We start from the raw sequence: 120,853 nt of genomic DNA, 5'->3' as shown, positions 1-120,853 counted from the left end.
CTCCAGTTGTTTATCCCTTTGAGCCGCCGAAACTTTGACATGTTTTGTTGTAGAAAATTGACTTGGCAAGTCCATATCAAACTTTAATTGTATGTATCAAATCAAATAGGGGATCGAATGAGATAAACATGAGCAAAAAGACAAGTGAATGTCATTGCAAATAGTCATTAGACCAAATGGATATTTAGGTTGGATGAAAAGAACTTACATGAAACAGTTGCATATCTGCGTGCTTGACGATAGAGATCAAGAATTTTTGTAGGTGGTGAATGTTTTTTGTTTAATCAACTGTATTTCGAGTTCAGACCGTCTCTCTCTTTTTAGTGTAATTCAGAATAATAAAACTGCTTATAATAAAAAATAAAGTATAGAGATCAAGCACTGATGGGGCTCTCTACCTCTTTTCTCTTTCTGTAGCTTCTTTTTCTTCTTTAATGAGTAAACGAAACCACGATGGCAATCTTATCCCATGTTAACAAATTTTTTTTTTTTTTTTTTTTTTTTTTTGTTGGCCTTTTTCTTTTTGATAATTGGATATTTTGTTATAAACCATTTTAGTTTGCGAGGAGGAAGTTTCGAAATCGGATGAAAAGAGGGTGGGCACAATACTTTACCTCACATTTGCCTCAACTTAACATAGTAAAAAGTTGAGGATAATATCTGCCATAAAGTTGAATTCACAAAAAATACGACAAAACTGAAGGTGGGACGCTCATACTATATGAAATAGATCATGTGACTTTAATTTTCTCTTGCACTATGATGTTTTAAAATCATATCAATTTGTACCTTATACTTGTTTGCCTAATTATTCTTAAATTGATATCATGACAGGAGTGAAACCCATATACAAGTTGATGTGAAAACCACACTTGCAAACATGAACCAAAACGTGTCATCATGGTGCTTCAACTTCTCAATTACTACCACAATTTTGTTGCACCTTGCTGACCAAAAGGTCACAGGTTCGAATCGTGAAAACAATCTCTTTACAAAAACAGCAAAATAAAAGTAAGACTGCGTATGATAGACATCTTCCGTTGACCTCCACAAAGCAGAGAGACTTGTTGGCTTGAGATCGCCCTTAGTATAATTTTGTGTAAAATGGTTGTTTTTTTCCCTTCCATATATCCAATGGTCACAAGGCTTGGCAAAATGGTTGTTTTTGTCGTGTTCGTATTGTTTTCTTGTCGTACTTGTTATCTTAACAAGTTTGTTAACAGGTGACCCATAATGACCTAATCGTTAACGGGTTGTGTGGTTTCACGTCAGGTTAACGGGTTATGCAAAAAATTACCATGCATAATGTCTAGATTTGACAAATACTATTTTATCGTACTCTTAGCAGGTGATCCAATAACGACAATACACTTTAACGTGTTTTTACCGAGTTACTTGATAACAATCAAACTCGTTGACAAGTTGATCTGAAACTTGTGTTTTCGTATAGGGTTAACATGTCGTGTAATAAATTGTTAGAGCATCCCTAGTGAGGGGCTCTATATGGGGTTGGAAAAGTGGTGGATATAGCCAATTTTAGAGCTCCAAGGAATCTTTGGAGTTTTATAAAAGAATCTCTCCCAATGAGGGACTATATCTTTTGGGCTTTATATGGGGCTATATATATTTATTTATATAGTAATTTGATTAAGCGATGATTTTTTTTTTTTTTTTTTTTTTTGTGTTAGCTTTTCTTAAGTTGATTTTTGAACTTGCTATCTTAATTTTTTTTAAAATTTTTTTTATGAATCCTTCAACCTAAAACGTTCAAATTGTGACAAAGTTAGATTTCATCACTTATAAATCGTTCGTTAGATTAGATTCCTTTATCTCAATTTTCATTGAAAGAAACAAACCCCCACTTTGACCTCTGAAATAATTTGATTTTCATGTATAACATAACAATTTACTTAGCACCAATTAGTAAATTAGTATCATACAATTTTGAAAAAAATTATTTGAAAATTTCATCCATCAATGCCCATGATCGTTAAATCAATTTCAAATTTTAATTCTTATGGAATTTAAAACAATCATTAATTAGCCAAATTGCAAGAAAAATAAGTAAGAAAAAAGAATTAAAAAAATAATAAAAAGAGAGTATAAGTGTATTCGTAAGTGGATGGAGAATTATATAATTTTGCTCACATGGGTTACTACTACTTTTTTTATGGACCCACTGTTTTTTAGGGTTAGATGCAGCCCGATTTTATGCTACCCAGAAAAAGAATGGTAGATCTAGCCCAATTTTTTAGCTCATTCGGAATTAAATTTCTCTCTAACGTTGGAAATGTGATAGCCTCGTGGATGATAAAGCTGTCATTGGGATGCTCTTAGGCCTAATGGTCCCACGATGAGTGAGGGCGTTATCTAAAGTGGGCCATGGATCCAGATGGCGGGTACCACACGTGGCAACTCACCCTTAATCTACAGAAGCGCTCTTCGGCGCTCCAACTCGATATATATACGATCTCCTAGACTCCTCCCATTCAGATTTTTAAGTTCTTTTTATATAATTAGGGTTTTCTATTTTCCGCTCTGTCGAATCTTCCAGACCCACCCAAAACCTAATCCTCACCACTCCAGCCGACTCTCCTCCTCAGCTCAGCTCGCACAAAGCTTCACCGCCCAATCGCCGATCAGTTTATCCGACCGCCGCTCCATTTTGTTCATGTAAGTATACGGTCTAGATTAGATTGGTGGTAATTTCTGATTGGATTTTGTGTTTCTGGATGCGATTGCTGTCGTTTCGATTTGATATTAGTCATTTCATGCTGGTTTTGCTGTTGGTTTTGAAATTAGGGCTTTTTGGATTTGGATTGATGTGGGTTGATTCAGTTTTTAGTTTTTATGTTGGTGAATGAGATAATAACCGTTTAGTTTTTTTTTTGTTTTTGTTTTTACGTATGTTTATTAATTTTTTTGTGTTTTTCTTCGCATTCGGGTCGAGTCTAGTTGAATTGTTTTTGCTGGTGTGTTTAAAATTAGGGTTTTTTGGTAGTACTTTTTATGAAGATTGACGACTTTGGAATGTTAAGACACGTTTTTCTTCCATGAAAGAAGACCCCTTTATGTATGTAATATGTTTTCTTGAAGAACAATCTATGCTTCTTGAGTAAGTTTTCGTAGATTTTCCCAGAAGAGTCGATTGTGCATACTCTTGTTCTGTAGAGGGAAAAGAGTTGGTGTATTGTAGATTCTTCTTCCTTTCTCTTTTTAATTTGTTTGTTTTTTTTTTTTGAATATGTGACAAAAGAGATTACCTTAAGCTGGTGGATTTACTGGTTGGGCAGTTTTTGTATGCAATGTTGGGTGCTGCTTTGCCAATATTTGAGAAGCTCTGGGACCTCAATGGTGGACTTGCTTTAGCAAAAATGAAGAATTTCCTTGAGGGTTATTGTACCCTGTCATGAAGAAATCAACACCAGTTCAATGCTCAATCGATGTGGCCCGCAAGGTGTTGATTCACGGGAAACTGGAGTGCTAAAAGACCTGCCTAAACTGGTATAGGGTCGGTCTTGCTGCTTCCAGATTTTTTCTTTCTACTGGCTCGAAATCCTTGTCTTTCTCCAGTGGATTTGTGATTGTTTCGGTTTCACGGGTTGTAAAGGGGCTTCCACCCCCGTTCATTGTTGCCTGTGCTTTGGCCCCCAAGAGAACAGAGAGAGCTTGTGCAATCAGTAATCCCAGCTTAATAAATTGAATGTTTTTGGAATTCGGAATTTTAATGTGAATAAGCATGATTGTCTACTGAGCTGCCCAGATTCTCCAGCCATGTTATTCCGGGTTCAAAGACAAAAGCAACAATTGGGGAATATAAGTAAATAATTAATTTGATATACTTTTAAGTTTGGAGGATATCTAAAACTCAAAGAAAGTTTTTATACAATTTTTTAAGTTAGTTTAAAAGGGGTTTTATCATACACAATCGGTAGCTCAACATGAAGTCTCGTTGAGAGATGAAATTCAGCTTCCATCATCATTTGGTTTAGGGACTGGTTAGGAAAGTGCTAACCAGTTCTAAATGTCTATTTTTCGTATTGAGTTCTGAGTTGCGAATACTGACTACAGAATGGAAGTTTCAAAGTTTTGATACAGAAAGATGTAATTATTTGGGTTAATGTTTTTGCTTAGAAACCTCTGTTTCTGGTCGTGTCCCTGAGAATTCTACTACAGGGCTTGAACTTCAATGAGCCGTGTCTATTTGGTAGACTTGAAACCCATTGAGCCTCTCAATATTGGCACTCCAAGCAGCTTACCTGTTTTGTCTGTGTTATTAACTACCCAATATTAGGAAATTTGTGTTTGAAAAAAGGTCCCCTAGGTACCCTAAATGGTTGTTATATACTGGGTTTGTGTTCTTTTATTTATGGTTTTCGCCCTTCAATTCACGCATATGTACCTACTGATTAGATGCACTAGTTCCCTTTTGATCTTTGCTCTCCCTTCGTGTTCTATATATTTTTGAGGTCTAAATCGCTGTGAATTTAATGAACTGAGTTTTGTTGTATTTTCTTTGTTCGTTTTTCGTTGTTAAAGGAAGAACATGTTCTGATCAGTTCTTTTCTCTTCTATCGCAGTTTATATGTTTCTCTTTGGAGTTGCACCTCTTGAAGACTAGGAGCAAACTGGGAGTGTCAGGAAACTTGATGTTCTGATCTAGCATGTCAAACAATCTTCTGTCACCACGGTTGCCAATATCAAGCATGGAAATGCCTCAGATGGACCCCATTTTGAAAGGTATGGACTCATCAATACCAGAATTTCAAATGGCAGGGATGAGTTCTGTATCTAGTAACCCCGAGTCACAGAACCTTTCAGTAACAAATCAGCAAATGGAACTGATGCTGGATCCTGTGCCTGACAATCCTGGGTCACATGGCTTATCAATGTCATACTTCCAAATGGGACACATTGCTAATGCGAATGGGAATCTTGGTTCACCGAAAATTTCAACACCTAGCAATCAACTGGGAGAGCTTGGATCATTGGCCAACGATTCACATCAGTTGTCAACAATAAAGCGAAAGGCGACATTGGAACCCATGACTAATAATCCAGAGGCACCTCAGTTGTCAATGCCAAACAAGCGTGTGGCATATATGGAACATAGACCATGGCTGCAGCAAGGGCCTGTATCAAACAGAAGAGCTGTAGAAATGGGATCTGTGCACAATGCTCCAGGATCACCTCGTTTGCCAGCTGCAAATAAGAAAATGGTAAAGCTGGAGTCCATGGAGGCTGCGCAAAATGTGCCAGGATCTCCTCATTCGCCAGTGCCGAATAAGAAAATGGTAAAGATGGAATCCTTTTCTGGTAGGTCTGGGTCTCAGCGGTCTTCTAGTCAAAAGAATCAAACACCGCGGATACAACCAACTCGAAAGCTTCAAAATGAATCATTTGAGTCCGTAAGGTCCAAGATGAGGGAATCGTTAGCGGCTGCATTGGAATTGGTTAATCAGCAGCAAGATAAATATGTGGATTCTAGAAAGAAGTCTCAGGGGGAGGCTGGAGCAATTCAGGAGCAAACACAGGAAGCTCCCCAACCTGGCTCTCATCCTTTTAAACCTGAATCTGAAGAGCCTAAGGAGAATTCTCCATCCGCTGAAACTTGTTCTATTATGAAAACTAATGATGAAGGTGCAGGCCAAAGACATTTGGCTGATGCAACTACAAATGTTTCCACATTGACCTCAATATGCGATGGGAATGAATTCCAGTCAAGTAATATTTTTCCTCATGAAAATGTTTCATTTAGTGACAACTTGTTTGTCAAAGATGAACTTTTGCAGGGAAATGGGCTGTCCTGGGTTTTGGATTCTGAAATGGAAATGGAAGGAAGGAAGGAAATTCAACCTGCTGAAGAAGAGATGTTGGATCTTGAGGAAATGGGTGGACCCCCAGAAGAACAAGTAGTTCAGTCTCCAGAAGAGTTAGCCTTTAGAATTGAAGCAGAACTATTCAAACTATTTGGAGGTGTGAATAAGAAGTATAAAGAGAAGGGAAGGTCCCTTTTGTTCAATCTAAAAGATCGTAATAATCCAGAACTAAGGGAGAGAGTTATGTCTGGAGAAATACCTCCAGAACGATTATGTTCAATGACTGCAGAAGAACTTGCTTCAAAGGAGCTTTCTGAATGGCGGATGGCAAAGGCTGAAGAGCTAGCACAAATGGTTGTTTTACCAGATTCGGAAGTTGATATGAGACGTTTAGTGAAAAAAACACATAAGGGTGAAGTTGAAGTTGAACAATATGATAGTGCTTCAGTTGATATCCCACTGGATGCAACATCACATAATCATAGTGAACCAAGAAGCAAGGAGACAGAAGTGTCTACCCCTTCAAAACCCAATAAACCCAAGGACAAAGTGAATGCTGCAGGTGAGAAGAGTAATACTGAAGACAGAAGTGTCTACCCCTTTACCATTCCTTCTACTGAAGCTACTGATTTAATGCAAGGCCTTATGGTGGATGATGGATTGAAGGATCTTCCTCCAATTGTCTCCCTAGATGAGTTCATGGAATCCTTGGACACAGAACCACCATTCGAGATTCTCCCTGAGAAAGTTACACCCACCTCAGACAGGGATGACTCCGAGACAGTCTCTGAATCGAAGTCTTCAGTACCAAGTCCCAAAGATACCGTTAACGCCTCTCCACAGAAGGTTGATGATAGTTGCACAACAGATACAAAGTCAGATGCTGACTTGAAAACTGGTGGCAGTCCTGCTATGATAAAAACCGACAGTCCTACTGTGATCAAAACTGACAGTCCTGCTGTGATCAATACAGACAATCCTGCCGGAAACAAAACTGACAGTCATTCTGTTATGAAAACCAGTGATAGTGCAGATATAAAATCCTGTGATGTGAGTGCCGATGTGAAATCCAGAGACAGTCCTGAAAAATCAGTATCTAGACTAGTTGGCACACCGAAGGGTGAACGTGTTTGGAGTGGTTCCCTGCAACTGAATCTTTCACCCATGGCCTCTGTTATCGGAATCTATAAAAGGTTTGTCTTTTAAACATTCGTATTGTAGTAAATTCTCCTTGTTCTGCATTTCCTGTGTACAGATTTGTTCAAAGAAGACTGTGTGTGTGGATAGTCCACTGCATTGGTGGACTGCTCTTTTAATCAAAGTTTATTGCATGTCTGAGTATTATGTTTCTGTCTTGAACTTCCTCATTCTGAGTCATGAATGGTTATTAGCCATATTTGGAGAGACTCTTTGAAGTTAAATTTACATGTGGACCTTATTAGAACTATGCCAGGGTGCAGTATAGGTGGACTAGTGCCGTGACGGGTTTGTGATAGATGTTCTTTTTTATTCTACTTTAGGTTCTGCTCCCTCTTCTTTTTCATCTGTGTATAGAGGGCCATGCTTGTGTTTTGTTTGATAGTAATATGGCTCAACTGAAGTAACTAATTGAAACTAAAGATGATACTCGAATTGAAATTCGGTAAATTTAGGAGATCGACTTTGATTAATTTATGTTTGATACTTGGACAAAAAGGGTGTTTTGTTTGGTATTGCAAATTGCATGCATACATGCACACATGTATTTGCCAAATGTAAAGCTTTCAAGCATTCTGCAATCCGTATTAAACTCTAATGTCCTTGTTTCTGATTCATGCTAATCCAAATTTCTGTTGCAGCGGTGAAAAAACCACAGCAAAAGAGTGGCCTGATTGTCTTGATATCAAGGGAAGAGTCAGACTCGATGCTTTTGAGAAGTTCCTGCAAGAGCTGCCACAATCCCGAAGTCGTGCAGTCATGGTATCTCCAAGTTTATTTTTATTGTTTACAGATTCTTGTATTATGTTATTCTGTGATAACTCAAAAAAGGAAACATTTAGAAAACTTGGTTTTGGAGATCGCTTAGTTCTATCGTGCAGTGCATTCTCTTTTCTGGGCAGTTTGGTCAATTCATTGAATCCGCGAATACAAAATTAAAGAAAAGGGAAAACGATTTTGAAGTTTCTAACGAATTCGGTCAGCTTCTAAGACGGATTCAAGACACTTGTGTTAAATTGTTTTGTGCTTGAATTACCGTCGGTATTTACAGCCTTTGTTTTGGACGGGCGAATGAAAATTAATCACTTGGGAACGTAATTAACCTTCAAACGAAGATTGTACCAAAATGTCGCATGGATTAGATTTTCTTTTTGTCGTTGGAAATTTAATTTTTGTATGATAGAGCTGCAGCCTACTGATGTTCGTTTTGTGCAGGTCGTGCATTTTGTTCCGGATGAGGGGTCGTCGGAAACGGAATGTGAAAGCATTCGTGAGGTAAACAACATCAAACGCGGATCCAGATCCGTCTGCAAAATCCCATTCACCAACATGCGTCTGTTAATTTGATACTAAAACTTGTGTTCCGCCGTGCAGGTGGCTGAGTCGTACGTAACGGATGAGAGAGTCGGTTTTTCTGAGCCGTGTTCGGGCGTGGAAATTTATTTTTGCCCTCCCCATAATAAAACCGTAGACATGCTCAGCAAGATTATTGACAAGGGGCACGTTGAGGCACTTAACACTATTGATAATGGCCTCCTCGGTGTTATTGTCTGGAGAAAATTAACTTCGCCCAAATCCTCTCACCACAAACACATTTCGAAAAAGCAACAGTTTTCTGCTACTACTACTACTACTACTACATCTTCTAGGAGACAGCAGCACGATACCAACTACACATCTAAGCCGGCTCAGTCCCGGCCCTTACCTCCCACCCACACTACACCTGCACAGGATGACGACGACGACGATGTTCCTCCCGGGTTTGGCCCTGGTGCTTCTCGGGACGAAGATGATCTCCCTGAATTCAATTTCACTGGTGGGTCGAATCAGTTTTCTGCCCAGAGGCCCTCATCTAGGGGGCCTGGAATGGCGGCGCCACCCTTGTACCCCAAGTCCCATACCCCTTCTCGCCCTGTAGATCAAATGAGAGAGCTGATACAAAAATATGGACAAAACAATAGTGTTAGTAGTAGTAGTAATACGTTTCATCAGGCAAGTAGTGTTGCAGTTCATCCGTGGAATGACGATGACGATGACATCCCGGAGTGGCAGCCTAATGTACCTTCCCAACCCCAATCTCAGTACCAGCGTTTGCAACCGCGGCCGCCGCTGAACAGTTACCAGCAACAAATGCCGGCAGCCCATATGAGTTTAGCAAACCAGCCGCAGTCTCTTCAACCGATGGCACCCAACGTACAAAATTCTAATGTTCCTATGCAGCAAGGCTGGTGGGCTCCGCCACCACCGGCGCAGAGAGCTGGTCAGTTTTATGGCGAACCAGATAGAGGAACGGCTGCTCAGCCGGGGATAGCCTGGCGGCAAAATGTTCCTAAAAGTAGAGGGTTTTGATTTTATTTTATTCTTTCCCTTTGTTTTTTTTTTCTGTGTTTTTGTAAATTAAATCGTTTCCTTAGTAGTGTCAGGGATATTTTTCCTTGTGTAAGCGTTTTCCAAACACAAACGTGAGCTTTAAGCTTTGCTAGTGTTGTTAGACAAAGTAACCATAAACCAAAACTAGGCATTTAGCTGCACAACATTTTTTAAACATTCAAGTTATTCTTTCGTTTAAGACTGCTTCTGTAAGAAACACTCATGCTCGAGGAAGCACGTTTGTTATAAAAATCTTGAAATTTGAATTAAAACTTACTTTCTAGAAAAGTACTTAGAAGGGCCTTTTAAAGAAATACATGCTCGCTTTTTCTAAAAGCGTTTGTACGATCTAGGAACATTTTTGATTGTCGGAAATGGTTTAAGACCGCGTTTGATGGATGTAAATCACCCTCACATTTTGTTTTGTATATATTCTAGTTATATTTTCGGGGGAGATGTTATCTGCAAACCGTGCTTCACTCAAAGGGTTAAAATCGTTAAAAGTTTGGATCGGGTCCAAAGCGTCCATTCAAGAAGTGTAAAGGGTTTCAACTTTCAGGGCGGGGCAGAGTGGAACGCCACAGTGATGGTGTATGTATGCTATGAAAGTCCCTTCAGAGTATCGAATTGTGATGTGCACACCTCAACTCATGGAACCATGAGAAGCCAAACATTTTCCGCTATATCGAAGCTTTTAAGGCGCCAAAGAAAATTGCAAATCACTTTCATTTGGAGAAAAAAACCGAGTTGCATGAAAATTGCAGTGTGAGCTTTTTGGCTCATAAAACCTCAAGGTGTCTAAAAACATGAGAGTTAACAACACAAACATCTAACAACTATACAACCATAACCATGTATCGTCAAACTATGTGTGCCTCGGCCTCGGCCTCGGCCTCCCCCACGAGACGATCCTCTATTTGTATACTTCTTGTAACCATAAAACCAAACATGTCAAAAGAGTAAAACAATTGACATTTCTTTGTTACCCACACAATAAAACTGAAGACGAGCTTGGGAGCTACGATTTGGGTGAACCGCTGGCTTCACCTGCTACGTTCTTCGGCTTCCATGCACTATTGCCTGCCAACCCAGATTCAGAAACATCTCCAATGTCCAGAGTGTCTGGAAGACCTTCAGAAGACTCGACTACACAGAACTGTAGTAAGAAACAGAGATTTTTGGGATGAGTGACAAAGTTAAATGAAATGCTGATAAAGGTAAATAATAAAACATGTAAGTCAGGCGCAGAGTTTATTTCTGTGCTGATAATCATAAACATAAAAACCGTATTCCAATATGTTTGATGTTAATGTTAAAGGTAACAAACACCCAGAGATGAATATTCCAGTATGTTCTAACTGTATCAAGTTCAGAATAAAACTTCGCTTGAGTTGCAACCAAACAAAATGTTCGCTGCACTCTATCTGTGTCTTATGCAAACACTGTAGTAAGCAAATAAAAGAATGGGCATTGATTGGCTCGAAACAAGACAATATCAATGAATAACAAGAATCAATAAGCAAATAATACTGTACTAGCCAATCATTACCAGTCCAATATTCCATCATATCAATGAAACAAGACGATTCTTCGCTCAGGAATACAATTTCCACACATATAAGACATATCGCAAAGAACCAAACACTTACAGTAGAAAAGGACTTCTACCATGTCAGAGAAATACAGCAGATATACAAAACACATTACTGTAATTATAAGCCAAATGAATCACACACTATTTGCACTATTCAACCATGCCAAAGCATGCAAAGTACAAAAAACTTGCAAACTTGCAAAAGAGAAATATGTTGAAGGAAAGGAGGATTATTCATTTTCCTTGAAGAAAGGTGACACGAGGTGGGTCATAAACTCACAGCACATGCACAATTGTGCTTCAAATTGGATAGACTTTCGAGTTTTGACCTGTTATAAATGATACAACATCACAACCTGAAGTGCTCTAAATAAACAGGTACCCTAAATATTCAACTGTTATCGAATTGTGAGCAACAGTATTTGAGTATTTACCTAATGCACAACAAACATTAAAGTAGTGGACTGATGGCAGAGGATAATGTATGATATTTTCCAAAAGAAGAATATTTAACAACACCAACATTAAACAAAAAAATGAAAGTCACCTCAAGTTGGTTCAGCATGTCAATGGTGGCATCCAGGTCACCCCTATTCGCCAAATAAACATCACTAAGGGACTGATCAGATATACCAGGAAATGACAGTCCGAGAAATTCCATATCCATATCAAAGTCTTCATTTTCTGACACTTTATTCATATTCTGCGAAAATGAACCATAAGAGTCATGGGCAGGGTAGCTCTTTACAGCATAAGACTTTGGACTCTGGAGTGTTGCAGTCCCTGGGGCATCAGATTGAAGATAAGCTTTGCTATGGTGTTGATTCTGGGTAAAATTTTGAGGGTTCCCAAACCAGACTGACTCATTGCTGTGGCTAGAATCTTTCGTTGTCACAAAAGTTCTATCATCTGTCTCCCTCTTGGAGATTGGAATGTATGCTGCTGCGTAGGGATTCAAAGAAGAAAGTCCTGGCTTCATGGTCTTAAATCATAAAAATCTGCCACTCTAAAAGAACCGGAAAACCCGATATTATCAGACAACATTAAGAATATAATCATTGAAGAAACAAAAATGCTAAGCTTCCATGCCAAAATAAGCCAATATTTAAAAAAAGACGGGGGTTCCACAAGTATCCTGGTTCATTATTGTGAAGTTACTCAAAGCACAAATTAACTGTTGTACCAAGAACTTTCAGTTAGCGGTGAGAGTGTTACTAGCAAAATATGAAACCATATTTAGCATTAGGAGGCTGGGATCGATCCCATATCATATCTTTGATCTTTATTACATGACGAGAGGAATCTCTTGAGGAAAGATATTGCAAAAACAAACACTCTGTGTGTGTTTAATCACAATAATTACCAAATCCATAATCCTTTACAAACAGAGCCAGTCAAAGTTAGTACCTCTACTTATCAAGAACTCAATTCTAAGTACACACGAAGATCGACTTAAGACAATATCAGATCACTATCCAATGCTCAATTCACATCCAACTGTCCAATTTCCTCAAACAAAAAAAAATATACGATTTAAGCAAATAACCTGCAGACAAGATTCACTTTAATCAAAATCCACATCCGATTACTGGTTTTCTCATCAAAATTCAAGCAATTAAGCATAAAATCTCACTTTCCTCAATCACCTAAACCTTCCCTCTTCCCTAGTCCAGCAAGAACACCTCCATGTTCATACACAAAACACACAAACAGATCAACAAAATTGCAAAAACTTCAGACAATCAACTCGACTCATATCAAGAAAAAAGCAATTCCCAAACACGAATCACCGTAACTTTGAAACCGAATAACGACAAAGATCAATAAAAATATCAACAGCATGAATCAATATCAATGGCATAAGCTCACCGAGTGCGAGGCGATCTTCAAATTCCAGAGAAGCAAATGAAACGCCCGGAGTCCCTGAAACCCTAATTTCCGAGATCGCTGTGAGGACGAAATGAGAGAGAGAGAGAGAGAGAGAGAGAGAGAGGAAAAGTGGAACAAATTTTGGGGAATTCTCTTTCTATATTTTGGTGTGTTTTAGAAAGGGAAGCCCAGAATAATATAAAGACTATTCACTTTGTATAACATTGACAATTTGACACGGACGTTTTACTGGATTTACTATAAACTTTTTGGCACCCTGTTTGGAAACACGGATAACTCTTTTCCGTTGGAAAGAAATTTACTGTTACACTTTTTCGTGACGTTGTTGTTACAGATGCATGTTATGTTATTAAAAACGTTTTTAACGAAGTTTGACGGTAAAAGTTTATAGCTTTTTTGGACTTATTTAAAATTTCAACATGCTCCTAGTTAAAACGTCTGCAATAAAAATGATTATGAGTAGAAGTGTTTTTTAAAGAAGTTTTTTTTTCAAATTGTAAGTATGACAACGAAAATTATTGTTTCTGGAATAGTTTTTGTTTCATAGTATTTCGGATTACGAAGTATGAATGTTATAATATATCACACGTGGTCGGTCTAAAAAAACTACATTGCATTTGGTTTCATGGCTAGGCACCACTACGTGGCAGAGTGTGATTGGGCAGTGGGTAATGAGACCAAAATACCCTCTTTATTACAAGGATACAACAGTTAAAATAAACTGGATTTTCAACATTTGTTGGGATTGGGACAATTGAGTGGATGAGGCAACAGAAGGAAGAAGGCAAGAGAGAAAGAAAACTCAAAGCAAGGCAAAAGAAAGAAGAGAGCAACAAATACAATGGTGGTTCTCCTCTCTCCTTCCCTCTCTCTCTTCACATCCAACCATCTTCTTCCTTCCAATCTCCTTCTGAGGTACTTTCTGTAATATCTATGAATTTATTTTTTTATATATTTATGTTCTATGTATTTTTTTATTTAATTATCTTCCTAAATTCTTATTTTTATTGGTACTTTAGAGAGCAAGGTAGAGTTGTGATGCAGCAGAACAAATGGAAATTAAGTTCAAGTGCCAACTCAAAACCCAGTTTGGAAAATGGGGTTGGCAGAAGAGAGTTGCTCATGTTTGGCATTTCTGCTCCTGTTTTACTAGTCTCACCATCTCCAGGTGAACTTTCTCAATTCACACTTTGGTGTTTTGGTCACTTGATTTTACAGTTACTGAAATTGCATGGGTTGGTTTTTTGCTTTGGGAACTGCTTTTGTGGGAAGCACTTGTGCACATAAACCTCTTTTTCTAGAACTAGAAGTGTTTTATTTGTAGGAAGCACTTCTGCTCATAAAATCCGATGTTGCAGGGTCCCTTGCAGAGGCAGACTTGAAAATGGCTCCATTTTTTGATGAAATAAATTCATATTCTTATCTATACCCAATGGAGTTGCCATCCAAGAAGGCCCTTTTCAAGTGGTATGCATTTTTCCCCTTCAATTGAAATGCTGATATTAGTTTCTGGTGTGAATTTTCTTTTTCCTTAGCACAAAAGCAAACTAGTGGAATTCTTCGGAATTGTCGTGGGCATATAATTTGTAGGAACCTGACTCTTTTCATCTGTTTCAAGGGTGGAATCGAGAAAGCCAGAGCGTTATTCATCAGCAGCACCATTATCTCGTAAGTTCAGCTTCATAAGTAGAGTGATGAAGTTTTACATCTTCTTTTATATTTTCTGGGTTACCATATATCTGTACCCGGATTTTGGTAATGGTCATGAACGCCGATCTTGTACATTCTCACTGGACACTGTTTTATGTCTTATGCAGCTGATGCACGCCTGCGCATTGTTTCTGAGCGCGTTGACATTGTTGATAACCTCATCATTTCCATTTCGGTAACTCCTGATAAGATCACTGGTTGTTAAATGCAAAATCCCTTTCGTTACTTTGCGAATGCTTATAATTTAATTTCCTTTGATTCAGATAGGTCCCCCGAATTCAAAGATTATAAAATCACAAGACAAGAGTACATGGACTGCAAAAGACGTTGCTGATTCTGTTTTGGCAGACAAGTCCGCATTGGTAATGTTCCACCCGGATATTTTCTAAAAGCATTTGGTTTTAAGGCTGATTAGTAAACATCTGTTAAACCGATTTGCCTTCAATTTTCTTGAGTGTAGTCTGTAAAAAAGAGTATTGTGGTTGGATGGGATGGAGCACTCAAATGTACCTAATTGACGTTTGAGAGAGTATTGTTCTGCTTTTGAGTATTGTGGTTGGATGGGATGATGTTTATTTGAACTCACATGCTACAGTTTCTGCAGCGTGTCACCTCAACTCAGCGCCAGGCTGAGAGTCAAGTTCTCGATGCACACTGTGGTGAAGTAAGATTGCCGCCCCCTATTTGGTTTTAAGTGGCTGAAGCCATCATTCTAAAATCGACTTGGTAACAATGTAATATGTATATGCATATGAAGCTTGGCTCATTGTTATTTCCACAGATTGATGGTCGGCCATACTGGTACTATGAGTACCTTGTTCGAAAGGCACCCACAAAAACTGTAAGCATTCTTTATAACATCAGTTTTCGGTGAAGAAATATTTGATATACTGTTCTGGTTTCTTCCTGATTCTTACAACAGTTGCAAATCGTGCAGGCTGACGAATCTACCAATTACAGACACTATGTGGCTTCAACAACTGAACGAGATGGTAGGAAACTACTTATGTGTGTTTCGACTAGAAAATGCATTTGCTATGTTCTTATTGGGTTAATATTACACTCTAGAACCTCTTTTTGAATACTGCGAAAACTCAATTGCAGGTTACTTTTACTCTATAAATGCTTCAACCCTCAACAAGCAATGGAACATAGTAAATCTCCTCTCCCTCTCTCTCTCTCTCAGTTGAATTTTGTTGATGCTTCCAGCTTAGTATTTATGTACATTATATGTGATGCAGGTGGGGCCAATCTTGCAAAAAACAGTAGCTTCATTTCACCTTCTCCCTCCCACAGAAAACTATGTTCCTCCATACAAGGATCCATGGAGATTCTGGTGACAAGTTCATTTGATCTTGTCGTCCCACTCGCGCAAAACTCACAAATTTTGAACAAAATTACTCTATTCCCGTCAAAATTTTGGCTTTAAATTCCGTTGTGTTTCTCTTTTGGTAAACGATGGGTAAAGGGTAGATGACAAATTTTGTATGTAACAATTGGTTGCATTTTATTCATAATTTGATTGATTCTGTTGTTTCGGTGTTTCGACAAATCCCACATCGGCTGAGAGCAAAGAGCGGGGGTGAGAAGATTGGGTATAAAAACGGTGGCAGAGGTAGCTGATACATACTTACCTGGACAGGGTCGATGGGGGATCTAGAAGCCCCATGGCCTAGGGTTGGTAACCTCCATTGCACATATAGGAGGGGTGCCACTCTATGGTCTCCCCAAGCGGGAGAACCAATGTCATAATTTGTGACAGCGGGGGCCTGCGTTCGCGCGGCCCCTAACTAAATCTTAGTACAATCTTGTTTCGTAATTGTGCGGCCTCTAACTAAATCTTAGTACAATCATGATTCATAGATTTTTAGGATCCTCACTAAAAAGATGGTTCCAAAAAGGTAATGGTTGGTAATAGGCATTCCAAAAAGGTAATGGTTGGTTGCTGATTTCGGTGAGGCGCGGTGTTGTTTGGGGTGCGACTTTGGCTGGATCGACATGCACGGCTGCGGTTTTGGTGGTTGCTGCGGCGGCTATGGCGGAAAACGCGTCGGCTCCGGTTGTTTCTGTGTTTCTTTGCTTTAGTCTCACCTTTTGGTTGGGCTTCTGTTGTTTGTTTGTGTTTTTTGTTTTTGGACCTCTTGGGCCCTTGTGTTGTAATGTTGGTTGTGAGTAATAATATGGGCAGCCATGCCCGAATTTCTTCAAAAAAAAAAAAAAAGGTAATGGTTGGTAATAGGCACGTGATGGACACGATTCACGGATTAATAGAAGTCACAACATAACATATAGAGCGTTGGAAACTTAGAACTGGTGATTTTCCTTCATTGATAAAATATTGAACTATTTACTTAGTGAGGGCGCACCAACTAACAAAGGAGCGAAGTCACAACATAACATATAGAGTGTTGGAAACTTAGAACTGGTGATTTTCTTTCATTGATAAAATATTGAACTATTTACATAGTGATGGCGCACAACTTACAAAGGAGCTCATTCAATTTTGAGCAAAGAATAATGATACATCAAAAGGAAGAAAAAAGGGTAGCAGACTAATCCTGAGACGTGGCAGAATATTCGAAAAGGAGGCGATTTGACGGAGCAGACTGCAGGAGAACCCGCAGGCGGCTCGTAAGATGGTAGGTCAAGGTCCATTGCGTCGCCATCTCTGAGTCCTTCATTTGCCTAACAATCGAGGCCTGAGGGAAAAAGAAACGAATACTCTTAAATGATCATAAATGTAAGGTGAAGGAAAATGAGATGTTAACAATATCTGTAAAGTTTCTATGTTTTCACATCAATGAAACCCTACGTAAGGTGTTCATCCAATTTGAGAAGTAAAAGAATTAACAGCGGGTTGAAGAGTTTTACCTGAAGACGTTTCCCGAATTGGACTTCAACTTCTGTACAAAATGAAATATTGCTGGCTATGGATTTGAGAGGATCCACCGTAGGATCAACAGAGAGCAAACTAGGGATCTGCGGTGCATACACTAGCGTCCACCTTGCCTGCCCAAACTCTCCTTGCCCTTCTATTCTCGGCATTAGTTTTTCCAGTGTTGTAGTTGCAAGCTTTTGGAATGCGAGCTGCCCATTGTTTTCCAAGATGGACGCCGCCAATTGACTTTCGAAGACTCTAGCAGCCTATGCATATGGAAAAAAATGGATCAGATGAAGGTGCCTGAAAGTCTAGTAACAGAAAATTGACTCCCGCCAACATTTAAAAATAGCACCTCAGTAGGTGAGAGGGCATCCTGTTCCACAGAGCTAGTTGAGGTCACCACCAGTTTGTCCTGCCAGTTGCTGGCTCGACTTTGAATCCTGAATTGCCACTCAGAACCTACCAGAACTAAATCTAGCATAGGATCTAGTCCAATTCCGGGCTCAAATTTCGCAATATTTAGATGCTCTTTTTTGAGCCTCACCTGCAATTTTGGGAAGTTTATGAGACGGAGAAAGAATAAGCTGAAAAACAGAGGAACCATGAGTTATGGATAAGCTTGAACTTCCCACGAGAAGAAATTTACTGTGTACTACAAGAACATAAGAAATAAACTGACTCACCTGAGTTGCCAATAGATTTACATCACCATTCTCAAAAGTTAAGACGCCTCTAGGTTGTATCAATTTGGGATGAGCTGGGCCATTTAAATCAAGCTCTCCACTAACTGCGAAATTGAGAATTGGAGGATAAACTACTCTCAACTCTGGTCCTAGAGCAAGCTTTAAATCAGTAAGCTGAATATCTACGTTCGGTTTAATGTTCACTTGCTCCGTCTCCTTTTCACCTGGTTCAACTGCCAATCCAGAAAATAGAAGGTTAGATCCAGCAGAATTTGAAATTTTCAGACATCAACTTTACCAACTGTACATACATGAAATATTTGGTATGATTTAGAGTATCATGGTCGTAAGGTCACACAATGAATGAAGCTAAAGAGGCAGTGATGTCTTACCTGAGGGTTGAGAGAATTTTGTCCTCAAAGCAGCAGGTTGTGAACTGAAAAACCGTGATACATACCTTGAGGCAACTGCCCGATCAACACCAGTAGCCATAAGCCTAGACTCATTTGATGCCAATCTATTAGAAGCCGCCTCGCTACCCTTATCATGTGGTAGATATGCTTCACCATGGCTCAATTTAATATTTCCAGAGATGTTTGGTTGCAATATAGAACCAGTTATCTGCATCTGAGTGTCAACCTGGGCACTGCAATCTTATTCAATACGTTAGTTTTCTTTGGGAGGCAAATAAAAGGAATATGCAGGCAAGACTACTAAGAAAACATCCCATAGAAGGGAAAGACATCTCTTTCAGAGAAAGGTTATCTCATTTCTTTTTTCTTCAGTTTTTCTTACTTTATTGTTCTACATTTTTTGGATTTGTACCAGAAACAAGAATATGAATCCAAAAGTTAACCTAGTTTCATGATGCCAATGAACTTATACTTTCATTTATTAGAAATTATAATACGTACCTACGAATATACTTTGCCCGTACTTCCAGAACTTCACATTTCAAGTCGATTTTATCTCCAAGGTATGCTTCACTGGTTCTAAGGGGCAGGTTTCCTTTTACAAACAGTTTTCCCCTTCTGCTTACCCTACCCTCCAATGAAGTGATGCATAACCTATTCGATTTCACATGAACTATGCCACTGAAGTTTGACAGTGGTTTCCAGAGAACTGGTGAGGAAATTGATGCCCTGTGGAATGATGCATATCCATCCAGTACTGGTTGTTCAACTGTGCCTCTTACCTATTTATATAAAATCCGCAGATAATTTTAAGCCTTAAACTGAAACATAACAGAGCAATTTTAAGAAAGAAACACAGTTTAACGAATCAAAGACATGCAAAAACTCCATATTCACTTGACCCACCTGAAGCATCACGGCAGCATCACCCTGAAGCCATTTAGCATAAGGAGATAGGGCAGTTAACAGCATCATGCCCCCATCTTCAATATCAACATCTATTCTGACTTCCCCTACATCTAGTAGGTTCCAGTTTAAACCTTTGAGGCCTTCTGCTAATCGAGTATTCCAACCTTCTTCATTTCGCTCTCTTGAAAGTTTCTTTTCACTGACATCATGTACAGATCCCCTACCTCTTTCCTTCACCCGACCTTCCAAACTTGCTCGACCTTTATCTTTTTCTGAATCTTCTTCCTCTGACATGTTATTCTGAACAAAATTAACAGGAACACTTCCTTGAATGTGAACATGCCCAATTCGGATGATTGGTTCAAATTTTGCATTGAACAGAAAACGACTGGTTGAGGTTAGAGAAGCAACAACTTCAGCTCGTTCAAGATCAATGCCCCCAATGGCACCATCCAGGAGCCTTACTTGCACATCGCATTCTGGTTTTGCAAGATTCCCTCTGAGATCACCTTCCATGTGCAATATACCTCTAATTGGTGCTAAAAATTTCCGTAAAGATTGAACCACATCAGTAGCAGAAGATTCAATCACCTGAATCACTGGAGGAACTAGACTAACAGGAAAATTTAGAACAGCAAAGTGAAGATTCGTTTTGGGCCCTAACAAAGTCCCATCTGCATGTATTGTAGCATTATCCTTCTGAATAAACATCTTTTCCAGGCGCAAACCATCATCATTGCTGTATGCACCAACTGCCAGAACTCGCTGAGTTTTGTATGTACCCCACTCCCAATCCTCGCCATGAAAATCAAATTCTGCCTGACAAAACAATACAATGATAAAACCAATTACCAGAGGACAAAGCCTACATGCCAAGAACCAAAGAGTAACCATGGAAGCTTAGTATTTCAAGTTTACTACAATATTTCCTAAGTTGGACTACCACAAATAAGGAAAAAATTATGCTTATTATCTCATGGGAAGGTAGTTTGTTCAACCGTAGATAGATCTAAGATTATCAAGAAGCAAGGTTCAAGTGGTCATCAATTTGTTATGAAAGTGCTCAGGAAGACCTCATTTTATTTACTACTAATTGTGTTCCAACATCCAATTGTCCAAATAGGGTTATACGTCTTTACAATTTGCAAGTTGAGAATTTGAACCCGTGCAGGAAATGAAAACATAATACCATGGTATCCCCATTGCCACCACCACTTGCATCAAGACAGCCATGCCAGCTACCTCTAAGCTCAGTTAAACCTGGAAGATTTAAGTCTTCTACAATAACTTCATTTGATGAAGCATAATGTCCCTGTATAACCTGAAATAATGGATGACCAACAGTCAAAAATACATAATGCCCCTCGCTCATCTCATTATGAAAAACAGAAGAGAAAATCATAACAAGGAATCAAATCCCAAAGTTGTGCACCAGCATCAAGTACTACAGCTTCAAGAAAGAAATGAACATATGGTGTTTCATCCAAAAAGTACCTCCAGTAGCTCTTTAAGACTTTCAGTAAATAATCCCACTGACTGCAAACTCTGAATAAAGAGATCCTGCATGCAAATTTCACACAAACATGTCGAAAATGAGTTTTTCATTAAATTACTTTTCAGTTTATGTTTTTGGCTAGAATGGAAAGACGTTAATTACTCTATGTACTTATTTCCAACTTATTTTAATGGAATACAACCTTTGACCTAGAATGAACAGCAGGATCTGTACTTCGAGAAATGAGTCTCGCTAGGGGAAGCATCTCAGCAACCTCAGCTCTAGGAACTTCCATTCTCATTCTCCACCTCCCCACAGAAGATATGACACTTCCCAGATGCCCAGCCATTGCCCTTTCCAAGAAGCCACCCTTTTCCTTTCCAGCAGGGTTGCAGTCTCGCGAGCCTGGCAACACATATTCACCCTGAAGCTCATAACGGCTATTGCTTTGCTCCAGGACTGTTTTCTCAATAGTGATCTGTATAATTTATTAACAGGTACCAAAGTTAGACATGTCATACAAAAAATTTAGTTGTGAATAAGAAAGTAACATCACATCGAATCTTAAAAATAAGTGAAGAGAAATTATATTGTTTTTTACGGTATTTTACCAATTCACTTCAAAAGACTTTGGAAAAGCTCCATATAGTAGTGCATCTTTCATTATTGTAAATCTAAACTAGATCATTAAAACAAGAAGCTTGAAGCTCCTGGTGTTAGTTGATATGTGGATTATTTCTGGGATATTTACTAAAGCAAAGGCTGGAAGAGAATCAAGAACAGCTCGACTGAGCTAAAGGCAGACACAGATAACCATCAGGCGGAAAAGTATGCATCACGACCGTGGCATGAAAACAGCAACCAGCGTGGCTGGCATAAAACCAGTAAACACGCAGATAACCATCAGGCGGAAAAGTATGCATCAAGACCGTGGCATGAAATAAGCAACCAGTGTGGCTGGCATAAAACCAGTAAACATTGTGACAAAAAGAAGACAAATCATAAGAATAGCAGAAGTCAAGGTTACAACAGAAAACATGTGATTGGAGGGAAGACAATCTTCTCAAAAAAAAAATCTCATAGCAATGAATCCACAATGACAGATGAAAGGTACAAAAGCCTGGAGTACTCACAACATCTCCACTCCATCTAGCAGCGACATCAAGGGCTTCACCTAGCACTCCACTGAATTTCGGCCGAAGTATAGATAGCAGCCCATGACCTCTTCGTTTCTGAAGATTAAGTTGAATTTCTGCCTGAAACCAAATAACCAGCTAAACATTTCAGAATTGAAAAGCAACTGAGTAGAAACAACTTCCACAGAATAATCAATTTATGAAGCTTCAACTAAATTAGGATTTTTCATTAAGAATTGAAAAAAATTATGATTTCATTCAACACCACAACCTAGTTAAAATGAACATGTAGATAGAATGGATTAAAAAGAAAAAGAGAAAATAATTGGCATTATAATGCAGAATACCTAAGGAAAAAAGATTATAGATACGAGAAAAGCTTTGGATTGGTTTAAGTCATTTCAGGGTTTATTTTACCTACTTTTTCTCTTTTACATCTGAGAATTTCCTTGAACCGATGATTAAAGATACTGTGGTAAACTAGATGGTTAAATTGACCTTAAAACGTCCCAAAAATCTTAAAGAAAAAAATTGGCCTTGCAACAAAAGAAATAAGGTCTGTTTTCCTTTTATTTTTTAAGGCTTTGTTAGGATAAACATCCATGTAATAAAACATTTGTGCAGGTCTCTGAACCATTCTTGACAGCCATCTCATAATGATCGAATGTGCACTCATTATGAGTAAGGAGAAGAAATGGGGATTCGAAAACATTTAAATCTAGAATGCTTGCTAGCTTGCCTTCTGTATTGTTCCACGGAGTGATGCCAACTCCAACTCATCCAGTGGTAACTGGCGTATCTATAACAAATGCAAAGACAATAAAAAAGAAGAGTCAGTAGACAATTTGCTGCTAATAAGCTCAACTAAAAAGGACTTGCATAGGAAAAACAAAGAATATTCTGCAGAAATACAGGTACCTCCAAGTTAGCAGAATGAAATGGCTGGAAGCAGATGTTTGCTTTTAGTTGCCCCTTTTGAAGTAAAAAGGATACCAACTTCCCGCTTTGAGAATTATCCTCACTATTAGGCTTCAAGGGCCCAACAAACTCCACTACAAGACTTTCATCTGGCCTACCAGTGGCATCCAACTGCCAGAAAGATCTCATATTTCAGAAGGAATTATAAGAAAGAAAAATAAAATATAATAGGCCATCAATATAGTTGATTAAGTCAAACTCCTCTTTTAGCCATATCTAATGACATAGGTGATAGGCCTCACTAACAACAGCATTAATAAAAAAAATCCCTAGTTGAATCATTTATCAAAATTCCATTCCCCAGAGCATAGGAACACAAAAATATGCAGCAGAAACGTGTCCAAATACTCGACTTAGGCATGGGAATGCCAAATGCAATATAATCAATTTCAAACTTGAGAAATTTGCTCTCTAAATCTTGAGCATGCAATTTAATAATAAAAATACTCGCAGACATGTATTTTTTGCTCAAGTTACCAAGAGCTTCCATGATAAGATGGAATATAATTATAAAGCTTAGTACCAGTTATGCTCTACAATGCAAAATGTCAGGAATCCAAAACCATAAAATATACGAGTCAACATGTTAATTTCAAAGGTTATATTGGCAACATTGACGACAAGACCAGTTTAATATCTTCAGCTCGATTCCAAGATAAACCAAATGTGCAAGGTGTAAAGATTCTTTGCATTACCTTGACATACTCACGTGACAAACTCAATGATCCAGCCAACTGAGGCGCCAACATCAACTGATTCAATCTAAGACCTGAAATCGAAACCTCTCCAACAAGGCTCTCTGTCTTTTCTTTATCTGTCATCTCCACAGGTAAATTATTTCTCTCTAGACCAAAATCTTGTCCATTATTAACACTACAAGGCTTTAACACCTTGCCTTGAAACTTGATCTTGCCTGTTGCTTTCAAATGCATAGGTTTTGGAGAATCGAAAGGATAAGGAGATACCCAGTTAAAAAACTCAAAATTATGCATACGCAAATCCAATTCAATTCCCTCAACAACAAATGGCATTGCATTCTTTGCATAACCATCACTTCTGTGCAAGCATACTTCGTCAGTGTAAGATGTTTGAACTTTCGAAGACAAATCAAAAGCAGCAGATGAAGAATTAACAGTAATGGAATCATGTGAGATTATGATATCTCCTCGAGCATCACTAAAGGACCCTTCAGCTTTTGGAGCTGTCCATTTAATGTCACACCTCCTAGATTAAGAAAACAAAGCAAAAAATTGGAAAAAAATCTTAGTGAACCTGAAGAAATTGACTCTAAATGCAGATTATCATCAACATCATGTATATTCTGATGAGCAACCATAACAAAAGGCAGATGGGGCAAATAAGCAACATCAATAGTTCGTGATCAACAGTTAAGAGGGTAGACACAGAAATCTTACGGTCTCAACAGCGAACCAGAAATTTTTGTCTCTCCATTTAAAGCCCCTAACTTGAGTGGCATTAGTTGAAGGTACCCAGGTATATATCGATGCAGAATTTTATCAAAACACAAACTTCCAGAGAAATTCACATCCATTGATGTATCATCAACCTCACCCTAAGTATAACACCACAGAGTTAATTTTCAAAATAGAAATGTTAGAGTGCCACATTAAAAATAAGAAGTTACAAGATTTAGCTTGATAATAAAGCTGGGAAACACTCGAACTCGAGCGAATTGAACCCAATTTAAACTCGAGCCTGAATAAATCTAAACCCATTGTGAAGGTTAATTAGTTTAGAGGCCGTGTTGACTTTCTAACCTAAGTTGCACCCCTACAAATAGTAAAATATCATGCTGTCCATGGCAAAAATGAAACCCCAAAACTAAAGTACGAAAGTCAAACAAACACCAAAAACTTCTGGGGTCACAAAGATTTATATTCAATATGAAAGCTAAAGCAGCTATAAAGTTGAAGATAGCTTAAAAAATCTCCTAGAAATATAAACTTAATGAGCATGCTGAAGTTACCAAATAATCACCGTGGAGAGAAAGAGGGGGGAACTAGTTTGCTAGTTTAACGACTCAGTAAAATGATTCTACAAAGCTTGGCCACAATTTTAAACAAAAACATAAGTGTATACCTCTGGGCAAATCCAAGCATTCCCTGCCCCTCGAATTTCACCACCATCTACAAGGCTAGCTCTTATTCCATACAAATCAACAACCTATAGAAAATACAGAATAAGCTTACAAGAATATAGATGCAGCGGCATGAGATGAAGAATCATCACACAGTTGGACATACACATTTAGTTGCTCATCAAAAACTCATACACATTTAGTTGCTCATCAAAAACTTACACAGCTCTCAGTGTTATAAGTGAAATTGGCCGATAAGCAGGAAAATGGTACACGATCAATTGCTGCTACTGCACCAGCTTCCTTACTTTCCAAAACTGCTTCACATGCAGAGGACGGAGGAAAATCAGCAACTGGATGAGATATCCTTCTAGAGACCATTCCACTTCCCACAAATATAGGTGCATCCAGTGGACCTTGACAGTTAAACACAGCAGTCACTGAACCAGCCAGCTACATGGGGGGTAAAGTCAAAGAGATACGTAAATATGACGTATATCACCTCATATATTATCACTGCATTCTTTCTTGTGGAAACTAGGCAAGAAACTAATGCACACAACATTATTACGTGATTTTGGGAAAAATAATAGCAGGGGAAAACATGTACAAATGGCTAATAAAAGTATTTGACAGAATTCAGAAGAAAAAAAAAGTAAAATCGAACTTAAAAGTGAAGGGAAAAAAAATATATAAGCATATAAGATTATAAGATGTGGTTAATATGATTTGCATCAAGTTACTAGCCGAAAATCAGCTCTTCAAACGCTTGAGAATGCCATTGTATTGGCCAAAGTATGAGACTCATACCGAGGCTTTTAAGAGAATTCTATTTCATTTAACTATTATCAGCCAGAAGTTCTGTTAAGGCTGTTGTGCTGTTTTCAATAAATGTTTTGCAAGCCATGATTATCACATGCGAGCCGGCACTCTAACATAGATAATGTGTTGATATAGGTTCAAAGGAAAGTGCCAGCTTCATATCCATGTCAGAGTGTAGCACTTCTGTTTATGTTTGGACCTTCCCTTCTAAAGGAGAAATCATAGGTTCTACCATCTACACATGGTGGGACCAGGGAGAAGCTTGCATCTACACTGCAGCTTAGTATTTCCATTTTATAACACAGGAAAGAATAAAAAGACAGATACATGCGAACAGACAATCAGATGCAACATACAGAACACACACATACCGGAAACAAGAGAGGTTTCATTTTGAAAGTTTTCATCAAGGAATTTACTTCCACGCAAGAAACCTGGAGATGAAAGTTCGTATGAAAAGATTACTAACTGGATGTAGTATTGTTAATAAAACAAAAAGGAACTCAATAAGACATTTCGTGTTGCCAGTTCAAGCTCAAATTAATTGCCTGTTATTAAACTTTTCCAGAAGCATCTCCAAGAACATACCTGACACATAAGATGAAACTCTCCTTCCTCAGGATGAATGCCAAAATCTCCAGAAGCTTCCAAGGGAATATCACCAAACCAGCCACTTGCATTGTGTAGGAATATTTGTTGGCCACGGAAACATAAGCTTGCTGAAATATCCTGCATAAAAGAGACGCAGGGCACAGAACAAGAACAACTTTTCAGATTTCAAGGACAACATGACAGACTATAAACATGAGGGATGGTTTCAACCATAAACCTGTTGCATGATCAGAGAACCATAAAGTTATCATGTTTGCATAATGTGCTGTTAGAAACAGTAACATGCAAGACGACAAGTATTATTATAAAAGACCAATGCCCTGGCAGATCGTGCAAAATGCATCATAACACACTCCATTAAGCCGAAAGTATTTGGAGTCTGGACAGATTCAGTTTGTTGTGATATATTGAAACCGGAAGTAATTCCTTTTCCAGGCAACCTACCAAGTCTATTTGAAGGGGGAAGGAACATCCACGCAAACAAGCATACTGTATCCATAAAGGTTTAAAAAATAAAACAAAAACATATAACCGAGACATACAGAAAATGATGATGGCGCATCAATTGTTTGAAAAGCCAACCCTGTCACATCAAGCTGTCCATGAAGATTTGGAAATGTTTCTCCATTTGACATGCACAAGTGAACCTGAAAAAGTGAAAGTACATATATATCTCAAAACAAACAAAATATAATAACAATGAACTTTTTTTTCTCCAACGTAATGTCAAAAGAGAAAATACAGTTGAAATGTGACATCTTGAGATTTCAGATACACACAATTTTATATAACATTAAAAAATAGGAATAATCAACAAGCAGAAATGGCCACAAAGAATGAATTCATGTAATTACTTAAGCAACAGAAACAGTATAACCCATTCAGGGCACAAACTGGAGAAGTGCCACCATAAAATTTTATAATGGAAAAAATATAAAGTATACATTGGAGTTCGAGAAGCACCTCACCAGTGGCTCTTCCTTTGGACCAAATTATTGGAATTTCTAATATCCTTTCAAAAAGCTGCAGAAGAAAAGACAACCAGCACACAAGGCACGTGAACCAACTTTGTAACCTCATATTGGAAACACAAAGGTGTTGACAATCTCAATTAAGTGTCATTTTATTTTGTAGTGTCTCCCTTACCGGAACAAACAAGTTGGCAACTTTTAAGTTGGCATGCCATTTCTGTTCAACAATGTCAACAAAAACATCCGTAGACAACCAGCCACCATCTTCAGATATGTTTTCAGATCTCCACATCTTACAGTTTCCACTAACTTGAACGTGAGCCCGACCATAGAGATTTTGAAACTTCACATGTCCATCGACATTCTCCATCTCTCTATAAACATTGTATACAAAAATCATAAATGCTCAGCTTAATGCAAAATTTATCTTGTCATAAACGTTTTCTTGCATAAGATGATGCATTATCACTATACACAGACTATATATTTTCCACAGGGAAAACATCTTAAAAGATGAGTGATCCTAATTAGTATAGTTAGACCTCTATCCAGTATGTCAAAATTGCAACGACAACAAGTTTTTCTATGTAAAACTGAGCACAACAGTTAAAAGGACAGCCAGCTCCGCCACATAAGTAAATCATTTTTATGACAAGAGCCAAAAAAAGAATTATGTTTTTGCTTATTATAAAGAGTAAAACAAGAAAATATATAACAGAAGTGGCTCTACCGAGGTTCCCTATCGCCATATGCAAGCAGCATCAATGTTCCTCCTTTGAAATGAACAGAATCTAGTGTAACTGGAAGTATCTTCTCAAAGCCTTCAGACTGCACAACACCGACCCCGTCAACAAGTTCTGCAACAATATCTTCAACTCTGGGGCCCATAGACATCAGCTTTTGAATGGGTCCAGAGAGAAAGGCTAATGGCTCTGCTGCATACCTAGACAAGGAGGACAAGCCTAATTTCAGGCTTAGGGGCCAGATAGGAACTTGATCGTATGTAGCAAAATTTGAATTCTGCGACATCTGACCACTTTGCCCCTCCGATATCTCATCACCGGTATGCTTATTTACATCATCAACTCCAAAATCCTCTTTTACGTTACCACTTTTGGTATTAGCTCCTGCAACATTTTCAGTGGATGGGAAAGTTTTACCGGATGTCCCATCTCCAGTAGACCTATCTAAAGTCATAGGAAGTAGATCTTCTATGAAATTAGAACTACTTAAATGACTGTTGACGTTCTCATTTTCTTTAAGAGGATGGTCTGCTGAATCTCCATAATGTTTTCCATTGTGGTTATCGTCACTTACAGTTTTTTCACCAGTACTTGTGATAGAAGCGTCAGCATTAGTATCAGCCACATTGTTCAACAAATAGGTGTCAAAGTTCATCACATCATAACCTCCAGATGACTGTGAAGGCTCAGACTTCTGATGAAATAGATCCTGAAAATATGCAAGTGCCCTTGCTGCACTGTACCCGAGAATTCTTCTTTTGGCAGTAATACCGGAAGTAGAGATATCACTCCCATAACCCTTCCTTTTAAATTTGTGCTTTTTAGGCCCCCTTATCAATCTGGACCAAAATTTAAGCCCTAACCCAGGAATTTTGACACCCAACGATTTCTCCAAATCTGCATGCTTTATTTCATAATCAACACCTGTGTCCATGCAATGATCCCTCCGGTACATCTTTTCATCCATGCACGGAAATGACTCAGAACTTGTTAAATCTACTGAATGGCTATCACCTTCCTTCGAGTCATTTACATTTGCAGGACTAGAACCCTTGTCAGTAACAATGTAACCCATCTCTGCAGCTTTTTTTGCCGCTTCATCTCTTTCTCTTTCCCAGCAAGCAGCTGCTGCTTCTCGAGCAAGCCTTCGGATTTTGGTTCGATGATCAATTCCCTCTTCGTTAGATAAGTGCCTCTGTAGACCACCTTCATTTGAGGGTATCCCTAACCAAGAATAATCCTTCTTCTGTGCAACCAAGACCGTCGGATGCAACAAAACTGCATCAACCACAATCCTTCCCCTCCTCAGACTTGCAAAAGGACGAAGCCGAAGTTTCATAGATGGGACCTCACCACAAGAAAATTCCTCATTATGAGGCCCAATTGAACAAGAGTCCAGTGTGACGCTCAAAGGCGATAACCTCCGAACCTTACCAAAAACAACTTCACGCTGAATATATTCACTGAGTACTGAACAAACAGAAGGCAAAAGCTTGGCTTCAATGAAACCCTTGGCTTTTAATTGCCCATACCATACCAATAAGCATACACCGGATATGGTGGCCAAAAATACAGAGCACCTAATTAAAAGCAACCCCTCTTCCAACAGATGAGACAAAGACCACGTCAGAGCCTTGCTTTGAGAAAAGGGCTCTTTAACACATTGCACCTTCATCCCATTTTTTAGCTCGAAGGTTCTCCTTAATAACTCCACATTTTTTCCCCAAAAATGTGAAACCTTAATCGCTTGAGTAATCCAATAGTTCTGCTTTTCACATACACACCTGCGAGCAGCCCTTTTTCCCGTACGCCCTCTGTCCCAACAAATGAATTTTCCATTGTTTCTACCATTTAAAGAGCTGTGTAGTGAAACCCCAAGAAATGGGCAGTGGAGTTTTCCGCTCATTATCTTCCCTTAAGAAACAGCATCCAATTGCAAGTCATCTGCCAGGGGCCAAGAAGCAGCTCTTAGTCCCCTAACAAATCAGAAAATCACGAAGCGCCAACACATTTTAACCCTATGGAAACAGATGTTGATTTTCAATTAAAAATCCACACCAAACCCAAAACAATCATCAAATCGATAGAGAGTAAATGATATGATAACGGATTTGGAAACACCGAAAGCTAATCGCTACCAATGGACATTTCAGTTACTTGTTAGCAGAGTAATACTAAGACATTTTCCAAGTAAACAATCACAGTGGCCAGTAATTCGAGTAATAAATCATTCATCAATCAAACATACATATCAATTTCCTCCTCCAACACCCGAAAAGCCCGTAAAATTGCGAGTTTTAATTTGATTAATTCACTAATTGATAAAAAATAACAGCCCTAGAACTGGTCGTCACTCTCACTCAGGAGCAGCAGAGAACCAAATGCCTACAGTTAACAGAGCTACTCTAAAGCCAAACGTGTTCTTTCACTGCCGGTTTCGAACCCGAAAAATGCAGAATTTAATATTTTGTATTCAAGTTTTCAGTTTTCGGAAATGAAACGCAATAGTTTGAAGACAATCGAACCTGGAGTGACGAAATGGAACATTTCACAGGTATGGCATTGCTTGCTTCCTTTGGTTTCAGGCTTTCAGTGTTGCTTGAGAGAGAGAGAGAGAGAGAGAGAGGAGAAGGAGAGAGAGAGAGGGAAAAGGTTTGCTTGCTTTTTTTTATGCTTGCTTGAATTGCCGGTTTATTTGTTGTGTCTAGTTTTTCCGCTTCTTCTTCATGGAGAAGACAACTGGGGAGGGAGGGAAGGAATAAGAAACAGTCAGAAATGCCACGGTGGAGCACCTGAAATGTCAGAAATGCCCTTAACCAGCGATGGTGTACCATGTTGAATAAGAAACAGTCCCTCTCAAGTCTCATACATTACCAAATTACCAATCAATATCACTCTTTGAAAATAAATGATGATAATTCCAAGACACTATTGCCATTACTGAAAATTGAAAACGCTTTTGGTGAAAGCATTTTAATACAAGTACAAGAAAGTTCGCTCAACAAATCAATACAAAGCTACTCAAATTACGAAGTTTTATTTGATCTGTAGCACCACATTGACTTACCAAAAAAAAGTGTTCACTGTCACGTGGCATCCTGAATAAAAAATATATTATTGAATTGTGATGTCACGATAACGATGAACTCGTTCTATGTAAGCTTTTTCAACAGTACATTGACAAAACTCCCGTTTTGTCCTTAATGCACTTTTCCCCCTGTTTTTATCCCTTAGTTTTAGACCGAGGCGGGATTATCAAGGTCTTCAATAAGCAACTCACACACCAGAAGAAATGCAATAATTTCTCATGGTGTCCGTCATAGAATATCACACACACAAGAAGTTTGTGACAGCAACAACATGGAGGAACAACTACATTACAGACATCTATCAATTTAAAACCCACTCTCCAAGGAACAAATATCCAATGAGCAAAACTGGCAAATTCCATACGTCCCACCCATGACAACCGAGCAACAAAAAATGATCGGCAACAGCCAAAAACGAAAACTTCCTATAAGTCCACCTCGCAATTAAATTTAAACCCAGAGCCACCACTCTTTATTTCGCATAACTTCCGTCATATGAACAAAGAGAAATTACATGTTCATATGTACCAATGTTGAACAAAATTTGAGCTTTTTACCGGACAGGCTGCTGGTTGTAATGGTTCTTCTCTTTCTTCTTAGCTGCAGCAAGCCGTGCTCTCCTAGCAGCAGCCTCTTGAGCAGCAGCTTTTGCTGCAGCATCCAACTCTTTACTAGATTTCTTCTTCTTCCCAGATACAACCTTCTTTAATCGCTCCTTCACATCAATATTCGATGTATCCTCCTCCGCCTGTTCGGCTCCAGTAACTTCACTCGGACCATTAGTAGCCCCTGAGTTGTTTGGCTGATCCTGCGATTCTTTCACCTCCTTGGAAGCTTTATCTTTCTTTTTCTTCTTCTTGGCGCTCTTGGACTCTGCAGATTGATTTTCCTTCTTTTCTCCATCTCCATTTGGTGCATTATCCTTTTCTAGTGCAACACCTGCAAATGCAACATAATGATGGTTGTTGGCTAGATGATATTGACTATGATATGGCACCAAAGAAACCAAATTCAGATACCTTGCAATAGAGGCTCTCAATAAGTAAATAAATAAAACCAAGACTTCAACTTCTGCAATAATTACAGGTATAAATAAACAAATACAAGGAATTGACTTTCAAACTTAAGTTTGTCATTTGATTCTAAGCTTATTTTGCAATCGATATGAGCGGTGATTGATACATTGAACAAGAATACTCGGTTAAATGGAGTATTATTTGCATATATGAACGCTTAAAGTGTACATGGAAATTTTTAACCATCTCCTTCGCATCTATGTTATGTCCAATCCCAAATTTCAATTCATTATTGACATGATGAAATGAATAAGATTCAGCGTTCATTCTTTCTTTACACAGAATTTCAGATGCAGAAAAGTAAAATAGAGCAAAAGGCACTAAAAGAGAAAAAACTGAAGAGCAGCGATCGCTAATTACTATAACAGAATTTATCTGAAATAATTGTTCACAATTACCTTGTGATTCATCTTGACTATCACTCTCCTTTGGGGCGACTCCAAAATCAGCAAGAAGAGCCTCAAGTTCTGCAAGTTCTTTTTTCTTTCTTTCCTTTTTTGAAAGTTGCTTTTCTGCCTCTTTAGGTGGCGCAGGAACATAAGCAGGCTTCTTCACCACTGGCTCCGGATTTACAGGCACCTCCAGTTCGTGATCATGCTCTTCCTCTGCATCATCATCACCTTCATCAAGAATATCTTCTTCACTCTCACTTTCCTGCAATCACAAATCAACAAGCCGTTATAATAACTCTGTTCTGGTCATTGCCCGCAATGCTCTGACAAATGCATAACCATATAAATTTACATAGTTGCATAAAAGGTCATCAGACAAAGAAAGTTGTACAAATAATCTCTGAACATGCAAAGGGGCGGTCCTGATAGATATTTTATGCAGTATAATTGGCTAAATTTCGGCCTTCCATTCCAACTATTTTTCCCTTTTCCCAACTTTGAATCAACCATAACTACATCGTACAAGTACATATACATGTACAGACCCTCACTTTTTCAAAGACACATTGTATCTCCTATGTTCCAATGACACCTAATGACTTTTCCACATGACACCGAATTGTACCTTCGCTTCTGCATTCGGTGCAGCCAGTACTTTGTTATCCACCGGAAACCAACACTTAGATTGAAATAATAAATCTTTCCAACGCACCTCTACTAACTTCTTCCTTGAACAATCAACAAGCCAAACTAACTCAGATCATTCCCTCAACCAACAAACAATGTTCGCTTTCCCATCACAAACTTAGCGTCTCTGCAGCTCCTAGAGTAAGATCAATACCCAACTAGACTATCTATATTCATCAGTCCAATTCCTTCTATCAAAAAAAAAAAAAAAAATCAAGGAAAAAAATTCAAACAAACAATCGAATAAAAACACAAAATTCAGATAACACACATCGAATCGAAACGAAAAAAAAAATGAATTTCAGTTCTGACCTCTACATTTGGCTTCTCCTTACTCTTTTGCGGCTCCGACGATCCCCAAGCAGCCTGAGGCGGAGCCGTAGTGGCGTAATAATCATCATCATCTTCGTCGTCAACATCGGCCCACGATTTCGTGTTCAAAGGAGCCGGCGCCCAGAACACCTGCGGCTCCGGCGCCTTGGGCTGCGCCGGCTTGGAAGACCCTTTGCTCTTGCGATCCTTATCGGACTTCTTCTTCTTCCTCAGAGTCTCGAGCGCCGCGAACACGTTCGTGTTGTTGATGACGAGCGAGCCCTCGTCTCTCCTGCCTCCACCGCCAACCATTCTCTCGAGAAATCGCGCAGGGAAGGGAAGATTTAGCGGTTTTTCAATCGACGATAAAAAAAATTCACAGACGCTCAGGAAAAATCGAGATCGGAGATTTGGGGGGATTGTGAAAGGGGAATTAGGGTCTGGAGGAGATTGGGAATGGTGGAATTAGGGATTTGGATTATATAGGAGGAGAGGGAGGTATGGAAATTTGGGAAGATGAAGAGGAAGGAGGGAGGTTGGTTACGTTTCCAAAAGTAGGGCTAAATTAAGGTCTGGATAACGTAATGGAGTGCCCAATGAGGAGCTTATATAGCTGGCTTGTGTTTTTTGTTTTTACTGATTGGTCCTCCTACTTCATTGTATTTGTGATTTTAGCAAAGTAAAGTTTTTATTTCGGATTTTTTTGGTATTGCGATGTTTACATAAAATTATAATCGTTAATGAATTTATTTATAGTTGGTTTGTTGTTCGGTTTATTAGTCAGTTTGCTACTTTGTTACGTGTATTTTCAACTTGGTATCAGAACAGGTTTGATGCTTAATATTTTTCTAAGTTATTGTTCCGTATTGAATCTTTATTTTTTCAGTCTGATCTTAGTTATTGTTCGGTGTGGTGGAATCTGTTTGTTTAGCTGTCATTGATTGGAAAAAGTATACATAGTGGTTTTCTTATTTATTATTTGCTAGTAAATCTTTTTCATGTGTATAAAGGATTTGGTAGTTTTTTGTTGTTGGAATATTTAGTAAATTGTTGGGGAAAATAGCAAAAATGTGACATTTACCAACTAACAGGTGCTTTTGTGGTCACGTTTTATGATATTGAGTTGTAATTTTCATACTTCAAGTTTGACACGCATCAATACAAACACTACTTGGAATAAACTTAGAATTGCAAGGTAATTTTTAGTTGTCACAAAGGCAGACAACTATCCATAAAAAATGTGTGTGTGTGTGTAATTCTGTAAAATTAAAAAATCAAAAAAAAAAAGGAAAACTAATGTAAAGGGCTTGAAAACTTTGAGTTTTAATGATAAGGACAAAATAAAGGGTAAAGTGAATAGTACCATATTTGACTTTTTAGTGTAAAAATATGGTTTTTCGTTAAAGTGAACAGTACCGTGAGCTTTTCGTTAAAACTCCCAAAAAAAAATCTGAATTTCATAAAATAAGGGCAGTAAATCGCAAACGTACAAGAGAGACTGAAAACGTCATATTCGGACGACTTGGACTTGTCTTTGTGCACGTCGGTGGTCATACACAATTTTTGGGCCTCTTTCATACGACGAGAGAGATGTGGTAATCAGGCAGCCCTATTAAAGTATATCCCTTATCACTACATTAAGAAAGCACAATACAAAAACAATCAGACTCACAGAGCAGATAAATGAATAGTTTTTTGCCAGTCACAATGTTCTCAACAAATTTTACAGTTACGTGTATCCCAAACACATATACTACAATAGGAAAACCCCGGTACTTATCTTGTTTATGCCCGTGTGAACATTCGAAGAAGCAAAAAGATGACATGAATAGAATACAAAGGGCTCGATCGACAGTAACTTACTAAAAATCATTGTCATCTCTCTCTCTCTCTCTCTCTCTCTGCAAAAGACTATGCCACAAAAAATAGGAAAACCATGAGGAAAAATATTAGTATAAAGAATATCTTGATCATCAGCCACCTGTTAGATGATATGCTATTCAGGTACTTGAGCAATGCCCCTTGTGCGCCCTCTACGTTCGCTAATGTATCTTCCATGTTCTCATCAATTCTGCCAGAAGAAATACCAGCATCAAAATTAAATTTTGAAAATCCAAGACCAAACACCCAACATATGCATAGACACCACATAGTGAAGAGATACAGGATTTGACCCTAGAACCTCAAGATTAACAATTTCCACAAACTTCAAAAACATATGCTGCCTGACAAGAAAACTTTGAACCAAACGAAAACTACAGACAGATGTCGGGATCATACTGAATGCACAGATATTTGGTTGATAAGCTATGCTACCCATCTTATCAGAAAAATATTTGAACCACCATCAGAGACTAACCTTTTTATTGTGCAATGCTTTACCCATGGTCAAGAACAATTTGTTACTCTAGTTTGTTCAATTATATATATAATTATTTCATGGGGTTAAATGGTGCTTAATGTTGGATAATTAGCTTCTTGCCCAGCTTGTGTTTGAACATGGTTTTTAGTTTTGCCCAGCTTGTGCAATGCTTTACCAGTAACAATAAAAACGCTAGTGTGTAAGGAGCTAAAAAATAGTGATCTATCATTTAGCACTGTCAGCTTATCACTACCAACTGAATTCAAAGGAAGATACGGGAATTAGAGTGAAACCTTATGGCAACCTCCCCTTGCTGGGAAACCAAGGTCGCAAGCTGGTTGAAAATATTGCTCAACTCATGAATAGTGGATTCAACATTTTGCAAAGCTTCAGCTCTGCTTTGCATGTAACTGTCTTGCACCGGAACCAGCTCCTGTTGCTGCTGCTGCTGGAGCAATGGCTGACTCTCCCCGTCCATCTGCTTCCTGTAGAATCAGAAACCAATAAATGTTTCACTATGATGCAAGCTCAAATTTTGCCTCCATATTAAGTTAAAAGACCACATGACAGAAACATATCACAATCAAAAGTTTGAAGATTAAAATATTCAGAAGAGCATCTTCAATTCTAGGATTCACTATGAAAGAATACAGAAGTTTAGAAGCCAATACTGTAAACTGACTCAGATGACTGATCCTCCAGATTATTTAACATCATAACGAAGAAAAGGGAGAGAAAAAGGAAAGGGGCCAGTTATTTTCAAGATGTTCAAGAAGAGAAATCATGCAAGCAGCAGCAACACTAATTGCATATTTAAGAGAAAATAAACCAGAATTTTTAGTGCAAAATTCCCAAAATTTTAACTGGATTTATCAAGGGAACTGTTATTAAGCACTCCAGAATGAGATCTTGCACTCCTCCTTCCGTTATTTTTTTCACTAAGGAGGAGTGCAAGATGACTCTCCCAGTATCATAGATACATAGACATCCCCTATGACAATTTATATATGACAAATATAGCTACTCATACACTTAACGGGTTGCAATATAATCATCCCGTACCAGTCATCCATAATTAACAACAAGAACCAAAAAAATACTCTCTTACTTGGGGAACGCCTGTGATGAAGAGGGTGATCCAACCCATGGAGGAGGAGAAGCACTTGAAGAACTAGCAGCTGACCTGGCAGCCAGTGGACGTTGACGAACAAAGGGATTTGCAGCATCCTTAGATGCAGTCGCAGAAAACAATTGTCTTCTATTCTCATGAACCTTCAAATTCTTCATGAAACCAACCAAAAGATTCATTAGTCTTAGAAAATAACTTAAGGAGCAGCAACAGTAGAACGATTTCATACTAAGAGGACCAGCCTAACAAACTTGACAGGAAATAATTATTCAGCCACATTAGGTCTTACCTCAGTTCGCATGGTGAGCACTTCTTTAAACTCTTTTGTGGCACTCATAAGCCGATTTTTCAGGTCATCAACAACTGTGGTTGAATGACTACTCGTGTCACTAGAAATATTCCCACTTTGATTTCTGGAGTTAGATAGATGCTGAAGGTCCACCACTGCAGAGTTAAGGGCAGTAATATCTTGCTTGATAACCGCTGTCAGCTCCTGAATTTCCCTTGTAGGATCGTCAAACACGGAAGTCCTCTTTGCCACTACATGACAAGGCAGATGCATTAGAATAAATAAATGATTGTCTCTGAAACCTGATTATTTATAGCCATAGAAACACAAAAGCCACCAAAATTAAAACAATCCTAAGCCATTCCAAGCATTCACACTTTAAAGAAGAAAGAAATCTGACAATAATTGTTATATCTAATTTAATCATCATCCACAAAGTGCAATGGAGCGAATGAAGCATGGTACATCAGACGATTGAAAATAGTAGCGACACCATGAGGGATAAGAGGTAGGGTTTAGTAACTTTGAGTGTCGATTATCACTATAATATAAGTGCAGAGTTGATATGGGAAAAGCTATTGGTTCTTTACAATTGTTACACAAGATTATCTTATAACGCTTCAATATCTGAAACAACAATATTATCATGACAACCAACGCAAATCTCAAGAGCGACATGCTGCACCAGGACATTAACAAGAATTACACACCACGTATATCAATTAGCATTGTTTTCAATATCAAACTGAAACAAGAAAAGCAATAACATTACAATTATACAACCAATCATCAATAACTCACACTTTGTCAGCTTTCCAAGTTTCTGCGACGTCTGATGTATCCCATACCCGATTTTGGAGGCCCTCTTATTGAACTCCGACTGAATTGCAACCGCGGAACGCTGCTCCTCAGATTTCGATTTCAATCCACTACTCGGCCCATTCTGCCCCGGCCCTGATGAGAACGACTTCTTTAGCCTCTCCGCTACACTCTGAAACTCGTGCGTCCGGTCCCGAAACGACGATTGCGTCGCTTTCGCATGCATTCTTCCAAAACCCTAAAATTCCCAAAATTTGAATTCTAGAATAGCATAACCACCTGAAACCGCAGAAATCCACTCCAATTCTCAAATGCCCACTCCATTAGATAATCCACATCACACAAATTTCGCCATTGCTAATTTGCCTAATTGATGTGAAATTCAATTGAAACCCCACATCAAAACCCCAATTTTCTTTTCCCTTCCCCAGCTTTCCGAGCATCCAAACATTAAAATAGAGAAATTGAAGCACGGAATTGGGAACTTACCTCCACAAGTGTGAGATCTGAAACCCTAGACCTGCGGAATCGAGGTTTTTGTGAGCAGAGTGAGGAATAACTGACTCGGAGTTGAAGGTCGCGGGAATGGTGAAACGCTGCGTCTGGATCGAGATCGCGCGAATGGTTGGACCTAATAAAGAAAATTTTGCTATAGTTCTGACTGTAAGTGAAAAAAAAAAACAGGAGAAAAGAATCTACAGCAGTACCTTCATACGGGGGATTTTTGCACTATGGTCCCTCGTTTTTATGTATTTTACACGTGGCTTCAAGATGTTCTTAATCCTTTCCTTAAATCATTAAACCTATTTCAATCTTTGGAATAAAACTCAATTTTAGATTCTAAACCTATCCCAATTTGCTCCAATACTTGAGGCAAATATAAATTTTAACTCAAAACTCCTTTCTAAGACAAATTTAGGCCAGAATTCCTCCTCGGTTAGTGGGGCTGGGCCACCATATATGTGTATTTTTTTTTAATTTAATATTTATAAATTCATTGATTCAACGGCTAAGATCTAATATGATCAAATCTGACGGTAAAAAAAAGTCTAACAGATCAAATTTAAATCTAACGGCTAAAATAATTAAAAAAAAATCTTTTATGTGTTTCATATTCTTTCATAGTGCTCCACGAGTTTCATGATGTTGGTTTAGTGATTTTTCAATATTTATCGAAATCTAAATATTTTTATATTAAAATGTTCATAAAATTAAATTATGATAGTCTATAATTTATTTATTTTTTAAATTACTTTAAGACAAAAATAATCCTAAATTCATTCTTTAATAATATCGGGCTAAAAATTTAACCTATAATGGTTGGAGAATAAAAACTATTTCTGAATTAAAACCTAAATTTACTGGGTTAAAAATTTTAAACCAAGCCAAGGATTGAAGATGGTTTTAAGATTTTAATTAGCTTAAAAAAATATAAAAAACCGAAAACTTTTTTAGTTTTTAAATAGGATGTAAATTCAAACGGTATGGTTTGACCTTTCCCACTTTAGACGGTCTCGTTTTACCTATTTTGTTTTATAAAATAAACTACTACCTTTTTTTAGGGAATTGTTATTAGCACTTCAAAAATCTCATTTTATACTCTAAACTTTCTATATTAGGAAATAAAAATACACTTGTGAGGAGTGTAAAATGTGATTTTTGAAGTGCCAATAACACTTCCCTTTTTTATAACTATTTTGTTTTTTATACGGTATCGTTTTACTTTTTTCTCTTTCTAATATTCTACAATATTGTTTGATGATCTGAATCGTGCATTTTTTATGTTACTTTTTATAGATCATAATTCATTCGTAAGTGAGAGGTCTTAAGTTCGATTATAGACAAAGACAAATTTAAACCACATTATTATATACCCATTATGAGGCTAAGCTCACCCCCTCTCCTTATTGTAGATAATATCATTTATTAAAAAAACTACATAAAAAAAAGACCATCATTCAAAACATTAGCTAAATCCGAATCATAGATGAGACTTTTAGTTTTATTTTCTTACACAACCATGCAAATGGAGATGACTTTCCATAAGCAATTTTACAAGGCGGAGCCTGAAGTAATTATCAATGACTTGGTGGAAGTCAAACAGTATAAATATAAGTCCACAAAAGACTTCATTATGAGATTCAGGAAGACCAGAATGAAGTGTCAATTTCCTATAAACCATGGGCAGCTCATAGCCACTGTTCAGAAAGTTAATATGGTTTATGGGCAGCTCATAGCCATTGCTCAGAAAGTTAATATGTTCTTGTTTCGTATCAGTTAGTCTATCTTCGTCTCTTCAATCTTATCTCTGTTGTTTGTTTTGTCTAGTGAGGATTTGTCTGTTTAGTTGTCATTTATATTGAAAAAAAAGTTAACACAGTAGTTTTTTTATTTATTATTTGCTAGTAATTTGTTTCATGTGTATTTAAGATTTGGCAAATTGCTTTTTATTGTTGAAATTTTTAGTAAATTGTTGGAGAAGAAAACAAAAATGTACCTGGATTTAACTGAGAATGGGAAGGTAACTTTTAGTTATCACAAAGGCAGAAAACAATCCATAGAAAATGCGTGCATGTATAACAACAACAACAACAAAGCTTTTTCCCACTAAGTGGGTCAGCTATGCGTGCATGTATAATTCTGTAAAATTAAAAAAAAAAATACGGTGAACAATTCAGGCAAATGAAACAAAAACAGTTATATAATGCTGTTTTTTATTGAAAAGTGAAAATATTTAACAATTTTTTTGTTGGAATTTCATAATATAAGTGCAATTAACCGCAACATGCAAGACAGACTGAAAACATCACAGTAGGATGACTTGGATTTGTCTTGGGGCACGTCGGTGGTCAACACAATTTTTAGGCCCCTTTTATGTGACAAGAGAGACGCTTTAATTAGACAGCCTTACTAAAGTTTCTCCAATCACTTGAACACAATCACAGAGCAGACAAATGAATAGTTTTTGCCCACCGTTCTAAACAAATTTTACAGTTACATGTATCCCGAACATATATACCACAATAGGAAAACCCCGATACTTATCTTGTTTATGCTCGCGTGAACTTTCGAAGAAGCAAAAAGATGATATGAATAGAATACAAAGGGCTTTGTCGACAGTAAAATTATTAAAAATCATCGTCATTTTCTTCCTTTTCAACCCTCTCTCTCTCTCTCTCTCTCTCTCTCTCCCTCTCTCTCTGCAAATGACTATGCCACAAAAAATAGGAAAACCATGAGGAAAAATATTAGTATAAAGAATATCTTGATCATCAGCCACCTGTTAGATGATATGCTATTCAGGTACTTGAGCAATGCCCCTTGTGCGCCCTCTACGTTCGCTAATGTGTCTTCCATGTTCTCATCAATTCTGCCACAAGAAATACCATCATCAGATTTAATTTTTGAAAATCCAAGTCGAAACACCCTACAGATGCACAGACACTACATAGCGCACAAATACAGCATTTGACCCTAAAACCCTCAAGATTAACAATTGCCACAAACTTCAAAACACATACTGCCTGACAAGAAAACTTAGAACCAAACGAAAACTACGGCCAGATGTCGGGGTCATACAGAATGCATAGAAATTTGGTTGATAAGCTTAGCTACCCATCTTTTATCAGAAAAATGTTTGAACCACCACGGTCAAAAACAATTTTATACTCAAGTTTGTTCAATTATATATATATACTTATTTCAAGGGGTCAAACGAAGCTTAAATATTAGATAACTAGCTTCTTGCCCAGCTTGTGTTTGAAAATAGCTTTTAGTTTTGCCCAACTTGTGTCTGAACACAGCTTTTTGTTTTGCCCAGCTTGTGCAATGCTTTACCAGTAACAATAAAACCCCAAGCGTGTAAGGTGCTAAAAAAAATAGTGATCTATTATTAGCATTTAGCACGGTGTGCTTAGCACTACCAACTGAATTCAAAGGAAGATACTGGAATTAGAGTAAAACCTGATAGCAACCTCCCCTTGCTGGGAAACCAAGGTCGCAAGCTGGTTGAAAATATTGCTCAACTCATGAATAGTGGACTCAACATTTTGCAAAGCTTCAGCTCTGCTTTGCATGTAACTGTCTTGCACCGGAACCAGCTCCTGTTGCTGCTGTTGTTGTTGCTGCTGGAGCAATGGCTGACTCTCCCCATCCATCTGCTTCCTGTAGAATCAGAAATCAATATATGTTTCACTATGATACAAGCTCAATTTTTATATCCGAACCAACACGTCTCAATTGTTTTGCCTCCATATTAAGTTAACGACCACACGACAGAAACAGATCATAATCAAAAGTTTGAAAATGAAATTATTCAAAAGAGCATCTTCAGTTCTAGGATTCACTATGAAAGAATACAGAAGTTTAGAAGTCAATACTGTAAACTGAGATAACTGATCCTCCAGATTATTTAACGTCATAACAAGGAATGGGGAGAAAGACAAAGGAAGGGGCCAGTTATTTTCAACATGTTCAAGAAGAGAAATTGTGCAAGCAGCAGCAACACTAATTGCAAATTTTAGAGAAATTAAACCAGAATTTTAATAGTGCAAAATTCACAAAATCGAATGACATCTTGCACTCCTCCCTCCATTATTTTTTCCACTAGGGAGGAGTGCAAGATGACTCTCCCAATATAAAAGATACATAGACGTCTCCATGACAATTTATATATGAAAAATATAGCTACTCACTTACGGGTTACAATATAATCATCCAGTACCAGTTATCCATAATTAACAACAAGAACCAAAAAAATACTCTCTTACTTGGGGAACGCCTGTGATGAAGAGGGTGATCCAGCCCATGGAGGAGGAGAAGCACTTGAAGAACTAGCAGCTGACCTGGCAGCCAGTGGACGTTGACGAACAAAGGGATTTGCAGCATCCTTAGATGCAGTCGCCGAAAACAATTGCCTTCTATTCTCATGAACCTTCAAATTCTTCATGAAACCAACCAAAGGATTCATTAGTCTTAGAAAATAACTTAAGGAGCAGCAACAGTAGAACGATTTCATACTAAGAGCACCAGCCTAACAAACTTGACAGGAAATAATTATTCAGCAACATTAGGTCTTACCTCAGTTCGCATGGTGAGCACTTCTTTAAACTCTTTTGTGGCACTCATCAGCCGATTTTTCAGGTCATCAACAACTGTGGTTGAATGACTACTTGTGTCACAAGAAATATTCCCACTTTGATTTCTGGAGTTAGATAGATGCTGAAGGTCCACCACTGCAGAATTAAGGGCAGTAATATCTTGCTTGATAACTGCTGTCAGCTCCTGAATCTCCCTTGTAGGATCATCAAACACGGAAGTCCTCTTTGCCACTACATGACAAGACAGATGCATTAGAAAAAATACATAATTGTCTCTGAAACCTGAATATTTATAGCCATAGAAATACAAAAGCCACCAAAATTAAAACAACCCTACGCCATTCCAGGCATTCACACTTTAAAGAAGAAAGAAACCCGATAATAATAGTTATATCTAATTTAATCATCATCCACAACGTTCAATGGAGCGAATGAAGCATTGTACATGAGACGATTGAAATTAGTAGCGACACCCTGAGGGATAATAGGTAGGGTTTAGCAACTTCAAATGTAGATTTTCACTATAATGTAGGTGCAGAGTTCATATGGGAAAAGCTATGGGTTCTTCCTTATAATTGTAACACAAGATTATCTTATACCGCTTCAATATCTAAAACAACAATATTATCATTACAACCAACACAAATCTCGAGAGCAACATGCTGCACCAGGTCATTAACAAGAATTACACACCACCCATATCAATTAGCATTGTTTTCAATATCAAACTGAAACACGTAAAACAATAACATTACAATTAGACTACCAATCATCAATAACTCACACTTTGTCAGCTTTCCAAGCTTCTGCGACGTCTGATGTATCCCATACCCGATTTTGGAGGCCCTCTTATTGAACTCCGACTGAATCGCAACCGCGGAACGCTGCTCCTCGGATTTCGATTTCAAACCGCTACTCGGCCCATTCTGCCCCGGCCCTGATGAGAGCGACTTCTTTAGCCTCTCCGCTACACTCTGAAACTCGTACGTCCGATCCCGAAACGACGAGTGTGCTGCTTTCGCATGCATTCTTCCAAAACCCTAAAATTCCCAAAATTCGAATTCTATAATAGCATAACCGCCTGAAACCGCAGAAATCACTCCAATTCTCAAATGCCTACTCCATTAGATATTCCACATCAGATAAATTTCACCATTGCCAATTTGCTTAATTGATGCGAAATTCAATTGAAAACCCACATCAAAACCCCAATTTTCTTTTCCCTTCCCCAACTTTCTGAGCATCCAAACATTAAAAAGGTGAAATTAAAGCACGGAATTGGAAAATTACCTCCGCGAGTAAGAGATCTGAAACCCTAGACCTGTGGAATCGAGGTTTTTGTAAGCAGAGTGAGACTAACTGATTCGGAATTGAAGGTCGCGGGAATGGTGAAACGCTGCGTCTAGATCGAGATCGCGCGAATGGCTGAATCTAATTGGAAATTTTGGAAAGTTTTTGTTGTGACGGTGAAGAAAATTTTGTTAAAATATAAAAGCAGAAGAAAATAAAATATTTACTGCAGTATTACAGTGAAAATGAAAGGTATTATATTCGTTAAAAATATATTTGTATCACATTATTTCTACGTGCACCACTCATTTTAATAAATAATATTATTTATTCAAAAATTAAAAACTAAAATCTTTTTTACTCCGTCTTCATTTTTAAATAAGATTAAAATTGAAAATCAAAATCTGAAGCTACAATCATATTTGGTAAATGTTTGTTTTCTATTTTAATTTTTCCCTTTTTATGTTCTCGTTTTTCCTTCTCTTTTTTTAATATTTACAATATTATTTGATGATCTAAATTGTTTAATTTTTTTTGAGTTACTCTTTAATGATACTCGATCAAAACATTAGCTAAATCCACATCATAGATGAAAATTTTATTTTGTATACGTCGATATAATAATAGCTTAACTTGTTCACCAATTAAACAACGAAATTATGACAACTTTAATCGAAATGGTCAAATGATCTCTTATTTCGTTGCTTTTTTTATTTATAGAGATCATGTTTATAGAATGATTAACAAAATAAACAAGTTCGATCATCAAGTAAAGAGAAAAGGTATAAGAGCGTGTCGAATTATTTAGCATCAAATTACAAAAACCAATTTTAAATGCGACATATCTAGCCTAGGCTTAAATAGCCAAAGGCTCTTCAATAGACCTTAGCCATCCCCAAGACTCTTCAAGGGGAGAGATTTTTCAGTGTATTCGGTATACGAGGTGGTACACCACTTGTCATTATACAAATGGTGGGATATGTGTGCTAAAAACTTAATAACATAAAAAATAAAATTTCCCCCACCCTTATTAAAACACGTGATGTACCACTTGTGTTCCCGTCATAACTAAAAATTTCTCCTTCAAGAGACCTTAGCCATCCCCAAGGCATTTCAAATGGCATGTTTAGGTATAAAAATAAAAAATAAAAATAAAACTAAAAACCAACGAAACCTAACACTTTCTAGCCCTTATTCTCTCGCACTATTAGAACAATAAAAAATTTAGAAGCCTAGTTTCCATGAATAATGTTAATTTAGGGGAGCTAGATTTCGTCTTTTCCCACGTCCCTTGCCCCTCCCATTAGACATGGTATAATGGAGAAGATAACTAACATTCCTCTTTTAATTATAAAGCACTCATGTGTTTACTAATTAGGAAGGAATTCAATTTATCATTTTGGAGAGATTCAACTGTAATCAAAATAATTTTGAGAATCTTAAAGAAACACTTCTGATACTGTTCACTTTTAACATCAATGACATTTTTACCTTGAAAAGTTATTACTGGTACCATTCACTTACACCTTTATTTTGTCTTTTTCATTAAAACTAAAGTTTTTGAAGATTTTTCGTTAGTTTTTCTAATAATTTTTAGGATGACGTTATCCAAACATTTCTTTTTACCTTTCACATTCTCAATTTCTAACTGTCAATCGAATGAAATTAAGAAGATCAAATAACATAAATGACAAGAAGTATGTGTAAGGTAAAAAATGAATTAGTAAAAAATTTGTATTAAATTACCTTAATTAAAATAAAATAAAAATTAATAAACAACGTTAACGAGAATCCAAATTACAATTTTCCTCAATCGTCTTCCATCTTTAATTTAATTTCTCTATTCAATTACATTGCGTTTGGATGTGGAAAATTAACAAAAATTAAGCAATTTTAATATAGTGGAAATTGGAATTACGTGATTTTATAAGGGGTGTATTTCAATCGAGATTTGGAAGGATTTTTATGGATTTATAAATATATGAATGTCACATCCTAGTTTCGACTTCGCCATAGCACGATACTGTCCGGTTTGAGGCCCGACCATGTCCTCACGGTTTTGTTTATGAAAACTCAAACGAGAACTTTCTAGTGGGTCACCCATCATAGGAATGCTTTCGCCCGAACTCGCTTAATTTCGGAGTTCCGATGGAACCTGAAGCCAATGAGTTCCCAAAAAGTCTTGTGCTATAGGAGGTGAGCATGTACATATAAGACACATCACCCCCTATCCGTTGGTCGATGTGGGATGCTACAATTAACCCCCTTAGGGGTCCGACGTCCTCATCGGCACACTCACACTAAACGACATAGTGGCTTTGATACCATGTTGTCACATTTCAGTCTCGACTCCGCCATAGCAGGATATTGTCCGCTTTGGGCCATGGCCACGCCATTTCGTCCGAACTCACTTAACTTCAGAATTCTAATGGAACCCGAAACTAGTGAGTTCCCAAAATGCCTCGTACTATATGAGGTGGGCATGTACATATAAGGCACATCACCCACTCTCCGTTGGTCGATGTGAGATGTTACAATGAATCGTGATGAAGTTTAATTGATTTATAGAGATTCCATGCAAAATTTCAATTCCCTTGAAATCTAAAGGCAAGATGTGAGATTTGTGAATGCTTAAAATACATTATGAAATCTATCAAATTCACTCAAATTCCTCAACTTTTGTAAAATTTTATAAAATAAATTCCTAATTAAATACAGTTGAAATGTTATAAATTTCTTTAAAATCCTAATTTTGTTTTCTTTTGAAAAAATGGGACAAACTGGTGGCTTCGCCATACATTCCACCCATCTAGGGGCAAGGAAGACTCACAGAGGTATTTCATCATTCCCTTGACCACCATCGCGCAATTCACCAGCAGCAAAAATCGAACACATGGTGTGTCGTGTGGAATATGAGTATAGAATTTGTCCCAACCACTGGCCCATCCTATGGTGGTTATTTAAAATCCTAATTGAATAAAGTCGAATTTATAAGGATTTTAATAAACTGTTTTAAAATCTTGGTTGAATATGAGAATCACTTAAAATTCTAAGTGAATATAACCGGATTTATAAAGATTTTAATAAACTATTTTAAAATTATGATTGAATACACGTTGAATTTGATAATCACTTAAAATCATAATTGAATACACCTCCTTATTTTTTAGAATTTGTAAATTTTATTGTCTTGATAACATACTATATATATATATATATAGAAAATATTGTTTGTATAGAGTCATTAATATAATGAAGATATAGTAGTTAGGAAATGTGCTGGTAGTGGCGATGGAGACGGCAGTGATGATGGAGGGTGGTGTTGGCGGCAGTGATCATGATCGGTGGTGTCGGATACAGCTGTGGGGGACACAACAATATGTGGTGACGACGACAGTCGTGGTAGTGGCAACTCATAGTTGAGTTTTTGTTTTTTTTTTTGTGTGTTTTTGAACTCTTATTCATGAAAATTTGAAAATGACAAACTATTTCCATGAAATTTAAATTTAGAAATTGGTGGTTCCAAATTCTAAATTTTTCTTTCACTTAAAAATTTTAAATTTCTATATTTATAAATCAAACAATAAAATTGGTGCATATCAAATTTTACGAATCCAAACATAATGTTACGGATTTATAAACGCGTAATTTGATAACGCATTATTTTCTCTTATTTCGTAATTAAGAAACTTTGGGCCGGTTGGTCCCATCCATATTTTTCACGGCCCATTTATTTCTTGCTAATTACGTGGGGTCCGAATGGACAGGTCACCATACCGTTACGGTTATTAACTTCCACTCGTTGGGTGCTACAAATGCCTGCTAGTGCACTGTGATCATGCGCTCCTCATAACCCGCCACGTGTTACATGGACCGGGCGAGTATCAAACACTAGACACTCTAGCGAGTATGCCTAATGTTTCCTTTCTGGCGCCTAAACGCAATTGTATTTGTATGTCCCAGTTTTAAATCCGTAAAACAACACTCTTTCGGTAAAAATAAAGCCCTGAATCTGAACGGTCCATTTCTTTGTTACGAAATCCGACCGTCCACAGGAAGTGAATGCCCACCTCGGACGTGCCAATCGAACATCGCTGATTTCGCCACGTGGCATTATCCAGAGGATTCGATTATTTTCCATTTAGTTATCGATTTTTTGGTTATTTTTCGATCAAAAACCTTACTCTCGCGGTACCTAAGAAACCCTAGCTCTCTGTCCCGTCTCTTACGGTTAAGAAAAAGGGGAAATTTCAACAATTATCGAAAGTTAAATTCGAAAATTGGGGAATTACATTAGGGTTTCAAATCGGGAGGTGCGGATTCGATCCCTAATTAATGATTTGGGCTCGTGATCTTCGCGTTTTGTTCGAGGAACCGATGATTCGTCGTCTGGCGGTTAAGGTACGCGTGCTATTGAGTTGATTAATTTGAAATTGGATGTAATTTTTGTTGTTTTTACTGGAAATGATCTGAATGCGTGGGGGAATAGGGTTGATTGTTTGATTTTGGTTTCTGTTGAGGGATTTTTGTGATTTTTTGCGTTGTTTCTGGTGTAACAGATCTGAAAACATGTATGATGGGATGTGAAAATTGGGGTTCGTCGGTTTGGTCGGTTGGACTGAGGGATTGTTGATGGAAAATAGAGTAGAGAACTCACATGGCACTGAAATTCCTGAAAAATCGAGATCTCTGGATCTTAAAACTTTGTATAAATCAAGAAGTAGGAAAGGTGTCGAAAACAAGAGCTTGAAGAGAAAAGTTAGTGCCAAGGATGGCGATGAGAACGGGGGCAAGACGAAGAAGAGTAAGAAAGAGGCTTCTCTTAGTAGTTTGAAGAATGTTAGTACCAGTAGCAAGAAGAGTTTAGATAAAGTGTATCATAGCGGGTTGAGTTCTGGTTCACATGATCCGGAGGCATTGAAATCTGGGTTGAGCGAGAGATTGGATAGCAGTAGTGGGTTGAATGGTGTTTCGTCGCTTAGTTTGAATAATAAGGTCATTCAAATCCCGAGGCGTAAACGGGGTTTTGTAGGGAGGAAGAAATTTGATGGTGGTCACGCTCACAAGCTGCCAGATGAGTCTGCTGGTAAAGTGGGTGTCGTTGATCAGACAAATCAGACAGCTACGTTAAATGGTGATGATTTAGGTGTTCAAGCAGAGTCCTTGAAGGTTAAACGAAAAAAGGGTCTTCATGATTTTAAAGAAAACATAAATAGTGAGTTGAATTCAGCACCACATGCTAAGAAAGAAGACGTTCCTACAAGTCAGTCGGCTGTAAGCAATGGGGATTCATCTTTGAAGAAGTCTCGGAGGAATCGTAGGAAGAGGAAGGATTTGGCATCTCACAGTAAAAGTTCTGATAAGGAAGCTGAGCCTTTGGTAGATGGTTCTACGGAAAAAGGCCATGATTTACAAGAAGATGATGAGGAGAATCTTGAACAGAATGCAGCAAGGATGCTTTCATCAAGGTTTGATCCTAGCTGCACTGGGTTTTCTTCAAACAACAAGGCTTCTGCAAATGGGTTGTCTTTTTTGTTATCTTCTGAACAGGATTTTGGTAGTCATAGGTCAAAGTCTATTTCTGGGTCAGAATCTAATTCGGTTGATAATTCTGGTAGAGTATTGAGGCCGAGGAAACAGCACAATGAAAAGGGACATTCACGGAAGAGGCGCCATTTCTATGAAGTTTTCTTTGGGAACTTGGATGCTTACTGGGTAGTGAACCAGAGAATCAAAGTCTTCTGGCCTCTAGACCAAAGTTGGTACTATGGTCTTGTGAATGACTATGACAAGGAAAAAAAACTTCATCATGTGAAGTACGATGATCGAGACGAAGAATGGATTGACCTTCAAAATGAGAGGTTCAAGCTCTTGTTACTCCCTAGTGAAGTTCCCGGTAAGACAGAGCAGAAAAAATCAAAGGTGAGGAATAGAAGTCCTGATGAGAGAAAAGGAGACATGAAATGCAGAAAAGAAAAGAAAAAGAGAGACTTGACTTCAGAGGACGGTAGCCGCATAGGCAGCTATATGGACACTGAACCCATTATTTCATGGTTGGCGCGATCTACGGGTCGGGTCAAGTCATCCTCCTGTGCTGTGAAGGAGCAAAAAACATCTGGTCTATCTTTAAAGTCTGTGCCACCATTGTCAGATGAAGATGCCACTTTGCATGAATCTTTGGGTGATGGCTCCTTTAGAAGAGATAAAAATAAAAAAATTTCTCGCCATCCTGGCAGATCATCTGATGATGTGAGGCAAGAAAAGTCTACCTCTCAGGGCAGCACTGGCCTCAAAGATAGCAAAATGCCTATTGTTTACTTTCGAAGGCGGCTTCGGAAGAATGAGTCTGAATTGTCTCATACATCCGAGGATGACCATGCCTCTGTGAGTAAGCTTGGGTCACTTTATGATTTCTTGGGAAGCTTGGATGTCAATGGACCATTGTGGTCTATTGATGATGCAGGACGGCTGAAATTAACTCCTCCACGGATAGAACCAGGAAGAGTTACTTTTGAGTTAGGCCTTCCAGTGCATTCAATCACTAATGATTCTTTTGGAGTAGAGTTTTGGTTGTTTCGTGCTGCAATGCTGTGTAGGTATGGTGCAGTGGTGATTTCATGGCCAAAGGTTTACTTGGAGATGCTTTTTGTTGACAATGTAGTTGGAGTGAGATTTCTGTTGTTTGAAGGTTGCTTGAAGCAGGCTGTGTCCTTTGTTTTTCTTGTCCTGTCATTGTTTCATCAACCCAATGACCAGGGGAAGTCTGTTGATTTCCAGTTACCAGCAACTTCAATCAGGTTCAAATTCTCCTGTGTTCAGCATCTTGGGAAGCAACTTGTGTTTGCATTCTACAACTTTTTGGAAGTAAAAAATTCAAAGTGGAAGTACCTAGACTCTCAACTTATGAGCCATTGTTTACTTACCAAGAAACTGCCCCCGTCTGAATGCACTTATGATAGTATTCAAGCACTTCAAAATGGAAGAAATCAATCACCTTTTATGTCTCTTTGTGCGCATTCCTCCTTTGTCAAGGTATTTGTCTTATGTTCTCCACATTTTCTGAATATAATTTTTGGTTCGAACGGAATTTTTTCGGTCTTGTTGTGTAGATAATTATATTGTTCTTCAATGTATTTGTATTATGAAGGTATTCACTCTGATTTTTTCAACAACCAGGGTACACAGAGGAGGTCCAGGCAGGGTATTAACTTCATGGGTGGTTCCAGGGAATCTACATCTGTAAATATTAGTCATCCTACTTCTCGTAATGATGCGCTATGCCGAAAACTTCCTCCACTTGCCCTCTCTTTTGCTGCTGCTCCTACTTTCTTCATTAGTTTGCATCTTAAACTGCTCATGGAAAATTGTGTTGCTAATATCTGCTTTGGCGACCGTGATTCAGTGGAGCATGTTGAAAACTCCGGCAGTATGTTGGCAGTTGACTGGTCTATTGTCGAGGACTTTATTAGCGAAGGTTCGAAAATTACTCCTCAGAAAAATTTGAAGGCTCCACCAAGTGATGCTACTTCTGATGGGTCCTGTGCCAAACCAGATGCAGAAAATTCTATTTCTGTATGCCATGGAGCTCGGACAAATTCATCTCAGCATTTCCAAAATGGTGGTCTTTATGTTTCTGTATCCTCTGGTGGAACTGGTGTCCTTGAAAAGACTGGAACAGATGAAGTTGTACAGTCGAAGGTGTTGCAAAGCCATCATCCAGAGTCAGATCAATGTTCTTTATCCCCAAGGCCTTTGGTTGGTAGAGACAAGTCCGACACTGATTCCCAATCTTTTCCGAACGGTCTCACTGTTGAAATTCCATCATTTGACCGATTTGAGAAGCCTGTGGATAAGGAGGTGCAAAGTGCTCAACAGCCTACAGACTTTTCTTGGAATATGAATGGTAGCATTATCCCCAGCCCTAACCCCACTGCTCCCAGAAGTACAGGGCACCGAAATAGAAATAATTCATCACTTGGACACCTCTCACATAATTGGTCTGATGGAACTGATCTTTTCCATAATGGTTTTGGCAGTGGACCAAAGAAGCCGCGAACTCAGGTGTCCTACACTTTGCCTTATGGAGGTTTTGATTTTAGTTCGAAGCAAAGAAACCTTCAGAAGGGGCTTCCTCATAAACGAATCAGGAGGGCTAATAATGAGAAGAGGTCATCAGATGCTTCCAGAGGTTCCCAAAGAAACTTGGAGCTCTTATCATGCGAGGCAAATGTGTTAGTCAATGGCAGTGACAGAGGGTGGAGGGAATGTGGGGCCCATGTTGTATTAGAGCTTTTTGATCATAATGAGTGGAAGCTTGCTGTAAAAATTTCAGGGACTACAAAGTACTCATACAAAGCACATCAATTTTTGCAGCCTGGGACAACAAACCGCTATACTCATGCTATGATGTGGAAAGGAGGAAAGGATTGGAATTGGGGTTTAGAGTTTCCAGATAGGAGTCAGTGGGCACTTTTTAGGGAGATGCATGAAGAATGTTACAATCGGAATATCCGCTCTGCTTCAGTAAAAAATATTCCTATTCCTGGTGTCCGCTTAATTGAAGAAAGTGATGATAATTTAACTGAAATATCATTTCTTCGCAGCTCTGCAAAGTATTTCCGGCAAATAGAAACAGATGTTGAAATGGCATTGGACCCATCTCGGGTCTTGTATGATATGGATAGTGATGATGAGCAGTGGATTTTGAAGTTTCAAAATTCTTCAGAAGTTCACAATTGTGGCTCAACAGAGATCGAAGATGAGATGTTTGAGAAAACAATGGACATGTTTGAAAAGGCTGCATTTGATCAACAGTGTGATGAGTTCACATCAGAAGAAATAGAAGAGCTTGTGGATGGTGCTAGAGTTGGGCCCATGGACGTGATCTTATCCATTTATGAGCATTGGCAACAGAAAAGGCTGAGGAAGGGAATGCCTTTAATCCGACATCTTCAGGTACATATTCTTTCTTAACTAAGGTCTTTTTTTTTTTTTACTGTTAATATCGGAAACCACCCCCCAACCCCCCAGCGCTCTTTTCATACCATAACTCTTTTGTAATTTGAAACCCAAATTATGGTTCTTTTTGGGGGTGGGTACTGGAGCTTCTTTCATGTGGTAAATGCACGGGGTTGGATGCTTATGTCTATTACTTCTCGGCCGTGCTTGAATGCTTGTTTCTTTTCCTTGGTGAAGGTCAGCTGTCTTTTCATTCATCTTGATGCATCACATAAAATTCATTTTTTCCTTTGCAGCCACCATCATGGGAAAGGTATCAACAACAAGTGAAAGAGTGGGAGCAAGCTATGATCAAAACCAATACCACGCTCCCCAATGGATGCCATTGGAAACTTGCATCAGTTGAAAAGCCACCAATGTTTGCTTTTTGTCTGAAACCACGGGGACTAGAAGTTCCCAACAAGGGATCTAAACAACGGTCACAGAGGAAATTTTCAGTTTCTGGACATAATGGTGTCATGTTAGGAGATCACGATGGTTTCCATGCTTTTGGTATTTGTTTAGCCTTATTTTGTATGTTTAATTGAAATCTTTACGCTACATGCATTTTTTTTTGTTTGACTAATTTCTTGTGGAAGCATCTTTTCTTAATTGGGTTTTCTTTCTTCTCTCAGGAAGGAGATCAAATGGGTTTGCTTTCGGTGATGAAAGGGTGGTATATCCAGGCCATAACTATGACTCTTTAGAAGACTCCCCCTTGTCTCAGACATCGCCTGGGGTATTTTCACCAAGGGATGCAGCTAACATGTTGATGAGCAATGATGGGTTTGAGAGAAATCATCTCCGCAGAATTCATAGGAGCAAGTCAAAGAAATATGGGAGGATGGTATCTTCTGTTGGCCCCAGTCGTAGAGTCGTAGGAAACAGAAATGAAGTTCATCGATGGAATGCAGGTATCCCTGATTGGTCAAGCCAGCGGTATTATCAACCAGAGGTGTCTCCGAGGCACGGCATGGGACTGCTGGACGATTCTGATCTCGATGAGTTCAGATTGCGTGATGCATCTGGAGCCGCCCAGCATGCACATAAAATGGCAAGGATCAAGAGAGATAAAGCTCAGAGATTGTTTTACAGAGCAGATCTAGCAATCCACAGGGCCGTGGTTTCTCTCATGACCGCGGAAGCGATCAAAACTTCTTCCGAGGACTCCAGTGACGATGAAGAGTAGAACACCACAGTCAAGCCTGAGACGATACAATGGAAATGCCAAATCCTTTTCAGCTTGCCTCTCTGCAGCCCAAAGAGACTCTAGTACATGAGACTCCGACAACGTTTTTGGTGGAATCAGTCTTTGTTCTGGTTCTACTTTGTCAATGGTGGTGGCTATTTTTTGTTTGGTTTTTTTACGCGGATACCATTGAGCATTTCTAACATGAGAGCCATGAACAGTAAGGATGGGGAAGAACTCATTGCTCCGATGCTCTGACGCTTCGACTTCCTCCGATTCTTCTACAGGCGAGATTCTTTTACCGGCTTTCGGTCTGTCTGTCTGCTCACTCCAGCCATTGCGATTGTTGTACCGATCATGATCATCCTGCAAGTTAGGGAAGGAAAGGGGTTCATGAAATTTTGGCTGCCAATCTCATTGTACAGATCCTTTTCTTTTTTTCTGTTTTTTTTCCCCTTAACCTACAGTTTTTAAAGTGTTCGGTATTTAGGGAGCAGTTTGCCCAAATAATACAACCACTGAAAAAAAAAAGAAAAAAAAAAAGGAATATATGACCTTTTGCTGTTAAACAGTGTAGCTTTTACTCGAGATACTAGTGAAAATGCGTGACACCTTGATGCGATTGCGAACCAACAATAATAGAGTTTTCAATATGTCGAGAACACGATCGATTCGGTACGATAAGTGTTTTTATTATGTTGGAAACACAATATGGTACACAAAGTGTAATAATATAACTGGTAGAAAATTTGAAAAAAGTAATTTCAATTAATTGTATGTAAACTTACAGCAACGATACTCGCCTCGTGTGGTGAAAAAACTCTTAAATTTGCCTGTGCGGCAAAAGCTAGAATTTTAACTACACGTGTATCATGGAGTTTTTTCTTCCCCTCACCAGACTCAAATGAAATGGATAATTTGCGTTAGTTGGCCTTGATCTAAACAGTCGTATGTTCGATTGTATGATCAAGCCAAGGAAGTTCTTGAAAGAGTCGCGTCACAACTTAAAACGCTATGCGCTTCGTAAGTGATTAAGAACATTTCTTCTTGCACCAAGCTCTTATGATTTGCCTCGCATAATATCACCTGTATAAATGTTAAAGAGGTCGAAATGGCAATGAAATTGGTGAGTATTTCCAAAGTTTATTCCAATAACACAAAATGACTATGTTATAGAATAATGTGAATCACTTTATATTTATTCAACATTTGTGATGTAAAATACTTAATGGTTCCGATTTTAGTATTATTAAGTTTGCTAGAGTAGTGCGTTCCCTCTATGCATTCAAATTTAAATTTTAGTTTCTGTAATTTAAATGAATTTAGCATATATCCTATTGTTAAGAAAAGGCTTAATGGTTTAGGGCTCGTTTGGATGTGCTTTTAAAATGATTAAAAGCGTTTTTAGATAAAATGTTTTTGGGTTCCAAAAGCATTTTAAGCGCTTTCTGCAAGAAGCACCAGTTATGTGTTTCTTCCAAGAAGCACTTTAAGTGTTTTTTCATGATTTACTTGCATTTTTACTAATGATTAGTTTCAAAAATATTTTCACCAAAAACACTTTCATTTATTTTAAAAGCATATTCAAAACCAGCCTTTAATTTGGGAGACTTTGGAAGTCTTTTTTGGTACTACAAAGAAACTTGAGCATCGTTCAAAAATCAGCAAGGGTTCAACGGCTATAATTGCTAAGCGGTAAAATCGGCAAATTTCACTCTCTCCCTTTGATCTCTCTTCCCTCCGCTGCCTCTCTAACCGACTTCCCACCAAAAATGTCCTACTCTCAGCCTCCTCCGATCGTCTTCCGTAACGCTTATTATCTTCAATTTCTCTCTCGGTTCCCAATTTCTAGGGTTTCTTCTCTGCCCGCTTGTGGATGCAGACATAGATTCGAGCTGCCACACTGGTTATATAATCAGGTTGGTTTTGATTTTCTCCTCTTATTTTCCGTTTAGTTGGTCAGAAAATTTAGGAAAAGAGAGTAAAATTTCTGCAACTTTTCTTCAATTTATCGGATTTTGATAACAATCGGAGTGAAAAACTGCTTTTTCATCTGTTTGGTTGCTGAGAAATGTAGGAGAAGTAGAGGAGGGTAATTGCTGTTCGTGTTATAACATTTGCATTTGTTTTTACACTTCTACTTCATTTTATCAGATTTTGATAATAATTGGAGGCAAAACCTGCTTTTCCATCTGTTTGGTAGCTGAGAAAATGTAGGAGAAGTAAAGGAGGGTAATTGATATTCATGCAATAACATTTGCATCTGTTTAAATTATTTTGCTTCATTTTATCGGATTTTGATTCTGTTTGGTTGCTGAGAAAATGTAGGAGAAGGAGGGAAAATGATGTTGATGTAATATATTGCATTGGTATGTAGGTTGGTTGAAAAAGGATTCCCTTTTCTTTAAGAGAGATAGGATACGGTATTTAAGTGTACTTTTATGGATGATATTTGAATTATTTTTGGAAGATGACACTGTATTTTCTGGATGAAAGGAGGAGGCATATTTTCTTCAAGCAGAAATCGATTTAATCTACACTGGTTATATAATCAGGTTGTTTTTTCTCCTTATGGGTTTCTATCGGTTTGGTATGAAAATTGAGGAAGAGAAAGTTAAGCTCAGTGGCTGTGTTGGTTGTTGCAATAATTATTTCTCCATTCTCTTTTTTCTGTTCAGGTTTCATAATTTTCTGAGAAATGGGAAAAGGGTCGAAGGAAGATGAGAAAATCGAAAGAACAATTCGCAGTCTTTTGAAACTTCCCGAGAATAAAAGATGCATCAACTGCAATAGCTTGGTATGGCGTCTTCTTGTTATATTGTTCCCAAATAAGTGAAAATACAGGCATCGTTAATGGTTCTTCATCTGCAGCATTGTACTAGTGGAAGCAGCAAAACACTGTATTTATTAATATCTGCCAATTAATATTCGAAATCCGTGAATGCATGCTCATGTGCTTAGAAAGATATATGAGAAGATTCTTGCGGAGTGAATATATGAAGTTTTCCTTTAAACATGTATTCTTTGTGCAGGGACCACAATATGTTTGCACGACCTTCATGACATTCGTCTGTACAAATTGTAGTGGAGTACAGTGAGTAGTCATGTCTGGTTTTGATCATAAGTTCTGCGTGGTATCATTTTGATTTTGCATCTTCTCAGTGCTGACCAATTAAGATTTTCAAATTGTCCAGTCGGGAGTTCACTCACCGAGTAAAATCAGTGTCAATGGCCAAATTTAATGCAGAAGAAGTTAGTGCACTTCAAGCAGGGGGAAACGAGGTGAGCACGTACATTCATTTGTCTCACTATCATTCTTTCTCATCCACTAACATTCTTACTAAAACGTTCATTTACAGAGAGTTAGACAAATTTATTTTAAAGATTGGGATCCTCAGTACCATTCTTACCCTGATGCCAGGTGATTAAGCATGTATCTCTTTGTAGTATGGAATACTTCATATCGGATGTTTTCTAATTCACATACTAGTTTGCAGTAATCTTCATGGACTCAGGAGTTTTATCAAGCATGTATACATTGATAGAAAATACACTGGCGAGAGGAGTGTCTACACCGGCGCGAGGAGTATCAACACTAGTGAGAGGAGTGGCAACAAGCTCCCAAGGCTGCAATTGGTGAGCCATTTATTTTAAGATTGCCTATTCAATACATTTCTATTTTGTATGATACTACTTTTGTCTTGTGGAGAACTTGGTCATTCCTGAATTGCATATAATATCAACAGCAGCAAGCACTACAAATATAGACCTCATTTTAATTCTGTAGTGATGCGATTCTTGTTGGTTGCTTCCAGTTAAAGATTCTTATTTATTTAATACAGAGCATTGAGGGGTCTGATGATAATCGGAGGATTGGTGGACATCATACTGGATCTAGGAGCTTCCATGATGATAACAGGTTGGAACGGGGTTATAGTTATAGTCCAAGTGGAAGAAATTTAAGATATTATTATGATGAAAGAAGAAGTCCTCGATATTCTCCAGAAAATTCAAGAAGTGGTGGTTTTAAGAAAGTTCCCCTACGTTTTGAGATAGTTGATAATAGGATTCGGGCAGAAAAACGAGGATCCTCAAGTGGAGAATACAAGGTCCAAAGCAGGACACCAGACAATAAGAAGACCGCAGAAAGCTCCCGTTCTCCCGTTGCGCCCCCTGTTAAAGATAAACTAGGGGAAAATGTGCCTTCTCCGCAGGTTGGTGAAAGGTCCACAGCAAATCAGAACGATACTGATGGTTCTGCTCATAATCAGGTGGGTAGCTACTTACGTTATGATGGTTAGTTATTTGAAGTATAGGTTTTTTTTTTAATGTGGTTGTAATGCACTTCTCCTTCATGAGACCCATTATTTGTTATGCACATTCTTATTTCTGTAGTATTTTTTTAAGCATGTTTTGGTTTCTGTTGGCGTAGAACAATGGGTACTTTTCCCTATTTATACGTCCCTACTTCTCCCTACTCTATATGTACTGCTTTAGCATTCCCTCACATGGACGTAAGTGGTCATGCACGTAGTGGTTCCTCTTTCGGGTGGCTAGGGGAGGGTTCTATGTAAGCTATGTTCCAACAGTATCAAATCAGGAGATCCTGAATCTAAATTTTTACAATGCTGTCTATCAATTTATTTTTGTGAGATCCGTGCACCTGGACACTTAAATGGCGTAGAATGGCCAACCTTACCAAAAAGTTTATCAAGCTTCCTACTACTCTTTTTGTAGACAGTTTTCAAGAAAAATATGCACTTATAGTTTGTGGTTTTCTTTGTAGAAAACCAAATCTACCGGTGGCCATGTTGGGAATGCGGCGGAACAAAAAGTAGTAAGCTTGATTGATTTCAATACTGATTCTGAGCCACCACATGCTGCAGAATCGCAATTGGAAGAAAAACCTCCACCCAATAACGATAACAACTGGGCCTCGTTTGAATCATCTACAACGGAGAAGGCACCTCAGGTTCCAAATGCAGACCCTCTGGAGTCTTTGCTATTTGAATTGTCAAGTCCCTCATCTGTTCCTGTGAGTAATGCATCTGAGACACCACGCAATGATGGTGCTCCCTCAACTGCGGGCATAAACACCATGCCTCCCGGTGGTGCTTCCCCAGCTGCACCTGCAGAGCAGATGCCAACATTACTTAATACAAGTAATGCATCTACATCTACATCGACTAGTACCACTGTAGCGGCACAACCTGCTGATGCAGGTCCTGTGCAAGATCTTGCTATTTTTGGTGGCGACACCACTGTAAAAGCTACTGATGAGAAGCAGTTAGTACTAAGTACACCGCAAGATCAGTCCTCTATATCCTTTGCCGCGGATAGTGGTTCTACTTCACAACATGTCAATTATGGAGTTGGAGCTTCAAACGGTGAGGTAAGATGAGAATCGCTTTCTCCTTAATTAATTACTCTCAAATTCATGAATTCGAATGATAATTTTTAAATTTCTTATCTACTGCACGGCTTTCTTACCTTGTTGCTTAATGTATGCATCTACAGTTAAGGAATTTGTCACTGGAACCAAGCATACAAAGATCTTTCAGTATTCCTGCTGAAAAATCATCTCAACCTATGTTGAATCCAGCTGAACACACCGACAGTGGCAGTGGAGCTAGATCCCAAGTGGAAATGAATTCTAGTATGCGAAAGGAACTCCCAGCGGTATGAAATTATGTTATTTGCTTCATACATATGCATTTTTTTTTCTAGTAAAATGTTTCTTGATTGTCTTCTGTTAAATTCTCTGCAGGACCTTTTTACTGCAAGTTACTCATCAGCCCCAGGACAAGCTTCAGGCTGGCATACTGCTCCAGCTCATGGAATGGGGTACAGCATGCAGTATTACCCTACCGTGATGGTATATAATGCGCAAAAAATTACAAATCTGAGTATGTTGTGTATTAATTTCTGCTTACAATATGGAGGGTATTGACATGTTACTTTCATTTACAGCCAGCTTCAGTATTTCCGGGTCCAGCAAAACCCAAAAACCCTTTTGATCTTGATGAAGAAAAAAGTCTAGTAACTTCCACACATGTATGCACAACATTCAATTGATATCTCGTATATCTTGTTCTCTCTTTTTTTGCAAAGCTTAAAGTTTATGCTCTTAGTTTTCTTATCACGAAATAAAAGTTCAGATCTTTGGCATTCACCTTTTAACCTTCACATATTGTCGTCGTGTAGTTTCCTTCCATGTCTTCATTGCAAGGAGCTCTGCATAACGTGCCAGTACCAGGCTTGATGCATGCTTCGAGCCTTCCTACTATGTCTCAGTTTAAGATACCCCAGTCTCCAACTAATGAATCCATGATGATGCCTTCACACTCGCCTTCCTTCACAAATGCTTTCTCTCCGAGTAAATTCACTTTGTTACCTTATGTTTCATGTCAACTTTCTTTCTTGGCTTCTTGTCTTGTATTATGTCTAATACTATCATCTCAGGGGCATACTTGGGGCATCAATTACCTAATAATGTGCAATTTTTAAGGTAACTTATCGTTCTTAACTATCTCCCTTTGTACCATATTATCTGGAGGCAAGTTTGCTCGACATTGGCAGCCCTTGATAGCTCCGCCATTGTCGTCTTCCCTATATTTTGCAGAGCATATGCTATCAGAACACCATGTCTCGCTTCCTCTTACGTTTTTGTTTTGCATGAATGGACCAACATGCATGATATTCACAAATTTCGTCTGCGATTATGTCTAATTTGTTAACTTTCATCCAATGTCATCGTTGCAGACCGCAAGGAGTTGGCGGCTTTGGCAGGGACGAAGCTGCTTTTGGATCCCTAACCACAACTCAGCAACCGTTTCAGCAACCAAGCGTCAAATACCCAGCACCCAGCAGCAGCTCAGAAACTTTTTCTTCAATGAGAGGTAACCCATTTGGATGATCGAAAATTATTTTGGTCTCAAAAGCATCTTCAGGACTGCATCCTTTCTAGTCGAAGATCAAGTGTAACGAGTAAATACAGATATGTATATGTGTGTGTGTGTGTGTATCTTTGTAAATATCTTGCTAAAAATCAGTTAATATGTTCTCACATGTACTATTTTGTATTGTTAAAGCATCAATATATTGGAAGTAAGAGGGATGCTACTATTGAATTAAGTGACTGATTATTGATGCGTTAAGGCTCTGTATTACTTAACGGTTAAATCAACTGTTAGCCGTCATTCGCACATGCATGGCAACTGACTGCAATCAAATACTTGAAAATAAGAAATCATATCTACTAAGGAGAGCTTCCTTTCCTTACTTTTTCCAATTTCTAAGTTCTCGTATTCTTTCGATTTTCTTTTTTTTGTCCTGTCGTTTTTTCATCTAGTGAAAAGCATTTTTGGTTTTAAGAAACAACTTATTTGGATATGAATGGTTCTGCAACATATGGGTACCAGATGTTGGCCCTGGTCAGGGGGATTGGGCTGGCGTTATTGTGCTCATGTGGGTCTGTACTTTATAAGCTTGCACTTGTAATTTACGCACATTTCCCAATAAGAAGCAAAATAATAATTTTGTACTCTTTGGAATTCATTACTTGTTTCTTGAGACATCGTGAGTTGTCATTATTGCAAGCTGCAAACAGTGATATTGATGGCTTATTCGTGCCGTTAAGTAAACCTGTCTCTGTTAATATTTTCTTAATTAGGTCTCGTGCCTAATTAATTGTTATTTAAGCTTGACCTAGAAACACACATATTCTCGAAGTATTCAACATTACAAACAGTGTTCTAAAAATCAGCCTAGACGTTGGGCCGCCAACCACCGGGATTAACGCAAAATCGGAAGAAAAATCGGGATAAGGATTAGGCAGGTGCCGAGGCGGCCTGAGCGGCCCTTGGACGGCCTAGGCGGGCGACTGGGTGGCCTAGGCGGTCTGGGAATTTCAATTTTTTCTATGTTCGAACTTGAGAAAGGATGAATTCTTCTGGTTTTTCTAGGATTCTGGTGGTCTGTGTTCGCGAAAAAGGAAGAAGATAAGAGAATTAGTTTCTCTCTCTTCTTTCCACACCCACCCATGGGATCTTTTAAACTTTTTTATTTTTATTTTTTTTGTCCATTCAAATGTGGACAACTAGCCTTGGCTTTTCTTAGAGCAGTTCCAGCCTTGTCAATAGGCCGGGGGACAGGGGAGAAGAAAAGGCCTAAGGGCCTGTCAAGTTGCTCCAGCCATGAGGAGCCCGAGCTCGTGGAGAAGGCCCGAGCAGGGGGCCTGTCAATTTGTGACAGCCCCGGAGCCCGAGCTCGAAGCCCATTTTTTATTTTTTTTGTCAGGCGCGTGCACCCAACTCGCGCGTGGGGGCGCGTCGCCCGACAGCTTTTCAGAAAAAACAGACAACTTTTCAGCCTTTCACAGTTACCGTTGGGAAGCCACGTGGCTTCCCACGGTCCGTTCGATCTCAACGGCTCCTTCATTTGGACCGTTGGATCTCAACGATAAAAAAATAAAAAAAATCTGATTTAATATCAACCGTTCGATCTGAGATCAACGGTCGATATTAATATGCTTTATAAATAAAGAAAAAATAGTTTTAAAATTAAGAAAAGTTACCGTTGTGACACGTGGCACAATCTGGAGTGTTGGAATTCAAATTTTTTTAAATCCAACGGCAGAAATTAATTATTGAAAAAAAAATTAAAAAAAATGGAAAAAATCCGAAAAAATTGTAAAAAATCTGAAAAAAAATTTGTAAAAAATTGTTTTTACTTTTCTATAAATACCACTTCTTCTCCATCTACCTTACACCACAATTTCATATTTTCTCAACCACTTTCAATCAAATTCTTATCTTTCTCTCAAAGTTTCAATCCAATTTTTTTTCCACAAAATGACTACTGATGCAGGTACGAATTGGTCGCTTCTTGAAGATGTTGCGTTGTGCACTAGCTGGGTTGAAGTTACTCATAATTCCCTTACGAGTAATGAGATGCAGTTGCGAGAAATGTGGAGTTTAATTCATACCAAATTTCTTGAGCAAATGAGTGGGAAAAGAACCAAAGAATCGATGTCCAGTCGTTGGAAAATACTTTGCCATTCCTTTAGTACGTGGAGAGATGCCTTGACACAAGCTAGTAGTAATGTTCGAAGTGGGGCAAATTATGCGGATGAGGTAAAATTATTTGTTTGTATTATTTATTTGTTACCTAATTTCATTATTATTATTATTTGTGACCTAATTTCATTATTATTATTTGTTTGTATTATTTATTTGTTACCTAATAATTTCATTATTATTATTTATTTGTATTATTTATTTGTGACCTAATTTCATTATTATTATTTGTTTGTATTATTTATTTGTTACCTAATAATTTCATTATTATTATTTATTTATATTATTTATTTGTGACCTAATTTCATTATTATTATTTGTTTGTATTATTTATTTGTTACCTAATAATTTCATTATTATTATTTATTTGTATTATTTATTTGTGACCTAATTTCATTATTATTATTTATTTGTATTATTTATTTGTGACCTAATTTCATTATTATTATTTGTTTGTATTATTTATTTGTTACCTAATAATTTCATTATTATTATTTATTTGTATTATTTATTTGTGACCTAATTTCATTATTATTATTTATTTGTATTATTTATTTGTTACCTAATTTCATTATTATTATTATTTATTTGTTACCTAATAGTCTCAATATTAGTATTTGTAGCAACTTCAAGCACAAGCATGGTATGGTGCCAAAATCAAATCAAGAAACAAATCATTCACCTGGTGGGAATGTTGGAATATTGTTAAAGATTGTCCTAAATTCAAAGTTGTGCATGTTGGTCCAGAAGTATGCATGAACAGCATTTCTCTACACAGCACCCCTCCACACTCTACACCCGATCATGGCTCCCATGTTGATGAAGAAGAAGTGCCTGAAACGCCCATTCCTGAACAAGCGTCGACCCGTTATCCAATTAGGCCTCTAGGTAAGAAGGCTTCAAAGAGGAAAGGGAGTGCTTCCAAGAATGATTATGGAAAGTACATGCAAGAACTTGCTCGTCAAGGTGAATTGACGTTGGCGCGGGAATTGGCGAAATATGAGGCTGACAAGGCTAGAGATGAGGTAAAAGCTGCAGCTATTCAACAAGCATTTCAAGCTGAACAGAGGGAAAGAGATCTACTTAGGCAAGAAAGGGAGTTGCTTAGAGAAGAAAGAATTGCACAACGAGATCGTGACATTATGAACACGCATTTAGAAGGGATGTCTCCAAATTCTAAATATTTTTTGCAGTCGGAGAAAGCGGATGTGGTGCAAAGGAGGCGTGCAAGAGAAGTGAGATCAAGACAAGATGGTCCTAGCACAACAAGACAAGATGATCCTAGCACCACAGATTGGTTAAGTGGTGAGGAATAGGGTACTTTTGTAATCGGAGCCCATAGTTTTCCAATCACTTTGGGTTGTAATTTATTATTTATGTTGTTTCCATGTAATCGGAATAGGGTACTTATGTAATTTATTATTTATGTTGTTTCAATTTTATTGAAGTTAGTACTTTATTAAAAGTGAGAGTACATGTATTTAATTTCATAATATATTTATCCTAATAATAGAATCTTTATTCATCAAATTGTTCACGTATAATGAAATTATAAAACACACCAAATAAAACTAAAAAACTCACCAATTGGAATTACATAAACACACCAAATAAAATTACATAAACATACGAAATAATAAAAAACTCACTACAAAAAACACACCAAATAAAATTACATAAACATACCAAATAATTCACACCAAATAAAATTACATAAACATACGAAATAATAAAAAACTCACTACAAAAAACACACCAAATAAAATTACATAAACACACCAAATACAAACAAACATACTAAATAAACTTAAGTATCTTCAGCTTGTTTCAATGCCCACTGGTGCTCTATCAAGTCAATTTGCCGATCAATGTGCATATATGACCTTTGAAGTGCAGTATATCGTTGAATGACCCTTTCATTGTAACGTCCATCCCTTTCTAATGGGTCGTGTTGCACGGGTTCTTCGGTGACATCATGCGCACAATATATCCGTGTTCTTGAATTGTTCATCGTGTCTGCCTCTGGCTCATATTCATCAACCGCATCATAATCGAACTCATCTTCCACAATCATGTTGTGAAGAATGACACACGTCATCATGATGGATCGAAGTGACTCTACATCGAACATTCTGGCAGCACCCCTGACGATCACCCAACGAGCTTGAAGGATACCAAAACAACGCTCCACATCCTTCCTGCACCCCTCTTGACAGCTTGCAAAGTGTTTTTCCTTTGCACTTCGCGGACGTGGCACTGTTTTGACAAATATTTCACACCATGGGTAAATGCCGTCAGCTAGGTAGTATGCCCCTTCGTACCTACGTCCGTTGATGACGTACGTGACTTTTGGTGCCTTTCCTTGCAGGACGTCGTTGAACACTGGGGATTGGGCAAGGACGTTGAGATCATTTTGAGCCCCCGGAACCCCGAAAAAGGCGTGCCATATCCATGTATCAAAAGATGCCACTGCCTCCAAAATGATAGATTTTGATCCTTTTCTGTCCCCATATGCGCATTGCCATGCACTTGGACAGTTTTTCCACGTCCAGTGCATACAATCGATGCTTCCTATCATCCCAGGAAAACCTCGCATCTCGCCCTTCTTCAGAAGCCTTTGCAAGTCACAGCGAGTAGGTTTTCGGAGGTACTCTGCGGTGTACAAAGATTCGACTGCACCGCAAAACCTCATCAGGGTCTCAAGAATGGTTGATTTCCCCATCCTCGTTATCTCATCCACTTGGTTTGCAGATGCTCCATACGCAAGCATCCGCAACGCAGCAGTGATTTTTTGCTCAGGCAGGAGACCCATAACACCACAAGCATCATGCTTTTGCACAAAGTAAGAATCATGGTTGCCAACATCAGTCATGATTCTGTTGAACAAATGTCGTTCCATTCTAAAACGACGTCTGAAGTACGTATCAGGAAATGCACTGTTATGGACAAAGTAATCGTCCAACAGCTCTTCACCCCGTCGTTGCCTACTTCTATCAAGGTTTCTTGAACGGTTGGGCCTGCATATCTGAGCAACAGTTTGGATGACTCGACGGGAATGTGAGGCTCTGGCCATTCTTGTTTCGTCATCTCTCATTCTACGCTCCTCATCCTCTTCCATCTCATTTTCGGCTATCTGAAGGTTGAACATTCCTTCAGATTGGTTAAACAATTCTTCCTCTTGCTGATCGATTTCCCACATCATCCTTGATGAAGAAGAAGACATTGTAATGATGGATGGTGAAGAAGAAGCAGAAACTATGAATAATGAGATAGAGATGTTGAGAAAATTGGTGTGAGATTTATGAGGATGGATGGTGGATTATATGGACGATTCATAAAGGATTGGATTGTAGATAAGGCCACGTGGCATGCCGTCATTCGTTAAAAATCTGATAGAAATCTATCCTCAAAGATTCTGAAAAGATAATGACACGTGGCACGATCGTATTGGATAAAAATCTTATCGAAATCGATATCCAATAATTATATTTTCGGATAATGACACGTGGCGCAATTTTGAACGAGTTAAAATCTGATCAAAATTTATCGTCAAAGATTCTCAAAAGATAACGACACATGGCACGATGACATTGGATAAAAATCTTATCGAAATCCATCACTAAATAATTGTTTTTTTTATAAAATGACACGTGGCGCAACGAGAACGATTTAAAAAATCTTATCCGAAATTACAAATAATTTTATTTTGTATTATTTAAACAAACAAAAAAAACTAATATTTTATTGCCTATTGCCAGGGGGGAGGGCTCCAAGGGTGGAGATGCAAATGACAATTACTGTTCATTAATGGCAGTTACTATTCATTAAAGGCAGTTACTGTTCAAAATGGTGGATTCAATAGTGGATTGCCAGGGGGAAATGCTCCATGGGTGGAGTTGCTCTTAAAGAAAAAAGGGTGTCAGGCTGTTAATTTTTATGGATCAAGTGGTATGGATTTTTTGTAGATAGCAATGGGGCACTCATCTCTTCTTAGACAAAGGGCATACTAGCTGCCAACTACAAAAAATTAATAGCCTGACAAAAAATTAATTTTTTTCTGATTAAAAAAACATTGATTGTTAGGTTATCAGTTTATAGCATCAAGTGCTATGGATTTTTTGGACTTGTTAGATACACATTTTATTATTCTTTTACTATCTTATTCAGTGATTTCATATAAGTATAATTTTTTGTATGTATCAGTATACATTTATTTACAAAATATATAAGAAATTTACCTAAATTTGCCTAGGCCGCCTAGACTCTGCCTAGGTGCCTAGGCGCCCGTCTAGACTCTGCCTAGGTGCCTAGGCGCTAGGCGCTAGTCCGCCATCCGACTAGTGCCTAGCGTTTTTTAGAACCTTAATTATGAATGAAAAGCACATGCAAAACGAAATTCAAAGTTACAACGAAAATTGAAGACCAAAGGTAAATCGGTAACTTAAAGCAAGTCCACTCCTAAAAATGCTCTGGCACTCAGCCCATTTAATCCACTTAAATAAATAGTGATTAAACCCAATGAACAGTAATTGCTTAAATGCATCTTTACGCCTAAAAATGAGCTAGCACAAAGTCTAGTCAATTCGTATTAAAATATTATTAATTTTTTAATAAAATAATTAAAAAAATAGTTTTAATCTCGAATAGGATTTTTAACCAATCTTGTCACGCCACGTATCATTATCTGAAAGTACTATTTTGTTGATAAATTTCTAAATTTTCAACCAATCCCGACGCGCCACGTGTCACTATCGGTTTACAATAATTTAGTCAATATTTTGATAAGATTTTCAACCAATCACGTATTGCCATGTGACATTATCCGAAAGTATTATTTTGTGGATAGATTTCCGATAAGATTTTCAACCAATCCCGACGCGTCACTTATCACTATCGGTTTACAATAATTTAGTCAATATTTCGATAAGATTTTCAACCAATCACGTAATGCTATATGACATTATTCGAAAGTACTATTTTGTGGATAGATTTCCAATAAGATTTTTAACCAATTTTGACGAACCACGTGTCACTATCTATTTACAATAATTTAACTAAGATTTCGATAAGATTTTCAACCAATCACATAGTATCACGTGACATTGTCCAGAGGCTCATCCTTTCTATAACAACTTGTGCAATCTTTTCCCTGTGCAGTCGTAGTCTGCCATCACTCTTTTTCCTCGTATCTCCTCCCCTTGACTGTGCCATCTCTCTCATTTCCCCCATTTCTCTTCCCCACGACTCTGCCATCTCCCTCTTCCCTGTCATCTCTCTTTCCCTCATTTATCTTTCCCTGCCATCTCTCTCTTTTCCCTCATCTCTCACACTCAATCTCTATAAGAATCCTCAAACACTCCACCTCTTTCAAAGCGTCCGTGACTCTGCCATCTCTCACTTTCCCTGCCATCTCTCTCTTTTCCCTCATATCTCACACTTAATCTCTATAAGAATCCTCAAAACACTCCACCTATTTCAAAGCATCCATTCCCCCCTCTCTCTCCCTCATAGTTTAAACCTTATTTCCAACTCAGCTCAAGAACTTCATCACAGCTCAAGAACGTCGTCGGGAGGAACAACGCCCCAATAAACCCACCGGTAACTTTCTGTTGCTGTTTCTTTCTCCGCAACTTTCTATTGCTGTTTCTGTTGCGTTTGACACTCAACCAGTTCAAAAAATTCTCAACTTTCAGGGCCCTCAAACTACATCCTACGGATAAAAACACATGCATGTGTTAGATCTTGTTTCCTTTCACCCAAATCCATCAAGCTGACACAGAAGTCACACAAATTTCTTGATAGGATTTTTAACGTCTATGCAAATAGGGTCAAAATCACATGAAATACTTGCAAGAATACAAGGATATTGTAGTATAGATGCTCATGCAAGGTCGTTTTCCTCAAGGACTATTTGGATAATTTATGTAGAAACAATTCCTAATCAAAATACTTAGAATTAAAACTTGAGAAAATAGAGTTTGAGATTGGGTAAATTAAAAACGAATTTTAATTAAAAACTAATATAATCGAAGAAAAGATTTTTAAATACCAATTTATAAAGGCACTAGGGTTCCACCATCACCTAGCAATCCTATGAATTTCTACCAATTACTTACGATTTACACATGCTACTTCGAAGGTTAGGTTTTCCTAATATATATTCTCCTCGTGATATTCAAGCAAGAACATATATCTAACATGCAATCCGTCTGTGATATTCAGATCAAATATGAACATGCAAGACTCATGAAGTTTTATGAAAACCTTTTTAAGAACCATGCAACCCCTAAGAACGTGATATTCGCCTTAGATGGAATTACAATTATTAATCACAAGAAGCAATACTCAATCCTCCGGTGGTATTCCGACCGAATTGCATCCAATTACTTGTCTAAACATCCTAATGGTGGCCAATCATCAAGATAATTAGATAGTTTAAAACAGTGATCAATAATTCAAAGTGTGCATGCAATCAATCATAAGCAATTAAATAAAAATTACATATTCATGCTAAGGCTCAAGGTTTCGCCCTAGCAAAAGGAATAAGTTATGCATATTCATAATTGAAATCATAGAAAATATTATTACAAAGAAAAGGGATGAAAACACCTTAAAGTATAAAATCTCCAAGAACCCTAGCCAAGTTCTTTGTCTCTGACGTTGAATAATAATAAGCGTAGTCTAAAATTGTAGACGGCCAAAGCAATCTATTTTCTCCCCCCTCACAAACCCTAAGACATAGGTTTTTTTATTCCAACTAGGAAACTAAGAAAAATAATAAAATATCTTAAAAAATAAAACCCTAATTAAACTAGGAGAATCTGCCAAATACTTGTCCAGCCACGTTTTAGCCTCAGATCTCCTCCAAATCCGGTCCAAGACAGCTTGTTTTAAAGATAAGGACCTTCCGAACACATCTCCAGAAGGCCACGAAACCATCCGAGGTCATCTTGGACTCCAAAAACGCACTTTAAGCCCAGAAACGTCATTTTCCAGCACCGCACATCGCTCTTTTATTTTATCGCCAGAAAATAACCACTTGATGGAAAAATCCTAAATTTTGATACGACCAAGCTAAGTAACTCACGAACGTCCTCCAACTGGAATTACTCCAAAATTCGTCCATTTGTCCATGTTTTGCTCCAGAGGAAGTCGAAAGTCCTATATTGAAAATACAATTCAAAGTATCAAAATTCTTCCAAAATATTAACCAAAATATACCAAGAATAAGGTTAAATATATAATATAAAATTCACTTATCAAAATACCTCCAAACTTAGCTTTTTGCTTGTCATCAAGCAAAATAAAACTAGAAAATAAAAATAAAAACTAACAAACTAGACACTTAACTAAAACTCAGCTAAAACAAAATTCTCACTTTCAAGTTGCATTCCATAGAAAATGTTAAAAATCAAAACATATTTTCAAAAGTTCCAACCAATCCCACCACAGAGTCTAAGCCATATAGAATCAATTAGAAAAGAATTCACAAACTTCCTTTGGTGTAAAGTGAACCAACATAGTTAAAGAGACTCGACCAAAACTCTTACCTCTCATCCCTTTATTCATACTTCACACACTAACTTCGCATAGATAATTTTTTTTATTTTTTATTTTATTTTTTTATAATGAAGTAACAGTAGTGGTCGTGCAATGTCGATTTACTTAAGCTTTCGATCCAACCCATGTAGCGAGCTTTAGGTCAATGACGCCCAAACCACTAGGGCTTTAGGGCACTAGGTGTGGAACACCCCTAAGGACTTATTAACCCGAGCTGAAAAGGCTACGAAACCAACTAACCATCCTGCCTCATGCCAAAATTCTACCGTTTGACGCGAGAATTACTGCTGATTAGGCAGGACTGGCCCGATTACTAGGCAGAACCTCGGGTGAGACAATTATTACTTTATAACACATACTAACTTTACTTTATTTAGAACAAAAATAAAAATACACTTGGACAAAAAACAAGTGTTTCAATCTCACTCCCCACAAACCATGTTGGTGTGAATGTGCAAATTTTTCAAAGTATAACTCGTGAATTAGTGTCTAAGTAACGATAAATAGAAAAGACTCTACTATGTGATTAATTTTTACCATGTCCATTTGTTTTAACGTTTAAAATAATCTATGAATATTAACTTAAAAACGAAAAAATTTAATTGACACAAAAATAAAAAAAAACCAAATTTTTCTCACCCCCAAACTTATTTCACACTTTGTCCTCAAGGTGTGGAAAATAAATATAAACTACACTGAAACATCCAAAGAGAAATCAACAACAATCCTAAGCGACTGGAATGAGGGAGAAAACGAAATGAAAAATAGAAAAGGAAAAAAAAAAAAACAAAAAACAAAGCAGACAAACAATGAAAGGATACACAAAGACAAATAAAAGAATGAGAAATGGAGGAAGACACACCTGGATGGGGTCGAACTTGGTACAGGAAAGCATCAAAGAAATGCTCAAAAAATATTTGTAGTCCAAAAAAAAGGCCCGTGACCAACGACCGAGCATAGAGACAAAAACTTGGAAAACATACATTGGGCCTCAATGAAAATGGCATGCAAACACATCAAAAGCCCAACTAGCGGCGGCATTGACTCACACGCATGCACACACGTACATCCACAAACCCTAGCTGATTGTGTACCACACCTTGGATTCCCTGTTGCACTCCCTCGAGCCCGGAGTCATACTTGTCAGCAAAACCAGAGCCAAACGGCTCTCTGTCTTGTCATTTTTCAAAACCCACATGTCTGACAAATCACGTGAAATGGGTAGCCTTGGACACGTGGCAAATATCAGTGCATTGAAACTCTTAGGATTCCAAACGAACGGTCAGATTACAGTGAAGCATGCGGAAAGCTTTGGATACCTGAAGTGGTTCTCATTGTTATTTTGTATTGTAGAAACTGAAAGAACAGAGTCATTTCTCTCAGCCCTCATTGCTCCGACAAAGAAAAGAACACAGTCACGGGAAGAACACATTCGTTTTCAATTTTCCTTCTCTCTCTAGAAAACCCCCAGAGATTCACGGTGCTCTTGCCATGTTCAAAACTCGCAACCCAACCAGTAAGTCAAACCTCCATGTGACAGCAGCTCCTGCATCCTCTCGAAGAGGTGTCTCCGTAGCCTTCCAGCCTGCACAACTGAAGAGTGACGATGCTGAAGGTAAAAATCCTCCGAAATTTGTGTGACTTCCGTGTCAGCTTGATGGATTTGGGTGAAAGGAAACAAGATCTAACACATGCATGTGTTTTTATCCGTAGGAAGTCCCCCAAACTTGCAGATTTGAGCCGATCTACACCACGGACACTGATTGTCAACAAAATCCGAAACCAGTCGGTGTCTGCCATAGAAAAGAACGCACAGTGCAGCTCCAATCATCACACAGAGGTACACATCTTCACACCAACTATCGTAGTGTGGTGATTTCCATGTCGCCTATAACTCCACCATGCAAATGTATAAGTTGTGTGTCTCGTTGGTGTGCAAAGGTGCTTGAGCTGGATGCTGGACAGCAGCAAGGACACGGCACAGAGGCGACATTGCGGACCTGAGGCATGCAGAGGTAAAAAATTTTTCTCCACCAATGATGACCCCCAAATTGATACACCTGTTTCCACTGGAACTCATACACTTGATTGTTCTGTTGCAGGGAAAATACCCCAGATCGGCAAAGGAAACGTGATGACAAAACCATTAGCTTACGCTGAAGAATGGCCGCTTAGCAAAATAGAGAGGTATAACATCACATCCCTGCTTGTATATGACAGATCTGCTACTGGATGTAGATCTGCTACTGGATGTATGATTCCGTCTAAAATGATCTCTCTGTGCATTAAATCTTGATTGTCTTGTTTTGCTGGCTGCATAAAAATCAGATGTTGAAATCAGAGTTAAAAATGTAGAAGATACTATCTGTAAAAAAAAAAACAAGTAAAGGCGCCCGTTGAGTAATGGAACGAATTTCAACATGTTTGTTGGGATAGGTTATTATGCGTCAGCAATTTTATACATCACTTCATCCAGCTGCAAGGCTTGTAAGTTGTAAACTAATTGATTTCATTTAGTTTTGTATCTACTGGGTTTCTTAAGTCTTCTTCAGAATCAATCTGAAACCCAAGAATATGTTGGGGTTTTCCAACCCATGATGAGTTGTCCTAAGTAAGTTTATTAGAATTATATTCAGGATTAAATTGTTTATCCATTTGAAATAGTTGTTTTCTCAATTTAAGTTGTTTTTCCAATTGAAGTTAGTTTCTCAATTGGAGAAGGATACATAACTAGGTTCCATAGGATTAGTATTCCTTATTGAAGAAGACCTTTATTGGGTTTTGAATTGGAACAAAACAATAAGTTGTTTAGCATTCTAGGAGTCAGAGTGAGAGAAGGGTAAAGTTTGTGAAGGAGAAAAGAAGAGAGATAAAAGTGTATTTCTTGTTCTTGTAATTTTAAATTTTTCGTCAAGTCTTAATTCTAGGACTTGGCAAGATGATCCGTTTTTTCATTATTGATATGGTGAAAGATTGTTGTTGTTGACTCGTGGACGTAGCCAAACCACGTTAATTTTTGGTGTGATTTATTTTGTTATTTTGTTTTTTGATTTCTCAAGTTTGTTATGTTTTTCCCATTCTTAGACGTGACATTCAAAATAGAATATCAAAATAGTTTTGGTCAAATTTTGATTACTCATGACGTGTTGGGAAAATCTCACTTGTGCTCAATTTTCTTATAACTTTGTTCCCATTAATTCATAGGGCTCTAGAATAGTCCTTGAAGCCTATTCTTATACCTAAAACCAAACCGGTTAACCGGCCCCAATCTAGAAACATAAACTCTAAGATGTAATTGATGATTCTATTCTACGCCTATTTTGATAAAAGGGATTAAAATCTGAGGTTATCTCAATGCGTGCATCCCATCTTTCCCGGAGACGGGGCGTCCTATATGAGAAAGACTATATATAAAATTTATTTTATATGTTTTGTTAGTTAAGCCCGATGACTGATGTGATCAAGTAATCTGCAATAAACTGCTGCTTTAGAACTTATGTTTGCTATTCCCCCTGTGCAGCTCATAAACTGCTATCTCCAGTCATTTTAGAGCTCAGTGGGCGATTCCTACACGTAAGAGTTTATAAGCTGGTCCTTCCTGAGGTGCGGCATTGTCTTAACTTTGATTAACATGTTTTTTGGCAGTCATTTAAGTTTCATTGTGAACTGTTTGGATCCCAAGTTTAGATAAAAGTAGATGAAGTTGTGTACATTCACCTGAAGCTTATGAATCTTGTAATGTCTGTCAAAATCCATTTCACACTCAATACTCAGGACAATCCCAAAAGCAAAAACAAAGTAGAAAAATTCAAGTTTCTTTTCCAAACAACACAAGTTGCACAACCAAGCTGTTGTTCAAGTCTATCATTCATAACCAACAACTGACTAGCTAACTAATAGTCTAATATAATGGTTAACTAATATAAATGAATCTACTGTATTGACTTCACTGCAGCTCTCACTCCTCCTTTACTTTTCCCATCATTTCCAGCTTTTAAGTTGTTTGGTACTTTTCTTTTTCCCATTTTAGATGAACACTCTACATATTGGGTACTTTAAGTTGCAACTACACCATATGAGAAATACCCACAAATAGGGCTTAGTCAGTAAACATGTTGTATAATACATCTCACCCACCATTATATACCAAAGAGTCAAATTATGATCACATCTAGACAGAACACTAAAATTGCAGAAAACTAGCTACATAAAAGAATTACCTTAATTCAAGAGTTTCTCAAATCACCCTACTTTGCTGTATATCTCCAAGTGCTAGTAAAATTAACTCTGTGATTCATTCTCCTGAGATTGCAGATGCTCTCAAAGAGCACGCCCAAAAACCTCGAAAATGAATTGCTCAATATCATATCTATCTCTGCGATACCCAACTATAGAGAAAAACAAGGTCAAACTATTATATTTATGTCTCACAAAAACTAAGCAACTAGAACCATAATATAAGAAATTTTTTTTATCCTGTGCTTAGCACCCATGGCGATATACTGGCTAAGTTTCAGGAAATCGAGCATATTGGACCCCTTGTAGTTGGGTGTGGTAATGTCTCATAAGATGTCTCAACCTTGACCCATAATCTTGTAGCTCAAACAATGTCTTCCAGTCAAAGGTTAAAAGATCTCCACCGTGAGATGCATAAATATTCTCCAGCTCAATAGTCACCAACCTAAAGATATAACCTTGGGTGCAATTGACAAAATTATGGGTTTCAAAAAAAATTCGCGTAACTCCAAATTTGTAAGCCAATCCGTTTTTTGGGCGTCGGAAGTGAAAGATAGCTGAGTAGATCTTCAAAGCACCTATAATAGAAAAAACAAAACATAACAATTGAATTATTTGTTGTAATTCTAATTAAATGTTAAATAAGAAAAGAAAAACATGAAAATTAAAATCAACTTACATTGGAAGTAGCGTTAAGTTATGTAGCGTTTCAAGTTCAACTATTTTGCCGTTATGACTCAGTTTGTCAATTACCTCTCAAATAATGCTCCTAAAACTCACTATCGGGTCAGTTCGTTTTGGAATGGCACATCTAACTCTACTGGCCACCAAATACAGTGAGTGCCAACCAAAGGATGTAATTGGATAAGGATTTCGTTTGAGATCACCCACTATCTTCTCTTCACTGTATTTCTATCAATAAAGAAGAGAGAGAATGAAAAAAAAAAAAAAGTGAAAAAACAACTAGTACGATGTATACAATTGAAAACACAAAAAAAAAAATATCATTCACCTTAATATCAACTTGAACTTCGATGTGAGTATTTCACTATCAATTTGTTTCAACTCAAATGTACTATTCTTCACCAATTGAAATAGGATGGAGTCTATCTCTGTAGAGATGATCAAGACTTTATCATCCACAAATTTGATCATATAACTTGGATAATTTGAACTTATTTCACAAATTTGATAGGAAGAAGTCGTATATATATCCAAGTTATATGAACAAATTTGTGGATGACAAAGTCTTGATCATCTCTACAAAGATGGACTCCACCCTATTTCAGTTGGTGAAGAATAGTCCACTTGAGTGGAAACAAATTGATAGTGAAATTCTCACATCGAAGTTCAAGTTAATATTGAGGTAAGTGATATTTTTTTATTTTGTGTTTTCATTTGTATACATCGTACTAGTTGTTTTTTACCTTTTTTTTCATTCTTTCTTTTCTTTATTGGTAGAAATACAATAGAGATAGTGAGTGATCTCAAAGAAAAGTCTTATCCAGCTACATCATTTGGTTGACATTCACTGTATTTGGTGGCCAGTAGAGTTGGATGTGTCATTCCAAAACGGACTAACCTGATAGTGAGTTTTGGGAGCATTATTCGAGAGTTAATTGACAAACTGAGTCATAAGGGCACAATAGTTGAACTTGAAACGCTACGTAACTTGACGCTACTTCTTATGTAAGTTGATTTTAATTTTCATGTTTTTCTTTTCTTATTTAACATTTAATTAGAATTACAACAAATAATTCAATTGTTATATTTTGTTTTTTCTATTATAGGTGCGTTGAAGATCTACTCATCCATCTTTCACTTCTGAGGCCCAAAAAATAGATTGGCTTACAAATTTAGAATTACGCGAAATTTTTTCAAACCTATAATTTTGTTAATTGCACCCAAGGTTGTATCTTGAGGTTGGTGACTATTGAGCTGGAGAACGTGTATGCATCTCACGGTGGAGATCTTTTAACCTTGGACTGGAAGACATTGTTTGAGCTACAAGATTACGGGTCAAGGTTGAGACATCTTGTGAGAGATTACCACACCCAATTACAAGGGGTCCAATATGCTCGATTTCTTGAAACTTAGCCAGCATATCGCCATGAATGCTAAAGCACATGGTAAGAAAATTTTCTTATATTATGGTTCTAGTTGCTTAGTTTTTGTGAGACATAAATCTAATAGTTTGACCTTGTTTTTCTCTGTATTTGGGTATCGCAGAGATAGATATGATATTGAGCAATTCATTTTCGAGGTTTTTGGGCGTGCTCTTTGAGAGCATCTGCAATCTCAGTAGAAAGAATCAGAGTTAATTTTACTAGCACTTGGAGATACACAACAAAGTAGGGTGATTTGGAAAACTCTTGAAGTAAGGCAATTCTTTTATGCAGCTAGTTTTCTGCAATTTTAGTGTTATGTCTAGATGTGATTATATTTTACCTCTTTGGTATATAATGGTGGGTGCGATGGTATACAACATGTTTACTGACTGAGCCGTGGGTATTTCTCATGTGGTGTAGTTGCAACTTAAAGCATCCAAGGAAAAGAAACTTGTGTTGTTCGAAGGAGTGAGAAAAGTAAAGGAGAAGTACCAAACAACTTACAAGCTGGAAAGGATGGGAAAAGTAAAGGAGGAGTGAGAGCTGCAGTGAAGTCAATACAGTAGATTCACTTATATTAGACTATTAGTTAGTTAGCCAGTTGTTGGTTGTGTAACTTGTGTTGTTCGGAAAACAAACTTGAATTTTTCTATTTTGCTTTTGGGATTGTATTGAGTGTGAAATGGATTTTGACGAACATTGCAAACTTCATGTGAATGTACACAGCTTCATCTACTTTTATAAGTATTGTTCATTTTCTTGGAGGTAGATCGTTGATCACCATCAGTTCATTGTCATCGATATCAGTCGGCCATATTATACAAGAAAAGTTGAGTGTCGTGTTGGGTTGTTTGGAAAAGAAACTTTTTTGTTTCTGCTTTTGAGATTGTATTGAGTGTGAAGGGGATTTTCAGACATTGTTTAAGGTTCATATGAATGTACACAGCTTTTATACTTCATTCTTCTCTCCATGGGAAGAAGAGAAGCCAAGGAAAAGATATCCTTGAATATTTTGTGACTATTCTTTTCGCCAATATCCCTGAGGATATTGGGTGAAGAAATAAGATTTCAAATATTTTCGTCCATGAAACAGTCATGTTCACACACATATAGAAATTGTATCATTGCTTTTCGTCCATCTGCTCTAAAGCGTTTCCAAGTGATTACCGTGAGTTTGGTGAGGAAGCGTCATCGTAAATCTCGATTTGCCCTATGTATTTATATTCATCAATGTAACAAGGCGCCATTGCTCGATTGATTACTTTTTCCACAGGGGAATCCTCTGAACAACAACCTGCAGCAATCCGAAAATTATCTGCTAGAAAAAAAAATGTTTTGAGTGCAGAATCGTTGTCATAAAAAATAATCCCAAACCGAATAAAATTCCGGTTCGAAGACAAAATGTCCCAAACCAAATTTTTGAAATTTCAAGATGACATATTGAACCGATCCCGAAAATTCGGCACAGGAATTGGTATTGTTTTGGTAATCCCATACCAAAATGAAAATCAATATTATATGTATATATATATGTGTAGTCCACAAGTAGTAACCATAGCCCTTTGTTCAATGCTATCATCCAACTTTTGGATTTCCAGAATTTTAGCTTTGACATTTAGTCCATAGGTAGTAACCATAACCCTTTATTGCCACATTTGACGATACAAACCTCCCACACACACTCATCCTGCACTGCTGCTTCTCAACCAAATGTGTTTATTTCTTCAACACGAAATCAAAAAATTGTTTGTTAGTTTTTGAACATATTAGGTTTGTAACTTATATTTTTATTTTTGGGTTTGTTACTTATTTTATTTTGGTTGCATATTAATTTGAATTGATATGAATGGTTGATATTTCAATTTATATGAAATTTGGAAATACGGAACTTGAAATATCGAAAATATTTTGGAAATCCCAAAAATTGAGAATACCTAAATTTTGGTTTGAGATTTGTCTTCAAATTTCTATTCCAAAAATTTTCGGTTTAGAATTCGGGATCCCATTTTCAATTTGAAATCCCATACCGAACCACCCCTAAACTTAGACGTCTATATGACCTAATTTCTAAATCCAAGACACAAAGGGTAACATTCTAAATCCATAAGTTAAGGGGCATCGCATTTCCCAGCTTGTTTGGGAGTTAACTTGATGCAGCAAAACTACATGATGTTGGACAAAGCATATTATTATACGGGAGATTAAGGGAGTGTATTCAATTGAGAATTTGAAATACTTTAAATGATTTATAAATTCATGAATTTTTATGGAGTTTAATTGTTTTGTAGAGATTCCATATAAAATTTTGATTTAATTCCCTCGAAATCTCATGGGAAGATGTGAGATTTGTGGATGCTTAAAATATACTACGAAATCTCTCAAATTCTCTTTAATTCCTCAACTTTCTCAAATTCTTTAAAATCAATTTCTAATTGAATACACCTTGAATATTATAAATTTCTTTAAAATTCTAATTGAATACATCCGGATTTCTCGGATTTCTAAGGATTTAAACAAACTAGGATTACAATAGCAAGAGATTCAAACTCCATTCACAATTCGCGCGTAGTTTTGCGGATCTTTCACTTAAGAACTGGTGGTTTCAGTTTTGGTAATTGAGGTCCTGCAGTTTGCTTAATAATTCAATCAACGACATTTAACAAGTACGGACTTCAAATGAGAACTCTAACGAAAGCACACGGTAGAAACTGCGGTGAGAAACAACTACAATTCGCAGGATGCAAAGCGAAGCGTCAGGACACTCACATACGTGGCGAGAGCTCGATGTTGTTATCCGACCTGACATCCCTCAGCAGATTCTAAAGGGACAAGATTAGGTCTTGTGCCTGACCACACCTTTCACACCCTTTTCTTCGACCGACTCCACCGAGACCGAGAAAGAGACAGAGCCGACAGCTTTTTTTCCATTTTCTCAACCCTCTTCGTTGTCGCCTCCCTCACCATGCATTGTGTTGGACGATGGTTTAGAAGGCTGCGGCTATCCAGTGGGGTCTCAAGCCACCGACATTGGTAAGCTATATGGCTCACACACACACACCCACCTATAAATTGTGTGGTTGCTCTTGTTTCCTTATAAAATTCAAGTTCAGTCTGATTAAATGTATGACAAAACTTTGTACCTTGATTTGGTCTCGATCCTGTGTGGGCATGACAACTTATTGCACGATTTGTTAACTCGAAACGAATTTTAAATCGGACATGATATATTATTGTACGATTCGTTAATCGAAATGAGTTCTAGGTCAATTCGTTAACGAATCAAGTATATGATGCTATAATACGACAAACATAACCCGTTTGCGAAATCTAATTCTCGTGTTATGGATAATATTAATGTCAATCAGCTGCCTTGTCATTAACTGAATCTGGGAGTAGTTATGAGTACATAATTTGGAGACCTTAAGAGAGTTATGGTGTAGTTCCAGTGCATACGCATCATAATACTATTGTTTTCAAAAGGGAACAATACTTAAATTGCACCTTACTGTGAAGCCCACTATTAGAATATTAACCCATTTGTGACTTACCAAGTTTCATGCTATACATTTTAGTTAAAATCGGCATCATTCATTTACTAAATTGCACACACACACACACACACACACAAAAAACGAATTAATTGGATATTATTTAGTCATCTCTTCATGTATCGAGTAATTAAATCAATGATTTTAGGTAATAATTAAGATTACCATGATGATTGTCCATTTTAATTGATACATATAGAAAGTCAAACAATCTTCAATTTAATTGAGTATTTTAATCTTTTTGTAAGAGTGATAAAAAAATCATTGGTTTTGATTGTTACATGTGTACAATTCATTAGTAATTCGATTACAAATGAATGAACAAGAAGGTGCTCCTAAGTTTAAATCTGAGTATCTTTTCTTTTTAATTAGTAATCTTGTTTCTTAGCACGCACATATCGGAGTGTGATTTAGTCATTTCATTTCATTTTATGTGTGATACATACAATGCACCAACTGCGTGTTAGCATAGGAATAACAAATAAACCTTTTTATGCCTGCAATTGCTTTGTATCAAATGTTTAAAGTTTCACTCTGTTTTTTACAAGAGCTAAAACCAAACCTAATATTCATCAACTCTCTTCATCCAAATGGTAGAAAACAACCAAACAAATCGCAAATGCATCTTAATCACTGTAAACTTTAATTAAATTACCTTAAGGACAACTCACATGCCTGATTTTAATACAACTTTTAAAGGTAAATGGTAGATATGTGTAATAATTATATGCAACTTATGTGAATGTTGCCGTGTTTGATCACTTTGGTTGAAGTTACGACGGTGATGCTTTTTACACTTTTTTTAGCATCTCCTGTGCTCTTCTTTATCTCTCATCATAAGATTAAATGAATAAACAGAGACAACGGACAAAGTTAAAATAGGGTGTGTGTGTGTTTATCTCGTTTTCCTATATACTCGCTCATGTCCAATCTTTTACAACTTGATGATAGCATGTATTGAACTTTTTTCTTTGACAAGGAGTATTCCAGAGCACTCCAATTTAAGGAGGATAATTTGAACTTTATTGTATAAGATGAGAAACACACTGACATACAACCAATGATATTTTTGAAATTCTTTTGTTCACTGCATAACTTCGTCCCCACCACCTCACCCCCTCCCCCTCTATTGATTGGTAACATGCTGGATTCTTTTGTTTCTTAACATGTTGGATTCTTTTGTGCTGCAGGGAATGCTTACAAACTTTTGTACCGATGGGACACCTAATAGCCAGACACCACACAAAATTGAGGTAACCATAACGTTGTTGTTGTTTTGCAATATTTCACATTTTATACCCCTTGAGTTGTTTAGATTTCAATATTGTAGTGTAACTGATTGTACAATGGTTAGTCGACTGTATGTTTTAATATGGGAATGTGTACTTGTTCAGTTTCTTTCTTTAGAGTGCAAGCATGACATTAGCTAGATGAAGATTGCTATGTGGTTATAAAGGCAGAGAAAGTGTCATGTAATACCAGTTTATGCAATAAATGATTATTTTTAAAAACAAATTTTGTTTTAAGTGATTCTATTTAAATATATATTCACATGACTTATATCTCACCGTCAACTAGCTAGTGAACGAAATCAAGAAATGAGTTTTATGTTCACTTTACATTTGCATACTGTTAGTGTCCATCTTATCACACTATATACATATATCTCATGGCCATACTAAATAAATCAGCATGTTGGTGACTCTGGTGATTTTTATGGATGAGTTTTTACAATATTTTTTCTATATACATATTTGTTGTTCAAGTTTGAAGGTGTAAAAAGGCCGACCACAGAAAATTCTACTCCTCCTTTGTTTCACGGACATCTAAATAAGTTTCCCGCTGCCTGTCATGTGTTCGAAAGTGGAGAGGTTACTATCGCTTGGTATAAAATGGCAAAAGAAGATAGAGATAACGCTTTCATCCATCCATACTTCAAAATTGACCAAGGTGGTAAGGTGCTCATCATCTCTAAAGATGTTGATTACACCGTATCTAATTGGGTCAAAGCAAATCCAAGTTTAGCCCACACGCATGACACTCGTGTCATGATTAGGTGAGTGCACCATCAAATGTTTTTATTTTGAATTTCTGCTTTTGTGGTTTATATATATAAATATATAAACACTTGCGTTTTTGCGATGATTTATAGGAATATAATGCAAATAATGCGAAACCGCAGACAAAATTATGGCATTTGTGCCGCATTTACAGCCGATTCGATTTTTGTCGTCGAGCATAATGTCCAAATGGGAATTCCCGTTGGGTGTGACGGAGTAGAGGGCGATATAAGCAGTTTTGAGGCTCTTATCAACGAATTATATCCTTTCCGTTGCTGTAATGATTTTGAGCTTTCCCATTTGGTTTCAAGCATGAAGCCTACTGCTAATGTGCCCGAAGTGGATATGGAGTAAGTTTTTGTATTTGCAATTACGTTTATTCTTTTTGTGATAGGTGTGTTGGTATTAAAGTCTAAAATAGTAATAAAATATTTGTCTTGTAGGCGTCGACTCACTACATTGTTGAGTCATCCATGGTACCTAACGTCCGTGGATCAAAACGACATATGTGTCGAAGCATGGTCCATGATTAGTAAGAATAATCTTGGATATGACGTTGGTAAGGAATTTAGTAAAATATACAAAAAATACTTGGGACAATCGAAGTTGGATTGGAAACAAAACTTTCTGAAGCAACCCAATGGGCAAAGTTTGAAGACGTTTGTACCAAATTTTGACAAGTTAGATAAATCGGATGGCATGGCATTTCTTCACTGTAGCCGCATATGTATCAGCCATGCTATATACAAGGTATTTTTTAGTCTATATTACATTTCTCGAATTGTATTTATGAATGCTTTTTCATAATTTACTTTATAGATTGGTATGAGTTCTATTTTTGAATTTTTTTTTTCATTATTTTCTTTTAGGTTGGTATGACTGAAACGGACGTTCATGAGACACTCAAGAATTCTTTCCCCGAATTCATGGCTATTCTGTTTGAGACGCTTTGGGTTTGCAGTAGCAAGAAATGGGGTTTAAAGCTCATACATATACTTCACTCACATGGCTATTCTGTTTGAACGCTTTGGGTTTGCAGTAGCAAGAAGGGTTTAAAGCTCATACATATACTTCACTCACAGTAGTTGAGGTAATTCTTTTATGCAGCTAGTTTTCTGCAATTTTAGTGTTCCTTCTTAGATGTGATCATAGTTTGCCTCTTTGGTATATAATGGTGGGTGAGATGGTACTAGATAACAACATGTTTACTGACTGAGCCCTATTTGTGGGTATTTCTCATGTGGTGTAGTTGCAACTTAAGGCATCCAATCTACAGAGTGTCCATCTGGAATGGGGAAAAGGAGAAGTACCAAACAACTTACAAGCTGGAAAGGATGGGAAAAGTAAAGGAGGAGTGAGAGCTGCAGTGAAGTCAATACAGTAGATTCACTTATATTAGCTAGCCGGTTGTTGGTTATGAACAATAGACTTATGAATAGCAGCTTGTTTGTGTAACTTGTGTTGTTTGGAAAAGAAACTTGAATCTGCTTTTGGGATTGTAATGAGTATTGAGTGTGAAATGTATTTTGACAAACATTTCAAGATTCATCAGCTTCATGTGAATGTACATAGCTTCATCAACTTTTGTAAGTATTGTTCATTTTCTTGGAGGCAGACCGTTGATGACCATCAGTTCATTGTCACCGATATCAGTCAGCCATATTATGCAGGAAAAGCCGAGTACTGTGTTGTGTTGGGTTGTTTGGAAAAGAAACTTGAAATTTCTTGTTTTGTTTTTGCTTTTGAGATTGTACTGAGTATTAAGTGTGAAGGGGATTTTGACAAACATGGCATAAGGTTCGTATGAATGTACACAGCTTCATCAGCTTTTAAACTTCATTCTTCTCTCCATGGGAAGGATCAATGGGGAGAAGAGAAGTCAAGGAGAAGATATCCGTGAATATTTTGTGACTATATTCTTTTCGCCAATATCCTTGAGGATATTGGGTGAAGAAATAAGATTTCAAATATTTTCGTCCATGAAATAGTCATATTCACACACATATATTATAAATTGTATCATTACTTTTCGTCCATGAAACTAGATAAATCTAGTCAGCAATCAAAGTTAAGGATTCTGCCAACTCAGCAATTCGTCTTCTCTCCATTTGAAATTCAAGCTCCCGCCATTCCAAACTGTTCCAGCCCTTTGAATATTAGTCAAAGCTTATCATACCCTCATAAATCATGGCGTATCTTTATCTATTGTAATCTGATATATGTTTTGTATTTTGAATATTTGTATAGATAACAAATCTGTAGCAACCTCGTGTATTGAAACTCTATATAAACGAAGTCAAAGGCTTACTCATATTCATAGAGGTGAGCTTATGCAATCTGATTTGCAAACCCCTACTTTGGATTCTTTCATGGTATCAGAGCAGGTTGTTTCACGTGTAAAGTCAAACGGTCACATATGCTCCACATCATCCTATTATATTGTTCACTTGTTAGGCTCGAAAATTCACCACATGTGAGGGAGCGTGTTGAGAATCAGTCCCACATTGATGGGAGGAGAGACCTTGCATGAGCTTATAAAAGGTTGAACTACTCCCCATATTGCCAATTGATTTTATGGTAGAACCTCAACTTTCTTCATGGTATCCAAGAGCTCAATCAAGGGAAAACTAATGAAAAAGACTTGAAAACTTTGAGTTTTAATGATAAGAAAAAATAAAAGGTAAAATAAATAGTACCATATTCAATTTTTTAGTGTAAAAATATGATGTTAATATGATGTTTCGTTAAAATAAACAGTGAACTTTTTGTTAAACTTAGATCAAACGGCAACCCTAATTTTTTTCCCCTCATTCCCTCTCTCACTCAAATGGCCTCCCAATCTCCCTTTCCCGTCCTTCCCAATACCTCTAATTTTCTGACGATCAAATTAGATCGTACGAACTATCCCCTCCGACAAGCCCAGATGTTTCCCCTGCTTAGAAGTAGGAATCTTGTTTCCCTTGTCGATGGAACAAGCAAGTGCCCACCTGCATTTTTATAGGATGCAGATGGCAATCTCATAGATACTATCAACCCTGAGTTTGATACAAGGGTACAGCAGGATGCAATGGTGATGTCATGGATCAACTCTTCTGATCATCCCACAGTGCTCGTATCCTTGATTGGGAAGACTAGTTCCCACTATTCCTGGACTACTTTCCACGACCGATATGCCTCCCAATCCACGAGACGTCTCCTTCAACTCCGTAGTGAGTTAATGAATACTCACAGAGGTGATTCTACTATATCATAATTTTTGGATAAAATAAATTGTTTGGATGATACCTTGTCTCTCTTTGGTGCTACTGTATCCGATTCGGATTTAGTTGCTATTATCCTTAACAGGGTTGGCCCAGCTTACGACAGTACCGTTGCCTCTGCTCAGGCACGTGATGAAGCAATCAGCTATAGTGCTCTCAAAGCCCTTCTCTTGGGTGCTGAATGAAGCTGACACTGGACAACCCTTGCTGCAACACGCGGTGGTCGTGGTCGTGGTCATGGAGGTCCTTATCGTGGAGGTCGTGGTCCTTAGCCCCCTATGCGCAATCAGTATAGACCTGTAAATCCCAACCATCATCCTGGAGCTCACTTTCATGCTGTCAATTATGGCGTTCTCTGTACACATCCATCTCAATTCTCAAGGTAATCCCTCTGGACGCATACACTGTCAATCTGCTCTCGACCTGGACATTCCGCGATTGATTGCTACAATCGCTTGAATATGGCTTATGAGGGTCGTGTACCAGCTCCTAAACTCCAAGCTTTTGCGGCTACTGCACCATCTTCTTCCCTCCAGTGCAAAATTGGTTATTTGATTCAGGTGCCAATGCACACATCACTAATGATCCTGCTTAAGTCACTAATCCTCGTCCATACAATGGTGTTGATCAGGTTAACGGCATCGTGGGTGGAACAGGTTTGGACATTACATATATTGGTAATTCTTGCATTCACATACCACACCATAAATTCTTCCTTCCACTTTGCCCTAATGCCTCTTCCAATGTCATTTCCATCCATCAATTCACCAATGATAATAATTGTTGACACACTCTTTACCCTAATTCATATTTTGTTCAGGACCTACAGACGGGGAAGATCCTTTTCCAAGGGCGGAGTAGGAATGAATTCTACCCTTTTTCGAGTACCTCATCAAATAATATTGGCGTTCATGCTTTTGTTGAAACAAGAGCGACTAATACCATTGGGCACTCTAGGCTAGGTCACCCATCGTCTCATGTTTTAAAGTTTTTAATTAATAGAAATAAATTACCAATTAGTGTTAATGTAACTAATGAATTTTTCCATTCATGTCCCATGGGCAAAAGCCATAAGTTACCTTTCAATTTGTCACTGTATGTTTCTTCTATTCTATTGGAACTTATTCACTCGGATGTATGGACTTCTCCAACATATTCAATGAATGGATTTAAATATTATGTTGTTGTTATTGATGATTACTTGATCCCAGAAAGCAAAAGCTTCCACTCCGCTGGAAGACTCGGAAGACCTTGAATCACTCCCTTCTATGGCTTCCCATTCGAAATGCAGACCCTAAAGGGAAATTACCCTCTTCAAATTTACTACTTTTACTTTAGATTCAATTACTTTTACGCTCTCCTGGATTCTTTACTTATGTAAGCTGTAACTTTTTGCATTTTTCCAGCTGCTCTTTGGTTTTCCTCTTTCTAGAGCTGCCCAATTTGCTTTCTTTTGGTTTTGTATAAACTTTAAACTTTGAAATTATTACTTGCTGAGTAAAAGTTCCAGAATTTACAATTTCTGGGCTAGTTGGAGAAGCATGAAGGGCCATGAACACAAGGTAAATTTTGTTAAAATGCTTTTACTTTTGCTGTCTTTGAAGTGCTTATGATGATTTTGACTTAATTTATAAGCACTTTCAGTTAGTAATTTTAAATAGCTTTGAAATTTCTTACCTTTGTGTTTTGCATGTTAGATTGAGTTAAGAGGTACCACATGAGATTGGGAATTTTGGAATTTGGAAACTAACAAAGACCAATTATATTAAAAAACCTTAGGTTGAATTTGTGCTGCATAAATTAGTAGAACTATGATTTGGGTTTCCATTTTATTACACAGTTGGCAAGAATGGAGGACATTCTTAACCTCCCGGTACAAGATACTCGGCATGCAGAGTTTTCCGCAGCTCATATCAAATGGGTGAAAGTAGAAGGCGGTCGCCAAGGTGGTGATGATATCGCCCTGATCCCATTTGCTAGAGTGGGTGATTTTGTAAAAGGAGAATGTTCAAGTGCTGAATGCCCTGCTAGCTTCCGTGTCGAGTCAAGAAGGAAGATACATGAGGGGAGTATCAGCAAGCCAAGGGTTGATGGATATCTTGAATATACACTGTGTGTTGCCTCTGTGCTTTATTATTAGTCGTGCATATGTTTATGTGTAGGAGTTCATTGTTCCTTTAACCGTGTTGAAAATGTACTTTTTCCTCGTTGCGATTGATTAGGCCATCAAAATGGAGATGCTCGCATGCATGGGGCTTTGAAGTTATGCTCTTCGGTATGGCTCGGGTCAAGACTCGATGTACAGTTGAGGCTTTGCCTCAGTGAGCTTTGAAATTCTTTGGTATTCACGCTTCTCATTTCGGCTATCAGTTTTGTTCATTTGTCATCTGCTTTTTAAGATTAAGGACAAGGAAAACAGTTTTTTTATTTTTTTATTTTTTTATTTTTAATTTAGCTGCTCAAGTACTGAGCCTTTTTCACTGGAGTTTTATTTTTCAATTATTATTTAGATCATCTGTTGTTTTTTCCTTTCTCAAATGAAAATGAAGATTGGTGACTTTCTTCTGCCTGCAGCGAAGATGGAACAAAGATTCTACGGTTGTTTATTCCGATTCATGAATAGCGAAGCAGAGCAATGCAGAAGGTAATTTTGAGACCTAACTTTTTCTAAATATTTGTAAGCATTTTCAATCCAATATCCATCATTGCATAATACATTTAGATCGGAATATAAGCAAAAGAAAGCTCTTAATATAACAGAAATATGAATCTAGAGATCTCTGTAATTACATTCCAAGTAGCCTAGAACTACATCTTCCAACTTATTATATACTTAAAAAAAAAAAAAAAAAAAAAACCAGTCCATAACAATGTGAAAATGTCAAATAAGAAGCAAAATGAATAACCTTCCCTGTGCATGTCTCCCACTTCTCGTGTTCACCTTCACCATGTAATTTGATAATTGATGGCATTCTTTTGTGTTCTTTGGTTGCAGTGGTAGAGATAAACAGTTGGCAATTATTTCAGAAGTTGAAATGCTTTTCGGAGTTGTGGGAGTGTACTCACTATAGTGTATCAGTCGCTAAGCTGTCTGGAAGGTGGAGAAGAAAATGGAAGGAATCACTAATAATACGGTTGTGGTGAAGGTGAAGGGTGGGGGGTTTCTTTAATTGGTGGTAACGGGCCATCATATGCTGGAGTTGGTGCTGAAGGTGAAGGCGGAGGCGGAGAAGATGGCACACATGGTGGTGGGGATGGAGTTGAAGGAAGTGGTGGAGGTGGTGACAGAAGAGAATGTGGTGGTGGTAGGGGAGAAGGTAGTGAAGGTGGTGGTGAATTCTGAAGAGAGCATGGTGGAGGGGGTGGTGGAGAGGGAAGGCAAGGAGGTGAGGATGGTGGAGGTGGAGGAAGAGGAGGAGGAGGCAGTCGTGGTGGTGGTGATGGAGATGGTGGAGGTGGTGATGGAGATGGCGGAGGCAGTGGTGATGATGGTGGATGCAGTGGTGATGATGGTGGATGCAGTGGTGATGATGGTGGAGGCGGTGATGGTAATGGGGGCGGAGGTGATGGTAATGGCGGCGAAGGGGATGGAGACGGTGGAGGAGGCGATGGAGATGGCAGATGCGGTGATGGTGATGGTGGAGGTGGAGGTGGAGGTGGAGGTGATGGTAATGATGGTGAAGGGGATGGAGATAACGGAGGTGGCGATGAATATGGCGGATGCGGCGGTGTCGATGGTGGAGGCGGTGATGGTAATGGTGGGGATGGAGATGGCGGGGGAGGCAATGGAGATGGCAAATGCGGTGGTGGTGATGGTAGATGTGGTGGTGGTGATGGTGGTGATGGTGGAGGTGGTAATGGTAATTTTGGTGACTGGGATGGAGATGGTGGGGGAGGCAATGGAGATGGCGGATGCAGTGGCGGTGATGGAGGTGGTGACGGTGGAGGCGGTGGTGGCGATGGAGATGGTGGAGGCAGTGGTGTTGACGGTGGAGGCGGAGGTGATAGAGATGGCGGAGGCATTGGTGGTGATGGCAGATGTGGTGGTAGTGATGGTGTAGGCGGTGATGGTGATGGTGGAGGCAATGGTGGTGATGGTGGCAAAGGAGGAACGAAAGGATGACATCCAAAAGAACTACAATCAACTTTTTTAGACAAAGCCAATTTGCATTGCAAAAAGGTTCTCTGCTTTGGCCTTTTCCGCAAGCAATTCTTGCTGTCATCAAACTCCTCCAACTTCAAACACATCAGTGGCTCGCTAGTGAAAAAGTTGTGCTCAAAGCTAAATTTCTTCAGATTCTGAAGTTCACACACCCCTTCTGGTATAGTCCCTCTGAGCATGTTATGAGCCACATTCAGCTGCTCCAAGCTTTCCATTTCAACTATTTCCTTCGGCAACTCTCCCACAATCCGATTATGGCTCACATCAAACAGTCTCACATTCTTCAGCATCCCTATCTCCTTTGGTAAACACGAGTGGAACCCATTGTTAGCGAGCACCAATTCATTTAAATTCTTGGACATGTTGCCGAGGCTGGCAGGTACACATCCGTGGAAGTTATTGTTAGCAAGAACAATGACGGAGACCGGCGATTTCCCAAAATTATCTGGCAATTGGAAGGAAAATCTGTTGTGGTTGATGAAGATTGCATCAAGGTCCTTATCAAACAGTTCCTTGGGGACTTTACCTTCAAACTCATTGAATCGCAGGTCCAGAAATTTTAGTGCTGGCAGCTGAAGAACAACATCAGGGAATTCCCCAGCAAAGCGGTTGTTGCTTAGATCAAGCTCGAAAAGCAGCTTCAACTTGTTGAAACTCTTTGGGACTTTGCCGCAGAAACGATTTGAGTTGATGTGAAACAATGCAATATCCAAGAGAAGACCAAGCTCTTCCGGGAGAAACCCTGCAATGTCAGCATGGTTTAGATCAATGCCAGCAACAGTTTGGACTGATGGATCGTCTGGAGCTTGGGCGCAGAAGACTCCAGTGTATTTGCATACATCGGATCCAACCCAGTTGGATGTTTGATCCCAAGGATCCGAGACCATGGCTCGCTTCCATGCTTGGAGGGCAGTGTAGGCACTTCTGAGTCTAGGATTTTCAAAAACAAGGGAGCCTGCGGCTGTCACAGTCACACCTCGTGACCCATGGCGGTCAGTGTAATACAAGAGCTGCCTTTGCTTGTAATGCAAAGTGTGCGACGAGTCTCTCAGGCCGGCATTGCGCGAAATCGGAAGCTCTTCGCCAGTGGTGGCACCTAGGAAAAAGATCTGTACAAGGAAAATGGAGAGTAGAAAAATGTGAATGTTTCTTCTCTTCATCACATACAAGAGATCACATGTAATGGGTTCAATTTCTCTGTTCTAGCTTTCTCAGCATGTATCAGAGAAAAAGAGAGGATATTGGAGATGGAAAACTGATCAAAACCTCGACGGTAAAAGTAAAAAAAAAAAGCTCAGTTTGAGGTAAATCTTCAATTTTCCACTGTACTTTAAGTGTGTCGGAAGTAGTAGCAGTTAGAGGTAAAGAAATGAGATTTACTGGAAGTGATGAGTGCATGTGTTTATTACATCTGTGTAAAACTGAATCAGTCAAAACATAAACACCCTTTTTTTGGGACGGTTTCCGATTACTCTCTCATCTTGGACTTGATCAAGTTTTTGACACCAATTTAGGGAGCTGAGCTGAGTATTAATAGTGAGGAAATATAATTATGAGTTTGAGCTGAGCTTATGACGGCCTTCTATGATCGCAAATACCCTTTAACCGTTGATGCAGACGAGTTTCATGATGAACGTGTTAATAGTTGATTACGCGTATTAGACCTAATGCATTAACACTTTACACATGCATCACATCTGTATGCAACTTTCAACCGTAGATGCAATAAGTCTCATAGACATTAATGCTTGATTACATCCGGAAGATTTACATATACATTAATGGTTGACAATCTATGTGGAACTATAGAATCATAGATGCATTTGAGTCGTAACCACGTTATTAGTTTGGTTATGCATATTAAACCTATATACATTTGGCTGACAATCATTCACATAAACTTCAACATTAGGAAGAGAAATGTTAAGGAGACTCTCAAAAGTAGGATTTTTCATTGACTATCCACCACCTCATATTTTTGGCATAATTTCCGTACTAAGATTATAAAACATTGTGCTAAAAATATGAAACGACGAGAGTGCATCACATTAGGAATTAGAGGATTCATGCATGCAAACTGCAAAGATCAATACAACTGTCCAATCAGACTGCTTTTGAAAATTTAAAAAAAAAGTGTTTTTCATCATAGAAGCACAATTTAGGAAAACAATTAGACTGATCGTCGGTGCCTGCCTAGTTCAATTTTAAAAAAGATACCAGGACCCATGTATAACCTTCTATCTCAATTATTCTAATTGGCATACTACACATTATAAGATGTGAGAGGCTTTTTGTACAAATCTTATAATTTTTTGGCATTCTTGGAATAGTAAAGGATTATCACATCTTTCTCCGGTTTGTAATCTACGAGCAAAGAGCATATTGTTGAGAGTCAGACAAAGAAAAAATGAGTGTAAGATAATTGTTATGGATAGAACGTTAGACATACATAAGTAGGACCGTATTTTGGTAACCGAGTCATACAAGTTAACTAATTTCAATAAATACGAAAAAATTAATCGAATCATTGTTGAGATAATAAAAAAAAAGGGTGTGCTATCCACATATCCATTTTTACTTCTCACACACTCTTTGTTAATTTATGTCCGTTGATCTTCTTCAATTCATTCGATCCAACGACTAAAAACTAAAAAGATGTGAGAGAAGTAAAAGAGGTGTGTGAATATCACATCTCTAAAAATAAATGTACGATCATTATTATGGATATAACGTTGAGTTGGACAAACTTAAAGAGTAATTGAAACAACAAAAACAAATATATATTAGAATATAAATTGGTTCCAAGCCTCCAAGGGAACTTGACAATCATATGGCTCTAATGTTAATGGATAAACATCGTCATATTAATTAATGGAAAATAATACTTATACGTAATCGTTCAATTGGATAACCATGAAATTTGAGAGAAATTAAGAAGTCAATTCCAAAAACATAACGTATCCGCATTACAATAACAATACAATCATGCTTAATTAATTAATTAGATATTTATTTATTTAATACCATCAAAATCATCCACGTCAAGTCACTTTATCTCGTCTGCAGACGTGGCAAGCAATTAAGCTTGGCCAAATTTATTAACACGTGTCGACAACCCAATCCAAATTGCAAGCTGGAGCGCCATCACGCTGACTTGGCCGATTGGATCGTTGCGTTGAACGGCGAACTTCGTCTACAAGAAGATCACGGCCTTTTAAAGGACAATGTTACCGTGCAGGCGGCTACATTGTAATTACTGTGGTTTCTCTGTTTTTCACCGTCGGATAGATAGTTAAGACATGAGGACTGTTCGATTCGCATTTGCAGAAGGATACAGGGAGCGAGACTGCAGAGGATTAAAACCAGATTATTGAATGAGTAAAAGCGGGGGGGATATTTTCAGACAATTTACTACAGAGAGCTGTCACCAGTGATCCTGACGCTTTCGATTTCGAGGCAATTTCGAAGGCTCGCGAAGCGATCGTATCTTCGGTATAAATAGCAATCGCGTTCGAATTCTCTCTCATCGTTCCGCATCGCTTTCTCTCTCTATCTTCTTCTCTGCGTTTCTATCTCTAGCTCCCTCTCTCTCTCTCTGTCAGTTTCAGTCGGGGCTCTGGATAACCAATCGGATTCTCATTGGAGTTTGCTATCGGATTTGGATTGGCGACTGCATCGCTTTTGTGTCGCGGCGGATTGAAAGTTCGTTATTCTTTAAGAAGTTCATATAATTCGTAATTTGTTTTGTTTTGATCTGAATTGGCTTTGGTTTTGCGTTAATTGATTATAATTGTAGGTAATTTGGTTCTGAAATTTTTGAATTCTGCAGATTGTGTTTAATTTTTAGCTTTATTAGGCGTGTTATTGCATGAATTCTGAATCTTTTGATCGTATTTGCAATGAATTGTGTGAATTTATGGGCATTGCGTGTTCTGTGGTGGATTTGATTTTTGATGAATTGTTGATTGGATTAAACCTGCTGTAGTTTTCAATTTTGTGGTAATTTTTAGCTGATTGACTGTCATGTAATTTGGTGGTTGTTGCTAATGACGATGACGATAATGGTTATGTTTGGTTTAGCTAATGTTTTAGAGAAATGTGCTTCTGGCCCTAGATAGTTGTGTTTGTAGAAATTGTTAGCCCTGCCCTTGCGTGAGATGTTTGTATAGTGATGACATGTGTGTGTGTGTGTGTGTGTGACTGCTGAGTTTACATTGGGAAGGAACTGATTCCGCGCCTAGCTTTTTGTTTCTAGTTTCCAAATTTGGTTTATTTGTTGAAAGTTGAAACGTGTGTGTCAAGAGGAGAAAAAGAGAACGAATTTCGAGTATTGACACCGTGAGCGTTACGTACGTGATTCTACTTATGTGGATTTCTTTCTGCTTTAGTTTTACTGACGACGGCTTCATTTGGTTGGGGGGTAAAATGTCTTGTCTATTAATTGTTACCTGATATCAGCTACCTGCTGAATAAAGTCTAGATAAAATTAACCAAATAATAAGTTATTTAATTGGGTTTCTAAAAATGAAAACATTATCGAGGTTGTTTATGTCTTTTTTGGGTTGGAGGTTTATAGTAGTTGAGGGGCAAAAGATTTCAACTTGTGATTGGAATCGCTGTGAGTACTGCTGTTAGGCGTCATCCGCTCTTTATGGGTGGTGCATCCTGTATGTTGGAGCTCAACTTCTTGTTTCTGGAGTATTCCATAGCTGTCGTGTGTATTTTGTACGTTTAGAAGCCAAGGCCAGTGTTGGTTATTTAGACTTTCTCTGAACCTTGGTTTCAGGTGTCGCGATGTGCGTCTTGCCTTTAACGTTCAGACCTTATCGAGGTTGCACCTTGAAGCTTGTGGATATGTATTAAAATTTAAGGAGACTGATTTACCAAAGTTAGACAACATAACAGGATTACTTTCTTTGTTTTTCATTGGTTCATTGTACTGGAAGATAGGGTAGCATGCTGCAGGGACTTATCCTCTGCTTTCTGTATAATGAGTTGCTGGAGTTAAAATACTGAATTATATGTAGTATTTGACGGTTTTTCTGCGGCAGTATCTGCAGGGCTGTTGCATCCTTAACAGAGGTGAAATTGGCAAGTGCGGAGCGTATATGCTTGTTTATCGTGGTTCTGATTGAGTCAAAGCTCTATCCCAATAAATGGCTTCTAATATTACAAGTGTGGTCTTGTCGTCACTTCTTTGTTGTCACAGCATTGTGGGTTTGCCGTATGGCTCCTATCTGATATTGCTGGTTTGGGAACATGATTTTTTGGGTCGTCCTTGTTTCCCCCCTAATGCTAATCTGAGCATTGATTTACTCTTGGTATTATCATTCTCAGTGCTCATGCTAGGTCATTATTCTTTTTTCCTTTATATTTTTTCAACCCTTAAATCGTTTTTGAAACCTATCGATTTGCAATTAAGGTCAGTGAGACAAGGGTTTTGCTCCCATTCATTTGGTTAAGGGGGCTTATTCGTGAGGCCGTGTCACTAGAAGATGGGGAATCAAGAGATAAAATTGTGATTATTTTTATAGTTCAAAATGTTGATAATGAGAGAACTGTATACGTTTCAAGCAGAGCCACTCAAAGTCTGATGGTATAGAGCTTTAAAATTTTGCCTGTTGGGTAAGTTCAGTACTCGAAGCAGAGATGGTGCGGAATTCCAATTGAGGTAGGCCTGTTCTGTATGGACAATCAACAAAACACATTTTCCCATCTCTACCGTTCTTTCCCTATTTTGTTACGACTTTCTAAAACGCATTTGATTGTGTGATCTATTGCTTGTACCATAGGTTGGGGCGTCAAATCGTTGTGCCCAGTATAGTTGGATTTGGTTCCGAGACTTCTTCAAGGAATCAAGTGATGCAATGTTGTTGCTTACTTTCCAAAGATGGAATCTCTGGAGTTCCCAAGCGCTGCATTGCAGTTATTGTTTATATATCTACTTGTTTTGATGAATCCTCCTCTTGGGGAAATGCTGATTGGAGCTGTTCAACCTTGCTTGGATTTGTTGTAGCTGATTTCAAATGTCTGCAGCATTATAGAAGAAAGCAGTGTCATGGGGTGTTTGCCTGCCTTGATTGGGCGACTAAATGCCTCTGAGCTTTAACAAGTGGTATTAAACGTTTTTGTACATGCAGGTGCTTTAGGCTTATTTCCAGCTTCTAAGTATTGCCATATCCGTTTGGAAGTATGCAAGATATAATGGTTAGGCAGAACGTAATGGGGGATGCTCACTGTAATATATCGAATGGCGAGTATAAGCTCAAATTTGAATCGAAGGATACTGGAGAGGCCACTGAATTGCTAGAGAAAGGATATATGCAGTATGGGTAATTATTCTTACTCATTTCTTCATTTATTTTCTTTTCTTCTTTGGTTGCCACGAAGATAACATTATGATGGTTTTATTTTTCAGATGTTCACACTACCGGCGGAGGTGCCGTATTAGAGCTCCTTGCTGCAATGAGATTTTTTATTGTCGCCATTGTCATAACGAAGCTAAGGTGTGTATATGATTGTGAACTACTTCAGAGTATAAGCCGTTATAACCAATGCTGGCTTTGTGATGTATTTGTTGATAGTTCTTTGGCTTGTATCAACTTGTGTTGACTTCTCATTTTGGTATACAGAATGATATTAGCATTGATCAGAAGTATAGACATGACATACCACGCCATCAAGTGAAACAGGTAAATCCGTTTATGAGTTCATGCATCTCTTTATCCTTTTTGGCTTCTTAAACTTATACTGTTCTGCTTCATAAGCTGACAACACATGCATGATATTTCAGGTGATATGTTCACTTTGCAACACTGAGCAAGAGGTGAGTTCGTGTTATTGGCAGATCCATTTCTTTTGGATTTGCGTCGAGTACTTAATCAAGATATTTTGCATCATGAAAATAAGCTGGTGTAGCAGATAAGAAAATTCCTTAGTAATTAGAATTTTGCTCGCATTTTTCTGAAGTGTCTTTTGTTTGCTGCTTCATTACCAGGTTCAACAAGTTTGTATTAATTGTGGTGTATGTATGGGGAAATACTTCTGTGAGACTTGCAAGCTCTTTGATGATGATGTAAGTGCCTCACTTTCTGTACATCTGTTTTAGTTTTCGATGATATATGATTAGGATATTGGTGTAAGCCTGGTATGGGAAATTATGATGCTTTGAAGTGACTAGTTCTTGCAGGCGGATGATCCTTTTTTGCTTTTTGCAGGTATCTAAGAAACAGTACCATTGCAATGGCTGTGGGATTTGCAGGTAGAATTCTCATGTCCTTGTTTTTGTTGTCTTTTTGCAAAGCCGATTGAACTGCCATGAAAAAATGTGCTGAGATGTCTAGCTAACCACATAGTATGCGAGTCTCACTTTGGTATTATCTTTTGGCACCAGAGCGTGATAGGTCTTTTTATTCAATATGCTTTTTGAAGCATCAGTTCTTGCAACACTCGCTCATGCACTTTCTCTTGTCTGCATTAACCATTTTCTTTGTAGTTTTATGCCTTCTCAAATTGTTAATTACTGAAGTATTCACTTGAGTGTGCTCTTTTGTGACAGAATTGGGGGGCGCGAGAATTTCTTTCACTGTGACAAGTGTGGTAAGTAACCCGTGCTTGTTATTTTCAAAGAAATTGAGCATCCTTTTTTATCATCTCGTTACTGATGTAAATCCATCTTCTTGTCAGGTTGCTGCTACTCAATGCTGATGAAGAACAGCCATCCCTGTGTGGAGGGAGCAATGCATCACGACTGCCCTGTTTGTTTTGAGGTAAGACTAAAGTTTTTTCATTATCCTCTTATGACGGATTTTAAAGTATTTTGTTTTGGTACCGTTGATGCCTTACCGAACATGTATTGGTGTTTTGCAGTTCTTATTCGAAACAAGAGATGATGTTACCGTCATGCCATGCGGGCACACCATTCATAAGAATTGCTTAAACGAGATGAGGGACCATTATCAGTGAGTATTCAACGGATTTCTTCTTTTGGTTCCTTTTTCTTTTGACTTGATTGAGCATCGTAAATAGAATTATTGAACTGACCTGGCCGTTCGTATTTGATGACAGATACGCATGCCCTCTTTGCTCCAAGTCAGTTTGCGATATGTCTAAGGTATGGGAGAAATATGATATGGAGATTGCAGCTACGCCGATGCCTGAACCCTATCAAAACAAATTGGTACTTTCTCTCTCCGTCTCGCTCATAGTTTTCCTAGTGTATAAGTATTGTGCCGATAGAATTCATTGCTCTTCAATCCTCTTCGACAGGTTTCGATCCTCTGCAACGACTGTGGGAAAAGCTCACAAGTGCAGTACCATGTTATGGCCCGGAAATGCCCGAACTGTAAATCGTACAACACTCGACAAACCAGAGGCTGAGCCGGTGGCAACGTGTTTGCAATCGAATTGGTTTGAGCATTGGTTAATCAGTGTGCACCTGCGCATGTGTGACGAGACTCGAAAGAAAGGCCCCGTACTCTCTTGACCACCTAGCCATATCGGGGGAGGTGGTCGTGCGGGTTGTATTCTGTTGGAGACCTGTGACCGGGGGAGCACCGTCATGTTTCATTTATTTGTATTTCTTGTTATGTATTTTTCTGTTTTTGGTTTTATTTGTCGTCCTCGACTGCACTGGTTCCTGAGCTTCTTTTTGATCGTCCATCGGCTGAGGTGGTCTTCAGTGGATCTGGTCCCGATGTGTAGACATAATGCTGACAGTGAACGCGAAAGAAAGGGTTGACCCGTCTGGTCTCGCTCGTATTTTTTAACTTCTTTGCGGTCTGTCGTTAGTAGTTTACGTGTTATAATATAAGCAAACTGGTTGAGACTTGCCTGGTGTTGGAGCAGTTGCTTTGCAAGGGTGTCGTGTCATGGAATTCGATGTTGGATGGGTTTTGCAGAAGTGGAGATGTTATGAAGGCTAGACTCCTGTTCAATGAGATCCCTGAGAAGGATGTGGTCTCTTGGAACACCGTGATCAACTGCAGTTCTATGTCTCGTCGATTTGGGGAAGTGTTTTGAGTTGTTCCGTGAGATGCAGGGTTCAAGGGTACAACCCGACAAGGTCACGTTAGTCACTGTGCAAACTAGTGTTGCATCCCTGAATCATGGCATTGGGTGCACGTTTACATAAAAAAGCAGAAGCTGGAATCAGCTTACCACAGTGAAAGAATGGCTGTTGCACCGATTCGAGCAGTGACTAATCTGCAGATTTGTAGAGATTGCCACTCAGCTATGAAACTGATATCACAGGCCTATCATATAGAGATTGTAATCAGGGATGACTATAAATTCCATCGGTTCGTCGACGGAAACTGCACTTGTAAAGATTATTGGTGAATTCAGATCATAATCCAAGTCTATGCTCAAGAAATTTTCATTCCATCAACACTCCAAAACATGTATAAAATTTGCGAAAAAACTACAGTACTCCGCAGTATTGAATTCTCCGCGAATTTAGAGATCTTAGATCCAATCCAACGGCTGTCATTCAATACTCCGAAATACTGTAGCCTCAACCCAACATTTGAAGATGTAGAGAGAGAATTGTATGTAATACTACTACTTTATATATTCAGTCAAAAACCGGTGCAAGATTACACAGCAACTCTGGCCACAAGAGAGACTTTAGGATGAAGAAGTAGTAAAAACGGTGAGCCATAAAAGCCGGCTATCGCCCTCTTACATGAATTACAAGGAAATACAGGACTTCGATGGCATACATCAAATGTCTCGTTTTATGGAAAGGAAAACTAGTTAGAGCTTGAATCCTATCATCCACCAAGACCATGAAAGCTGAAACACCATCAGCAAACGAGTGAATTTACAAAACGATCATCCATGGCTGCCGGGGGATGCACGTGGACAGCTCTTTCTAAACAGATGATCAGCTGCGTCTGCGCGAGGCTCATCGATCATGGGCATGGTGGCTGAGGATGAGAGGCATCTCTTATTTATCTGCAAGCATGCCAGTCTCGAAAAGTTCCTCATATGACTCGAGAGGCTTCTCAGAAGACTGGTCATTGCATTTTTCCAACGCCTCATCAATCAAAATCTCCTCCGAACGGCAACTCAAACTGCAAAATGCTTGCTCACCCCTGCAAGAAATCATATACGACTATAAGCATACTGAAACCAAAACTGTTTAGCAGACCCTTGCATATGATAAGAAACCGAGTAAACGTCTGTCTCAGAAAATGTACCTGTATATGTAAATATCTTTGCCCTCTTCCAATTTCTTGTTACAATAATAGCAGAAGCTAAGGAAGTTGTCTAAAGGGTAGTGACCAAAATTGTCCAAGCTCGAACCCGGGCGGGTGAATCCAATTTCCCTTTCCTCATTCTTACCAAAATTGTTCACATCCTCAGAATGACACTCCAAAATGCAGTCACCAAAGATGTGAGTTTTTTTGGGTTTGGCACCATGAGAGATTACACAAGTATAATCCTCAGAAAGTTCAATCTCACTTGCTGAGAGAGACCCAAGGAACCCATTGCTAGACCCGATGGATCCAGTCTTCATTTGGGTGGCTAAATTGGGGCTTCCTCCAATAAACTGAAGGGTGGTTAAATTTTCCGGGCAAAAATTTCCTGAAGTAGAGCTGGGGTTAAGGTTGCTCAATCCCAATAGAGTCGAAAATGCTCTACCGGAATCTAATGAAGAGGACCGGATTTTCCCGAATGACCCAGGTTCTGATGGGGGTTCTCCGATTTCGAAAAGAACATCAGAACTACCCTTCTGTAAAGGTGATTTGGTTTTGGAATGTGGGAAAATTGCATAGTTCTTGGGCAGAGATTTTGGTGAAGAATCGAACGGCTTGACATTGGACTGAGGCTCTGGGGTTTTATTAATCCTCATTCCAGGTCCAAAAAGAATGTTCTTACTCTCCGACGAACGAGGAACTCTCCCGGAAGATTTCACATCATCAAGAGAATCTATGATGCTTAATCCTACTTTACTGCTACCCCAGCTCCTCTGCTGTCCCCCATCATGGTTGGACCTTTGTGACCTATAGGGGTTACCCAGATTGGAAAAAACCCTAAAATCTAGAGGAGAAGTTGGGCTTCTAACTGCATCACAATCTGATAAACCCTTAGGACTCAACCCTACAAACAGACCAGGAACACTGAAAAAAGAGCTGCTTTTAGGGTTGTGCCCCAAAACATCAGACCCAGCGGCAGCATCAGAAATTGGCAGATGACCCATTTGGTGCTGATCCTTCTGAACTGACCTGCTTCTCTTCCTCAGCATTCTCTCAAATTGCCCCCCTTTGGGAAACCAAAAGCCCCCTTTTCTGTACCAAAAAAATCAACAGGTTTTCAAATCAATAAATACATTATTTCTACCATTTTCCGAAGCTAATTAATAAAGATTACTCAACAGCTCATAACCCATTAATCATCTGCCTAATCCATGAGCCGCATTGCAGAAATAAAAGGAAAAAAATACATGAAAAATTATTAAACCACACACATACACAAAGAACTTGATGCTTTTCAAAGATTATTGGGTTGGAAGAAACATTTGGGTTTTTGGATCACCCAACGGATACGACATAAAGACTTTTAATTTCTTTTTCTTTATTGGGTGGATTCAGAGCATTAAAGGGTGTCTGAGATGACACAGAAATGTCTAATCGAATTCAAGGCATAGGAAAAAATAGCTTTCTTGGTATTTGGTAAAAACTCAAATGTAGGGAGAAAAGGGGGTTGAATCACTGTAAAATCATTAATGCATTACCAAAAAATTAATTCAAATCGACTTAATTACATGCAACAACGAAAACCCAGATAGAAAAACCCCTTTTAATCCGATCAAACATGCATTAGGAGGCGATTAATCCCCAAGAAAAACAAAAAGCTTGAATCTTTTAGCTCAATCAGTAAAACCCAGAAAAAAATTAATAGAATAAACGGATTAAACTCGAAGAACCCAGCATTGGATTCAAGAAAAAGAGCAACTGAGATGAACAATGAGTTAAAAGGAAGAAAAGGCCACCTGGGTTCTTTCTCTCTCTAGCTCTGGAAACTTCAGAGATATATGGCTCTGATGGATGGTAGAAGGAGGCCCCAATGTAGTAAATATATGAAGCTTTTTGACAAGCGGTGTGTCTCTGTGTGAAACTTGTTCCCCACTCCTCTCTCTCTCTCTCTCCCCACTCTATTTCGTGCCTCAAAATCAGCGAAGCAGTGAGCTTCTGAAATACTCCTCACTCACTGTCTCTCTCTCTCGCTCTCTCTCTAATAAAATTAAAGATAATTGGAGCAATTGTCTTGAACTTTAGTTTAATTAAAATTCTGGTTTTCAAATTAAAAAAATTCTCGAGTATTGATTTTGAATTTGATACAATGCGGAGTGGTTTTTTTTTTGTTTTTGCTAACTCTGTTAAAAAATTCATCTATTTTGTTCTTTTAAACTTTTTATTTAGATAAAACAGAGTGAGCCAAAAGAACAATTACTCTGCATTATACAATACTTACAAACTTTTAATTCAAAGACCAAAATTCTAATTAGGCTAAAATTCATAACCATTACTCTAATTTTCTCATAAAATTATGTCAATGTATGCAATAATGTACTTGTGCCCACAGAAATAGCTTTTGTACGTATTTTACCAGCTTCTGCCACTTTATACAACCTTTGCTCCTCCCTTCATCACCAAAGTGGTTTTGGACCACTTTCTAGTTAATTTTTGGAAATTTGGAAAAATGCATGTACTAGTAACTGAGGTTAATTATTTAGAATAAAACCCTTTTATTTATAACAATCTAGGTGAAAATCAACTTACATTGAATTGTGTGTCTGTTGCAGTGATTAAAAGCGTTTACTATCACATATGAATCCCTCAGTTTGTATCTCTTCTTCGGGATCTTTTAATCGAAGTTATATTTACATTGGATTCTTAATAAAACGTTAGTAATAAGATTATTTTTTAAATGCTTAAGTTGTTTCTAGTATAACAGATACTGCAGCATTCTCCATAAAAGTTTAACTCTCGTCCTTCGACATTTTTTATGATATATTCTGGTTACAAATTAATCAATTTTCACTTGTGTTTATTAGCTTAACAATTAGATGTAACAAAAATTAAAGATTGAGTTTTCCTGGGCAAGAAAAAGAAAATTAGGTATTTTGTTGGAGGTATGGAAGTGGTAAAAGTAAGAGTGGTGGGGGGAGGGGGGGTAACTTTTGTGGTATAGGGTAAAGTACGGAAGAGAGGGTGAAATGCGTCAAAGGGCAATTAAGAAAAGAGATGATGGTTCCGTACTTTCTTCCCTTTCTTGCTGAGTCATCACAAGACGACAAAAATGCCTGATGACCCATGGGTTCAATTCTGACCGACAGACCGATTAACTGACTGACTGACTGACTGACAGACCCTCACGGCTCTTAACGGGGGCCGTTTGCTTGACTTGACGGGGTCATTTCAGTTTTTATGACACTTGATTTTTTTTTTTTTGAAAAATACCCTCGATATTTGATTTACTTTTATTTCAAGAAACACTTTATATTTGATACATTATAAGAGACTTCTTTTCCCTAATGAAGGTATTCTCCGAATTCTCTTTGTGAGGATTTTGAAGATTTTTATATTGTGTCTGTTTATCATATATCGTGGTATTAGTTTTTGTCAGGTACTGTATGTTTATTTTTAAATAAAAATATTTAAAATAATTTATGACCGTATGATGTACGATAAACGGACATAATGTGAGGATTATCAAGATCTTCACAAAGAGGATCCGAGGTGGATCTTCATTCTCTTTTCACAAACAAGATTTCTTTTCTGTAAATTCTCATTTATATTATTTATCTGCTTAATGTCTCAACATACTACTCATACTTGACAGAAAATAATATGATTACAATTCTTTTAATGTTAATTTATGAGTGAGAAAACAGAGGCTCTTCAAACTCGCTTTTGAATAAGTCACTTTAACGAATATGAATCCATATATATAAATGGAGAAGTCCATTTATTGAGCTCTAATCAGATAAATGGTTCTTCATTAGAAAGTAGCTCTAGTGTAAAAAAAATAAATAATAATAATTTAACTCTTTTGATTTAGTCGATTAACAGATTATGCATAGTAACATTATTAAGAGAGTTTTAACAAAACAATTTCCGGTATTGTTCACTTTAAGTAAAAATAATATTTTTACTCTAAAAAATCATTCATGATACTATTCACTTACAACACATTTTTGTTCTTTTAATTAAAACTCAAAGTTTTCAAACTCTTTTCATTAATTTTCTTTATAATTAATGGCCTCTTAACTTAGTGAGATGGGTAAACATTGAATGAATTAATAGTTATCTTTGTAATTTACTAATAATTTACTGCCTTTGTATTATTGTATGTATATGTCTTGAAAATGACACACATTTATTTAATTTGAATTGTGGTGTTTACCAATTAAATGTATATGTAAACATCTCTCTGTCTTCTTCTCTAGTACTCCATTGGAAGTTAACGGCGGTTAAAAACTTTAGATGCAACAAATCAACCACAACAAAATACAAAGGAAAATTAAGTAGGACCATCTCCATTCTATGAGATTAGGACATTTCCTTATAAGTTATAACCTCAATTTTGTGTTTCTCTCATAAAACACATGGACGTGACAATTACTTATTTGATTTTGTTTTTGTTTTTTTTTTTGGTAAGTTTTTGAATAATTTTTTTTTTGTTGATTAACTATGATTGTTTAATCCATGCAAATTTTGTTTTCTGACATGTACGAATACGAGAAATAAAATTTCGTTGAGTTAAATTTAAACTACATATTAATATAACTTTATTTGTTAACTAAAAATCAATAAAATATTGACCAATAAAATTATTATTATACATAAATGAAAGAATTATTTAGAAAAGACAAAAATATGGGCATTAAAGTAATGTGATACAAACAAATTTTTTACTTTTTTTTTAAGCCTCACATCTACACCCACGTCTATCTCTCTCTCTCTCTCTCTCTCTCTCTCTCTCTCTCTCTCTCTCTCTCGTCTACACCCACGTTTATTTTTTTTCACTTATTTTAACCACCCACGTCTATTTTTTTTTCCACTTATTTTAACTTCCCCGATCCACTAATTTTTTTACATAAATTGACATTAATTAAATTTAATTCTTTTATAAATTGGCAGCCAGCAACGACCAACCGACAGCGAGGGCTCAGGCACTAGGTTTGGCCCACAGAGACATGGTGGCCGTCATGGTTGCGGTGGTAACTCTGTCAAAAACTGAAAATTGTCTCTCCTTTTTCTCTTGCGCGAACTGAGTTTGGGGGTTGCGTAGGGGAGATGCAGAAAGAAGAAGTGTTAAAGTACGATTTTATCTATATATTAATAGATAGTTAACAAAAACAATCATTTTTTGATTAAATGGATCATTTATCTGATTTGGCCTAATTTTTATAATTAGGTGTATGACTAAAGGTATATATATCCTCGATTTAAATCATTGTCATCCATTCATGATGTTACATATTTTCTTCATTTTATGTTAGATTGTGTAGTATTGAAGAATTATGCGTTTTATGTCATTCACAATTAAGTATTCTTTTTTGGTTTATTTTGAAAAAAACTTCCTTTTTCCGCCGAGGTTATTCAAAAAGCGTAAGTTGATGACGTATAAGAAAATGGTTCAACTCTCAATAAAAAAATATTAATTTCAGCTAGTGACTGACCTTTACTGTGAAAGTGTGACTTAAAGGGTGTAACTAATTATTTTCTACCAAAAGCATACGAGGGAAATTTCTTACCCACTACGTAACATCCATCGAGTGATAGAAAACGATTTTCCACATTTTTTTAACTTCTTACGCAGCTTTTTATATTTTTAATCATTCTGATTTGATAAATCAGACGAAATCAACTATCAAGATTAAACAACAATGTGTGTAAAGATAAAAACTATATATGTGACATGCAAAATGAAAAGTTCAATTTAAAAATAAAAGATATAAACAATCGAAAAAATTAAATTTAACGGCTAAAATACATGTAGCATTAAAACAACATTGTAAAAGGAGTTGCTTGATACCTGTACAAGGTCTTTGTTTTCAACTTTTCCTTGCCATGTTTATTTCATGTGCCAAATTTACCTCGTTTAAAATTAAAATGAAGTTGGGGTTTTACTTTTTGTTCGCTGGGGGACATGTGGGGTATAATAATTGATAAAGTTACAGTAATTATTACATGCATTTGGCCTTGTTTTATTCGATGGCCTTTTTGATCCATCAATTAATGTTAATCCGGGGTCGAACCAGTTTCTTCCTCGTTCTGTATATGACTTGACTTTTTCAAGTACATTAATTTGACTGAAAAAAATAATAAAGATACGAAAGTACCATTGTTATTACTATACTTAATGTAGAAACACGAGTTTGCCATTTCTGTTGATTTTTGGTAGTTGGCTCGATGGATTCAAATATTCAATATGTTTGGAAATTATAGAATTCTATTTTCTATTCTTCTTTACTTTTTATATTTATATTTTTTTATACATCGTATTTCTTATGAAATAGGTAAGAATAAGCAGTTAATATCTCAGTAGACAAGAATAATTTTTTATTCACTATTTAAAGGGCATTACATGAACATATTCATAAAGTATTTAATTTAAAAGAGTCAAGGGCCAAAACAAATAAGCGTACTTCAAACACGTCGTTGAACGTTGAGTTCAATAGAAACTACAAAATCTCAATGATCAATAAAATCGCTAAATACTTAAGAACCAAGAATAATGTAAGGTGATCCCACAAAACATCTTCAAATACCCTACACTTTTCATAAGGCTAAGTCAATGGTCATTAAACAAAATAATGACTCCATGCACTTTTGATAAGTATATATATATATGGTGGAAGTGGACTTTAAATATAGGGTAATTTTTGGTTTACTAACCTGAAGTATTGTGATTTTTCAAATTTCCATATGTCAAGGTTTTTTTTCACCTCAATCTCATACCTAAAGTTACGTTTTTCTCCTATATTCATAATTATGTTACATATGAGACTATAATGAAAAAAACTTGATGTATAAAAATTTGAAAATCACGATACTTTATAATAGTAAAGTGAGAATGATCCTTTAATATATATTTTGCTTTTCCACCTTCATATATTTGAGTGTCTAAAAATTCTATGTTATGATTAAAGATGATGACTTTATAAAATGTAACATGGAATGACAATTCCATATGTGTTTTGTTTTGAAGCTAAGCTTACAAGTGCTTTTGGACAATGACATGTTTTTTAGGGTATTTTATTCAAAGGAGTTGGATTCTTATTTCGTAATCCAATAATGTCAAAGTGGTCATATGAGCACATTCTAGCTTCTATGAGAAACAGAACAAGATATACGGGACCACAACAAATGTAAGCACATATGCATGTTTAGGGTTTTGTGGAAAACCTCAAATTATTGTACACATTGAATTTCAGATAATCACTTAAAATCTTGATTGAATATTTCTATATTCATTAAAAAAAATTAAAATTCCTCAAAATTCCAATTGAATACCCCCGGTAAATTGCATATATCACAACCCCATGAAAAAAATAAAATACGGTGGGGAAACGTATCCCAACCGTATGCCGACTCTTTGGATTAATCATGGATTGGGATCTGTGTAAAATCATGCGGGACCCATCTAACTTAAGGACCGCAATGAATGTACGTTTCACTATACTGGTGGTGCTTTCCGCTGCTTCTTTTCCCCTTTTCCTTTTTTTACTTTTATCTTTATTTATTTTTTATGTGGTGCCTGCTTAATTACCAACATTTCCAAATAAAATAACAATAATTTACCAACATAGTAAATGACATTATTTAAGGGTTTTTCCAGTTACACCCCGCTACATTTCTATGTTCACTCTAAATTATTTAATTACAAATATACCCATGACAATCAATAATTTTTTTTTTTACAAAATAACAAAAATGAACATAACAATTTGTCCCCACCGACAACCCACCTCCCCTCCATCCGCACCACACATGCCACCACCCACCACCCACCACGCACCACCATCTCCTCTCCTAGTCCCCCCTGAGATCTTCCCCGCGCATCCCCGTCGGTCCAGCTAAGCCCAATCCCCCTCCTCCGCCCCTTTCTGCACCCTCGCACGAACACCCCGACGCCGACCAGATGGAGAGAGGGATGTAGTTTGTCGTATAAGAAGGTGTTTAACTTTCTCTTTCTAAGTTGTAACATAAAGGAAACAGCATGCGAGTATGCAAGTGAAAAGGGTGGTAGACGGAGTCATCGGAACCACTTCTACTAGGAATCTGGCTTCAGGAGAGAGGGAGGGGCTGTTGGTGGTTGTGTTGTCGGCGAGAGAGGGGTTTCCGATAGGGTGTGGTTGTGTTATTTGTTTTATTTCTTTTTTCTTTTTTTTAAGTTGTTTAGTTTTGAGAGGGTAAATTTGTCAAATAATGTGTAAAAAATGCTTTGGTGAGGTGAACTTAGGCCATCTCCAACCGAAGGCTGGCCAGAGGGCTCGTTTGAGCCCTCTAGCCCTCCAAGATTCCCCAATATATTAATATTTTAATGAACAGTACAGGGCCATATTTGCCTCCGTCTCCAACCGAGGGCCAGAGGGCCAAAGGACTCATTTTAGCCCTGTCACAAAAAACCGTCTCCAACCGAGGGCCAAAGGGCCATAGGGCCAAACATAATTTATTATTTAAATTTAAAAACTACAACAACTTAAATTTAAAAACAACAACTTATATAAAAACTACAACAAATTAAATTTAAAAACAACATTAACTTAAATTTAAAAATTACAACGACTTAAATTTAATATCCATAATCAATATTATCTTCATCATCCGCCATTGTAGGAGTATAGTCAGAGATAAACAATTGCCGCCGAGCCATAATTTCTTTTTTTTTTCCTATCAAAATAGGCCTTACTCATTGGAGTGTAATTCGAAGTGTTCCTTTCCATATTCTTATCATCCATCTCTTCTTATATTTGTTTGGCTCGCTCTTCATGTCTACACTTCATTTCTTCCGCCTCACGGGCATTTTGCTCCGCCAGTAATCGAAATGAGGCCGCCACTTCATGTTGAGCGGCGTAATCAGCATTTGCCTTGCCCTTTTCCCTCAACCTTCGAGCCTTGTTTCGTCCCATAGGCCTAGGTAAAGAAATTTCGGACGGAGTCGGATTTTATACCCTTGTTTGTTGAATGGTAGGAGATCCATCTTCATTCATATCTACAGATGGGGATGCAGCTTCCAAAGGATCCACTCTATGTTGAGGTGGATCTTCAAATAACACCCACCCTTTACAAATTTCCCAACAACCGTGAAACTGAAAGGGTTTTGAGCTGCCCTCCATATACAATTCCTCCGCTTGGCGTACCTAGAAAATATAATTAAAAAAATTTTAGGAAATTAATTCACGAAATTAATGTAATATAATTAAACATTTAAAATAAACTGTAAAAACACTAACTTCGTCATAGTAATTGGCGCCGCTTTCATGTCTACTTGCTGCTGCTAATAGTGCTTGATGCCATTTATTCAAACTTGGATGAAGATGTTTCTTCCATCTTGAAGAACAACTTTCGTGGTTTCGGGTATTCGGTGGAATGGTGCCTTCGTAGAACTCTAAGTATTTTTTGGACACACGAGTCCAAACACCTTCACTTGTTTGAGAAATCCCCCTCACACTATCTTCTGAGATCCATCTATAAGCCTTACAAAGAGCTTCATCTTCTTTTCGGGTCCAAGCCCTACCTTTCATTGCAGATGAGTCCATTTTTTTTTGAAAAAAAATGAAGGAAATATTGAAGGAAATATTGCAAATGAAATGAAGAAATATTATAGATGAAGGAAATATTGAAAATTTGAAACAAATATTATAGATGAAGGAAATATTGGAAAATATATTGAAGGAAATATTGAAAAATTGAAACAAATATTATAGATGAAGGAAATATTAGAAAATATATTGAAGGAAATATTGAGAAATATATTGAAGGAAATATTGAAAAATATTGAAGAAGGAAATATTGCAAATGAAGTGAAGAATTGAAAGAACTTCACCATATTTATAGAAGAAATAAATGTTTAAAATAAAATTAAAAAAAAAAAAAAAAAAAAAAACCAACGGCTAGCTGACTCAGCTAGCCGTTACATTCAAAAATATTTCAAACTATTAAAAAAAAAAGCTCTTCAATGCTGTCGTTTTTAACCCACAGCAATAGGAAACATTAAAAAAAAAAATAGCCAGCCCTCTCCGATCCCGTGGGGCCCTCCCAGATTCCAGAGCCCTTTGGCCTAGCCCTCGGTTGGAGACGGTTTTAGGGCTATTTTCGGCCCTCTGGCCCTCTGGACCCTTCGGTTGGAGATGGCCTTAACGTGTAACGTGTGTTAAATAGAAAAACTCTTATGCAAAACAACACCTTGAATTAACAGAAAAGAACATAATTTAATTAAAAAAATTCATAATTGTATGTATTTACCAGGGATTGGATCCTCTCAAAAGCAAAGTCTCAGGATCCTCCTAATCTAATAACATGGGCTATTTGATTTTGATCCAACAGCTATAAGAATGAAGTTTCTTTAAAAGTTATAATAATTGTAGTATTTGGATCAAAATCTAATCGTCCGTTTTAGTAGGTCAGGAGGATTCCGAGACTTTGCCGCGAAAATGATCCAATTCCTGGAAGTTTCCTACTTACCCGTATAAAAAAAGAAAAGAATTTTTTTAAATTTTAATATTTAAAGTAGTAGAAATATTATTTTATTTAAATTGTGATTATGCTTGCTACCTCCACAAGTTCCAAAAAATTCCCAGTGCAAGGAATAAACAAATAAAATGAGTTTTTAAATTGAGCTTAATAAACAAATTAAATGGTTGGAAATTACGGTTTCATTTTTGGTCCTCGGTAAACGGTAGACGCTTTGAGTAGATACGTCACGTGGACACAGTGTTGGCCTGTTGTTGGTATGTGCTCACTATTTCATGATTTGGTATCCAATTGTTCAAATTCAATAAAATCCAAATTAAGTGCTAATTTAACCATCTAGTTGCTTCAATTAAGTATGCCAAGGGGGGGCCCACATAGAGTTTGCATATGAAGCCAAGTGTCTTTGTTTCATTTTCTCAGTGATTGAAAACAACTTTGTATCCGAAATTACGAGTGTGATTCTTCTCTCACTATCGCTTATTTAAAATAAGAAGTGACAAGAATAGACAAGCGTAATTAGAAGGGTCAAAATTTTCAATACAACTATTTTATGAGGTCATTATCACACACTTGCAACGAGGAGACATTTAAACGTGTAATTAAAGTATATTTTAATCCTACGTTACGTGATTAAAATGACAAAATGTTTATGCAGTATTTTGCTAGAGGAAGGGAGACTTTCTACATGGGCCTAGATTTCACAGTTTTGCTGCACACAAGAGCTTCTCAAAAGAAGCCCAATTTGTTGTTTTAAACGTGAACATGTATCCAAAAAATTCATCATTAACGATCACAAACTTTAATAATCAATACTGGGACATCAGCAAATCAACAATTTCGATTTGATTCCTGCTTACGTACATTATTTATATTTTCCATTGATTTTTTTTAGTAAGTATCCTACACTCTATAGGGTATCTAATCTTCAATTGCGCCTTAAAAAGCTTTTGGTCACAATCAAATGACATACGTCATCCCAAAACTTTCAACCAGAAAATAATCCGTATTTTGCTAACTCCGTGCCTTAAATCCAAAATCAAAAAACAAACCTACTTAGGCTTATATGGTCTCCAGTCCAACCCAAAATTAGAAACTGCGCGTTGACGGTGGTCAAGAAAGATTGAAATGCCTCTGTGAGTTTTATCGGCCTTTGGAATTGTGGACTACCGTTCATGCCTCTCCACATCATGTTAGCTTTACGTTGGTACTCATATGAAAGATTATGTTTGAATTGATCATTGGAGAAGATTTACCCATATTTAATACCATCTTTGCTCTTGGTTAGTTAAAAAATCATTTGTTTATTCAAGTTGTATGGGTTGAAGATTGTAATTTTATCAAAACATAAGGAGAGAAACTAAAATTTAATAAGGTCAGCAATACACTATTAAATTCATGAAAATTCTTTTGTATAAATACACTAAAAATTTAAAACTAGTTTACTCGTTTTTTTTCAGTTTCCCTCCTTTTCCTGAGTACTAGGCAATTAGCGCACCAAACACACCATTTCTTCCATTTCAGCTGCTGCTTTTGCCAAAAGCTCAAAGTTACACGCACACCCCACACTCCAATGGCGGCTTCACCATCTCAGTCGAACCTTCAGCTCCAACTCCAATCGGACACTGAGTCTCCGATGTCATCCATCGTCTACGGTCAGTTCATTTCTCTCTCGCGCAATTCAATGTCAATTTCATTTGTGATTCAATTCTACGAATTCTTCTGTTCTAATTTGAGTCTTGAATTCCAAGAAAAAAAACTGTTTAAGTTTATATTAAATCGCGCAGTGATTTCTCAGCAAGTCCAGGGCGCAATGGAGAACATGTTTAAGATGACCAGGTAAGTTTCTATTTAACTTTGATTTGATTTCGATTTCAAGGAACTGTTTCCTGGAATTTATTCTTCTGAAGTTTCAATGACGATCTGGTTTTTTGATAGCGAGATTGATGAGAACTCTGCCGGAATTTCGGAGGAGATCGAGAAGTGCAAGGAATCTGCTATCGAGAAGAAGAAAGACTTAGAGGAGGTCAGAGAGCAAGTCGAAAAAGCTGCTTACGCCGTCTTGGAGTTGCTCAGCAACCGAGCATAGAATGCACAGATGCTGTAAGTTCTTGAATCTTCATATTTTCCACGAATTACATTATAAAAGTTCGTTTAGAAGATGGCCGAAACCGATTGATTAGTCGTCATTCGTCCATTCATTCCTTAATACATAGTGTCTCTGTTTAAAAGATAAACAAGCGATCGTTATCTCGTAATGCGTTTAGCTCTTCGACCTGTGAGCCGTCTGCCATCACAACTGTGCTTCCTCTTTTTCCAAACTTTTTCTCTGCATTCACAAAATAGTTAGTAAGTTCCAATAATTTGTCAACTTGTGACGAAAGTGTGAGCGAGGTCGAAAATTTGTGTTCTATTTGGTATGAAACTGTTCGGTAAATCAGTTAGTATTACTGAGAAGATTGTGATATTCTATATTGTTGGCGATATGTTGAATCATGAACTCCGGCCTTCTGTGGCGGATTTTAGTTCTCACCATTTGTATTAGCCACTTACTAGCTCCGACCATTTTATAGTTTTCGGAGGTATGTGTCTCAGATAGGGGAGTACCTGCTAATTTCAGAAGCTCTTCCATTGACTTGGGCAAATGAATGAGTTTTCCGTTCGTGTCACCTTCATCTGGATGATGTCCGTGAATTATGACTCTCATAGGAATTGGCCCTGGAGTGAAAGTTTCGCTTGTTTCTGTAAAATGATAGTAAATTTTAAACTAAGATGACGAATATCCTGAAACTTTTGATGCATAGAATTAGTATGTAATGCTGTGTCCACTTTAACCTAAAATTCCTCATTTGAACACTTTTAGTTCTGGCTCTAGCCTACAAATTTCAATGTACGTTTCACAATTTTGATTCAACTAAGGGACGACTTTACCTTCCATGTTCGCTTCTCCTTGGTAATTCACTGGTTCATTTGGTTGTATATGCTGCAAGGAATATGAAAGTCTCATCATTAACATGAACCGAAACCTAAACCACTCAGTGTTGGCTTTCCTTAGCTCAATGCAGTTGAAGTTATTCTAAGTAGAATGTCTGGTAAAAATTCCGAACTCCTAGTAGTCTTTTACATTGGTGTGAATTCACAATGCTTTCTTCAATAAACAATAGAAGCTAAGGAAAAGCCGGATAAGTAGACTCAGATTTACGGTCAAGTTATTCTGTTAGAAATGGAGATGTGTACCTCTATATTCAGGTCATCGAGCAATTCTGTTAGAAATGGTATTTCTTCTCGCACCTCTTGTTTCAGGTCTTTCAAGTACTGCAAAGGAAAGACTCAGCATAAACAACTGACTACGCATGATAGGGTTATTTATATATCTTAAAAGAACGAAACGAGAGTAATGGAGAGAGCAAGGAGATAGATTTTGTTACCTCAATGAAGTTTTTGATTATTATCTTGCTGTCTTCATTCTGTGACTGAACGATTTGCTTGAATGATTGATGGCTGATCCGAATAACCTGAGAAAGCTTTTTTGTTCTCACCGTAAAAGGTTGGGGGATGTTGAAAAATACCCCAATCTCTCCTACCAAGTCTGCAGATCCTAGTTTTGACAAAAACTGAAAATACAAGCAAGTTTAATCAGAACAACATACATAAGAAAAGGCTTCTCAGTGTCAACAAACATTGCTGTAATAGCTTGTTTCTGTGTTAGAATTCCGAGGGTTGATTCATAGGTCATAAGTTAGCTGGTTTAACATGCTAGCGATCTCCCGCTTAACGTTACTTTTTCTTTCCGTTAAAGCTAGGGGAGGAGAGGGTATATGTACTTCTTGGTTTCTTTTACCATACTAATTCTTTGTATTCATTTTTCAGACTGTATCTGCTTAATTGAAGAGAACATCCGAGATGAGCCATTTCTCACGAGCACAATATCCTTTCCTGGTTACGGTTCAAAGTTGAATTTTTATGATCTTTGTTCATCCGCCTCTGCAGGTTGTTGGAAGCTTAAAGGACAACTCAATGTGAGAAAGCTACGGGTGTCTTCCTTGAGGTTGGATGGATCAGTTTCGGTAAGAGATGCACAGTAAGATCCGTTAGCAGTTCATTCTATACACGCTTGTGTCATCTGACTATTGGTTTTCCTTAATTTGATTCTTGGCTTGAACATCCTACAATGCCAATAGGTGCACTGTTTTGTTTTCCTCAGTTCATTCATAGCCGTCATCTTGCATTACATGTTTTACCATGTTCGATAATTTCTTGACTCTCAAGCCTTTCATGTTTATCAGCCCTTCATGATTACTTCATGTCCAGAACTTCATAGTTAAAATAGCGCATACGAAACAATCTATGGAATGCTCACAATGAAGTGCTCAAAGGTACCTGTTCTGTGCCGTTCTTGTACTTGAGCACGTCCTGCATTTCAAATACGCGATGCAATTAGTTTATGTTTCTGCTATATCTTATGTAGGATTGATATGTGAGAGAGAGAGAGAGAGAGAGAGAGAGAGAGAGAGAGTATACCAACGCTCCATTTACTAGAATGTAGAAATCTGTTGGGATTTCGTTTTGTAAGATGATGTCAACTTTGGGGGGAAAGTATTCTGCTTTCATCTCTGAAATCTGCAAACAACAACGTTCTTTGATGAATTTATACAACGACGAGATCATATTATGAATCTTGCATTTAGAGGGAAGAGAAGAGAGTAGGTAATAGCTATACCAATTGGACAGTTAGGTGTTCAGAGACTCCCTTGAACAGGTAGGTTTTCTCGACGGTTTTTCGGAAAAGATGGTGGGAAATGCTGGATCTGATTGCCTTAGGAAGGTCTTCAAGCACTTCTTCTTGCTGCAACTCTGCAGTCTTGAACTTGAGCTGCATGTGAGCCAGCATTTGCTCTTTCAAGCCTTCTGGAAGTCTGTTTTTGCTTGCATATCTGAATATCTCATTGATGGCATCCCTCTGTTTATAAACCACATTCAACAAAAAAAGTCACTTCAAATTAGTCTATTATATAAGTAATCGACCATTGCGTCGTGTTTTATCAATGATTTCCGTACACCATTTTTCTCACGCCCTCCACGAAGATAGATAAGAATGTGTAGAAAGGGGAAAATGTGTATAAATGATTTCCCGAATTCAAATGCTAAGGTCAATTATCTACATATAGGTGATTTTTATGGTTTTGGCTTTTGAAGTGGGTTCTACATGCATCAAAGATGCTTGATTAATACGAAAGTTATTTTTTATAAGACAACATGTTTATGGTGCGAGACTGTGATTAGGTATTACACATTAAGTAGGCAGTCATGCAACAATTAGCTTTGTTAATGGCCAAACGACTCAAATTCACAGTCTAGCAATACGATTATGTCGTTGAAAAGTTGACAAGAGAATATTTTTCTTTAGTTATTTTAAAAACCGTTTAATAACTATTTCGTTTTTTTTTTTTTTTTTTTTATAACTGAAAACAAAATCGTTATCAAACTTCTGATTGCCAAAGAGGAGAAAATCATATACCATGAATAAAGTTCGAACAGCGCTATGGACGACGAGATTGGTCATGTTTCCAACCAAGTAAGCAAAGAGGCCAATGTTGAAAAGCATATAGAAGATGCTAAAAATCTTCTCCCCAAAGTTGACCGCATGCAAGTCGCCATATCCAACGGTGGTGAGAGTGACAGTGGCCCAGTAGATGGAATACGTGTAACACAACCAGATGCTTCTGTGGTCGAAGTCGTTGATCTGGCTTCCAATCCATGTGTCCTTTGCTTGTTTGTGATGGGTTGCCATCCAGAAGTAGAAGCAACCTGATGAGTGCACTGCAAACAGTGTAACCTGTGCTCCAAAACCCCACCGGAAAAACATAGGTTGATTAGTACTAGTTATTGTTATGTGTTATGTTGTTAGACTGTGAATCAGGATCTATAATGCTAATGCGGCAAAATATGTATGAAACAACCTAAATGTGCAGTCAACATAACATACCAAACATGAGAATGTAGCAAGTAAAATAAAAGCTCAAAGAGAGGAAACTAGATTCTTACACAAATTAGTTTGATGTATCGAACCCAAAAGTAGCTAAAGCGTGTGTCTTTCTCTAGCCTGCACGTGAATAAACACTAGTCCTTTATTAGGATCTTAATCACATGTTAATTTTATGTATAATTAGTGATTTAGTATGTAGTTAGAAGTTAAGGTACCTTTTGAAGAGTTCACTAACACGCCTGAGACGCCATAGACGAAGCATATTGATGAAGCCAAAGACTTGCCGATGGTGCATATTGCCAGTAAAAATTCTATATATCACTTGAAATGGTAGAGTTGACGCTACGTCTAGTGGAAAATATATTCTTGTAACATACCTATAATTACCAACAAAATAAAAATAGATAATTTCAATTAGTATCAAGATTAATCATCATTCTTAACTTGATTCTTTTTTGTAATTATCTTTGGTGGTGGTTAACTTTGACATTCAGTACGAATGTTTTTGTATAAAACTCGTTGTATGTAAGATAATTCACAATCTTGTAATACAAAACAAAGAGCAAATTCAAGTGGTGCGGGTAGATAAATTGATAAGAACCGATTTGACTATGCTAGTGCGATCAGAAGTAAGAAATGATTTCCATATAATAATGTGTTTTTTCAAGCACTCTCATTTGTTTCCGTCTTTTAATTCTCTTTTGATTTTTCATTTTAAAGAAAAGAAAATATGATATAAAAAACACATCTTAAAATTACCTTATATAGCCTACTGTTGTAAAATTATGAGGATAAATGAATGTCCACAGTAAGGTAGACTTGGGAATAGTAGAGGAATAGTAGTTGTGTGATGCTTTCAGAAAGTATAATCATTTTGTTTGTTTGGTTTTCACGGATGTTACTCTATATACAGAGCATTCCGTGTGATCACAATACACACTGCAAAAGAAAAGAACTAAAAACAATAATATAAGTATCCCTCCTTTCCTCTTTTTACCTACAATCCTTTTGTGTTATAGTTACAAAACTAAACAGTATGATATTTTGCATCTGCTTCGCTTTTGTTCCTAGCAAAAGTTATCTCTTTAACTTTTTGTCTATTTATGTATGGTAGGAAATAGGCTAGGACAATTTTGACCTAGTAAAAAAAGCCATGGCAAAAATCGTCCTTTGGATTTGTGTGGGACTCCCTTGCTTATGTGACCACATGCTAACCGAATCTTAGCACAGGCTCATTGATCATTTGTTATTGTGGATTCATAATCTATCATATTCAATTCTGCTCATCTCATATTTTGACACCTACTCCAACCAGTTCACCAAACAAGCCTTACATCCTTTGGATCACGGATTGTTAGATTATTGTAATAATGTTTCATTGATCCTCTTTCTCGATTGACTCAGAACCTTGTTTATTCACAAAATATAAAAAATTATCACATCAATTGGCATTTAAATTTGATTTAATAAGTTGGTGTTTCTAGCGATTCATCATCCATAACACGTCCGGTAGGATAAAAAAGATTTTTGAAATTTTCTTTCAAATCTCTCATCAATTGAAAAAATCTAATATTATATGACAATACTAATGAGGATTTTTCATAATTAATCTGTTTCCTATTAAATCCAAATTAATCTCTCTCAGGTTTTGGCTTTATGATCGAATAAATTGAAAGAGGATTAAACGACATAATTTTTTTTTTTTAGTATTTAATTTGTGATACCATAAATCACTCCTAAAAAGGGGCGGGAGTAGGGGAGTAAATCCAGGAGAGAAGAATATTACCTCAAAGCGATTTTCTTGTGATCAAGTACTAAGAGGTAGGTTGACTTGTCCAAGTAAGCTACGAAGAAAGTTAGGATGATATCAACGGCGAAGAATGCATCCACAACCAAATCGACGGGCAGGAGTGACCCAGTCGCCACCTTTTTGAAGGCCAGTTCGAACGGCGACGCCCATGCTGAGAATATCACCAGCACCACCAAGAACGCCTGCCACCACCTTCATCACATCTCAATGTCATACGCAGCCATTAATCACACTAACATAGGTCATGGATACAGAAATACGTTAGTAGACTATGAATCAGAACGAATATTTTGTACTCACGATTTATTGCGTTAGTATGTAATGTTGCTAGATTGTGAATAAAAAGAAATACATAATATGTTACGCTGTTTGATAAGAGAATATACGAGTGAGATCATTATATTTTACCGGTATCTTCTATCATAGGGAGCAATAACAAACTTCTTGAGCTGCAAGTGGGCTTCATCGACGACGGTTCCAAAAGCCGGTAAGATGCTGCTTGAAACCGAGGCCAAATTCCTAATCTCGCCACTCGAGCGCCTCCGGAACAGCAAGGGCAGCGGCGAGGCTGTTGCCGACCACGACGACATTGTCAAGTGAGAAGAGAGGAAGAGAGAAGAGAGACAAAAGGAGGGTATTGCCTCTTGTTTATACAAAGTCTATGGGATCTCATTAGAATATATTATATATGTAAGTGTGAGGGTTAAGTAAATATATAATAAGGGGAAGAGAGGTGATAGGGAGCTTTCAAACAAGGAAAATTTTATTTGAACTTATGTAACATCTTTTTATACTTAAATTACCTTTTAAACCCTTTTTATTTTTAATTAAAGAATTAATCTCTTTAAACCCAAAATTATTATCCAAACTACCCTCCCAAACCCAATTCAAAATGTAAATTTATTTTTACACCCATTTAGAAAATAAAATCCTAAATTAAATAATTTGGTGAAGTTTCTACTTGTTTATGAATCTTCTAAAAACCCAACACTTTTCAATTTCTTGTTTTCTTGATATTCATCTCTCCGTGATTTTATGTGCATGTAGGAATAATAGATTTTCTTGAGCATAAGAAGATACTTCAAATGTTGTGTTTTCAAAGAAACTCGAAATCAAAAATATTTTCGGTCCTTTCTCTCCCCTCCCACCATGAGCTCTTTGAAACAAATAGCTTTTAGTCCCTTGTCTCCTTTAGCTTTTAGCTCTTTAGTGACAGAGATTTTTTATTTTTATTTTTTGAATTTTTCTACCAATTGCTTCACTGCATCTTATTTAAGTTTTTTG

General features: G+C 37.6%; 15 protein-coding genes, 1 long non-coding RNA gene, 1 other non-coding gene and 1 pseudogene across 42 annotated transcripts; 10 read left to right on the top strand and 8 right to left on the bottom strand.

The window, feature by feature from the left end:
• The first annotated feature begins 2,482 nt into the window (after nucleotides 1–2,482).
• On the top strand, nucleotides 2,483–9,585 carry LOC126604376 (uncharacterized). 3 transcript variants are annotated; one of them, XM_050271603.1, is made up of 6 exons: nucleotides 2,483–2,673; nucleotides 3,294–3,504; nucleotides 4,581–7,012; nucleotides 7,658–7,778; nucleotides 8,232–8,291; nucleotides 8,391–9,585. In XM_050271603.1, the coding sequence occupies exons 3-6, from the start codon at nucleotides 4,665–4,667 to the stop codon at nucleotides 9,363–9,365; spliced, it is 3,504 nt and encodes a 1,167-aa protein (XP_050127560.1). In that variant the 5' UTR covers nucleotides 2,483–2,673; nucleotides 3,294–3,504; nucleotides 4,581–4,664; the 3' UTR covers nucleotides 9,366–9,585. The 3 variants fall into 3 exon arrangements, with proteins under 3 accessions (XP_050127560.1, XP_050127561.1, XP_050127559.1); XM_050271604.1 differs by having other exon boundaries at nucleotides 3,294–3,511; XM_050271602.1 differs by lacking the exon at nucleotides 3,294–3,504.
• Nucleotides 9,586–10,094: 509 nt separating this feature from the next.
• LOC126604391 (polyadenylate-binding protein-interacting protein 5-like) lies at nucleotides 10,095–13,032 on the bottom strand. 2 transcript variants are annotated; one of them, XM_050271626.1, is made up of 4 exons: nucleotides 12,850–13,032; nucleotides 12,388–12,662; nucleotides 11,528–11,986; nucleotides 10,095–10,542 (listed from the first exon to the last, which is right to left on the bottom strand). In XM_050271626.1, exons 3-4 carry the CDS (start codon nucleotides 11,957–11,959, stop codon nucleotides 10,405–10,407), a joined length of 570 nt encoding a protein of 189 aa, XP_050127583.1. In that variant the 5' UTR covers nucleotides 11,960–11,986; nucleotides 12,388–12,662; nucleotides 12,850–13,032; the 3' UTR covers nucleotides 10,095–10,404. The 2 variants fall into 2 exon arrangements, with proteins under 2 accessions (XP_050127583.1, XP_050127582.1); XM_050271625.1 differs by lacking the exon at nucleotides 12,388–12,662 and having other exon boundaries at nucleotides 12,850–13,031.
• A 568-nt stretch (nucleotides 13,033–13,600) lies between these two features.
• On the top strand, nucleotides 13,601–16,109 carry LOC126604389 (psbP domain-containing protein 5, chloroplastic-like). The gene is made up of 11 exons (XM_050271623.1): nucleotides 13,601–13,785; nucleotides 13,890–14,038; nucleotides 14,229–14,337; nucleotides 14,489–14,538; nucleotides 14,688–14,755; nucleotides 14,844–14,942; nucleotides 15,185–15,244; nucleotides 15,362–15,421; nucleotides 15,518–15,572; nucleotides 15,685–15,734; nucleotides 15,822–16,109. The coding sequence occupies exons 1-11, from the start codon at nucleotides 13,712–13,714 to the stop codon at nucleotides 15,918–15,920; spliced, it is 873 nt and encodes a 290-aa protein (XP_050127580.1). The 5' UTR covers nucleotides 13,601–13,711; the 3' UTR covers nucleotides 15,921–16,109.
• A 97-nt stretch (nucleotides 16,110–16,206) lies between these two features.
• LOC126606067 (U1 spliceosomal RNA) lies at nucleotides 16,207–16,369 on the top strand. The gene has a single exon (XR_007617105.1). It is a non-coding gene; the product is annotated as a U1 spliceosomal RNA (small nuclear RNA).
• A 619-nt stretch (nucleotides 16,370–16,988) lies between these two features.
• LOC126604375 (protein TIC236, chloroplastic-like) lies at nucleotides 16,989–31,436 on the bottom strand. 3 transcript variants are annotated; one of them, XM_050271598.1, is made up of 24 exons: nucleotides 30,847–31,436; nucleotides 28,309–30,339; nucleotides 27,754–27,952; nucleotides 27,571–27,630; nucleotides 27,150–27,254; nucleotides 26,584–26,724; nucleotides 26,367–26,429; nucleotides 25,396–25,626; nucleotides 25,176–25,259; nucleotides 24,491–24,648; nucleotides 23,771–24,299; nucleotides 23,016–23,186; nucleotides 22,837–22,896; nucleotides 22,095–22,217; nucleotides 21,164–21,439; nucleotides 20,961–21,026; nucleotides 20,656–20,787; nucleotides 19,464–20,285; nucleotides 19,059–19,339; nucleotides 18,537–18,790; nucleotides 18,145–18,377; nucleotides 17,814–18,005; nucleotides 17,452–17,724; nucleotides 16,989–17,279 (listed from the first exon to the last, which is right to left on the bottom strand). In XM_050271598.1, the coding sequence occupies exons 2-24, from the start codon at nucleotides 30,225–30,227 to the stop codon at nucleotides 17,133–17,135; spliced, it is 6,519 nt and encodes a 2,172-aa protein (XP_050127555.1). In that variant the 5' UTR covers nucleotides 30,228–30,339; nucleotides 30,847–31,436; the 3' UTR covers nucleotides 16,989–17,132. The 3 variants fall into 3 exon arrangements, with proteins under 3 accessions (XP_050127555.1, XP_050127556.1, XP_050127557.1); XM_050271599.1 differs by having other exon boundaries at nucleotides 28,309–30,297; XM_050271600.1 differs by having other exon boundaries at nucleotides 28,309–30,265.
• A 148-nt stretch (nucleotides 31,437–31,584) lies between these two features.
• On the bottom strand, nucleotides 31,585–34,759 carry LOC126604387 (uncharacterized). Its single transcript, XM_050271622.1, has 3 exons — nucleotides 33,878–34,759; nucleotides 32,885–33,140; nucleotides 31,585–32,349 (listed from the first exon to the last, which is right to left on the bottom strand). The coding sequence occupies exons 1-3, from the start codon at nucleotides 34,187–34,189 to the stop codon at nucleotides 31,964–31,966; spliced, it is 954 nt and encodes a 317-aa protein (XP_050127579.1). The 5' UTR covers nucleotides 34,190–34,759; the 3' UTR covers nucleotides 31,585–31,963.
• Nucleotides 34,760–35,557: 798 nt separating this feature from the next.
• On the bottom strand, nucleotides 35,558–45,005 carry LOC126604385 (syntaxin-32-like). Of its 2 annotated transcripts, none has more exons than XM_050271620.1 (6): nucleotides 44,866–45,005; nucleotides 38,459–38,714; nucleotides 37,658–37,908; nucleotides 37,348–37,520; nucleotides 36,533–36,724; nucleotides 35,558–35,948 (listed from the first exon to the last, which is right to left on the bottom strand). In XM_050271620.1, the coding sequence occupies exons 2-6, from the start codon at nucleotides 38,700–38,702 to the stop codon at nucleotides 35,789–35,791; spliced, it is 1,020 nt and encodes a 339-aa protein (XP_050127577.1). In that variant the 5' UTR covers nucleotides 38,703–38,714; nucleotides 44,866–45,005; the 3' UTR covers nucleotides 35,558–35,788. The 2 variants fall into 2 exon arrangements, with proteins under 2 accessions (XP_050127577.1, XP_050127576.1); XM_050271619.1 differs by lacking the exon at nucleotides 44,866–45,005 and adding an exon at nucleotides 38,966–39,144 and having other exon boundaries at nucleotides 38,459–38,755.
• On the bottom strand, nucleotides 41,384–45,014 carry LOC126604384 (syntaxin-32-like). Of its 3 annotated transcripts, none has more exons than XM_050271616.1 (6): nucleotides 44,866–45,014; nucleotides 44,360–44,656; nucleotides 43,556–43,806; nucleotides 43,246–43,418; nucleotides 42,440–42,640; nucleotides 41,384–41,846 (listed from the first exon to the last, which is right to left on the bottom strand). In XM_050271616.1, exons 2-6 carry the CDS (start codon nucleotides 44,601–44,603, stop codon nucleotides 41,687–41,689), a joined length of 1,029 nt encoding a protein of 342 aa, XP_050127573.1. In that variant the 5' UTR covers nucleotides 44,604–44,656; nucleotides 44,866–45,014; the 3' UTR covers nucleotides 41,384–41,686. The 3 variants fall into 3 exon arrangements, with proteins under 3 accessions (XP_050127573.1, XP_050127574.1, XP_050127575.1); XM_050271617.1 differs by having other exon boundaries at nucleotides 44,360–44,615; XM_050271618.1 differs by having other exon boundaries at nucleotides 44,360–44,691; nucleotides 44,866–45,013.
• A 4,019-nt stretch (nucleotides 45,015–49,033) lies between these two features.
• Nucleotides 49,034–55,620, top strand: LOC126604374 (uncharacterized). Its single transcript, XM_050271597.1, has 5 exons — nucleotides 49,034–49,266; nucleotides 49,425–51,897; nucleotides 52,042–53,820; nucleotides 54,120–54,375; nucleotides 54,498–55,620. Exons 2-5 carry the CDS (start codon nucleotides 49,498–49,500, stop codon nucleotides 55,049–55,051), a joined length of 4,989 nt encoding a protein of 1,662 aa, XP_050127554.1. The 5' UTR covers nucleotides 49,034–49,266; nucleotides 49,425–49,497; the 3' UTR covers nucleotides 55,052–55,620.
• A 1,127-nt stretch (nucleotides 55,621–56,747) lies between these two features.
• LOC126604372 (probable ADP-ribosylation factor GTPase-activating protein AGD14) lies at nucleotides 56,748–61,401 on the top strand (annotated as a pseudogene).
• Nucleotides 61,402–69,518: 8,117 nt separating this feature from the next.
• LOC126604371 (uncharacterized) lies at nucleotides 69,519–70,032 on the top strand. Its single transcript, XR_007616594.1, has 2 exons — nucleotides 69,519–69,726; nucleotides 69,822–70,032. It is a non-coding gene; the product is annotated as an uncharacterized LOC126604371 (long non-coding RNA).
• Nucleotides 70,033–72,814: 2,782 nt separating this feature from the next.
• On the top strand, nucleotides 72,815–85,221 carry LOC126604370 (uncharacterized). Of its 15 annotated transcripts, none has more exons than XM_050271595.1 (13): nucleotides 72,815–73,303; nucleotides 73,402–73,528; nucleotides 73,630–73,703; nucleotides 73,791–73,875; nucleotides 75,209–75,291; nucleotides 77,847–78,301; nucleotides 78,466–81,062; nucleotides 82,771–82,833; nucleotides 83,347–83,636; nucleotides 83,733–83,990; nucleotides 84,084–84,390; nucleotides 84,510–84,730; nucleotides 84,890–85,221. In XM_050271595.1, the coding sequence occupies exons 8-12, from the start codon at nucleotides 82,774–82,776 to the stop codon at nucleotides 84,660–84,662; spliced, it is 1,068 nt and encodes a 355-aa protein (XP_050127552.1). In that variant the 5' UTR covers nucleotides 72,815–73,303; nucleotides 73,402–73,528; nucleotides 73,630–73,703; nucleotides 73,791–73,875; nucleotides 75,209–75,291; nucleotides 77,847–78,301; nucleotides 78,466–81,062; nucleotides 82,771–82,773; the 3' UTR covers nucleotides 84,663–84,730; nucleotides 84,890–85,221. The 15 variants fall into 15 exon arrangements, 9 of the variants coding, with proteins under 9 accessions (XP_050127552.1, XP_050127549.1, XP_050127547.1 ...); XM_050271592.1 differs by having other exon boundaries at nucleotides 72,816–73,303; nucleotides 78,154–78,301; nucleotides 83,341–83,636; XM_050271590.1 differs by having other exon boundaries at nucleotides 72,816–73,303; nucleotides 83,341–83,636.
• A 1,220-nt stretch (nucleotides 85,222–86,441) lies between these two features.
• LOC126604368 (uncharacterized) lies at nucleotides 86,442–88,090 on the top strand. The gene is made up of 2 exons (XM_050271586.1): nucleotides 86,442–86,873; nucleotides 86,986–88,090. Exons 1-2 carry the CDS (start codon nucleotides 86,708–86,710, stop codon nucleotides 87,201–87,203), a joined length of 384 nt encoding a protein of 127 aa, XP_050127543.1. The 5' UTR covers nucleotides 86,442–86,707; the 3' UTR covers nucleotides 87,204–88,090.
• Nucleotides 88,091–89,562: 1,472 nt separating this feature from the next.
• On the bottom strand, nucleotides 89,563–92,591 carry LOC126604365 (leucine-rich repeat extensin-like protein 4). The gene has a single exon (XM_050271580.1). It carries the CDS (start codon nucleotides 92,220–92,222, stop codon nucleotides 90,024–90,026), a length of 2,199 nt encoding a protein of 732 aa, XP_050127537.1. The 5' UTR covers nucleotides 92,223–92,591; the 3' UTR covers nucleotides 89,563–90,023.
• A 1,940-nt stretch (nucleotides 92,592–94,531) lies between these two features.
• On the top strand, nucleotides 94,532–100,446 carry LOC126604367 (probable E3 ubiquitin-protein ligase RZFP34). Of its 3 annotated transcripts, XM_050271585.1 has the most exons (13): nucleotides 94,532–94,764; nucleotides 96,114–96,733; nucleotides 96,855–97,394; nucleotides 97,481–97,568; nucleotides 97,695–97,754; nucleotides 97,856–97,888; nucleotides 98,060–98,137; nucleotides 98,280–98,323; nucleotides 98,621–98,661; nucleotides 98,749–98,831; nucleotides 98,932–99,023; nucleotides 99,130–99,241; nucleotides 99,331–100,446. In XM_050271585.1, the coding sequence occupies exons 3-13, from the start codon at nucleotides 97,255–97,257 to the stop codon at nucleotides 99,439–99,441; spliced, it is 882 nt and encodes a 293-aa protein (XP_050127542.1). In that variant the 5' UTR covers nucleotides 94,532–94,764; nucleotides 96,114–96,733; nucleotides 96,855–97,254; the 3' UTR covers nucleotides 99,442–100,446. The 3 variants fall into 3 exon arrangements, with proteins under 3 accessions (XP_050127542.1, XP_050127541.1, XP_050127540.1); XM_050271584.1 differs by lacking the exon at nucleotides 96,114–96,733 and having other exon boundaries at nucleotides 97,203–97,394; XM_050271583.1 differs by having other exon boundaries at nucleotides 94,532–96,733.
• A 162-nt stretch (nucleotides 100,447–100,608) lies between these two features.
• LOC126604366 (FCS-Like Zinc finger 10-like) lies at nucleotides 100,609–103,292 on the bottom strand. 2 transcript variants are annotated; one of them, XM_050271581.1, is made up of 3 exons: nucleotides 103,061–103,292; nucleotides 101,265–102,356; nucleotides 100,609–101,159 (listed from the first exon to the last, which is right to left on the bottom strand). In XM_050271581.1, exons 2-3 carry the CDS (start codon nucleotides 102,311–102,313, stop codon nucleotides 101,012–101,014), a joined length of 1,197 nt encoding a protein of 398 aa, XP_050127538.1. In that variant the 5' UTR covers nucleotides 102,314–102,356; nucleotides 103,061–103,292; the 3' UTR covers nucleotides 100,609–101,011. The 2 variants fall into 2 exon arrangements, with proteins under 2 accessions (XP_050127538.1, XP_050127539.1); XM_050271582.1 differs by lacking the exon at nucleotides 103,061–103,292 and adding an exon at nucleotides 102,540–103,034.
• A 9,748-nt stretch (nucleotides 103,293–113,040) lies between these two features.
• LOC126604364 (uncharacterized) lies at nucleotides 113,041–116,004 on the top strand. The gene is made up of 4 exons (XM_050271579.1): nucleotides 113,041–113,428; nucleotides 113,561–113,612; nucleotides 113,712–113,876; nucleotides 115,764–116,004. The coding sequence occupies exons 1-3, from the start codon at nucleotides 113,347–113,349 to the stop codon at nucleotides 113,860–113,862; spliced, it is 285 nt and encodes a 94-aa protein (XP_050127536.1). The 5' UTR covers nucleotides 113,041–113,346; the 3' UTR covers nucleotides 113,863–113,876; nucleotides 115,764–116,004.
• LOC126604363 (potassium channel KAT3-like) lies at nucleotides 113,873–120,253 on the bottom strand. Its single transcript, XM_050271577.1, has 13 exons — nucleotides 119,978–120,253; nucleotides 119,546–119,761; nucleotides 117,975–118,136; nucleotides 117,819–117,876; nucleotides 117,292–117,609; nucleotides 116,494–116,733; nucleotides 116,295–116,393; nucleotides 116,154–116,186; nucleotides 115,202–115,387; nucleotides 115,011–115,088; nucleotides 114,705–114,756; nucleotides 114,381–114,515; nucleotides 113,873–114,102 (listed from the first exon to the last, which is right to left on the bottom strand). The coding sequence occupies exons 1-13, from the start codon at nucleotides 120,157–120,159 to the stop codon at nucleotides 113,999–114,001; spliced, it is 1,863 nt and encodes a 620-aa protein (XP_050127534.1). The 5' UTR covers nucleotides 120,160–120,253; the 3' UTR covers nucleotides 113,873–113,998.
• Between the last annotated feature and the right edge of the window lie 600 nt (nucleotides 120,254–120,853).

The sequence above is a fragment of the Malus sylvestris genome, chromosome 15 (genome assembly GCF_916048215.2).
Source record: "Malus sylvestris chromosome 15, drMalSylv7.2, whole genome shotgun sequence".
NCBI classification, from domain to species: domain Eukaryota; kingdom Viridiplantae; phylum Streptophyta; class Magnoliopsida; order Rosales; family Rosaceae; genus Malus; species Malus sylvestris.
This window is presented reverse-complemented; position numbering and strand designations above follow the sequence as displayed.

Bases quoted from the DNA above. Each gene is read 5' to 3' on its own strand.
- LOC126604376 (XM_050271602.1), top strand. From the start codon at position 4,665: ATGTCAAACAATCTTCTGTCACCACGGTTGCCAATATCAAGCATGGAA. The intron at 7,013-7,657 runs GTTTGTCTTTTA...TTTCTGTTGCAG, and splicing joins GTTATCGGAATCTATAAAAG to CGGTGAAAAAACCACAGCAA. The intron at 7,779-8,231 runs GTATCTCCAAGT...CGTTTTGTGCAG, and splicing joins CCCGAAGTCGTGCAGTCATG to GTCGTGCATTTTGTTCCGGA.
- LOC126604391 (XM_050271626.1), bottom strand. From the start codon at position 11,959: ATGAAGCCAGGACTTTCTTCTTTGAATCCCTACGCAGCAGCATACATT. The intron at 10,543-11,527 runs GTGACTTTCATT...TTCTTACTACAG, and splicing joins ACATGCTGAACCAACTTGAG to TTCTGTGTAGTCGAGTCTTC.
- LOC126604389 (XM_050271623.1), top strand. From the start codon at position 13,712: ATGGTGGTTCTCCTCTCTCCTTCCCTCTCTCTCTTCACATCCAACCAT. The intron at 14,039-14,228 runs GTGAACTTTCTC...CCGATGTTGCAG, and splicing joins ACTAGTCTCACCATCTCCAG to GGTCCCTTGCAGAGGCAGAC. The intron at 14,338-14,488 runs GTATGCATTTTT...ATCTGTTTCAAG, and splicing joins AAGAAGGCCCTTTTCAAGTG to GGTGGAATCGAGAAAGCCAG.
- LOC126604375 (XM_050271598.1), bottom strand. From the start codon at position 30,227: ATGAGCGGAAAACTCCACTGCCCATTTCTTGGGGTTTCACTACACAGC. The intron at 21,027-21,163 runs GTTGTATTCCAT...ATTTGCATGCAG, and splicing joins CTGTTCATTCTAGGTCAAAG to GATCTCTTTATTCAGAGTTT. The intron at 18,791-19,058 runs GTACGTATTATA...ATAAGATTGCAG, and splicing joins CGGGCAAAGTATATTCGTAG to TGCCCAGGTTGACACTCAGA.
- LOC126604387 (XM_050271622.1), bottom strand. From the start codon at position 34,189: ATGGTTGGCGGTGGAGGCAGGAGAGACGAGGGCTCGCTCGTCATCAAC. The intron at 33,141-33,877 runs GTCAGAACTGAA...TTGTGATTGCAG, and splicing joins AGGAGAAGCCAAATGTAGAG to GAAAGTGAGAGTGAAGAAGA. The intron at 32,350-32,884 runs GTAATTGTGAAC...TTGCATTTGCAG, and splicing joins TAGTCAAGATGAATCACAAG to GTGTTGCACTAGAAAAGGAT.
- LOC126604385 (XM_050271620.1), bottom strand. From the start codon at position 38,702: ATGCATGCGAAAGCGACGCAATCGTCGTTTCGGGACCGGACGCACGAG. The intron at 37,909-38,458 runs GTGAGTTATTGA...CTTGTCATGTAG, and splicing joins ACTTGGAAAGCTGACAAAGT to TGGCAAAGAGGACTTCCGTG. The intron at 37,521-37,657 runs GTAAGACCTAAT...GGTTTCATGAAG, and splicing joins TGCTCACCATGCGAACTGAG to AATTTGAAGGTTCATGAGAA.
- LOC126604384 (XM_050271616.1), bottom strand. From the start codon at position 44,603: ATGCATGCGAAAGCAGCACACTCGTCGTTTCGGGATCGGACGTACGAG. The intron at 43,419-43,555 runs GTAAGACCTAAT...GGTTTCATGAAG, and splicing joins TGCTCACCATGCGAACTGAG to AATTTGAAGGTTCATGAGAA. The intron at 41,847-42,439 runs GTTTTACTCTAA...TTCTTGTGGCAG, and splicing joins CAAGGGGAGGTTGCTATCAG to AATTGATGAGAACATGGAAG.
- LOC126604374 (XM_050271597.1), top strand. From the start codon at position 49,498: ATGGAAAATAGAGTAGAGAACTCACATGGCACTGAAATTCCTGAAAAA. The intron at 53,821-54,119 runs GTACATATTCTT...TTTCCTTTGCAG, and splicing joins CTTTAATCCGACATCTTCAG to CCACCATCATGGGAAAGGTA. The intron at 54,376-54,497 runs GTATTTGTTTAG...TTCTTCTCTCAG, and splicing joins CGATGGTTTCCATGCTTTTG to GAAGGAGATCAAATGGGTTT.
- LOC126604370 (XM_050271588.1), top strand. From the start codon at position 74,109: ATGTTTGTTGGGATAGGTTATTATGCGTCAGCAATTTTATACATCACT. The intron at 83,637-83,732 runs GTGAGTGCACCA...GATGATTTATAG, and splicing joins GACACTCGTGTCATGATTAG to GAATATAATGCAAATAATGC. The intron at 84,391-84,509 runs GTATTTTTTAGT...ATTTTCTTTTAG, and splicing joins TCAGCCATGCTATATACAAG to GTTGGTATGACTGAAACGGA.
- LOC126604368 (XM_050271586.1), top strand. From the start codon at position 86,708: ATGGTGATGTCATGGATCAACTCTTCTGATCATCCCACAGTGCTCGTA. The intron at 86,874-86,985 runs GTGATTCTACTA...TATCCTTAACAG, and splicing joins GTTAATGAATACTCACAGAG to GGTTGGCCCAGCTTACGACA.
- LOC126604365 (XM_050271580.1), bottom strand. From the start codon at position 92,222: ATGAAGAGAAGAAACATTCACATTTTTCTACTCTCCATTTTCCTTGTA.
- LOC126604367 (XM_050271584.1), top strand. From the start codon at position 97,255: ATGCAAGATATAATGGTTAGGCAGAACGTAATGGGGGATGCTCACTGT. The intron at 99,024-99,129 runs GTGAGTATTCAA...ATTTGATGACAG, and splicing joins GAGATGAGGGACCATTATCA to ATACGCATGCCCTCTTTGCT. The intron at 99,242-99,330 runs GTACTTTCTCTC...CCTCTTCGACAG, and splicing joins AACCCTATCAAAACAAATTG to GTTTCGATCCTCTGCAACGA.
- LOC126604366 (XM_050271581.1), bottom strand. From the start codon at position 102,313: ATGCTGAGGAAGAGAAGCAGGTCAGTTCAGAAGGATCAGCACCAAATG. The intron at 101,160-101,264 runs GTACATTTTCTG...GATTTCTTGCAG, and splicing joins AAAGATATTTACATATACAG to GGGTGAGCAAGCATTTTGCA.
- LOC126604364 (XM_050271579.1), top strand. From the start codon at position 113,347: ATGGCGGCTTCACCATCTCAGTCGAACCTTCAGCTCCAACTCCAATCG. The intron at 113,429-113,560 runs GTCAGTTCATTT...TAAATCGCGCAG, and splicing joins GATGTCATCCATCGTCTACG to TGATTTCTCAGCAAGTCCAG. The intron at 113,613-113,711 runs GTAAGTTTCTAT...GTTTTTTGATAG, and splicing joins AACATGTTTAAGATGACCAG to CGAGATTGATGAGAACTCTG.
- LOC126604363 (XM_050271577.1), bottom strand. From the start codon at position 120,159: ATGTCGTCGTGGTCGGCAACAGCCTCGCCGCTGCCCTTGCTGTTCCGG. The intron at 119,762-119,977 runs GTAAAATATAAT...GATGTGATGAAG, and splicing joins CCCTATGATAGAAGATACCG to GTGGTGGCAGGCGTTCTTGG. The intron at 115,388-116,153 runs GTACCTTTGAGC...TTGTATTTTCAG, and splicing joins ACAAGAACGGCACAGAACAG to TTTTTGTCAAAACTAGGATC.